The 144179-nt window shown below is 37.0% G+C and overlaps 1 protein-coding gene and 1 pseudogene across 1 annotated transcript; both read left to right on the forward strand.

Moving 5' to 3' along the window:
- Positions 1-46807: 46807 nt before the first annotated feature.
- On the forward strand, positions 46808-103463 carry LOC139707030 (zinc finger protein 271-like; the record flags this gene model as incomplete). Its single annotated transcript, XM_071617010.1, has 2 exons — positions 46808-47397; positions 101951-103463. Coding segments are annotated over exons 1-2 (2103 nt in total), but the record flags the coding sequence as incomplete, so codon positions are not given.
- A 21435-nt stretch (positions 103464-124898) lies between these two features.
- The window catches only part of LOC139707031 (endogenous retrovirus group K member 5 Gag polyprotein-like), a 20609-nt pseudogene continuing 1328 nt past the window's right edge, over positions 124899-144179 (forward strand).

A 144179-nucleotide genomic window follows, 5' to 3' on the forward strand; every position in this document is an offset into this window, starting at 1 on the left:
AGTGGTACCAACCTAAGGACCATATGTACTATTGGACAACCTAAGGCAGGCACAGTCCCTAAGCCACATGCTTGTTGTTTAAACAGAGAGGGGGAGATGTTGAGAGCCACAGCCGAAGGGGCCCCAGCAAACTTCCAGCTGCCGGCTGATGATTGGCTCACAGCAGCCCCAGCAACATCTAGCTGATTGGCTCCTCTGTGGTGATGCTCATTGGGCTGTTTCCCTGCCCTTTCAGACCACGGAGCTGCTCATTGGGGGACTTTTTTGGCTCCGCCCACGTGACCCAGCCAATCGGCCTCAAGAGCAGTAGGATTGGGGGAGGTGGAGAGAAGCTTGTGTGGGAGAGAGAGGCTTGTGGAAAGCCGGTGGTGGCAGTTGAGGCTCTGAGGGTTTTTCCTGAGAGTCTGTTTTGTTTGGCATGTGTGGTTCTAAAAATAAAGTTAGTTTCTTTTGACAAGTGGCTCCTGATTGTGCCCAGCCAGACTGCTCTGTCCTGTGTGCACAAGTCTTTTGTTTACTTGGTGACATTAGAATATCCAATGAGAATGTGGGCAAATCAAGGGAACAGATAGCAAATGTACTCTCACCAAATGACACAAGCTTTTCTAGGGGATTTGTGTCACAGGTCTATATTAGGTGATAATTAAGGAATTCGATGGCCAGGAGGGAAAACCATAGCCAGGCACAAAGCTTGTTATCATACAGTGTGTAGTTTACACTGTTTCTTGTTAATGTTGCCTTCAGTGAGGTCTCATTTGGCAACAGACACCCTGATGAGAATCTGCATACTCAGGAAATTGTGTATGTCATCTCCAGGAAACCATATCATATTACAAGAGAAAGAGAAACTAAAGAGCAACACTTGGATTTCAGAGGAAGATAAGCAACCTTACCATGGCTTTTGATGGGGCCTCCTGACCCATGCTTTCTCCAGGAATGAACTCCACCATGTCATTTGGGGGAACTAGGAGGATGCAGACTAATGATTAGTATACTGATTTAAGGCTTATGAATAGTTCAGGGCATTTCTTGATATAGACATCAGTGAAAATATACAGCAAAGATAAGAAGAATGAGAGATGGCCGCGAATAGAGTGCATCACACCCCGTGTACCGCATCACTGCACAGGTGAATACAGGGTTAGAATGACAAAAAGCTATCTTGTTAGGAATTTCCAGCAAAATTGGGGTGCACCGAAACCTAGAGGAAGGATTTCCATCACCGAGGACCGGTTACTGAGTCTCAAATATGAGCCAACTGTGCGACCAGAGATCCGGGCTGACTGATCCGCCACCCGCCCTGCGGCCCGCCCCGCGGCTACAGATGGCGGGGTGCCGCCGAGAAGCGACCAGCAAGCAGAGAGAAACGGCGCTACGAATTCTGTGGAGTCCTGCCGGCTGTGCCCTCACTGAGCTCTGGGCTGAGTTCGGGGTAAGGAAGCGGTCCAGTTCTATCCCCCACAACGGAAAGTCCACCAAGGAAGCCAGCGGCCACCATCTTGGAGAGCTGACGTCACCATCGCCAGGTTCCTACAGATTGCAACAATAAAACAGCATGAACAACCAGACTACATATAACTTACTAAATGCAAATAGATGAATACTACGAATAAGTCTATACTCCGCCTAAGCCCTTAAATACCCCAAGTACTCCTGTCTATTTTCTTGTTAATATCCGCCTGCATTTGAGTAACCCCCCAAGGAAGCTAACATATACTAAACTCCATACAATCAAATCACCCGACCTTAACATAAAATCCTAAGTCCAAACCTCAGTTCTCTATATGCCATCAAAATCTGAAGGCCTTTAATGAAACCAATGAATTTACCTTAAATGACAATTAAATCCAACATCTCTAAACATTGTCTCCTAACACAAAGGAGAGATAGTGGAACTATAAAAACCAAAACAAATTTAAAGGAGAAAACAGAAACACAGCAGTCAAACAGAGTTGGAAAGTATCTTGAGCACCATGAAAAAACAAGGGAAAAAAGGAGTACAAACAATGCAGGACAACTTAAATACAAAGGAGAACCTATAGGCACCAGAAAAATGGACCGAGAAAGAAGTCAAGGCATACCTAATTCCGATGGATTGGAATCTTAGAGAAGACTTTAGACAGCAAGTTCAAACAATGAAAGTATATTTTGAGAGTTCCGGCAGAGAGCGTGGTGAGAAACGGGAGTGCGGCCTGCTCCCCCGGGCCCTCTGGGACCCCCGGCCCCAGGCCGGTGGGTGCGCTGGGGGGCCCGAGGACAGGACACGGCCTCTCCTGCAGATCCCCGGAGCTCCTGCTGCGAGTGCCCACTGGCTGGCCCTGGCTGTGAAGGACTGGTGAACCTGCCATCCAGATGGATGACCTGATGGTGGCGGCGACCTGTCGGGCCCCGGACCCCGAGGGCTGCCGGGTCTCCTGGCTCAATCGTGCCCGTCCCAGCTGAAGCCGCCACCTGGGACGTGGCGCCTTTGGGTGGCGGCGGGCGTGGCATGGCGAGAAGAATGGCGGCCGCCCAAACGCCGCGGAGGCCGGCAGGGGCTTCAAGGTCCCAAGAAGGAGGATGGACGCCTGAAAGCTCGACCACGCATTGGACAGCGGAGCCGCACAGACCAGGGCTCTCCGTGAGCGCTCAGTGCCGGCTCCTCGAGACCGCACCTTGTCTCGGCCAACAAAGACCGGAACCGTCCTGGAAGGTGAGCGAAGCCCCGGAAGACGACGACGGGTGGAACGGTTAGCGGCCTCGGGCGGTTGGTGTTCGTTTTACCAAAGAGAGAAACGGTAGTCACAAGCTGCATCTACCCAGTTGGAAACGCCCGCCACCCTTTGGGGAGATTTCCTGGCCCTTTGTAAAAGGCCTGTGTATATAATATGAAAAAGCTGCTCTCAACTTGCCCCCCAACCTTTTAAAACCTGTGCTGCATCTGGACATTCTAAATGTAAAGAGGATGCCTGACGCATGATAGAGTTAGAAAATAACGTCTTGTAAATGTCCCTTTGTTTGAAAAAATCAGAAATGTTTTCTGGAAGTGACTTTGAAATGAATTTGTTAGACCACCTCTAGGAGCGACACTTGTCCACGTTTGTTCAGTGGGTTGTTGGACATGGAGAAGACTGACCATGAGAAGGAGGTCCTGTGCCAGACTGGTTTTACGTAAAAGACATTTTTCATATAATAACCATTGTTTTGCGTGTGCATTTTATTACTCATTAGTGTATATATATTTGAAAATGCTAAATATTTTTTTTTAATATCTAGGTTTTCTAGATGTTCTAAAGTGCCTGATATATGTTAAAAGTAGAAGTGGTAAAATATATGACACATTTTGTAAATTTATTTTGTTAAAATTCTTATGAAATGGTTTCTTTTTTTTTTGGGGGGGGGGTGCAATAGCCAAACCCCTGTTGAATAGTACAGTTGTGCGCTGGTCCTGGGGAGCACCGTGCCAGTGTGCTTACCGAGAGCCAAGAGTTGTCTGGGTTTTGTTTTACTTTGCTGTGTACATAGTGTATATAAAGGACAAATGAGTCCTCCTAATCTACATCTAGCCTTTCTAGATGTTAAAGAGGTTGCCAGTGTATGACAAAGTAGAATTAGTAAACCAGTTTTGAATATTTTGTGTTAAAATTCCTAGGAAAGATTGTCTTCTGAAAATTTTGAGCATTATAGCCCACTGGGTCAGTGAAGGGCCAGAATGCTCATATTTTGAAGACATTTTCAAATTAGAACTATTGTTACATGTGTGCAGTGTATTCAAGACTGTCATGTACATAGTGGACAAATTGAGTCCTTACTTGAAACATCTAGTCTTGTCTAGATGTTTAGAAGTGCCCGATGTATGTTAAACGTAGAGGTAGTAAAATATCACTTTGTAAATATCTTTTTGCTAAAATTCATATGAAATAGTCTTTTGGGAATGGAACTATTAAACCACCTCTGTGAGCGGTATAGTACTGTCTGTATTTGCTCAGTGATTTGGAGGAGGTGGGAGGGAAGCAATTGCAAAAGGTTAGTGTGTTCATATTTGGACATTTTCAGACATCAGTTTTCTATGTTTTGTGCATTTTGTTTTTGCTGTGTATATAGTGTATATAATGGACAAATAAGTCCCAATTTTGTAACATCTAGTCTCTAGATGTTAAAGAGGTTGCCAGTGTATGACCAAGTAGTTAGTAAAATTAGAACATTTTGTACATTTTTTTGTTGAAATTCATAGGAAAGCTTGTCCTCTGTAAAAAGACTTTTGGATATGGATTTGTTCGACCATCTCTAAGTGTTACATATGCCTGTACTTGTCCACTGGACTGAAAACAGAAGGAAATGAGGAGGGAGAGGTTCAAGGACAAAATGGTCATATTAGAAGATACCTCATATTTAACCATTGCTACGCGTGCAATTTTATTTACCAGTGCTGTGTGAATAGTGGACAGGGTCTTATGTGGAATATCTAGTCCTTCTATATATTTAGAAGTGCTTGATATATTTAAAAGTAAAAGTAGTAGAATTGAAACTTTTTGTAAATAGCTTTTAAAAACTGATGAGAAATTTTGTGTTTGGATTTGTTAAACCACCACTTAACAGAATACTGTCTGTTGTACTTGTTGATTGGGTTGAGGGAGGTGGGAGGGAAGAAGTTGCAAAAGGTGTTTAACATTGTTAGAGTGTGCTAGAAAACTTCAGCTTACCCATTGCCTTGTACCGTGCATTTCATTTAACTTTGCTGTACTGTATATATTGTATATATATTGGACAAAGGAGTCCTAATTTTATAATATCTAGTCTCTAGATATTAAAGAGGTTGCCAATGTATGACAAAAGTAGAGTTAGTAAACTCACACATTTTTTACACTTTGTGTTAAAATTCATAGAAAGGCAGTCTTCTGAAAAGGACTTTTGGAAATGAAATTGTAACATCATATCATGTGACACTCAGATGTGATACATGTGACAAAAGGAGAAAGAAGTAGAAGAAATGAAGGATTCTAGGCCAGAATGATCCTACTTAGAAGACACTTTCAGATATAACCATTGTTACATGTGTGTAGTTTATTTAACACTACTATGTACATAGTGGACAAACTTAAGTCCTTATTTGAAACATCTAGTCTTTCTAGATGTTTAGAAGTGCACAAAGTATGTTAAAAGTAGAGGTAGTAAATAAAACATTTTGTTATATATCTTTTTTTAAAATTCATGAGGAAATAACTGTCTTTTGGAAATGGAATGATCAAAACACTTCTCTGAACAGTACATATTATATCTGTGCTGGTTCAGGGAGGAAGAAGGAAAAGAAAATATAAAGGGCTTTATACCAGTGTATTTTCTGTGAAGCAGAATTGACCATTGTCCCTTATATTTGTGGGTTTTGTTTTACTATTCTGTGTAAATAGTGTATATAAAGGACAAATGAGTCCTAATTTACATCTAGTCTATCTAGATGCTAAAGAGGTTGCCAGTGTATGACAAAAGTAGAGTTAGTAAACACACTGAGTACATGTTGTTATATTCATAGGAAAGACTATAATTAAAACCAGTTAGAAAGTGAAATTTGTTAAAAGTCATCTCTAAGCATTACAGATGCATATACTGACCCATTGGTTGATAAGACTAGAAGGGGAAGGGTTCTAGGCCAGAATGTTACTGTTTGGAAGACACTTTCAAATTCTAGCCTTTAAAAAAAGGGGTGGGGGGAGTTTTGCTTGAAAGTATAGCCTTTGTTAAGTAAGTGTTGCAGTTTATTCAGTGCTACTGTATGTAGAGTTGGAAACTTAAGTCCTTGTTGGGAACATCTAGTGTTTCTAGATGTTGAAAAGTGCACAACACATGGGAAAAGTAGAGAGCTAAAGTAATGCCCTTTAAGTATGTTTTGTTGCTACTTAGGAATGGTTGCCATTTAGGGGAATGGAATTGTTGAACTTGATGTCTTGGAGGGTAGGTTGAAGGTTCACTGGGTCGGGGGTAGGGGAAGGAGAAAGTATGCATAGAGAAGCAATGGGTGCCCTTTAGATTAGTTCAGATTGTCTAGCCATTGTTATATGTGCATTTTAGTTAATATTGCTGGGTATTAAAGGATAAGTCCTAATGCCCAAAGTTTGTTAACAATAGCAAAATAATCCCTATATAAATGTCCTTTTGTTAGTTTTTAGAAAGAACTGTCTTCTGAGAGTGACCCTTGTTAATCCAGCTCTTGGAGCTAGGGATAGTCCTGAATTTAGTCACTGGAGTGGTGAAGAGGGAGAAGAGGAAGGGGGAGGGGAAGTGCTCTTTGCTAAAGTCTCCATATTTGGAAGACAGGTTTAGATTATAACCATATATCTATATGTACATTTTTGGTAAATTGTGTTTTTGTGCACAAAGTTCATACTTCATTTCACAATATCTAAGCTTTCTAGATGCTTGAGGTGACAGTGAATCATAAAAAGTAGTGCTAGTGAATTAGCCAACTTGTAAATATCTTTTTGTTATAATTGATAGAAAAGATGCATCTTGGACATGGAATTGTTTTATCTGTGAGCATTGTGTATCAGGACTTGTTCATTAGGCTGGCAGCAGAGGGGCACAGGGAAACACAGAAAGATGGAAGCAAGTGCTCAAAGATTTACATTTTGATGTAAGCCACTGGTGTGTGTGCATCTTCTGGCTGTACTATAGGAATATTTTAATTCACTGGGAACATGCATTATTGCTAATATTTTAGTAGTAGAAATCTGTTAATGAAACAAGCTTGGTGTATTCTGTTGCTGTTTCATTTTAAATTGAGCATTAAGGGAATGAATTGTTTTAGTTGTAACTCTGCCAATATGTCTATCTAGAGGCCTGTTGCCATTTCTGTCTTCAGTGAAATTTTTGTCCCCAAGAAAGGATAACAGATTGAGTTGGTGTAGTGTATTCTTGGTTATCAAAAAATACTCATGTAGCTTCGGGATTTTGAATTGGTGAATATTCATGATGTGTGGAAAAGCACACACCACAATCTCAATCACACAAAATGGGATATTGTGTATATATGCATACAACCTAGAGGGACACGTCCAACTAAGCTTCTTGTGACTGGATGACTTTGTTCTTTGCTTGTGTGTGTGTGTGTGTTTTTTTTTCCTGTAATGTACAATTTACTTTTAAAAAATAAAAATTATTTTAAAAACCTGTAAAAAAAAAAGAAAGTATATTTTGAAATCAAAATAAATAAGCAAATTCAAATGTCAAAGAACGAGCTCTATCAGGAAATAGAGATTTAAAAACAAACCAAACAGTAATCCTAGAAATGCAGGAAACCATAAACCAAATTAAAAACTCAAACGAGAATATTACAAATAGACTAGATCAAGTAGAAGCCTGAACATCAGATAATGAAGACAAAGTTTATCAACTTGAAAAGAATATAGTCAACACAGAAAGGATGCTTAAAAGATGAGCAATTTTTTCAAGAGATATGGGATGTCATAAAAAAAAAAAAAAAAAAAAAAACCTGAGAGTCATTGGGATAGAAGAAGGCATAGAGGTTCCAACCAAAGGAATGAACAATCTATTGAATGAAATAATCCTAGAAAACTTCCCAGATATGAAAGATGGGGAATGGATTGCCAAATCCTGGAAGCCTACAGGACCCCAAACATTCAAAACCGTGATAGACCAACTCCAAGACACATAATTATGAAGATATCCAACATACAGAACAAGGAGAGAATATTAAAAGCTATGAGAGAAAGGAGGCAGATTACATTCAGGGGTAAACCAATTAGGTTAACAGCTGATTTTTCATCACAGACGTTGAAAGCGAGAAGATCCTGGAACAACGTATTTCCAACGCTAAAAAATAATGAATTCCAACCAAGAATACTGTATCCAGCAAAATTAAGCTTCAGATTTGACAATGATATTAAAATATTTCATGATAAACAAAAGTTAAAAGAATTCACAGCCAGAAAACCAGCACTGCATGGCATCTTGAGCAAAACACTACAAGAAGAGGAATTGAAAAACAGCACCCCAAACTAACAGTGGGGGGTAACTCAGTAAAGGGAAGGAAAAAAAAATAACCAAAAAGGAAAAACTAGCCATATTAAATAAAATAAATAAACAAGCATGTCGGGTAGTACTAACCATATTTCAATAGTAACCTTAAACATTAATGGTTTAAATTCACCAATTAAGAGACATAGGCTAATAACCTGGATTAAAAAAACAAATCCAAAATCATGCTGCCTTCAGGAGACTCATATGATAGGAAAAGACATACACAGACTGAAGGTGAAAGGTTGGGGAAAATCATACCACTCACATGGTCCCCCGAAGCAAGCAGGAGTGGCCATACTCATATCGAATAAAATCAACTTCAAACCTAAGTTAATCAAAAGGGATAAAAAGGACACTACATACTATTAAAAGGAACCATCCACCAACAAGACATAACAATTATCAATATATATGCACCAAACAATGGTGCTGCAACATTCATAAAACAAACTCTCCTCAAGTTCAAGAGTCAAATAGATCACAACACAATAATTATGGGTGACTTCAACACACCGCTCTCTCCATTGGACAGATCCTCCAGACAAAAGCTGAATAAAGAAACTATAGAACTCAATAACACAATCAATAACCTAGACTTAACCGACATATATAGAATATATCAACCATCATCAAGTGGATACACGTTCTTCTCAGCAGCACATGGATCCTTCTCAAAGATAGACCATATATTATGCCATAGGACAACTATTAGTAAATATAAATGTGTGGAGATAATATCATGCAACTTATCTGATTACAATGGAATGAAACTGGAAATCAATGATAAAAGAAGGAAGGAAAAATCATACATCTCATGGAAAATGAACAATATGTTAATGAATGATCAATGGGTTACAAAAGACATAAAGGAGGAAATCAAAAAATTCTTGGAGATGAATGAAAATATAGACACAACATATCGGAATCTATGGGACACAATGAAAGCAGTTTGAAGAGGGAAATTCATTTTCTGGAGGTCATTCCTCAAAAAATGAAAAAAATCAACAAATAAATGAGCTCACACTTCATCTCAAAGCCCTAGAAAAGGAAGAGCAAAACAACAGCAAATGTAGTAGAAGGCAAGAAATAATTAAAATCAGAGCGGAAATCAACGAAATTGAAACAACAACAAAAAACACTAAAAACACAGTTTTCCAGAAGCCGAGGGGACACAGAATAGGAGGTATTGCCCAGGCCCAGTGTGGGATGCCCTCGCTCACCCCAGACAGTCCCTAGGAATGTGGGGCTCCCCATACAGGGCCAGAGAGGTGGCCTCCTTCTCCCAGAAACCACCCAAAGGCCCACAGCTGGACCTCAGTCAGCCTGTGGGATGGATTGTCACCTGGGAGGACAGCACTGATTTTCTGCTTACTATTCCTAATTCTTTCTAATGTGTTGGTTAGTGGGGTGTCCTCGGGTGTCACAGGTCCTCCAGGACCCCTTTCTTTTCTTTTTCTCCCATACTTTCTCTCTCCTTGTCTCCCTCCTCTTCCTCTCTGACATTTGGGTCCTGCTCAGACCTGCCCTGTGGAGGCAGCTCCTTCCTTGGAACCAGGCTTTATGGCCACTTAACAACTGGTACAGCCGCTGAGGACCATGTCCCGCCCAGCTTTCTGTCAGCCAGGCCACACCCAGCAGGAAGCAGGGAGGGAATGAGCCGGGTGCATCGTTGCTTTGTTGCTTAAGGACTTTAAAAAAAAATAAGATAAAATTCACATAATACAGAATTAAAATAGGGTTTTATCACATTCACAGAGTGATGCAAACACTGCCTCTATCAAGTTCCAAAACTGTGGCGCTTGGCCCTGGCAACCTCTGATCTATGTTATTTTTCTCTAGATTTCCCAATTCTTGTATATTTTGCAGAAATGGAATCATGTCATATCTGACCTCCTGTGTGGTTTATTTCACTTAGCATAATGTTTTCAAGGTTTATCTAATCATAGGATGTGTTAGTACTTCATTCATATTCATGGTTGAGTAATATTCCATTGTATGGATATACCACAATTGTTTATCCATTTGATTGTTTTTGAACTTTTGGATTATTTCCCCCTTTTCAGTGAACATTTGTGAAAAATAATTTTTTGAGGGGGAAAGTTCCTATTTTTATTATTTATTCATATGATAATTTTGTGGTTAGCTTTTTGGGGGGATTTCTAGACTTCCTTACCATATTGCTGTGCAGAAATTGATCATGTGTTTAAAGGACTCAAGTTGCATCCTGAAGTCTTCTGCCTATAGTCCTGCCAGGTATTATCTGAGTGAAAGCATTTAGAGTCTTGAAATGTGCCCTAACTGTTCAGCAGTGAAACCCTGGATGGACCATGAAGGAGAGTTTGGTGCAGCATAGGACAGGGGTGGAAAGTCAAGCCTCAGCCACCCCTCCATCCACTGATTCACCGTCCACTGATTCACCATCCATTGATTCACCATCCACTGATTTACCATCCACTGATTCACTGTCCACTGATTCACCATCCACTGATTCATTGGTAGAATGTCTATCACATAACTACCTCACACCAGTCCCTTTACTGGACATGGGAAGAGGTGCATAAGGTATAGGTGATTCCTGAAGAGGCTTATGACCTTGGGATGGGGGAAACAGACACACAAATGACAATCAGCCCATGCGTGGTGGCCTCCACCTGTAATCCCAGCTCCTCAGGAGGCTGAGGCAGAGATCATCTAGCTCATTTCTGGGAAGGTAAACCAAGGGACAGTGAACAAGGGTCTCTTCTGGGGACAGGGCTGGGTCAGGGATGTGGTTCTGCTCGCCTCTGTAACTTGAGAGCCCAGCACATAGTAGGTGCTTAGTTTTGCCTGGCACATAGTAGTCACTTAGTAAACGACTGTCAGTTGTGTGGATTCATGTTTCCAGGGAGGGACCTGACCTTTAGTTTTCTGCCCTTCTCTGTGGTGGTGATTGGTTCTCATCATGGGTGAATACAAAACAAAGGTGATTCTCAGTTTTTGAGTGTGATCCTTCATCTTCTGACCTTCCTCCCCCATCACTGTGCCAAGGAGGATTCCAGCTCCCGTTCACATGACAATGCACAGCCATCAGTACATAAGTGTTGCTCTGAAAAACGGGGAGAGAACTGGCCGGCCAGCTGCAGGTCTGTTTATTTAAAAGGGAAAACTCCCCGGCAGGTGAGCGAGGGCCTCCCGGCCTCCCTTCCTCCCATCTTCGCTCTGGGTTCTGCACCAGGATCTGGTGCCCAGGGCTCTCCCAGGCCCCGGGTCGCCTCACAGAATGAGCCTGGCAGGGGATGGGGAGCTCCTGGCAGGGACGGGTGCTCCCCACTGGCCCAGGCAGGACCTCTGCTATGTGCGAGGAGGCCATGTGTGTACCCCAGCCTCAGCCCGGTTGGCTTTTCTCGGCCTATTTCGTCCCTGCCGCAGTACCACGGACGGGACCTTGGCTTCCCCAGGGGTGGGTGTGACCAGAGTTGGGGACTGACTGCTGGGGACAGGGGCCCTGGCAGCCTGGGTTCCTTTCCGGCCCTGTGGGGACCCTGGACAGCAGACTCCCTCACTGGCCTTGATTTTCTCTTCTGAAAAATGGGGCCACTGCAGTGCGAAGGAGAGACGGCCTTGGGGGGAACTCACTGCAGCCTTCATGCACCCACCCCCAGGTCACCCAGTCCCACTCACCACCATGCAGACCCAGCCACCGCCCCTCAGCTGTCCTCCTGTCCGTCCCCAGGTCCACCCTTTCACCCCACCCACATGGACCCAGTCACACACCCACTGCTTCACCCACTCACGCCCATCCATCTGGCCATCCATCAGTCCATCTGTCTGTCCATCCACCCATCCATCCGTCTACCCACCCATTTGTCCACTCAGCCGTCCACCTTCTCCCTTCTCTCATCCGCCCGCCATGCCATCCCCAACCTTCTTCCCCGCCCACCCCCGGGGTTTGTAAGGTGACCCCAGCCCTGGCTGTCCCATTTTACAGATGGAGGAGCCTCCATCGCAGGAGAAATGACAAAGAGCTCAGGGTCACTGTCAGGACCCCCGTTGGCTGTCCTGCCTCGGGTGACCAGTGCCTCTGAGGGGCCTGCTCTCTGGGAGACGATCTCTCTGGGCACCTGTGGTCAGGGGGAATGACAGGCTACAAACGACGAACAACGTAGCGCTCAAGGTGGGTCTGGCCTGTGGCACCGTTTGGTGAGCACCTACTGTGTGTTCTCCAGGTCTGATGGGACTGTCCCCATTCTACAGAGGAGGGGATCAAGTCTCTGAGAGGCCAAGTGATGGGACAGAGCCCGGGCCCCAGACCAGAGGGTGGGACTCTAAATTCCTCTTGTCTCGGCTCTGCCACTTGGGTCCTGGTTTCTGCCCTGCCACTGCACACAGTGTGGCCTCAGGACACGTGAAACCTCAGTGTCCCCGTATGTCCTGAGAGTTGCCTGCACGGTTTCTGGGGTTGACCGCAGAAGAAGAGGGGAGAACAGGAGCCAGGGGTCGCCACAGCCCTCGGTGACCCCGCTCACTCACTCGTTCAAGAAACACAATGTGCCCTGCACTCCTACTGTGTGCCTGCCTGAAGCTCAGCATTGGGAACACAGAGGTGACAAAGAGGGACAAAGGCTTCCATTCTCTGGGGAGGAAACAGTAGCCAAGCCCACACTTATGTTCAGCGATGGGATGGTGACAAGACTTCTATGAGAAGGGGACAGCGTCAGGAGGGCGGAGGAGACAGCCCTCCAGGAGGACATGCTGCTTGGTCTCAGGACTGACCCCATCAGGAGAAGAGCCTGGTGTCAGGGCTGCAGGGAACAGAGGACCAGGCAGAGGGAACAGTGAGTTCCAAGGGCTGGTGTGGAGTCAGCCTGCTGGGGACATGGAACTGGGGTTGGGGACCTTGCCAGCCTCTGCTTGGGACTTCTCCACGTGGCTCCTGTGACACCACATTGACTCTGGTCATTAATGACAGTGGCATCCCTCCTGCTCTCTGGGAGAGTTGAGCTGCAACTCTGCCTTATAGTTCTCCTTTCCTCCAACGACCTGTGTTTCAAAATTATGTCCCCAAATCCAGAGGCCTCTGGGGACCAGGTATATTTCTCCAAATCCCAATAAATAAACATAGTCAATCCATGGACTCCAGGGGGTTATGGGCCACTCTGCCAGGGAACTCGGCGGGTCACCCCGCAGGGCCGGGCTGAGTTATGGGGGCACTTGAAGCCTCATGATGGGTAATGGCTCCATGGTAGATTGCTCGACTAGCACGTGCAATGCCCTGGGTTCAAGTCTAAGTACCACATAAAAATAAATAAGTAGAATAAAGGTATTGTGTCTGACTACAACTAAAAACAGAATATTTTAGAAAGTCTCCTTTTAAGGTGTTCACGCTGTTGATTCTTGTCCATTTTCTCTAAAGCCGGGACTCTCTCCTGACGGTCTGGCTCCTGACTGTCTTGTCCGCACCTGGCACACAGCCTGGCCCACACAGGGTGCTCCGTGGATGGGGTGGGACCAACCTGATGTCCTCACTCCTGTCCTTCCAAGGGTTGTGCAGGTGGGTCCTGATCATTGTCACACAGGGACAGCAGTGACAGTGCCGTTGGGTCCCCTCCAAGCTCAGAGATAGTTAGTAATGAACTGATTCATTTCAGGAGGGGTGGAATTGGGCTGGGGACAGAGACGTGAATCAGGGCATCAGGCCTGGGAAGGCTGACCTGGACCCAGGTGCCCATTTTGCCCAAAGCACAGGGTCGACGGACTGGAGGGACCAGGACCCCTCTCCAGGCTGACCTCTGTGCTGCAAGGGGCTTCATGTTGGGGGGCATCATAATTTCTTACAAAGAATAGAAAATGGGGGTGGGTGGGGGAGAGGAGCCACAGACCGAAGCCAACGGAACCCTTCATTTCCGTTTCCACCCGAGTCCCTGGAGGGTGTGTGTTCCCTTTCTATTTTCTTTTGCACCTGACCTGGCCTACATAGGGCTGGGGATGTGGCTCAAGCAGTAGCGTGCTCGCCTGGCATGCGTGAGGCCCGGGTTCGATCCTCAGCACCACCTACAAACAAAGATGTTGTGTCTGCCGAAAAATAAATAAATAAATAAATATTAAAAAATTCTCTGTCTCTCTCTCTCTCACTCTCTCTCTCTTAAAAAAAAAAAGAATTGGCCTACATTGCACATGTCCTTAGAATTCATGGGAGGCTTATTTAAAGGTAAGAGACGGTCATACTTTAGATATGAGTTGTCTCTGGAAAGCTCAGGTATAAGACAATGCAGGAAAGTTTTGAGGTGAAATGATTGGGTTTTGAGAGCTTAATCCTAATGAGTGCATTAATCCACTGGTATGGACTAACTGGATGGTAACTGTAGCAAGTAGGGTAGACCTAGAAGTAGTCAATCAGAGGGGGCATGCCTTTGGGGTTCATAGTTTGTCGCTGCTGAGCAGAGTTCTCTCTCTGCTTCCTCATTGTCGTATGCTGAGCTGCTTTCCCACTCCCTACACTTCCCCCACTCTGTTCTGCCTCACCTTGGCCCCAGAGCTATGGAGTTGGTGGTCATTGCAGTGAGACCTGAAACTATGAGCTACATAAACTTGTCCTGCTCTAATTGTTGTTAGATTTTTTTGGTCACAGTGATGTAAAAGGCAACTAAAACACAGACTAATTTATCCAGCAGGGAATATTCATGGCAGTACAGCATTTGAGATATGGCCTGGGTATTTCTAGCTGCTTTTAGCCTGATATACCATGGGGCTCAGGAGCAAAAGCCAGCATAGAAAGATTTAAAATACTTGCAGGTTCTCCAGAAAAGAAAACTTTGTAATGTTGGGGCCAAGGATGGTGTGGTTGGTAAAGAGATTAGTTCCATTACACAGAAGCCACCTTTAGGCATCTCAGGAATGGGAAGGACACCACCCTTAGCAGGCTCAATGACTTGTGGAGAGATTATCAGGGTGCCCTGCTTGCAAAAGGCAGCCTCAGAATCCTATGTCCAGATTCTTTTTGCTGTGTAACTAACATCATATGGGCTCACAGAGGCCATGGTCTAGGTGGGTCTGGCTACTGTCCTCATTCCCAGCTGACCTTGGTATTGTCCATGTGATGCTGGTTATCAGGCTTACAGAGTGAAGAGTTGAGGAGTTGTGAAAGTTTGCATTCATACTTCAGAGGAAAGGCTGGCGACCAGGATGTGCATATCACATTCAGAGTGCAACCCAGTAACCCCAGAAAAAGTGATTTATCAAACTATGAGAGTGGAGCCAGTGTTGTGGTGGAGAGCTCAGTAGGTGAGCAGTGGCAGGCCTATGAACACCTGCTCAGGTAAGTGAAAGTGAGTGAGCACAGAAGCTCTGGGGAGTGGTCCCACATCAGACCAGGCTGGAGGGTAAGGAGGCTCAAGCTCTAGGGGAGCCATATTACACCACCAGGTGCCCTAGTTTCCCACCTGGAGCACTAGACTTAATGGAGCACTAGACTTAACGTGTGCCCTGCTGTGCTTTTTCAGTTTCCTCCTTACTACTGTCCTCTTCTTCCCTTTGGGGCTAGTTGTGTTTCCCCTGCGTAGTTGTATCTTTGAAATGTGTTAACTTTCTTTTTGATTATTAATGAGGATTGCAGCCAATGCAGCTACAAAAGGTTTGATTCTGCTGCTTTGCTTCCACTCATGATAGTCAGCAACTGAAGAGGCAGAGAGGAGGGAGAGGAAAAGGCTTCATTGGGAACAATTCAGCATTTCAGAGATGAATGGCTAGCTCCTGGTTTCATCTTGCTTAGTACTTCTGAGTGAAAGTGTATACAGTGTGTTATGTGGAATCGTCCTCTCAGTCTTGGGCAGGTGGACACAAGCACAGTTTACTAGTGTTGACAGACTGTCCTTTAGAGGGGTCTGGGGTCATGGCTCAGTGGTAGAGAGCTTGCCTGGAATGTGTGAGGCACAGGGGTCAATTCTTAGAACCATATATAAATCAATAAATATTCATAGACAACTAAAAATATATATTAAAAAATGTCACTAAGGAGTTGGGGATGTGGCTCAAGTGGTAGCGCACTCGCCTGGCATGTGTGCAGCGCTAGGTTCGATCCTCAGCACCACATAAAAATAAAGATGTTGTGTCTGCCCAAAACTAATAAATAAATATTAGAAAATTCTCTCTCTCTCTCTCTCTCTCTCTCTCTCTCTCTCTCTCTCTCTCTCTCTCTCTCAAAAAACTTATTTAAAGAAGTTGGGATTCTGTGGGTTATATCTGAGTCCAGTGGACCCTGACACATCCCAGACCTGTGAATCTAAGATAATGTGATTTTTTATATGCTTGCAATTCTGAAGGTGTGTGTGTCTGGTTTCCCTCCTAGCCAGTGTCTTCTGTACACTTCTGCCAATACCTTTTAATTTGGACATTTCCTGTGATATAGTAAGGTGGAGTGCCCAGTGCAAGGGCCCTTTTAACTGACTTTAGTGCTTTTGACTGACTCTATGGTTAGTCATTAAGATAGGGTTGAGGGTGTGGGGAGAAAAGAAAGCTATACTCATGAATTAAAAAGAAGAGAATGGCAGAAAAAAAAAAAAAAAAACGTTCAATTCAGGGTTCAGCGTCACTGTGTTCCCTTGAGTCTCAGAAGAGACTTTGGAAAAAAAACTATTGAGAATGCACTGTTGATATTTGTGGACTCTTGGAGTCCAAATGCTTGTTTATTTATTTATTTTTAATTATTTATTGCTGTGAGACAGACATGAGCTTTTGGGGACAAGGGATAGATGTTCTGGTTAACATTTGGTGTTCCTCAAAGGCTCACCTCTTAAACATCTGGTTCCCAGCTGAAGTCATTATTGGGAGGTGTTGGAAGCTTGTGGAAAGTGGGGCCCATTTGATGAAAATTACCTCATTGAGGATGTGCCACTGATGGGGTACTGGGGCCCTAATGCACTTCTGTCTCTGTCTCTCTCTGCCTCCTAGCAGCCATGAGGTGGTCAGTTTTCCTATGCCATACACTCTTGGCCAGATGTTCTGCTTTGCTACAGGTCCAGAGGTAAGAGGGCCAAGTGACCATGGACTCTAATCTCTGAAATCATGAGCCAAAATAAATCTCTGCTCCTTTGAATGTGGTGATCTCAGGTATATTATCACAGGTTTGGAAAGTGATTAGGACAGCTGCTGTCCAAAATATAAGAGGCCCCAGACCTTCCTCTAACCAGATTCACCTCTTCTGTCTGAATGTAACACAGAAAAGCTGACAATTTACTCACTAATTTTTTGAGCAACAAACATGCCAATAATATCTTCAAGTTAGAATTTGGGCATGTAAGGATGCCAAAGGCCTCTTGTGTGAGAACACTGCAGACCTCATTCAGAAATTGGAGCTGATGTGGCTTAGGGGGGAGCCCAGGTGAACAAGCCCAGCCCTGGCATGGGAACACACATCGCACAATGGTCTGGCTTTCCAGCTAGAAGACATCCATCTGGGCTGACGGTGGATACTCAAAAGAATCTATTTGGGGTGATTCTCTCTTTTAGAAACCCCTTAAATGTCCCAGAGTACCTTCATCTCCAGAAGCATTATCAGAGAGTACTCTCTTATTATTTGAAGGGTTTTTCTCTATATTGAGCAGTTATTGAGTGGCTGGCAAGTATCTTTCAGTTTTATAGGATGGAATGTGCTCTTTCCTTTGCACTTTTATATTTTCTTACATTTTCACCAACAAGGTATGTGCCTGAAATCTGCATCTTTACCCCTCTACCTCTGTGTGCAGGGCCCACAAGATAATATCCTTGAACTGGGTGTGTCAGTGTTCAGATTATGTATGTAATGTTCTGTGTGTGTGTGTGTGTGTGTGTGTGTGTGTGTGTGAGAGAGAGAGAGAGAGAGAGAGAGAGAGACAGAGAGGGAGAGAGAGAGAGAGAGAGAGAGAGAGAGAGAGAGAGAGAGAGAGAGAGAACACAAGAACTTGTCCCTCTAGCACCAGGACTTTGTGCTTTCATGTGTTTCATGTGTATAGGTATGGAAAGGATATGAAACAAGACACCATAAATTCTCTTGTGTGGGACTGTTTGGTTGTCATGTGTAAATATTTTCTGAGTGATTTCTTTGGTCAGTGTTGGCTGAGTACCTTTCTGGCAGGACATGTGTTTAGGGTTTTAGTGGTGCGTCTGTAGGTGTTGTTGGCATTGTGGACTATTGTGAACATGACTATTGTGAATGCATTTGAGAGGAGTTAGGATGTTGTCTTACTATTATGTGTTGGATCTGTGCATTTTCAGATTTTAGAATGTATGTGTATGTTCATGATGTCTACGTCAGAATTTAGGGTCATAATCTTTGGTGTTCAGAGATTTGGAGAGAATGGAATCATGGGGTATGTTGGGGTGTTTGGAATTATGTATGTGTGGCCCATAGATGTGTATAGATTCTGTTGATAATGTCTCAAGTGGACTGCTGTGTATTTTTTTGTTTAGGGCTTTGAGGTGATCATGTTATTCTTGGGAATGGAGGGGTATCCTTTGTGAGTATGTAGGAAGAGTTAGCAGTGTCTGTACATCTGAGATTTGTTGTTGAACTTCATATTCTGAGGCATTCTGTGTATGTGCAACATAGAGGTGATTGTATATGTTTTCATTTGAGAATACAAATTGTTGTCATGTTAATAAGTAATTTGTTTGCTCCATTCAGTTACTGAGGGAGTGTTTGTGTGATTGCTTTTTGGGTGATACTGATTGATGTGTGGTCTAAAGATATGTGTATCTGAAGCACACCAGATACTCTCAACCAAAAGACCCTTGCCATAATTAAGCTTCTTCTCTTGTCAGATCAGCAGCAAGTATGCAAAGGTTACTGTGGTTGGTAGCTTCCTCTTTCTTGTAAATGCCAGATTTTTTTTTTTTTTTTTTTTTGTAAATACATGTGAAACCTCTGTCTGGCCTAGAGAATGGAATGAAAAACACTTGTCAAGTGAATCTTCAAGCCCTTTTCCCCCATGGGACATAAAAGTCAAAATATTTTGAAATTATCTGTCCATAGAATGTTTCAGGCATGAAACACACTCTGGACTGGTTGGCAATAGCCAATAAACCTGCTTTCTGAAAATCCCTCTGGTATCCAGCCTCTTCAGTCCTACTTCATATCTATTTTAAGTGTTTCTTGGAGGCGACTGGAATATGCATGAGACTTTGTAAGGAAGGTTATTGATTGGAATTGTTTGGATTTTGCTGTGTATTTGTTTTAATTTGGGCATGAGAAACTCTGGGTTTACATTCAGGCATCTGGAAGATAGGAAGTTTATGCTATTGAGGATTTTCAGAGCTCCACAGTGTTGTATGCTGTTGACTGAGTATGTCAGAAAGTATGAGCAGTTTTGTACATTAATAGTGAGTTCTGTGCCCTTTAATAGTGAGAGAGTGGCTGCATGTACTTTGGGTCTGTGGGAGTACTGTGGATTTGTAGATTCAGATGGACACGTGTGTTCCCAGACTTGTATAATCTAGGACTGTGAATGTATTTAGGAAGTGTGATGGCTGAGTATTCATTCTCAAACTGTAGATGGGTAGTGTGTGTTTCCACTGGGAGAATATAGGAGTTATATTTATATGGGAATACAAGTTAGGAGGATTGGGTACTGACAGTGTATATGGGTTATTATGACATGGTGGGACTTGTGAATAATTATTAAGAAGAGTGTTTGAATGGAGTATTTTGGTGAATACATTTGATATTCACAAAATATTGATTTTTAATTGAATTTAATTTTTTGTTTAGGGAAGGGTGTGACATTAGAGTGCAGGGTAAAATATGTGTATTAAGGCCACACATGTGTTATGTATGTATTTGGGAAATGACAATGAGTAGATTGTAGGTGACATCATTGTTGTGTACATTTGGAAAGGGTTGGGAAACTTTATGTGTTTTGGGGAGTTAGTGTTTGCATATAAAGTGATTCTGGGAATATGGACTCATGTTTATGTGTGTATGTTGGTGGTTGTACCTGTGTCATTTAGGGTTAAGGATGTTACATTTTTGTAATCAGGGTATTTCTGGTTGCACTCAATCTTGTAGAAGTTCAAAGAGATTTTTGTGTATATTGTATTTCTGATGAGAGGATCAAGTCTGTGAGATTTTCCAGAGTACTTAGGGTTTTGTTTATGTGACTTCTGGTAACAAATAGGGTTTATTTTGTGTGTGTGTGTGTGTGTAGGGGGGTTGTATGTTGTATTTCAGTGTGCATGTATACTCAGTGTTTGGTTATATCATGTGCATGCCTTCAGGAAGTGTAGAGTATATAGAAATGTATAAGCCTGCATTTGGAAAAGTATTCATTATAGTTGCATGTCCGTCAGTACGTGGGTGATAACAGGCATGTGTATTTGTGGGTATGTATAGAGTATATATTTTTTTTTTTTAGAAAGGAAGTGGTGGTGTGTGTATTCAGGGAAAGAAGGGATAAAGGTGATTTATGCATCTGTGTTTTCGGTGGGATGGCAGTGAGTTGTGGGTCATGCACCTGTTTCTAAATGTGAGGTGTTTAATGATATCTGTGGTGGAAGGGGTTGTAATGAGTGTGCATCTTTACATGTACGTGCCTCAGCAAGAGGTGTTCACAGGTCCCTGTGGCTGGGAGGCATGTGTGCATCTGTGGCTAAAGGGGATGGCAGGAACACATTGGTGATGGCAAGCCTTTCCCAAGTGCACTGATGCTTGTTCCTGTTGATCTGGAGCTCCAACAGTGATTTCTGTGTTCTCATTATTATCTGACATCTGTCTACATTAGTTGTGGTGGTGGGTGGATGTGCCTCTTGGATCCTGGGCTGGTGGATGGGAGCTGATCAGGGATGGTCCCTCAGGAGTGGTGGGGGGAGCTTTTCCTCCAAGATGTGAGGTATGGCCATTGTGGTTCAAAGGGACTGACTCTGGAAGGAAACTGCCAGGAGTTTCACAGATCCAAGGACAATTGTTGAGGGAGATGTTTGTTTGTTCACCTGTTTCATCCCCCCTTGCATTTTTCCCTCTGCCAAGACAAAGACAGAGACCCTAAGCACAAGTCTCCACAGGGCCCTCCCAGCTTGTTGGTGTCCTTGGCCCATATGTGCACATGACTGGCCTCATGGTGTGCATGCTCTGGCAATATCATGAGCTCTATAATTATTACACCACTGCAACTCAGTCAGATTAGGAGAGGAGTTAAAAACTGTCTGTACAATGATACTTGCTTTAAATTTTCCTGAGGAGCTACCTTCTTTGTATTCTTTATTTCTTGGCATGACCAAGTGAGTGATCCATCTTTTCAACCTGAATGATCCTTTCACATTTCTACTCATAGAGAACTTCCTTCTGATCAGTTTCTACTAGTGGAGAATTTACTTGGTTTTTATTTGTGTGGAAATAAGCAGAATGAGTTTAATTTTATATACATTTTCAAATATTCACAGCAAAGTTTTGCCATGTCAGCTATTTGGGAAGGCACATCAGTGGTGTCCATTACACTTATTTTTCCATTCTTTTGAAAGCAGCATGCAGCCACAGAACTTTTCTCATCTTGCAAAATCGAAGCTCATTTGTTAGACAGTAATCATCAATTTCCCTCATGCTCTAAGAAGTCACCATTCTCCTTTCTGTATTATTTTAATTACTCTGTGTACTGTACTTCATATAAGTAGGATCGTACAGTCTGTATTCTCAAGGTCCATCCTTACTCTACTATCAGCCAGGATTTTCTTTGTTTTTTAGACCAAATAATACTTCATCATGTACTACACGTAAAAAAATCTTCCTTGGGATAGGAAAAAGGCAAAATTGTAGAATGAAATTGACCATACTATCCTATATACATATATGAAGAGACCACAGTAAGTTTTATTTTTATGTATATCTGTAAAGCACGAGTTAAGAAAACTATAAATACATGGATGGAAGACCAGTATAGAAGAAGAAATGAAACTGGGTCAGGGAGGAAGGGAGGGAAAGGGCAAGTTCTCGAGACTGACTTGGAACAAACTATATTCCATGCTTATGTATAACTATAATGCACAGCTAAAAATAAAAATATTCTTCCTCAATGTACCCTTGAGTATAATAAATAATCCTGTAGTAATTAAAAGCATATAAATATCTCTTCAAAAGAAATAGAATTGAAGGGTCATTTGAATGATCCTTTTGATAATTTGGGGAACCACCAATTAGTTTCCCATAGAGCCTGCACTACTTTGCATTCTAACCCACTAGGGTTCTGGCTCCATCACATTCTCAGCAGCACTGGTGATTTCTGTTTTATTTGTGGTGGTGGGTGGATGTGCCTCTTTTTTTCTGGACTGGAGAATGGGAGCTGATCAGGGATTTTTCTGTTTTCTGTTTCTTTCTGTTTCATCATGTGTTTGAAGCTGGATCTCATTGTGATTTTGATTTCTCCACTTATTATTGATATTGAACATCTTCCCATGTGCTTCTCAGCCATTTGCATATCTTCTTTGGAGAAACATCTGTGGAAGTCATTTGCCCATTTTAATATTGGTTTGTTGTTTTCTTCTTATTGAGGTATAAGGGCTCTTTATATCATAGATCTTAAATTCTAATCACAAATATAATTTTCAAATGCTTTCTTGCAATTAGTGAGTCATGTTTTCACGAATGACTGTGTCGATTGATGAATCAAAGTTTTGGGGGTTGATGTAGTTCAGTTTGATTCTTCCTTTTGGTGCCTGTGCTTTTGATGAGCTGTTCAAAAAGTCCCTGTCAAAATCCCTTGTCATGGTCTTTTTCTCTTGTGTGTTATGAGTTTTATATTTCGGATCTTACATTTAGGTCCTCTATTTATGTTGAGTTAATTTTAGTCCATGGTGTCAGATAAGGGCCCAACTTCCTTGTTTGATGTGTTGCTATCTATTCAGTTTTCTCAACAGTATTTGTGGAAAATACTGTCCATTTCCATGGAATGCTGTTGTCAGAAATCACTTGAGAACTTTTTTTTTTTCATTTCTGAATTTCTTACCATGTTTTATTAATCAACATTTCTATCTTTTGTGTTTGTATGACTGGTAACTTTATAACATGGAGTTTTGAAATTATGACAGGTTAGACCACCAATTTTGTTCTTGTTCAAAATGTTTCTGAACTTGGTTGTTTTCACATTCCCTATCATTATAGGAGGGAATTTTAAATTTTTGCAATGAATAATCTCTGCATCATGTACAACAAGACTGGGATCTTAATTAGAATAAGATGTATTCCATGTTTTTATGAATAAATCAAAATATTCTCCACTTTCATGTAAAATGAATAAGAGTAAATAAAAATATGAAATAAAAATGGTATTCATAAAAAAAAAGAAGTTAGGAATTTTTTTAGGGATGGAACAGAAACTGTAGATTTCTTTGGATAGTGTTGATATGTTAACAAGTTTAAGTGTTCCTGCCTATGATCATTTGATATCTTTCACTTTTTGGTGTTATTCTAAGTTTCATTGCTTGTTTTAAAGTCTTCACGTTTGATCTACTTGATTGGGTAGTATTACATTGGGTCTAGTATTACATTTTATTTTACTTGTCAGATGAAATTGTTTTCTTGATTTTCTTTCCATATATTTTTTATTATTAGTGTATAGAAACACAGTTTAGGTGTGTGGGGTTTTGTATTGGCACCTTTGCTGAATTTATTCATTGTGGTGATTATTTTCTTGGAATCTTGAGATTCTCCAGATATAACTTTATCTCACTTATGAACAGAGGTTATTATACTTCTACCATTCCATTTGGCATGTCCTCTGCCTGTACTTCTTGCAGATTGATCTGGCCAGGATTTCCAATATGTTAAAAATAACAAGTGAAAGCATGTAAATTTGTCTTCTTTCCATTTTGGGAGGAAAATATTTTGTTTTTTGATTATTTAATGTATTAGAAGGTCATTTCTTATGTGTGATCTTTATTTTGTTGTTGTTTGCATTTTTCTTTTTTTTCAGTATCAAGAATTGCATTCATGGTCTTACATATGCTAGGCTTGCATTCTCCCAACCACAGAACTAAATCCTGACCCTTTTAAAAATGTTGAGACAGAATCTGGTCAAGGGGTTCAGGGTGGTTTAGAACTTATGTGTTTTCTGCCTTGGACTTTGAATAGCTGGGATTACAGGTATACACCATATCATCCAGCTGTTTTTTTTTTCTTCTATTTCTAGTTGTTTTCAACTTCTAATCATGAAAGCTTTTCTTGCAAGATGGATGCAATGACAAGGTTTGTAGTTCAAGGTTCTTTGTGAACAGATAATTGAAGGAGACACTCACTAGACAGAGCATGAGGAGTTACTGAAGTGAGAGTACACTGCTTTAGACAAGGGCAGTGGGCTCACCCATGGGAATGGGAGGCCTTGAGGCAGAGAAGGAACTGGGAAGCTGGCTTTGACAAATAAAGAGACCAGATCTGGGATGCTAAAGTTAGTGATAGGATATGACTATCACTCCATAGGATATGACTACAACTGACTTTGGCAAATAAAAATTTCTATCAACAGAGAATGCTGATAGAAATTTTGTTTCTGTAGCTTCATTGGGAACTTGACTAATTTTACATGAGATTAAGTAGAAGACATTGTTTAATACTGCCCTACTTCTCAAATTAGAAGCCTACTGACTGCTGGGGGTAGATTTTTTATGTGTTATGATATGGTGTATACCTGTTATCCCAGCTATTCAAAGTCCAAGGCAGAAAACACAACCACTTATATGCTAGCTACTGCAGGGCTTGGAACACCTCATTTGACCAAAGAATCCCTTTTCGAACTAAATGGAGGTCAGGAGCCTTACCAGAAATAGGTGAGAGACTTAATCCAAAATTACTGTTCTTTTCTGTAATTTTAGTTTTGGATGGACATATGGGATCTTTATTTAGTTTCATGGGGTGCTGAGAATCTAATCCACAGCCTCACACAGTGCCAAGAGGTTGATTCAGACACATCCCTTCACAAAGCATTTTACCAAAGAGCCACAGGCGAGGCCCCTTCATTTCCATTTTGAAACTGTTTTCTTGAGGCTTCACAAAGGGGTGGTCTGAGGCGAAGACCTTTCTGTCATGCAGGGGAATTGAACAATAGGTAAGAAAACAGCCTGGGGACAGACTTTTCCACAAGATGAACACTAGGGCATTGACAGCTCCTGATCATGCTACTTAGGTTGCTATGTAGCCAAGTAGGGATTCTCCACTGAGACCCTTACCGGTCACACTGATTTCTGAGTTTTCTGAGATGCTTGGCTTTCCTTTCAACAATCCAGGACATGGCCATTTCACAGAGCTTGGAGCTGGTGCATATTTTGGACACAAAACCACGAGCCCCTTCTGGAGAGTGGCCAAAATTCAGGAAAAATACAGGAACTTAGGAACATAGTAGGTGTTGCCCATCTGCAAAGCAAGCAGCAATCTATTCATATATTCACCAGGATGAGTGCTGGGAAGCTTTCCACTGATGCATTCTGTTTCTCAATTCTTTGTTTCCAGAGACTCAGTAAAAACTACCTGAGATCAGTCTTTGGAAGGGCACAGCCAAGAGTAGGAGAGATTAAAGGCTCAGTCACTGTAATCTCCTCTGCCACCTACAAGGTTGTGAACTGCTGAGCATTTTCCATTCCAGTATGTATTCACAGATATTCTTCTTCTTCTCCCTCTAATTGTGTATAACTTGGGGCGATGGTAATGTCAAGGCATTGTTCTGGATGACAGTGGGAAGTGATATTGTGTAGCACATGTTCATATACACATTGGATTGATTTTAATATTTTCTCTTTGAAGTATTGAATCTCTGACCATAACCCATACCCTACTAGACTCTGAGTACTAATCCTCACATATGCATAAGAGCAAACCTAAAATTAAAAAAATGCAGGCAGTTCATAGGAGGAATTGTGTATACTTTGATTTTCCTTTTGCTTTATCAAGGGTGTGTGTTATAACACTAGTCACATTTTCATTCTAATACTTCTGCATGGATCGTCAAATTTAACAAATATATAACTTATGGATTCCCTTTCTCTGTAGGCTGGGTCAGAACATGTATAGTTATATACATATATATTGCCCTTCCTGCTATCACAGGTAAATTCATGTGTGTACTCTGACTTTGGCAAATACAAATTCCATGAACAGATCACTCCCCCCAAACCCCAGGGCAACTGAAAGTTCAACCAATGGTGAGCTCCATAGTTGAACAAGTTTATACATAACCCCATGTAGAGTCAAATGAATATTTTTGTGATCTTTGAATGATATATGTTCCATTTAGAATTTGGATTTGCATATCTATTGCTACTTTTACTTGTATTTAATATATATATATATATATATATATATATATATATATATATATATATATATATATATATATAATTCTTTGAAATATATATAATTCTTTGAAAGGAGTTTTCTCACCCCTTAATGGTTCCTGAAAGAATCGAGACCCACAGTGCCACCTACTTCATCCTTGGATGGTGGCTAGACCGACACAGTGAAATATTTGAAATTCTCATGACCAGGAAGCACTGGAGATCCATCGGATCTCCTGTTGCTCATCATGAATGAACCAGATAGTGCCTTTATTGACTGGAATTCATGAAAATGGTGTAGAACAGAGATGCCATTGATTTGGAGTCTGCTGGGAACTGGGCCTGGAGCAGTGGAGTGCAGGTGTATGATAAAACACCTGTGGTGGAGCCATGTGGATCTGTCATTGGCTTCCAAATGACATGTGACTGACATGGGGCAGTCAGCAGACCCTTATATGTAAAGGCCTCTTGTTGTGGGGAGAGGCTTTGGGGTGATAATCAGAATCAGATTGCTACTCTAAGTGGGAAAGATGTATGGCATAGCAGCCCAGTTGGTGTTTTCTCTTGCAGAACCTGACTCACCACCTGTGACAGAACTCCCTCCAGTGCTGTGTCCCAGTTTGTTGTAGGGACAAATGAAGCAAGGCACTGAAGATAGCAGGAAACAGTTTTATTTGGCTGCAGCCAGGTTCAGAGAGCACAGCTTTTGCTGTTATCAATCAATCTCTCCAAGTTCAGGGAGTTTCAGAGTTTTATACCCAGCATGTAAATAGAGGGGCTCAGAGGTTTACAGTCTGCAGAAGTTCACATAAAACCAGATTTTTCTTTCACTGTTCTGGGCAAGTTAACCCTTCAAGGACAATACTTGAGAAGAGGAGAACTTCTTCTTCCCTTTCTTCCTCCCTCTGCCAGCTGTTACCATGGAGCCCATTTGTAACTTTTCTTAAAAATGTAGACATCTCTGTGAAGCCCAGATCACAGCCAGAGGCCTTGTTTGCACTTTTCTTCAAAGTACTACACTGGATATATTTGTGAAAATAGTAAGGGGGTGTCCAGCCCCTGGAGTGCTGGTATCTTCCTGGCCAGTGGCCAAGTAAACAGGGCAACACAAAAATAGAAAGTTTATCTACATTGAACTCTTTTGCAGAGACTCTTTGGCTGACAGTCCCTAAATCAGCCATGGTGAAGCGGACTTTTCTGTGGAGAATGGGGGTTCCACTTCATTGGGTCCCCCTCTTCCTCCAGGGAGAAATCTTTTCTGCTGTCCTTTAATAAAGCTTCAACTTTCCACTCTAAACTTGCCTTGACGTGCTTCTCTGGTGGTATACTTCAGCATTGGGAAAGCAAGGCCTCATTACCAGTAAACAGCAGTAACAATAACAGTCAAGGGACAGAGATAATGCCAAAAGTAAAGTCAACATTTAGAATTGAAGATAATAATAATCTTTAGCGATAAGAATTCCTTAATTTAATACTTTAAAAATAATAACAATATGTTGCCAGGGAGCAAATTTGTGACATATGCAGTCAAGGGGAGAAATAAAGAATGTCTATGCATTTCTGCCCCTTTCAATTCTTTATTCACTCAAATTCTTAATACAACTTTACTCTACAGGTTCCTAATGAAGAAAACAACAATCCTTAATGATAGGCACTGCAGTGGAGATAATCAAATAACACCAAGCAATTCTAGATTAATTAATTCCCTGAAAACAATTTTAGATTAATTCTGAACATTGCAAAACAGATTTAATCATGACAGGCTAGTGACAGACATTTCCTCTGAATGCTAAGTTCAAAACTCTCAAGCCTTAGGCTTTATGTCCTGTAGATGCACACTCACTCAGACAGCAGTGGTCAGGTCCCAAATCAAAACAGGCTTTTTCTGGTGGGGAGTGGACGACCAGTTGAGGAGAGGGTCACAGAGAGAAGTTGCAGCTCTCACAAAGGTCCAGACAAGGCAGTAGAGTTTGAGAGCAGGGAGGATCACACAGAGAATAGGAAAATGATGGCAAGTGATGGGATGTCAGTGTAGGTCCTCATCAGGCTCTCCAGCTGGAGTACATACTTGTTTAGGCTGGCTGAATCCCTGTTTATTAGCTCTATTTTTTTATACTATTTTTTTTTACCACACCTTGTAATTATCAGGTGCCATCAGATTTCTCATTTACCCTGAGGTCAGAAATATCTGGTCTGGTGGTCTCCATCCTGATATTCTCACCTTTCACTCTTATCAGGAGAGGAAAGCCTGCCAGAGGCTTTACTCAGTTTATCAGGGTGAGGGGAAGTAATTTGTCTGAGGCCATATTAGAGGGCTCTGTGGGTGTGCCTGGTGATAAATGACCTCTAATAATGACCTCAGGTTTCAAAATGGAGTTTTTTTTAAAGGGAGTGAGAAACTGATGTGACTCCATTTTTGAGAAACCAGCCTCTACCTCAGAGCAAAGCCTGTCCAAAGGGGGGAGTTACCCTTGTCCATGGAAAAACTCAGAGTGTTCCTAGGCATATACCCACCCTGCTGAGTTGTTTGTCTGTGAATAACTGGAGAGATCTTCCATGCCAAGTGATCCTTACTCAGTTGCACTAGGTTAGGACCCATAGCAACCCCCTAGCTACCACAAAAAGCATGAGACACAGAAAATACCTGAAACACCAGGTGACCTTCCCAGTTGTTTTGTTGATTGGTAACATGATTAGGCAAGTTTATCATATACACTCTTGCAACCTCTCATGGCCTAAACCAATCAGTTCAAATGTATCCACAACTTGAACTAACCAATCACCCTTACACAACTTGTTCCTGCCAATGAATGTGCTAATCAATGTTAAGAGTTGTTGTTTGACTTTTCTGTGATGTGAAATGATTGGCTGTGTGATGTTGTGATGCATACAATATCCCCAAAAATCTATTAATCCTCAATGAATTAAGGGTCAAGACTCATTCTTTGGGACCACTGTATCTGAAATGGTTGTGAGTCCAGGCTTGAGCTTACAATGAACACTCTTGTGTGACTGCATCAAAATCAGCTCCTGGAGGTCTATTGGGGACCCATGAATCTGGCATTACAGGAGTTGCTTAGGCTCAGGCCTAAGGCCATTCTCACACAACCCCTTTCACCTTGACAGCTCTTCTGCAGATAAACAGAAGCCATAACACATAACTCCTGTCTTCATAAACTTGATCTCTTGAGTACAGTGTCATTTCAAGTTCTGGGTTTAAAAAGACATATTCATTTTCTTTGATGTTTTCAATAAATCACACAGAATTCTTAGAAATGCCTTGGAAGGATAACAATGTTATATTGCAAAACTTCATGAACTTCCAAATTGCTTGCTGTGTGTGACTGACCAGTATGTGAAAGGCCTTGGGAATATATGAATATATTATGAATATAATAGAGAGAACTCTTGAGACTTTTTTTCTTACTGTACACACATCCTGAGGCCAAATGAGGCTGTTTACCAGAGGTCATTTCTCAAAGAAGAGATAATGATCATAAAGGAATAAATTAACCAATATATTATAAATAAATCTAATATGTATTTGATTAAAATTGAGGACATATATGGTCATGCCAAATGGTTTGCTGAATCATTTCAATTACAGTTATTTAGATATTTTAATGTTTTGCTTACTATCTGCATTAGAGACATCGTTGACCTGCAATTCAGGAAAACTGTTAATTCTAGCACTGAATTTATCAGGTTTTCACACTTTGATATATTACTTATTGCCATAGGATCTCTTGTTTCTCAATGTGTATATTTATAAATTTACACATTCTAGAAGGTTTTAGAAAGATAAAAGAAATTATGTATTAAAAGAGTAGTTTAAAAAGCTCTTTAATATACCCTTGCTATGGTTATTAAATAGCATTTTCTTTTTAAGAATGTATTAACCTGGGGCTGGGAATGTGGCTCAAGCAGTAGCGCACTTGCCTGGCATGCATGCAGCCCGGGTTCGATCCTCAGCACCACATACAAACAAAGATGTTGTGTCCACCGAAAACTAAAAAATAAATATTAAAATTCTCTCTCTCTCCCTCTCTCTTTTTAAAAAAAAGAATGTATTAACCAGCAATATGTATACAACAATAACATAATAAATAAATATGGTACAAACAAATAAACATAAATTAATAAATGTTATATGATTTATTTTATAATAATATTGGTAAAATATACCCAGAGGTGAAAATAAACATTTGAATAATGATACATGTACATGTCCATTTTTATTATGGTATAGTGAAATACATCTATTTTTGTAATATACTTTTGTTCATGAAAGCATCATAAACATTATTATCAAATATTATTGTAGCTGCACAAAATTAAAAATCCAAATTGTACATGTATCAGTAAATAAATGGCTTTTAGTGACTGAAATTTCTGAGTCTGTTATTGTGAAACACAAATATTCAGTAAAATATGCTCTGAAGAAAACCTCAATTTGAAAGTGTATAAAACATAGAAAGGAGTATTTAGAGTTGTTTTACCATGAGATTAATTTAAAATACTTTTGATACCCAAACAAATACTCTGAAGTTTTTACTCTTAAGAAATACATATGAAAGAGTACAGCAATTCTGTCTCTGAGTAATGCAAGCATAAGAGAAAGATGATAAGAATATTAAGTAAGCCTCAAAAATCTGAGGATCATGAAATAAATAAATTCTTGGCAAGAAAATACCAGAATCAATTTTGATGTAAATTCAAAACTAATTTGCATTCTAATTTACCAAATCTTAATGATTTTATATATTAGAGAAAAGAAGTCAGAATTTTAAGCAAATACTTGAGAAATGGGTGTGCACAACAAGGTTTAACCTCAGAAAATTTTATACATCCCCTGTATCTGTCCATGTGTCTCTCTCACGTCTTTCCATTGTGATATCAAAAAAAAAAAAAAAAAAAAAAATGAAGAACAAGTTTTTGAGTAATTATATTTAGGTCTTAAAAAAGTTAAAGAAAATAATTAGCTCTCTTTATCTATTTTTAGAAGTAATTTGCCTTCGTATTTCTTCAATAATTAATGATTACCCTGTGCTTGTTGCTCATAATACAGAATGTGTAGAACCACCCAGAATGAGAGCACTATTTAAATAATGTCAGAACAAAAAGTGCTACAGAACAGTAGGAACTGAAAAACAAGGCCAAAGCCAGTGCAGGACCACACAGCATTTAGGGCTATATCAAAGTGGAATGGAGTTGGTCTTAAGAGGTCTGACTTCCCTTAGCCAAGACAAAGGACTAGTACATACTGTCTTAAAACATATTTTTCTTCAAATCTTATATTTTTATGGATACATGGTAAGAATCCAGAAGTTAAATGTAAACTAGCAAATTTACATTCATTTCTGGGACACTTTTACTTCTAGTTCTCTAGATTAATTAATTTTAATGCCTTTCACCATGTCCTAATTGATATTCTAGCTATGGTAGATAACTTTTTCTTATTCAACAATTATCAGGTAATTTACAAAGGACTCCATTACAGAATACAGTCATTTTTAAAAATTCATAAAGCAACAGATGAAATTGTTTAAAACACAGACACAGTCATATCACAGGATATAAAGTCTGTGTAGACACCATGGTCTTTATGTTTAGCTCCTAGTTTAAAGAAAGGTTGACTGGCTTGGATGTTTAGTTTTAAACCTTATCTCAAAAAACTTGAAACAACTTCTCCTGTGTCTTTAGACAGGGAGACTGGTGGTAACTCAGGGACAACTGTGGGTTTGGCACCTTTATTCATGATCACTTTTTACTTTGAAGAAAGACTTTAAACTCTTTGAAGATTCACATTCCCACTCAGCAGTAGGGAATTTTATTTTTTCATGTTCTATCTCCCCTTTTCCATATCTCATTTCTCTCATTTTAGAATCATGTTAGGAAAATTTAATCTCCTTGTCCAATCTTCTGTTTTCATTCTGAAGGATCTTTTCAACATTATCTTCCAGGTTTTATAATAGCCATCTATTTAAAAAAAAAATAATCTTGTTCTTAATATACAAATTCTCTGCCTTCATTTTTGAGTTTTGCACCTGGTGAGGTGTGATTCATTGAGTTCAGGTTTGAAAAAATAATCTTTAAGTTATAAAGTTTCAATCATATATATATTAAGATAAAGAAACAGTTTTAAAGTTACCGTATTTGCTATATTTTAAGTACAATAATTTTAAATTAAAATTTTTAAAATACATTAATTTTCTTTCTCATTTGGCAATCCTAATGAAGGCATAATGGCTCATTCTATTTTTACTTATAATTTTATCCTATTAAATATGCCTTTTCATTTATTATTCATGTAAAATTATTAATAGAAATTCATCACTGGTTAAGAGACATGAGTCAGCCAAGAGGCAAGTTAAATAAAAATTTAAGTTTTTCTCCATACACAAAATAACTATCTAAGCATACTTTATGCTGGACAAATCCTTCAAGATGGCAAGTAGCACAAGCAAGTGTGCTGAAGGCTGAAACTGATTCTGAAAGCTAATGCCTCTCCCACAGCACACCATCACAAAGTGAAGATTTCTAAAGTCTGGGAGACTAAGGTGGATATTTTGGAAGAAAACAAGTACTCTTGTGATACTAACAAATTGTAGAGGAAAAATGATTCATAAAACCCATGAAATGCAGGAACCTCAGAGTTCTGAGAACAATCTCAGATGTAAGCCACCCAGTAGACCTGCCTGACCATTAGATTTTGTTCACTTTAGACCTTTTAGAGTGGGAAATAAACATTGATTAAATAAATCACTGAGATGTGAGGTTCTAAACAACATTTATTTTCTCAACTATACAGTCTAAAACATTACTCCTAATGGATTAAAGCACAAGAATCTGGGACATATTTTTCAAGGCTTTTTAATTTTATTAGAATATACATTTAATGTGCCACATTCTTTTCCAAATTTCTTATGTAATTCAAAACTTCTTATGGAACAATATCAAAGATTTGACATTATGCTTGACCATACTTAGGGAGTCCCTTCAAGAACTGTAGAGTCATTCCACTCATGCCAAGATGATATCATATTTACATAAAGAGTGAGTTTTTAGGTTATTTGTGGTATAAGGTACAGATTCTATTCAAAACATTAGCAAAAAGAAAATACAATCATTGTCAGATGAAGTTCTGATATATAAAAATAAAATAACTTAAAAAAATTCCAAGCTGGGCATGGTGGTGAATGCCTGTAACCTTGGTTGGCTCTAGAGATTAAGGCATGAGAATTGCGAGCTCAAACCCAGTCTCAGAAATTCTGCAAGATTCAGTCTCAAAAAACAAAAAAAAAAAAAAAAAGAAAAGAAAGAGCTGGGGTTTGGCTCATTAGTTAAGTACCTGTGGGTTCAATTCCTGATTTAAATAATAATACTAATAATAATTCTAAATGACATCATGAAAAACACAATAAAAATTTGTAACTGAACTTTTTTTGGTGGTAATGGGGATTAATCCCAGGGCCTTGTGCATGTGAGGCCAGCACTCTATCAACTGAGTTATATCCCCAACCCTATAACTGAACATCTTACTAGACTCTAGTTTCCTTCTGTGACTTTTGTGCTTTTGCTATTCCTTCTCTTATTCTATACTTTCTGCCAAATTTTTCTTCAGAAACAAAAAACTCCCTCTTTACACAAATTATCTTCATAAAGGAAAATTTCTGGACATCTTCACCCCTTTGGTAAGGATTGTCAAGTCTTCTATTATGAGTTAAAAACTCTATCCTGTTCCTTAATTCGGTACTTCTGCCTGTTTTTCTGTCCTTTTGTTTAAAATTGTGATTTATAACTGCATAGTTACAATTATGGTTTACATTGCTTCCTTGCCTTAGAAAAATTAAGCCTTTTGCACACTTATCTCTAAATCCCAATACTCATGCTTTGATTTTTCTTTGTGTTCAGGTACATCACCAAGGTGGTTACAGGTCTTAATGCAAGCAGTTTCTGTTTGATCTGGTCCTGGCTTCCTCCTCCCATGTATGGTGCTCAAATTTTTTGTGCTTGGTGAGACTTTTAGTGAGGTTACATCTCATATACCAGTTTTGATGTAATGAGATGTCTTTTTGCAAATGTGGTGGATGTGATAAGTGGATGTGATATTGGGACTTCATGGAGATAAGTGACTGCAGTGTCTACCTGTCCTGCTATGAGGTCTTCTTCATGGTATAAAAACATTGTCTTATCCCTTGTTTACAAAACTTGAATTGATGGAGTATACAAACCAAGCTTCATGTAGTTCTGATCTCAAAAGTTATGACCACTACATGTCTACATTGTATAGAGCACTTGCTTTTTTTCAGGGCTACTTTACTTTAGAGAACTCTGAAAAATTCTTTTATAACACATAAGTAAAGAAAACAGGGCTGGGGATGTGGCTCAAGTGGTAGTGCGCTTGCCTGGCATGCGTGCGGCGGCCCGGGTTCTATCCTCAGCACCACATACAAACAAAGATGTTGTGTCCGCCAAAAACTAAAAAAAAAAAAAAAAATTAAAATTCTCTCTCTTGAAAAAGAAAACAATATTGGGCATGTTCAAATTTTCCAGAAAAATCTGAGAGCAATTATTAATGACTGACTGATAATCACACTGAGATTCCCAGAGTTAAGTGATATATCATAGTTTATAAAGTTACTAAGTGAGAAAAGCTAAGATTCAAATGAAATATAGCTAAGGTTTTACACCTAAAAATACTATAATATTCACAAATTCTTACACCTAATACATTATGAGGCAAGGCTATTACTTTATTGGCTTCTCCATTTAATATTTTCATTTTAGAAACATTTTATTAGTAGAAATAATAGTATTTCTGATGATAAATATATAAGAAAATATTCAACACCTTCAACATCCACAATGTTCAATAGAAACCATGTAGAATTTTTATACCTTTATATCAGATTTTTAGAAAAAGCATTTATAATCTGATAGTTAAAACCTTTTTTAAAATTGTGCTACTATAAACATTGTTGTAGCTGCATTCTTGTAGTATGCTGTGATGCCCTTCAGTATATGAATTGATAAAGAAAATGTTCTTTTTGTACAAAATGGGATAATGCTCATCATTAAAGAGAATGAAATCATGGCATATGCAGGTAAATGGATGGAGCTGAAGAATATTATGCTAAGTGAAGTAAGACAATCCCCCCAAACCAAATGCTGAATGTTTTCTCTGACATAAAATTGCTGATATGTAATGGAAAGGAGGGAGAAGCATGGGAGGAATAGACAAACTATAGATGAGGCAGTGGGGAGGAAGGGGAAGAAAGGGAGCATGGGGATAGGAAAGTGGTGGAATTAGATGGATGTCATTACCCTAAGTACATGTATGAAGACATGAATGGTGTGACTCTGTTGTGTACAAGAGATATGAAATATTGTACTCTATTTGTGTAATATGAATTACAATGCATTCTACTCTCTTTTATAACAAATTAGAATAAAATCTAAAAATTACGTTATAAAAGATTGTGAGCAAATTCAGAGGAAATAAAATATTTAAATACAAAAATAAAAAAGCATGTTTATATATGTTGAAATGTTTTATATATTCCATTGTGGAGTTTGTAATACTCAAGAATAACTGTAACATATTATGAAAAAAAGCAAATACTTTTGAAGCAACTAAAATATATTAATTTATTAAAAAAGTAATATATTGTCTCATTTAAATCTATTCTTTGAGTGAGAGAGAGAAAAACAGAATACAAAGAGTGATTAAGAAAGTAAAACAAAATAGGTAGAAGTGGAAAACTAAATATACAAATGAAGAAAGAAGTCTTAAGTACTAGAGAATCCGTGCTAAAAATAAGAAAATTAATGAATGCATGATAAGACTGTGAGGAATGACAGATTATTTATCCTCTGATAAATCTCTGAAAACTTATTTTCTTAGGATAAAGATAACATATGAAACTATTTCTCACAAGTTTAGACATGATTTTGAAATTACTTATTCATGAAAGTTTATTAAATAATATCAATACTAGATACTTCCTGGAATTTTTCTCCAAGTCGATGAAATATTTTATATATTTTAGAATATGTATGTGCATGTGCACTCTAGAACACTATGTATAAATGTATATATGTTTTATCTAAGGTTAACTTTTATATGTATGTGAAATAATTTGATTATTTTATATTTTTCTAAATATAATGGTAAATAAAATATTTTTTGTAGAAAATATAATGTGAGTGATCTGTTTATTTTAAAGTGTCTGAATTTTTTTTACATAACTGGCTTTGTGAAGCCAGTCATTTCTATATTTTAAATAAAAGGTGTGTTTGAGGGGGCTGGGGATGTGGCTCAAGAAGTAGCGTGCTCGCCTGGCATGCGCACGGCCCTGGGTTCTATCCTCAGCACCACGTACAAATAAAGATGTTGTGTCCACAAAAACTAAAAAAAAAAATATTAAATCTCTCTCTCTCTCTCTCTCTCTCTCTCTCTGTCTCAAAAAAAAAGATGTGTTTGAATAAAAGCATTTTAAGAAAGCCTCCACTCAATGATGAATAAAATTCCCTATTAAAGAGTATTAGCCATTTTTATTTTTTTAGTAGAAAATGTTTCCCATAAAAAGAAGCAATGGATGTTAGCCCACCACAGTACGCTAAATCACCTTTCACATAAACCTATGGCAGGGATGCTAAGAAGATTATATTTCAAAGCACAATGGATCTCAAACATCAAATAAAACTCTAGGCTTCATGAAACCAAAAGAAAAGATTTTACCAGCACTTTCTATTTACCACAGAGCCTTCTCTCAAAGAAGTAGGCAGTCCTATGCTAAGTATTTGATAGCATACCCTTGGTGTCAACATTTCCTATTCTTCTATAACAATCACTGGAGGTCCAGATTTCCCCTCACAGTCAGAATTCTATTTTCTTCTATAGGGTTTGCTCACAAAGCAAAACAAATAGGAGTTCATGGAAAAGGACTTTTTCACTCATATTTTCCTTACTGTCTTTTTTCTGGAAACAAACAGAAGGCATCTGTCTTCAAAATTGTTTTCACCATAGTTTACTACAATTTTCTAATCCCAATATTGGACTGCAGGAATCTCTTTTGTGAGAGCCAGTGTTGAGGGTCTTCTGCTGCCAAACAGAGGCCTCAGAAGCCATGCGGAATGTGGATGAGCCATGTCATGTCTTGTGAGCTGCATGGCTTACACATTTGCTTTCCAAAGGAGTCAACCTGATGTGAAAGGTCCTGTATTATATAAAATATGATTTTCTTTGAAATTGGCCATCTTTATTCAGCTCAGCTAGTGTGCTGCTCCTAATGGTCTCTGCATTAATATTAGTGAAACACAAAAGAGCAGTGGGCCTCAACCATTATTTTTCACCTGTTTCAATCCAAATATTCTTCAGGACTACTTCAGGATTTTTTGTATAAAAAGCCCAACCATCTTAAATAGGTTAATATACCAGTGGATTAAAAGGCCCTATTCTTATAGCTTTATGACTCTAATTAGCTTGAATGCTTAAAATTGATTTAAGTTATAAACCATGCTGTTTTGTTGCACTAAATGGTATTGTGTATGTGCATCAAATCACTGTATCAGTGTGAAGTAAATGTATGGATACTTAGATCAAGACAGCAGAGGCATGGGTGAGAAATTCTACACATCAAGAAAGAGCTGACAGACCTGTGTTTGTGCCTGGAGCTGGGAATGTGACTCAATGGTAGAACACTTGCTTAGCATGTTTGAGGCACAGGGTTTCATCTAAGCACTGCATATAAACAAAATAAACAAAATAAAGACCCATCAACATCCAAAAATGTATATAAATAAATAAAGTGCTTAAATACTTTCTCAGAAAGTATTTCTCAGTCTATGCCTTTTTTAAGAAAATAAGAACAAAATGAAATGTTTCACCACTTGTAGAAAAGCTATTACCTTCAATAAAGTGCTGCTTATAAATTTATTTCTTCTTTGTTATCCTGTGAGGAAATTACAACATGTTGAAAATTCAGTTGTATGTTATCAGCCAAAAGAATGATTGAATATCAGAGTTTTTCTTCCTATGCAAAAATCACCACCCTTACTGTTATTGTAGGAGAAATTAATAAACACAGAAAGCTTGGCTATTCTCACAAAGTTTATGTAAACATGTTACTCTAAATTAAATTTATATAATCAATTATGATTTGCTACCAATGCAGATGTCTTGTTACCATTTGGAACACATGAAGAGGTGATGAATTGATCGCTATTTCAGTTTCAAGAGAAACATTTCCTATAAGGGTGTCTGTATTTTGTCAAGAAGATAAAACAAGAACAGTAAGGACTTATTGATTCCTGATCCATGCAAAAATAACTGAGAAAGAAGGGTGATATCACTTAGAAAATGTACACAAGTCTATAAACCACTTTTAAAAAATCATATTAAAAATACATACAAACAACTACAGATCCAGTTAAGAAAAAATCAGCTACTCCAGGCAATAAAACTACAGGAGATATCACAATATCAATACTTGAGAAATAGTGCCACTTGTTATCTGATCCTATCACTCACTGAAACATTACCCAGGAGAGTCAGAGCCAGTATAAACACTCCAAGAACCATTTAGAGCACACTATTCTTTAAGACCTCAGAAGTAAATGTAGCTAGAACCTACTGACATACTAAAATTGCTTATTATCACAAAGGTGAACCAATATATTCTGCTTTACAACTCTCTTGGCAGGCCAGAGAACAGGGTAAATTTATTATCTAAGGCACCATAATGCTCACAAAGATCTCTGTATTATTCATAAGACTGCATATAAATTATATAAAAAAATATTTTTTTCCAGTTTATAACATTGTTTTATACATATCAATACATTATGTTGTGGCCAGCAAAGTACATATTATTACTGACAGCTGTTGATATGATTCAATAAAGCCCCAAGGGGTTTCACTGATAATCCTAAATCACAACTACTTTTCCAAATAAAAAGGTTTTTATTTGGAAAGGTTTAAAAAAAAGGTTTGCAGAAATGTCAGTGGTTCATAAGGAAGAAACTTGGGCAGAAGCCCCAAGAAACCAGTGTAATTTTCTAAGTTTAGTGGGGAGGAGAGTGGGTCTTGTATATTAAAAAATAAGCCCTCTGTAGAAAATGGAGTCTGTCATGTGAAGATTAATAAGTCTAATTTTGGAAAGAGAGTTTCTGTCAGACTTTGCAGTATTTTATTTGGTTTCTTATCTTTCTCTTCCTGTGTCAGATGGTGAAGTGCCTAATTTTAAACCACATTTTGAGATGAATGTCCTTAAAAAAGTTTAGAGATTTTTCTATTGACTTTGAATTCCACTGCAGTTTTCAATTTTGCAAGTCATATTAAAATAGGCAGACTGCATAACCAAATGTTATTCGGATGTCTTCAAATAAATTTAATAATTTCTTTTTTTATTCCATGTACAAAGGAATAATTTAATTACAATGAATAAAAGTTGAGAGTAGTTGGTTCTTTTCATAAAGCAAAATTTTTTAGACATCAAGAACTCCATGAATACAATTTTGAGCTGAAATATGGGTGGACTCCTCCTGCCCCGGCTGGCCCCAGCGCACATCTGGCACACATGTCCACCCAGAAAGTTAAGTCACAGGGGAGCTAGCTTGGCGCCTCTGAGGCCCTGGCTCCGGCTCCCCGCCCCCGGCTCTGGCTCCCCGTCCCAGGCTCCCGCCCCCACCGCTGCTGGCCTGGCTCCCATCCGCAGACTGGCCTGCTCTGCCAGAGCCTCCGCCGCCCTGCCTGCTGCAGCTCCTTCCTGTCAGCCCGTGTCGTGCAGCGGCCCTTGTCCCAGCCCCTGGCGCTGACGTGGGCGGCTGCCTGTGGGGCGGGTCTCCCCTCCTTCTCCTTCTCCTCCTAGAGGTTCAGCTGGTGGTTGCCTCTGACACTCCGCTTCACCTTCACCTTCACACACCCCCAGCACTTCCCGAGTCCTGCCTCCCCTCGCTGCCCTGGGGAGAGCTGGAGCCTAGGCTGTCTCCAACACCGCACCAGTCTGGGCGGCAGGCGCTCGCTTCTCCAGTGGGGGCCGCGCCTGCGCCCCCCCCCCAAGCCCCCCGCCCCCCGCCTCGGCGCTCTCCTCTGGCCTGCACCGGGGGCTGCAGCCTCCCCCCGCCTCGCGCTCCAGGACTCATCTCCCGAGTTCTCCCGAGGCGCTGGAGGCCTCCTTTCACTCCGGGGACTCCGCTTCTCCCCCGCCGCTTCCCGCCCTCCCCACCCCAAACCCCAACTTCCCAGCTCCACGGCGCCTCCAGGAAGCAACTCCCCTTTTCCGCACACTCGGGCAGCGGTGCTCGCACCCAGAAACAGCCCTCTTGGGGGCTCTCAGCTCCTCGGGGCTCCGCGTGGGCACTCACAGCCCTGGGACCCGGAGCCCCCGCCTACTTCCCATCCGCCCTCGCAGCCCCTGGGGAAGGCGCGGTGACTGGCTCCAGTCATCGGTCCCTCAACAAATCATTTTTTCCTCCATTAAAATCATTAGTATTCATTCAACGAATTCTTTTTTGTTATTTTAAAAAAATATATATTTCCCATGAACTGAAAGTATCTCCTGTTAATATTCTAACCTGAGAACATAGTGACCTAAGAAAAGAAAAAAAAAAGACTTTTGTAAAGAAACTAAAATAAAAAATATTTAATTCAATAATAGTTTGCATCTACCTATACTTGGAAACTAATCTTTAACTAAGAAGTCAAAATGAGAAACTTTGTATTAAGGACTATCTAATTTAAGATCTTGGATCTGCTGACAATAGTGTCAAAATGTGAAAAGAAGCACACCTAAAACTTCTGAGTCCAACAATTAAAAACATGAGAGTATAGCAGGCCCTCAATATCAAAGAAAAAAAGGGTCAGAATCTTCTGGTACAGTGCTTTTCTATTATGTGTGAGGTACTGGGTTGAACACTCAGCAGCACATTAAAAAAACAACAAAGAAACAAACTAATAATGATATTATATCCATCTACAGCAACAAATAAAAATTCAAGAAAAAAAGGACTGTGTCTTAGACTTGTGTACCCTCACTACTTGTATATATATATATATATATATATATATATATATATATATATATATATATAGAGAGAGAGAGAGAGAGAGAGAGAGAGAGAGAGAGAGAATAAATTTTTCCTTTGATGCTTTTTCAAGTAACTTATATTACAGGTGTGCATCACAATTCTAGAATCCCCCTACCCTTCTTCTTATTATTATTATTTTGAGTGGCTGTGAATTGCATTAAATGCCTTGGGTTGACTTACTTTGAGGGAGAATTTTCTTCCAATAGTAGGACCTAACCCAGACAGAAGTGCATTGACACTTATCACTGTATATAAGGTTAAAGCAATTTGTGAATAAATATGTATATATTTTTATTTATGGAAATGATATCACAGTTAGTTTAAATTTTTATTTCACTTTTCTGTTCACTGATTTTATGAAAAGCAGCTTGAGGTTTAAACTCATTAGCAATTTCCTTAGGCATCAAGGTCCCCATATCTCTCACCCCTAAAAAGAGACTCACAAGTATAATTTTAAAGTTTTTCTATTCAAATTAAAAATGAAAAACAAAAGTTAGGCACAGTGACATACATCTGTAATCCAAGTGGCTCAGGAGGTGGTTGCAGGAGAACTGTGAGTTCAATGTTACCTTCAGCAAAAAGCAAGGCACTAAGAAACTCAGTAAGACCCTGTCCTTAAATGAAAAAAAAAAAAAAAAAGGAGGAGGAGGAGGAAGAGGAGGAGGAGGAAAAGGAGGAGAAGGAGAAGAAGAAAATAAGAGCTTAAACAAATTGTAACTAAAAACTCTATATTCAATATATTATCACGGATTGACACTATGAATTTATTAATACATACATGCACTTTTGGAAAACCATCTTAATATTCACTATTTACCTGAAGTCTCAGGCATATCTCAGTTTACTGTGTCCAAATTTCACATTGAGAGCTATGGATTCATTGACATCAGCAAGATGAAAGGCCTGAACCACTCATTTTTATGTCCTAGGTGATGGAATACACTTCCTGGACATATTCTCAACAGGGCCAAAGAACAGGAGAGACAGTGCACATTGAGACAGCTGGCAGCTCCAACCCAGAACTGTACAAATGTGGGCATTATTTCTCACTAGATTCTAAGAACAGATTCATTCCCATTTCAGATCCCACATGGTAAACATAAAGAATTGGTGTCACAGGAGGTGGATGGTGCCAGGTCTTCAGATATTTCAGCAGCCCAGACTCTATAATATAAATACATTAAAGGGAAACTTATTTGCAATTTTACCTTGACTCTAGAGGCAGGATTGAGATATTTGGCTTTTATAATTGTGCTAGTATTCAACCAAATTTATAAGGTAGTGGGAGAATATTTTCACAATTAAAGGCATATATGTCTATAAATATTTTTCTATAGTTCAATACAGTTTATTAAGAGAATCAACAAAATTTTAATGAAGAAAAAATAAATCACTGTCTATAAGATGACTGCTGTTTTTCATACAACCTCTGCACATCATGTGATTGAATCTTGGCATCCAGCCTATAGTGAATAAATTAACTAATTATCTGTCACTAATTAACTCATTCTAAAACTTATTAGCTCATATTTTGGATGGTCATCAATTTAGGCTCAGTTCACCTGGAATCTTTGCTGCATATGATTAGCTGATGGTTGGTAAATACACTGAACTTTAGAGTGTAATCTGGCTGTCAATAAAACACCCTGATATTTTTTCCCAAAATAAGTCATGATTTAAAAAGTATTGTGGGCTTGTTCTCATGGAGGTAACAGTGTTCTGAAAGCAAAAACAAAAACATTCAAATGTTTCTTGACCAGATACCTGACTAATACTCTTTCATAGCAAACAGCATTATATAATTCATAAAAAATAATAAGAGACCATATTCAAAGTTTTGGAAACACATTCTACATTTTTCTAGAGTAGGAGTAAAAACATATCATCTACTTTCTGTATATAAATGAAGCTGAAGAATTGTTACATGTTGGCATTTATGATTATTGTACCTTTTATAATAGATGAGGTTCACATAGGTGTTCAGTGTGAAAGAATATTTGCTAAGTCTCACAAGAATATTTGCTAAGTAACTTTACTGGAATTGAGGTTCAACTTAACCTTATCTCAAAGCCAAAACTCACCTCCTCTAGGTTACATGAGTTATCAATATTTTCATATTCTCTTGGATGTTAGATAGTGACACTTGTTGGAGACCAGCTCCAACAGGGGGTCTCAGGAGATGAACGGATGGTGAGGAGTCGGCGAAAGAGGGGTGGAAAAACAACACAGACACCAAAGTGAAGGTGTTGATCCCAATCTTTACTTGTGAAGTTGATCATATATATTTTTCATTTTGGCAGGCTCACAGTACTTTGTAGTTACAAAAGAGGAATCATTATTCAAAGAAACAAAGTATTATGTAGCTACAATTAGAATAGAAGAATGTATCTTGGCTTATGCATAAGCAAGCATTTGTACTTTCAGTTCGCGTTTTGCTTTGAGCTGTTTCTGCTTAGTTAACTTTTAATAATAGTTAGAAATGTCTCAAACTATGGGCCTATACCCTGACTATTCTTTCTTGACTTACTGACTGGAACCGGTGCCATGGTTATGGCAAGTGGTTGACTTGTTATTAATTTTAATCAAACAAGAGTAAGAGCACAAACCATTGTGCACAGGAACAAGAACAAGTTGCCCAGTACTAAGCACTAATCTGTCTTCTTAAGATTAATTTTTTCTTCTCTAGATATTAATTTAATTTTTCAAAAACTTCCTTGACAGGAATACAGGGAGTTTTTCATTAGACATTAACAATTTACGCTCCACAGCTGAATCATTGCATTTAGAGCAAACAGATCTATTCTTTAGAAGTAGTTGCATTAATTGGGAAAGTCATGTTTTATTCCTTCATACTTAATGGTCATATGAGAAATCGCAACTATACTTATTAATGGAATACAAAAACAAATCAGCCCATTTCCAGAAACATACTGTGCTCCTCCAGAGGATGGACACCTTGCACCATCCACCTCAGTAGGGCCTTGCCATTGCCTGAGTCAGGGGAGGGGCGCAGCAGACACTTATTCAAAAGAGCAGAATTTTTGTTTCTTTTGTACCAGAGATCTTACCCAGGGGCATTTTAGCAAAAAGTCACACCTCCAGCCCCATTTTATTTTATTTTATTTTATTTTTTGTACCAGGGATTGAAGCCAGGGGCACTTAACACTGGGCCACATCAACAGCCCTATTTTGTATTATACTTAGAGACAGAGTCTCACTGAGTTGTCTAGGGTCTCACTTTGGCTGAGGGTGACTTTGAATTTACCATCTTCTTGCCTCATTTTCCCATCCTTCTGGGATTATGGTTGTGTGCACCTTGCCCAACACAGTCCTGGCTTAGTTTGTTTGTTTGCTTGCTTTAGTATTTTTTTTTTAATATTTATTTATTTAGTTAGTTAGTTAGTTTTTGGCTGACACAACATCTTTGTTTGTATGTGGTGCTGAGGATAGAACCTGGGCTGCACGCATGCCAGGCGAGCTCACTACCGCTTGAGCCACATCCCCAGCCCTGTTTGCTTTAGTATTTACTCAGTTGCTGAAGCTGTCCTTGAATGTGAAATCTCCCTGCGTAAATCTCCTGAGTCACTGAAATTACAGAAACACATCACCATACCGGTTCTTTTCAGTTCATACAAAGGCAGAATTGGGATGTCAAACAGAAAGACAGCTGTTAAAATCATCCCATCTTAAATGGTGTCCTATTTCCTAATATTTAAACATTGGACTTGTTTTGATACATAATGAGGAAATATTATTTTAATCAGGAGTCTGTTGATTCTCATTTTATCTATACAATTTGTTACAGTTCAAAACTTGATTTAATTTGAAAATATAATTCATCTTGTAAAATTTCTGTGCTTTCTCTGCTTTCTGTTAGAACATTGGTTTCAATGCCTGTGCAAAATTATGATGAATTTACAGCTAGAGAGAACTCTATATAATAAAATATTAATAGTATTAATTTTAATAATATTTTTGTTTAATATTTCTAACTTAGTTAGCAATATGAATAATTGAACTCATAACTCCTCTATCACTGAGTTATACTCCAAGATCTTTTTCTTCTTTGTTTTATGACAGGGCTTTTCTCAGTTGTCAAGGCTAATCTCAAACTTTTGATCCTCAAGCATCAGAATCCTGTATCACCGGTATTGAAGTGCATGACCATGTACATGGCTATTTGGTAACATTCTTAAAGTTGAGTATACAAACTCACCTAATGGTGCATTCCTGTAACTCTACTCCCAAGGATGACGTACTTTTTTTTTTTTTTCTTTTTTTAAACTACTCCCAAGGATGAGGTACTTTTTTTTTCTTTTTTTAAATTCATCCATGGTGACTAAGATGCAGATAATTGCTTTGAGAGAGCATACAACACAAGCCTTAAGTCATAGAATGAAGCATCTATTTCTAGTGAATTAAAAAAATATATCAGATATATAATATTGAGTTGCATAATCACATTTTGTTTGTTAAAATTTATTTCTACAGTAGTCTTATAATACTCTAGATGCTGAAAAACTTCTTAACCTTTAACATTGCTTGGCTTAAATTTATGCACTGCTCTTAGGAAGGAAACCCAAAAGCCTTTTTAATGACAGATGTACTATGGAAAATTGTCCCCACAAAGTTCAGATGCTGTGTAATATCAACTCCCTGAAATCAAAGAAAGGAAATGACTTACATTCTTGGAAAGTGAAGCCACTAGTAGCTTTCTCTGAAAAACTACACCCTGTGGCAACTGGGAGTATTTCATACAAAAACTACATTTAAATAGATGCTTATGAAACCAATAAACAAATATCACTGGGTCCTTGAGGATAAGGGAAGGAATCACACATGGAAAATACAGCAAGAAATGATTTTCCTCTACATTTAGAAGTGCTAGAGCCCAGACTTGAAGTCAAAATCAACCTGAGAATTATAAGTTTGTCTTCCCTGCTGTGGGTAATGCTCAGCTCCTGAGGAAAATGCTGGCAAAACTGATTCCTTGCTAAAATAAAATAAAAACAAAAACTAAAAAAGTAGAAGGGAGTCAATGACCTAATATTTCTTTAGGCACAAAGTACACAAAAATATGGTCCCAAAATTTTGCAAGCTTTCATTTCAACTTTAAAATATACTAGTTTTGATCATTTTCCATCTCTTCATCTTTTAGAAAATGCCCCTCTGTTAGACTCTGCCATCCCGGGACTGGAGGTGTTGTTTTCATTCTTTTGATCTCCCACAGGTGGCCCCAGGTGGTCCTACCTGACAGTGCCTGGCAACCAGCCCAGAGAGTAAACTGGGGGGCTTCTTTGCTGTCGTCTGGCTAAGGTCTGCCAACTCCTCCCAAGACCCACATTCTGCAAGCCATGCCCCAACTCAAATGTCCCCTGAGATCCCTTTTGGACCAGGAGCTCCATACTGGAGTTGGTTTCCCCAATGAGGCACTTTCAGGGTCATGGAGCAGATGCTGAACTCTGGTCCTTTCCAAAATCTGGGCAGCCTGGTCTCCAGGGCACACAGCAGGCAGCACCCACAGCCTCAGGAAAGCGGGCTCCAACGCTGGTCCCTTCACAGTGATGGAGAGCGACAAGTAAGAGCCCTAGAACAGAGTGCCAGAGACACCACCAAGCCTTGGAACCTGCAGAGCCCAGCGATCCAGGGACGAGGCCTGGTGCATGGAGCCCAGAGCACAGCCTGCAGTCAATACAGGCCTCCTGCCATCTCCACAAAGGGGACTGGGAGCTCTAGCTTCCCCTGCTGCCAGGCTTTGCTGCCCTCGGGCCTGTCCTCCCGCCCTGGTGTGGGCGAGCTCCGACTCTGGAGGCAACTTGCTCGCCTGGTGCCCACCCTAGACCCAAGTGAACTAAAAGAAGAAGAAAGACCAAGAGGGGGACACTGCCTTCCCAGGACTGGGGACCTCGAGAAACCCTCTATAAACCCGTCCAGTTCGGCTGACAGGGGACCCAGCCGCCGCCGCCCGGGGCACGGTTCACAGAGAGGCGCTGGGTTCCTTTTCTTCCCTCTAGAAATTCCTGAGCGCCAGGAGTCAGACCCTCCTCAACTGTGGACTTCTTCCTGCTGGCTCCCCATGCCTGCGTCTTCCTTGAGTCTCTCTTAATGATTATGTGACTTTTTGCACCACTTGGGGAGCAAGACAGAACACTTAGCCTCTTTTTTAAAAATAATTTTTAGTTGTGGATGAACACAATACATTTACTTATTTATCTAATATGATGCTGAGGATCGAAACCAGGACCTCACACATGCTAGGTAAGTGCTCTACCACTGAGCCAGGATCCCAGCCCCACTTAGCTCCTTTTGAAACAGATCAACTCTGCATAAAAACAAGCAGGCTGGGGTGAGCAGTCATGATGCTGTTATTTATTTATTTATTCGCCTTGAAAAGCACAGAGTGTTCAGCAACTATTAAGAATGAACAACTGGATAGTGGCTTTGCAGGTTTTTTAGGAAGGCAGATGAGTGCCCAATGCCTGGGATCCATGCGACTTACCTGGAAACTGGGAAAGCACCAAGGTTGATCTTTCTTTGTGCAAGGCTGTCAATCACGAGGCCAATGCAGATATTTGTGACCAGTCAACTACTGAGCCCAGTGCCCAGCTAGGTTTGACTCATTTCTGAGCTGACTCAATTCTTCTGAAATGATTCCTGTTTTCTGCCTCCAGCCAGAAAGTCATCTCAAAATATTGATTAATTTCAGAAGGAGGAAAATAAGGTTCTAATGCTGCCATTCAGGTCCAAGTCTTCTCCAGGGCACCTGATAGGCCTGCTGTGAGCCTCCATCAAAGTGGTCAGGAATTCACTGACAAATTTCAAAGGGGCTGAAATGTCATTACTGTTTGTATAATTTTGGATTGATTAACAATAGCATAACAGACACAAACATGACAAAGGTGGAAGGTATGAAGCAAACCTCTCATTGGCAATCTTTTCTTTATTCAGTATTCAGCAGTAGAGTCAAGCAGTGGTTTACCTAGCATGGCTTATTTGGGGGGCAGAAAATGGCTTAAGTGAGGATCTGAGTTACATAAGCTTCTTTCACCATATCAATTTTCTTTCAGAAGCTTACAACATTCTTATCATGGACACTCATGCCATCCACATCTCCAAATACAATATGTCAAATCTTTCTTTTCTGAAATCTAGATTCTATTTTTTAATGTTTCATAGTCCTGCCAGTAATTATATTTCCCACCTGGGTCTCCTTTTTCCTCTATTTGCTTTCTATTTAAAAATGAAATAAAATAAACAAAGAAAAATTCAAAAAATTATTCTGCATGTCTATATATCTCACATTTCTTTTTGTTTTGAAAACATAGCACTTGGTGGTACTTTACATTCTCTCTAGATCAGCCTGTTCTCTAATTAATAAACCTTGATTAAACTTCCAACATATTCAATGACAACGTATATTTTGTATGTAAAGGGGTGTTGAGATAAATTCTAGCTGTTGTTTCTTTGTTGAGAGCCACAGCCTGTCAGAATGATACCTGGCATTTGCCAGAGGGAATGTTTGAAAGGTTATGCCAGGGAACCATTGAGATGATGATTTGAGTTAAGCTATATCCAATTGCTATGATGCTGGATTGATTGCATTGTATATTTGACCTTTACTGTCAGGCAATGTTGTGGCTCTTGCTGCCTTGGGTGCCCGCTACTTTGAAGTTCTTGCTCTACTTTGGAGTTCTCCTGGGGATTCCCTGAGAGTGCCCATTGATTGGGGAAGTGCCTGAGGAGTGATTTCCAGTGTGGGGGGTTGCTGGAAGGGCCATGTGAGTGGTGTTGGCCAAAAAGCATGTGTGCAATGCTGGTGAGAGTTGAAATAAAGTGTTACTGTTTGAACCTACAAGGCTTTGTGCCCAGACAGACTGCGGCATTTCTTCTTGATGTAAACTGTGAAGTGTATGAAAAATAAGTCCGAGCACATTACTCTAAATCTTTTGTCATTTAAAATGAGAGATCTCAGCCAGAGCAAAGGAACATATACAAAAATACTTGCACCAGCCTGGTTTCAGACCCCCCACACACACTAATGGAGCAGCTGACCCCAAAACAATAGGCCCAGGAAATACCCTATTCACATTCTGGTTGCATGTTAATTACTCAGCTGGGATCAGTGCAGGGAAGTAGGCAAATATCAAAGGTGCCAGTTTAGCTCAAGACATTATCAGCATATTTTCTCAATTACTATTGCTGGGAGTATTGTATTGTGGGTGTAATAATGTAGAATAAAGTAAATCACCAATACCCTGAGTGAGACCTTCCAGAGCCCTGGCCCAACTCTGCTGACCACAGTAATAACTCCACAACTACCAATTGCTCCTAAAAGAAATTTGTTTGTGCACTATTTCAACTTTAACAAATTTTGTTCTAGTTACTATGTTCTGAAGTTTAAAGTTTTAGATGCAAAGGTGACTGGGCATGTGCAAATATCTGTGAACTGCAAACAAATAAATTTGCATTCTTTTTTCTAGGACTTTTATGGACTATGGTTTCCAACAGTCATTCACAAGAGAGGTTAGAAAAAAAATCCCTGTTTATTCCCAAGAAATCTTTACACAACACTTTTACACTGGCTACTTCACATAAACTTGCCTCAGGGATTTAATTCATAAATCAAATGAATTTCCTGCAGCCTGTACAGTGCTGTTGGAATGGCTATTATAATAATGTAAAATTGTCATGAGTGGTGAAACATGCCTGGAATCCTAGAAGTTCAGGAAAATGAGGCAGGAGAATTGGTAGTTTGAAGACAGCCTCATTCACTTAACAAGGCTCCAAGAAACTTAGTGAGAGCCTGTCTCAAAATATAACATAAAAAAGACAGTGAATGTGTATCAGTGGAAAGCACTCCCGGGTTCAATACTCAGCACCAAACCAAAAATTAAAAAAAATAATAATAAAAAAACATAAGGATTCAGGGTACAAAAACATGTAAAAAATGTTGGCAACAGCATACATTTAATAAATATATTTTTGATAAAAGTGTTAAGGTTCTTTAAAAGCCCAAAATAAAAATGCTACATAATACACTAGTAATAATTTGGGGTACTACTACAAGGTTGTACATGCCTGTACTCTCTGTGGCTTAGAAGGGTGAGACAGGAGGATCTCAAGTTAGAGACCAGACTCAAAAACTTGGCAAAGTCCTAAGCATATCAGTAAACCCTGTCTCAATAATAAATAAACAAATAAAAGTGGTGGAGACTGGGTATGTAGTGTAAGGTTCCTGCGAAACGTCGGAGAAAGAGACCACCAAGTGACCACTCATGCAATTGGCAGAAGGGGGATTTATTGAACCAGCATGCTGGGGCTCCATGCCCACTCAAGAAGGGAAAGCAGCCCAGAGCCCCGAGCAGGGGCTGAGCACTGCTTAAGTACACTTTTTGGGGAGGGCGGAGGGCCTTGTATACATCAGAAAAAATCATCATGAGGCACGGGAAAATTGAACAACAACTCCTAAACATGATTGTTTCATTCATTGGCGGGAACAGGTCAGGCTGGAGTGATAGGTCATTCCTAAGGAGGGGGTTACATTTAACCTGATTGGTCCAGGCCCTGCAATGCCTACATGCGACCACACAGAGCCCTTATTAAACAATCCAAATAGTCAGGGGAAATATTTACTGGGCAGTTCCAAGCATTGTCTTAACAGCTACAGAAATTTCAGGTTTTGCAGGTAGGATAGAAACCTAACAATACCTAATCCTTTACATTTTAACTCAGACCTTGCAGCTTAGAAAATTTACAACACCCGGTCTTTTACCCTTTAACTTTTACGCTTTAACTTCAATTTCTTTTACCCTTACAGTAGCACATTGGTAAAATGCCCATGGGTTAATCCCTGGGTTCAATCCTCAGTACCACAAATAAGCAAATAAATAAAATAAAAGAGAGAAAGAAATAGATTGAACTTGCATGTAATTTAAATTCAAAATAAATTTAAAAAAAATATGGGTATATATGTAATGCAATTGAAATCCTTTTGCTGAAGATATTGCTGCACTTCTATTTTTATTGTATCTTCATTCACAGTATCTAATAAAAGGGAACAAATTAAGTGCCTTTTAGAGAAAAGGTATTATCAGAAAATGCCTTCCAGCTGCAGATTATTCAACTAATGCCTTTAGAAACTACACACTTAAAATTAAAACTGGTCCCTAGAAGGCAAGACTCAGATACTGGTGTTTTTAAAGTACTCCAAGATATTTGGTATCTGTGGGCACCTTTTTTCAGACTGTTCTAAAACTCAGAACGAGGTACATATGGGAGGTCAGGATGAAACCACAGTATACAGTAAATTCTTCAATGGGTAATCTTAACTCAGACACTCTAATAGAAGAAACAGTTTTGGAGATAAAACTAGATTCTCTGTTTCACTGATTTCTGGGTTATGGATTCAATCCAAACATATATTAGGAAAGACTTAAGGCTACTGGTTAAAATCTATTTATAATAGGTATTGAAAATATACCAAAGGCTGGGTGTGTTGGTGCAGGCCTGTAATCCCAGTTGCTGGAGAGGCTGAGGCAAAAGGATCAAATTTCAAAACAGCCTTAGCAAAAGTGAGGTGCTAAATGACTCAGTGAAACCTCATCTCTAAATGAAGTAAAAAATAACCCTGAGACTGAGTCTCAGTAGTCCAGTGTTCCTAAATTCAATCTCTAGTATCCACCATAAAAAAATATGTACCAGGGGGCTGGGGCTGGAGCTCAGTGGTAGTGATAGACCCAACCTGATCTTTTCTTAAAATTGGGCATCTCGCCACAAAACCATGAAAAGATAATTTCAGCTTTACTATAAATTACTGCAAATTCTGAACCTGCTTGAAATGTCTTCCCGTGCCTTGAACTCACCCATGCCTGGCTCTCTGACCAGATAGCAGCCCTCTCTGAAACTTAGTGACACCTCATAAATATTGGCCTTCCCTGGCCAGACAACAACTCTCTCTGAGGCTCTAATGGTCCTCATAAATTCTGATGTTGGGGCCAGCAAAAAAATGTAAACTACCATTAGTGTGATGCTTGTCAGAGTTCTGTTATCTGTAACCCCCCTTTGTGTAACTTTCTGGGCTATAAAGCTGGGCTTCAGGAAAGCTGGGGTGGTGTCTTGTTCCCGCCATTTTGGGAGGGAGAGGCAGCCCAGCCGGTCGAAATAATAAGCTTGCTTTAATTTGATTTTAATTGGAGTCGGTGGTCTTTTCTTGCGTCCTGGTCTAACAGTAGCTAACTTGTCTGGCACTTGGCTTAATTCTCAGCACTACATATAAGTAAATAAAATAAAGGTCTATCAACAACTAAAAAAATAGTTTTTTTCATAGTGTACCTATTTGTTGACAGCCTGTGACCTAATTTGCTGTGCACTTTAGTTTTTGAGATGGAAGTTGGCCATGCATGGTGGTGCATGCCTGTAATCTCAGCTGCTTCAGAGGCTGAGATAGGAGGATCCTGAATTTGAAGTCAGTCTCAGCAATGGCGAGAAGCTAAGCAACTCAGTGAAACCCTTTCTCTAAGTAAAAATTTAAAAAATAAGGGTAGGGATGTGGCTCAGTGGTAGAGCGCCCATGACTTCAATCCCTGGTTTTGACTCCCAAAATATGGGACTGGGGATATAGCTCAGCTGGTAGAGTGCTTGCCTTCTAAGTGTGGGGCCCTGGGTTTAATTTCCAGTACAACAAAAAACAAAAAACAAAAAAAGGAAAGAAAGAGAGAGATTGATCTTTCATGTCGTTTGAATTCAAGTTAGTCCCACTTTTATTTTCCTGCCACACCAGAGAAAGGTGCTTACTGAAATGTTTGGAATGTTTCTATGGGTCAGGGCCATTTTAATTAAAAAGGTCTTACATATGAAAACAAAATGAATTGAGGACCTTTATTGGGACACATAAACTACACTACCTCATTTAGAAGAGATTCTTTTTAATGTCACCTAATTTTATTCTGCTTTATTCATATTTAAAAAGCTTGGATTGTTGGTAAAGATGGTGCCTGGAGGGGCTGGGAATGTGGCTCAAGTAGTAGAGCACTCACCTGTCATGCATGCGGCCCAGGTTCCACCCTCAGCACCACCTACAAACAAGATGTTGTGTCCGTTGAAAACTAAAAAAAAAATAAAATAAAAATAAAAGAATTCTTTCTCTCTCCTCTCTCTCTCTCTCTCTCTCTCTCTCTCTCTCTCTCTCTCTCTCTCTCTCTCTCTCTCTCTCTCTCTCTCTCTCTCTCTCTCTCTCTCTCTCTCTCTCTTCAAAAAAAAGATGGTGCCTGGAGCATTTCTCTTCCAGGAGCTCAGGTCCATGACATTGAATAGCGTGAACTTTTAATGGCACAATGGCACACCTCCATATCTCCAAAGTGGCGTGAACTCTCAGCCAATAAAGAAGTAAGAGCCCACTCCCCCCTGCTCCTCCTCATCCCCAATGAGCTCATAAATATCAACACCCTCTCCCTCTCCCTCTCCCCATCCCCCTCCCCCCTCTCCCCCCTTCCCTCTCTCTTCTTCCCCCTTCCCCCTTCTCTTCTGTGACAGGCCTCTCCAGTCCTGCTTGTTGAGTTTATGGAGATTTTCTGCCATTCCTACACAGATGATAAATCAAATCTTTTAAAAATCCTCTCTAGTTCTTGAAGAAAAATGAAATGAAATATGGGAAAATAGTCATTGATAATGTTGAAAGTGGAGTTTTGAGATGAAACAAAATTTCTCACTTTGCCAATTGCATCTGGGTGCTTGTCTCACAAATTTTGAAGAATAAAATCTATTTATTTAAGCAAGTTGAAATAGAACTCCCACCATGTGGGATGGGGAATGATACCAGATAAACTCATTTTTGTGTGCCATCTTAAAAGTTTACAGATGTTTTTCAGCAGACATGGAAAAAAATATTTAAAATAGGTTTTAGAAAAGGCATCCTGACTACCATATGGGTTCATTTTCATCTTTTCCATGACCCATCTTTCCTCTTGCAACTTCACCACGGGACAAAGGACTTTGTTGAAGGTATTCCCAAAAGTGGGCATTAAGGTTTTTTTTTACATTTGAAATAGGCCTTAATGGTGCTCATTAACATATCTCCCAGTTAGCCTCCAGCTGTTTTAGAATGAGGTTCATTATCCTGATTACACTGTAATTTTATTATCCCTTCTATTTTATACTAATTCACTATGAAAAAAGAACCCTAGATTTGAATATGTGAACAGAGAGCTAGAAAATTAGAGGTTAATTCTCAGACCTAGGAAGAGTTAAGCTTAAGTTCTGGAAATTATATTGTTGTTCTGAATTTGTGATACTACTTCCCCTACATTAAAAAAGCTCAGGAGTCATGAGGAGCATTGAGTTAAAATCCAGCATCAGCAACTTAATGAGGCCCTAAGAAATTCAAAGGGACCCTGTCTCCATATAAAAATATTTTAAAAGGGCTGGGGAATGTGATTCAGTGGTGGAACACCCCTGGGTTGAATTATTCCTGGTACCAAAAAGAAAACAAAACACACACACACACACACACACACACACACACACACACACACACACACACATTAAAAAAAAAAAACCCTCCATAACAAGCTCTAAAAGTACAATCTCTCTTGTGCATGGAAACAACAAATGAAGTTGGGGTTCTCTTCAGATAATTATTCCAGTCTTCACCACACAATGTGGGAACATGCTGGACTCATGGCACATGGATGCCCACAAAGGGCTTTAGAGACAAGCTGAAAACACCATACAATTATCGAACAAAATGCCCAGGTTTTTAATTGCTGATCTAAGCTTCACTAGACTAGTAAGGGGGGGGGGGATGGAGGTTGATCTGCCACAGAGACCCACTGAGGAGTCCTGTGAATATGGCCTCAGGCCTGAGCCTACACAACTCTATTTTAAAAATTCTAGTTTCAAACCTGCAGTCTCACCAGGCACACACAAACAGAGCACTCCAGTATGGCCTCAAACAAGTTATTTCCCCTCAACCTGATAAATAGAGTGAAGCCCCTGGCAGGCTCTCCTAGCCTGATAAGAGAGAAAGGCATAAATATCAGGGTGGAGACCACCAGACAAGATGTTTCTGACCCCAGGGTAAATGATAATGATAAACCTGGTGGTAGCTGAAGAAGATTTCAAGGGGGGTCAAAAAGCCCAAAATTTTATGTAAATAATAGAGCTAATGAACAGGGATTCAGCCAGCCAAAACAAGGATGCACTTGAGATGGAGAGCCTGATGAGGACCTGACACCCCATTAGTTGTCTTCATTTCCTGATCCTCTGCATAATACTCACCACTCTCCAACTCTATGCCCTTGTCTGGACCCTGGTGAGAGCTGCAACTTCTCCCTATGATTCTCTCCTCAACCAGTCATCTGCTCCACACTAGGAAAGCCCTGCCTTGGTTTTTGTCATGATCACCCTGGTCTGAGTGAGTTTGCATATGCTGGACATAAAGCCTAAGGCTTGAGACTTTTGAACTTAGCATGCAGAGGGAATGTCTGTAATTAGCCTGTCATTATTACGTGTGCTTTGCAGTGCTTAGAATTAATTTATAATTGTTAGCTCTGAATGGATTATGTCTATTGCAGTACCTAGCATTAAAAATTGTTGTTTTCTTGATTAAGAACCTATAGAGTGAAATTATGTTGAGTAATTGAATGAATAAAGCATTGAAAGGGGCAGAAGTGCATGGAAATTCTTTATTTCTCTCCTGTACTGCATATATCACAATTGTTGCCCCCTCATAACAAGTCCCTAGCCAAAATTTTCATTTTCCACCATTGCCACTCTTGCCAGCTTCAAACAACCTACTTATCCAGTCTCAAGGTAACAAGGCACACTTATCATTTTCTTGCTTTCAGGGTTTTCAGAGTTCTCCCTGTGATTTGTTTTCAGCTTCTTCTTAGCACAGAAATTTAGGCTCCTGATCCATGACAGAAAGCCTACAAAATGATTAAAAGAATGGCACCTAAGGGACTATTGGACAAGTCTTCAGGCACTGACTCCAACCTAAGCCGAGTGGGCCCAGAATCAAGTCCAAAAGGCAAGCTGGTCCATTTTCATTGTTAAAAGACTAAGGATCAGGGCTGGGAATATGAACTTAAATAAAAGAAATTAAAATACTGCTTATAAGATATCTGCTGTTTTCCAGATATTCACTGTACCACATATGATTAAAACCTGACATTTTCCCTCCACTGGGTACATTGTTGTCTATAACTGTATAAGAAGTCACTCTAAAACTTACTAGTTCACATTTGGATTGAACTGCATTCATCTGCAATATTTTTCTGCATATGTTTAGCTGTTAAGATTACTGAACTTCAGAGGGTGATCTGGCTGCCAAAAAAAAAGCACCCTGAATCTTCTTCACATGATATCTCAGAATCTAATAAATTAAGGTGAGCTTGTTCTCATTGAGGAGACAGTGTTCTAAAAGCAAAAGCAAAAACATTAAAAAATATTTCCTGACTAGGTACCTGACTAGTACTCTTTCATAGCCACAACTTTATAAAAGCCATAAAAAAAGAAGAAGAGCCCTGACCCAAACTTTGTAGAATGCATTCTGCATTTGGCTAGAGTAGGAGTAAAATCGCATTACCAAATTTCTGTACACAGATAAGGCTAAAGGACCCATGATATTATGTCACTAATTCTGCCTTTTGTAATAGATGAAGTTAATACAGCTGTTCAGTGTAAAAAATATTTTCAAAATCCCACAAGTACTGTGTGTGTGTGTGTGAGTGTGTGTGTTTATATGAGTGTAGTGCTGGTGGTTAAACTGAGAGAATTAATAATCCTGAGCTATATCCTCAATTTTTTTCTTTTCTTTTTTTTATTTTGAAACAGGATCTTACAAAGATGCTTTGTTGTGTGCCCACATTTTTTAAGTACATACCAAGATCAAATATGCCTGACACAAAGGCAAAACTTACCTCCTTCAGAAGCCATGATTCATCATTATTTTTAAGTAGTGACATTTTTAAGTAGTGACATGTATTCAAAAAGGGGAGGGGGGTTACACACATATGTGGCTCATGTCAGCAATCTTAATAATTTGGGAGACTTAAGCAGAAGAATCACAATATCAAATTCAGCCTAAATAATATGAGAGGGCCCTAAGAAACTAAGCAAGAATTTGTGTGAAAACTAAAAATAAAATAAAATACAATTTAAAAAGCCTGATGATATAGGGGTTTAGGAGAACTACCCTGGGTTAAGTATTCATTCCTCTCCCCTTAAAAAAAAGAAAGAATAAAAAAAAAAGAAAACCAAAATTTTTACATCTGATGAACTTTTTATTCAATGGGGATAATATGTTTGAGAAAAACATCTAAAGCTAATAGCAAGGATTTAAAATAAACTTGGGAAATTGCTGAAAATTGAATTGAAAAATCAAGAACAAGCAATATTTTTAAAATTTCTTATCAGGAGAAATTTGAAAACAGCCATATTTCATTTCAGTCATGATGAAAATGCAGGATGCTATGGAAACTGCAACAAAAGGACTGTATCTGTATCACAAAAGTTTTGTAAATGGACAATATGAAACACTACATTAAAAAAGTGAGGGTGAGACAACATTAAGGCCATATGTGTAATCTAAAATAAATAATATACTAAATCTCCACTATATGAATTTTATCTGAGAGTATGTCTACAATATACTAAATCTCCACTATATGAATTTTATCTGAGAGTATGTCTACAAAACAACACAATACCCCTTGCATAAAGCAGAGGATTTGTGATAGTCTCAAATTTAAAATGATTTCACATCTGTGGCTGTTGTGCAGGAGCTTATATCAAAAAAGCAAGGTTTCGGGCTCAAGCAGTTGAATGAAGATGTGAGGAACTTTTGGGATGGTAGGCATGCTACTTTTGAAGGCAGCAATAGCCCATAACCAAACTCTAGCTTCTATCCCTCAGCCCCCCAAATTATTAAAATAGAACTTTTTTTTTATGCAGGTCAGACAAAGAAGGCATATCAACAACATTTTACTGATGTAAGAGCATGCTCACAAACAAATGTTTTTGACCTTGAGTACATAGATTGAATATGAGTGTTTATGACCTTGGTTACTTGCTAAAAATACAGCCCTCTGGAAGCCTGGCCAGGTACTAACATACTTGGTCTTTTTTTGTCCTTAAATGCCTCATGGCATTGAGCATTTTACAACTTCAACTGTAAGGAGCAATGCTAACCTCTCCATTCTTAAGGTGCAACACAGAACGCTGTTTATCTCTAATTCTTACAGACAAAAAATAATAATCTTGCTCTCTTGCCACCTGGGTAAATTATTTTTAAAAGTCCACCAGTTCTGCTTAACAGGTAAAATGGGGTAAACTTGGATACCTGGGCTGGCCATGCCAGTTGTTCACTGGAGCCATTGGCTGCTGTTGTTTCATTTTATGCATCATCCATTGACTGGACTTGAAGGCCTTTATCCTTCTTCTTCTCCACAGACTCAATCATCACAATGGAGAAGGTTGATGGGTATTTTCAAAATACAGAGATCTTACTCTCCTGGATATACTTTGGATTCCTATACTTCTTGATTATTTTGCAATTTCTCATTCTGGTAGTCTCTCCTACACTTGTATCAGTTTTTGCTGTCAGATCTATAGAAACCATTCATCCCATGGCCACAGCAGCTGCACATGACTCATTTGACTACTTCTCCAAATCATCTATGCCACTGCTGCCACTTTTTTCTTTGGCCAAGGGCTGAGGCCTGGGCTTCAGCAGTTCATTGATAGTTCAACTTCCAAGGTTTGTGTTTGCACACAGTGCAGTCAGAATCCTTATTTCTGTTTACAAGGAACTAATCCCACTATGTAACAGCTCTCCACAGGAGTTCACTGTAATTGGACTGAGGCAACAAAGTGTTGTATGCTTCTTTGTGTCCATAGGTGCCACTACTCCCCTAAAAATCTCCATTAATCTATCAGGACTGAGATATCTCTCACCTGCAAATATCCTAAAGACTATGCGAGTTGCTGTGTGGGAGTTGAGACCCAGGATGTAAAATTTTGGTCTCTAGCAATTGAGAGATGTGAGGAAGAGTTGGAAGTGTAGTCATGCTTATGCAGAGGTAACAATAGCTCCAGGTAGCCCAGAGCATTCAGCCCTCAGAATCCTGCATCATTCCATAGGCCCTTTCATATATAGGCCAGAAAACAAAGGTGCATGATCAATATTTTACATAGTGAAGACATGCTCAGAAAAAAAAATGTTTATGACAATTAATGTATACACTTAATCAAGGTATTTGTTACTTAAATAAATGATAATAATACTTATAATAATCATCATCATAATAATAACAATAACCTTTTGGAAGCATCAACAACAGAATAGCTATAGCCATGTTTGGCCTTTCCAATGATCCACTCTTATAGGTTTCATCATCAAAAAATCTACACACCTGAAGTCTTCTGCAATGATCTATTAGCAAGGAGGTAAGAGCTCTGCATCCACAGGCTTCAAAAAATATGCTGTATTGTGATATGACTAGAACACAATCCCCCTGTCTAGGATTACTAAAAGCCATCTCCAGATGGTATCGAAACAAGCTCATCATTCTTGCAACTTATCATTGATCAACTGCTGTGTGGCTGCATCTAAAGATATCATATGTATTGAAGTCATACTGATATTATTATATGGCAGAAACCCATTCCTGTGCTTCTGATAACAAACCAACTGCTATGTGATTTTGCAACACAACTTTTTGTATTTGATATTTTTCTTGATTAACTAGAGTTAGAGCCTGCTTTAAAAGATTTAAGGTTTGGTTGTGTACTCTGTATCTTATTCACCAAGGTTACATAAAAATAAAGAAAATAACTCATCCTCATGAGTTTAAAATTTTATTTATCATATAGTCTTCTCTTTAGCTATAAGCACACCATAATTTTCCATAGGCTGTATGGTTTGAACCTAGTATCCTAATAATGCCAGAAGAAAAACCAGAAGTTCAAACATATTGAGTAACATTTTCAAATTAAATCAAGTTTAGGCAGTAAAAAATTGTCTGGATAAAATGGAGATCAACAGACTGTTGACTATAATAGATAATGTTACCTTCAGTATACATTGAAATATGGGTTTCAATATTTAAACCTTAGGAATTAAGCCAGAATTAATAAAGGGGTGATTATAACAGCTGCTTCTCTGCTTATCATTTCAATTTTGCCTATTCAAAAAACCAAGAAACAAGAGCCAATATCGTAATGTATGTCTGCAATTTCAGTGACTTAAGAGGCTGAGGAAGAAGGATTTTAAGTTCAAGGCTAGACTCAGCAACTCAGTGGGGCCTTAAGCATCTTAGCTTGGCTTGTCTTTAAAAACAAATGGGCTGGAGATGTGATTTATGATAAAGTGTTCTGAGAAGAAGGGTGCTTTTTTTGGCAACCATATCTCCCTCTGAAGTTCAGTAACCTTACCAACTATCACCTAATGCAGTAAAAAGATCCCATATGAACCCAGGCTTAATTGATGATAAGCCCACACTTGAGACAATAATTTTTATACGGTTTCTTCTTATTCAGTGATAGATATCTACTTCACTAAACATGGGCTGAATGCCAGGATTCAATCACATGTGGAACAGAAGTTATGTGAAAAACATAATGTGCCTTATAGGTACTGGTTAAATTTTTATTAATTTAAATATAAACTTTAATCTCTTGACAGGCTTTATTGAATCATATGGAAATATGTATAGACTTCTATTCCTTTAATGTTTGATGATATTCTCAGAGTACCCCATACTAAAGAAGAAAATTGAAATAACAACCCTGCATTAGGCTAAATACAAAACTGCAAAATAATTTTTTTAAAATGTCTAGACTCTAGTTTCTGGGTTACTGATGATCTGATTACCTAGAGTCTTCTCTCCAGGTATATCAACCTCTTTTGGTTAAAGTATGCTATCTAAAATGAAAATGGACCCGTGCCCAGAATCCTGTGAGAAACAGTTTCCACTTTTGTACACTTCTGAGTTGTAGATGGCTTCTCTCTCAAAGTGCAGAGTCTCTCCTGTTCTTTGGCCCTGAGAGAATGTTGTTTGGTATGTTTATTCCATAACCTATGACACAGAACTGAGTTGTCCATTTTTTTCACCTTGCTGAGGTCAGGGTATTTATGAATCTCAAACATAGAATATAGCTGTGGTGAACATAGATATCCCTGAGACGTCAAGAGTGAATTTTAGGATGAAGCTTGAAAAATACATTTATTTATTAGTCAATTTATATTTTCAAAAATAATAATATTTTGGATATAGTGGTTTAAATTATTAAATTGATTTAACCTGTCCTTCTTAATTTTTATTATGAATACTAGAAATTTTTAAATTATACTAATGCATTATATTGTTTTTCCCTCTGGGAAAATATTAATGCCTTAGGACATTGCTTAGAAGGTTAAAATAAAATTTGCTTTCTCATAAGACCAGACAGAACAAAAGTTAAATGAAATTTTAAAGTAATTTTGATAAAATTTTTATTCATAAAAATATATATTTTGGGTGTGTGGGAGATCTTGCCTCTTGGTTTTATTTTCCCCATTGGGTTTCTCCCCACTGAAATTAAGTTTTCATCACATGAGAAGAACATCATATAGTCTTTTACCTTTCCCCCTCTCACTAAGGTGTGTCTGTAGAGTTTAAGAGTGGTGAGGATAATACAAATTATGAGAAGTGATGAGATGTCATTCCAAGTCCTCATCAGCCTCCCGAGCTCAAGTGCATTTTTTATTGAGCTGGCTGAACATCTGTTCATTTGCTCTACTCTTTATACTAAATTTTGCAGCTTTTTTACCCTTTTTTCAATCCTTGTTAGTTACCACCAGATTTTTCCATGACATCATTTACTCTAGGGCCAGAAACATCTGGTCTGGTGGTCTGCACCTTGGTCTTCTCCCCCTTCCCTCTTATTAGGTGAGGACAACCTGCCAGAGGCCTCACTCTGTTTATGGTGAGGGGAAGTGATTTGTTTATGTCTGAAGGCAATACTTCAGGGCTTCTTTAGGCATGCCTGGTGGGACTGCATGTTTCAAACTGAAGTTTTTAAAATGGAGTTTTTTTTAGGCCAGGCCTAAGGCCATCCTCACAATAGTGTAGTTAATTTGTCCAAAATTAAGGTGTTTTTTGTTTGTTTCTTTAATGTATTTGTCCTCAAGTGAATTTTTTTCATTTTTCTTCTTTTTTTTTTGGTACCAGGTATTTAACTCAGGGGCACTGAGATACATCCCCAGTCCTTTTTTTGTATTTATTTAGAGAGAGGGTCTCAGTTAGTTGCTTAGTGCCTTGTTTTTGCTGATGGTAGCTTTGAACTCATGATACCCATGTATAATTCTTCTGTGCCACAGGGGTTATGGCCTGTGCCACCAAGTTTGCTTTCAACTGAGCTTTTAAATATGTAAAACCACTTTATTAAAGTGACATTTAGAAGCATTCCTAATATTCACGCAAACTCCTTAGACCTGGTATGGCAGGAAATAAAAGTGGAACTGGACTTTAATTTAAATAACAAGAAAGTTGAATTGCAAGGGCTTAATTAGAACACAGATAATTAGAAGGTTACAGGCCATAGCACTCTTGTACTTGTTTAAAATAATTTTTTTCTTAGTTGTGGATGAACAAAATATATTTTATTATTATTATTATTATTATTATTATTATTATTATTATTATTGTTGTTGTTGTTATTAATGTGGGTCCAGTATCAAACAGACTGCCTCATGCATACTATCCAAGTACTCTACTACTGAGCAACAACCCTAAATCCTTACCTGGTATTTTTTAAAATATTTATTTATATTTAATTTTTTTATATGGGACGCTGAGAATTAAGCTCACGGCCTCATATATGCTAGGCAAGCACTGTACCACTGAGCCACACCTTCAGCTCTTTCCTGGTACTTTTTAAATACCTGTTTTACATAAATTTTAATTAGTAGCTTTAACCCTTTTCCAACATCTGTTTGGATTAAATCAATAACCTAGAAATCAGTGAAGCAAAGTCTAGTTTTATCTCAAACTCTGATTTTACTTCCTCTTTCTTCCCCAGACCAGACACCTTATCACAGTGTCTGAATTAAGATTCTCCCTTGAAGAATTTACTGTATGTTGTCCACATTCCAAACTCCAAAATTTACGTATTCCTTAATTTTGGAAAAGTCTTACAGAATTTTTCCGGAGGTACCAAAATTTCTTGGAGTACTCAGAAAAATCTGTATCTGAGTCTTGCCTTTTAGGGAGCAGTTTAAATTATAAGTATGCAGCCTTTAAGGCAAGTAGATGGATGATCTGCAGCTGGAAGAAACCTTTTAATCAATACCTTGCATCTAAAAGGCACTTAATTTGATTCCTTTTATTAGATACTGTGAATAAACCTACAATAAAAATGGAAGTGAAGTAATATCTTTAACAAAAGTGTTCCAATTTCTTTAGATATTTATCCAGAATTATAATTACTGGGTTATAGGGCATTTTTTAAACCAAGAATTGTTATTGTTATTTATTTTTACTTATTTAGGCACTTTACCACTGTGTTACATCCCTATTTTTTTTTAATAAGACAGGATATCACTGAGTCACTTAAGCCATTGCCAAGTTTCTGAGGCTGGTCTTGCCTTTAAGTTCCTCCTGTTTCATCCTCCCAAGCCACTGAGAGTACAGACATTCACAATGATACCCTGCTTCAAAAAAAATTATTATTAGTGGATTATATGGCATTTTTATTTTGAGCTCTTAAGAACAATTATAGGGGCTGGGAATGTGGCTCAAGCGGTAGTGCACTTGCCTGGCATTCTTGTGGCACTGGGTTTTATCCTCAGCACCACGTACAAATAAAGATGTTGTGTCTGCCGAAAACTAAAATGAATAAATAAATATTAAAATTCTCTCTCTCTCTCTCTCTCTCTCTCTCTCTCTCTCTCTCTCTCTCTCTCTCAAAAAAGAACTGTAAGGGTCCCGCAAAACGTCAGAGAAAGAGACCACCAAGTGACCACTCATGCAATTGGCAGAAGGGGGATTTATTGAACCAGCATGCTGCGGCTCCGTGCCCACTCAAGAAGGGAAAGCAGCCCAGAGCCCCGAGCAGGGGCTGAGCACTGCTTAAGTACACTTTTTGGGGAGGGCGGAGGGCCTTGTATACATCAGAAAAAATCAACATGAGGCGCGGGAAAATTGAACAACAACTCCTAAACATGATTAGTTCATTCATTGGCGGGAACAGGTCAGGCTGGAGTGATAGGTCATTCCTAAGGAGGGGGTTACATTTAACCTGATTGGTCCAGGCCCTGCAATGCCTACATGCGACCACACAGAGCCCTTATTAAACAACCAAATAGTCAGGGGAAATATTTACTGGGCAGTTCCAAGCATTGTCTTAACAGCTACAGAAATTTCAGGGTTTGCAGGTAGCATAGAAACCTAACAATACCTAATCCTTTACATTTTAACTCAGACCTTGCAGCTTAGAAACTTTACAACACCCGGTCTTTTACCCTTTAACTTTTACACTTTAACTTCAATTTCTTTTACCCTTACAGAACCATGAAATTTTTTTCAAAAGTATCTTTATTAACTTTATATTGTAACCAAAATTTTTATCTATGCATATAGACCTATACTCTGGAGTCCCTACTATCTTTCAGATATTTGTTTTGTTTGGTGTGGTTTGGTGCTAGGAATTGAACTCCGTGGGTGCTTACCACTGAGTTATGTCTCCAGTCCTTTTTTTTTTTTTTTTTTTTTTGAGACAGGTGATATATCACTAATATCTCAATAAGTTGCTTATAGCCTTTCTATGTTGTTAAGGCTGTCCTTCAAATCACAATCCTCCTGACTTGGCTCTCCAGCCTCTAGTATATTTGCCACCACACCTAGCTCTTTTAGATTATTATAATAACGTTTTCAACAACACCGCCCAGGCTACAGAAAATCTCTTTGACTGATGCATTTTATCCCTGAGGAAAGTTCACATGAAGTAGCCAATGTAGGACTATTCTGTAAAGATTTGTTGGAATTAACAGGGATCATTGTTTTTTAAGCTCCTTTCTGAACAGCTGTTTGGTATCATAGTTCATAAAAGTGCTGGGAAAAGGATGTAAATTCATTTGTTTGAAATCTACAGAGATTTACATTAGGTTAATCACCTTTTGTTCTAGAGTTTGGAACTTCAGTACATAGTAAGGTAAATAAAATATGTTAAAGTTGAGATATTCAGTACACACATTGACACACACACATCCACACACACACACACACACACATGCACACACAAACTTTCTAGGAGCAATTGGTAGTTCTGGCATTATTACTAGTGTATCCAGGACATAGTAACATAAACAAAATATGTTAAATGTGAAACATTCAATACACACATACACACACCCACACACACACAAAAAAAACTTTTTCTAGGAGGAATTGGTAGTTCTGGCCTTATTACTAGTGTATCAGGGTTAGGCAGGATTCAGGAAGTGCTAAAATCTCACTCAGGCTTAGAATAGTTTACTGGAGTCCTCCCTATTTCACCTATAATACAAGCTAGAGTGAACTTCATCTGTCAGCAACAGCAATTGGGAAAATATGCTGGCAGATTTTTTTTGAGATAAATTGACAGCTTTGATATTTGGGTATTTTTGTGTCTTGGTCACAGCTGATGAAACACTTGTGAAAAATTTTATGGCTCCTAGATATCACCATTTTTTTTGTATCATTTCTTTCATATTTCATTCTTTTTTTTTTCTTTTTTGTGGTGCTAGAGATTGAACCCAGGGCCTTGTGCATACAAGGCAAGCACTCTAAAAACTGAGCAACATCCTCAGCCCCTCTCTCACATTTCTGTTCACTAGAGGTGATGATGGTAATTGGGAATTTTGTCCCAAATGTTGTACATTACTTAAGACCGGACTAATATCCAATGTATCTAAATCTCTCTACTCATTCATGATTTTGCCAAAGAGATACTCACAGTAGTTTTTTTTTTTTCCTTAAATTTATCTATAGATGGAGGGAGAGTGTCTCATTTAATATTCTGCTTTATTTTCAACATCATTCCCTGTTAATATTTGCTTTTTATAGTGTTGCTAAGTTTGGAACTATCTTGCACATTCTGCACACACACTCTAACAGTGAACTTTGCCTCTATGTCCCAATTCTAACTTTAGGTTGGATAGATTCATTCATTCACGTCTAATGTTATTTTTCATATGGTCCATTTTACATATGCATTTCTATTGCTCTTAACAATTCTATTGATCTACATATGGTTTCAGATTTGTTTTATATTATGATATATTGGTCTGTATTATTGCAATATAGTTTCATAATATACATTAAATGTGTCTCATAACAATAACTATATTATTATTTTTTTTTATTAAAGGTTTTGGGGTATTTTACATATATTTTATTTCTAAGATAATTTTTTGGTCCCTTCTTTCTTTTCTTTTATTTGGTACTTGGAATTAAACTCAGGGGAATTGAGCCACAGCCCCAAACATATTTTGTATGACATTTAGACACGGTATCTCACTGAATTGCTTAGGGCCTCACTTTTGCTGATGCTGGCTTTGAGCTCACAATACACCTCCCAAGGTACTGGGATTACAATTGTGGACCAACAGGTCCAGCTCTCTCCTTGTATTTAAAGAAAAACATGCTAAAATTTTGATAGTAAAATATTATATATTAAATTGAGTTAAAATAATTGTCTTTGTAATGATTAGTTTTATTTACACACATTCTATTTTATGTGCTTTTGTACATTTTTATTTTGTTTGTGATAAGTTCCACATATTTTCCTTGAAATCCATTATACATGTGATGTATTGAACAGATGTAACTTCAGGATAATACTTATGTGGTATTTTGTACTCTAATTAAACCAAAAATCTTTCTGGGATCCAGAACCATTTTTTCTCAAACTTTATTATTTTTATTTTTCTGAATCACCTCCTGTTTCCTCCTAGGCCACACATTTCTACTGTATTGACAAGTATAGCTCTAGTCTTATGCTATCACATACTTGTACACTGTCGTTGTACACACATAGTATAATTTCTACAGGTCTAAGCTGCTTGGTGAGAAATACATATATATATAGTTTTCATGATGAAATAACAGCAATTTCTACTCCATCTTTAGTTCATGATAATTTGTTCTGTGTCCTCATGAATACACTGTATTCTTTTTGTTGTTTTTGTTTCTTACTGGAAATTTAAATCAGGGGCACACAGAGACTGGGTCACACATAGTTGCTTAGGGCCTTGCTATGATTCTGAGGCTGGCTTTAAACTCAGGATTATCTTGCCTTAGCCTTACAATCCATTGGGATTAGAGGTGTATGTCATGGAACCTGGTTCTATTTTATTTTTATATTGAAATATATATTACTTCTGATAATAATTTATTCTTGATATTAAGAAAGCATAGAATACCATTTTCCCCCACAAATAACTCCCCCTTTTTTTGGAAAAGATGTCAATTTTTTTGGAAAAGATGTCAATAGTGCTAGGTGTATAATTTATTAATGTCTAAATGGCAAGTTTATTATTATTATTATTATTATTATTATGCTATGTATTAGTTACAAAACTTTATCTCTTCATATTATTATAAGGTATATACTCTTTTCTATAACTTTATAGCATATATCATTGTGTATCAAAATGACCTTTTGGGGGTTGGGAGGTGAGGGGAGGGATCATGGGGTTAAAAATGATGGTGGAATATGATGTATATTGTTATATAAAGTATATGTATGAAGAAGTGAATTCATGTAAATATAATTTGTATAAAACCAGAGAAATGAAAAATTGTGCTGTATATGTGTAATAAGAATTGTAATGCATTCTGTTATCATATATAATTAAAAAATATTTAAAAATTAAAGATAAATGATGGCATTATGTTCTTTGTATTTTATGAAGTACAAAATGTATCCTGAACATTTGGTAATACATAAACCTAGATGTAGGTATTTATAGTGTTGTCAGAAAAATTAAATAAATACTGTAGAGTTCATTTTTTGCAATGTATACTCATAATTATATGAGATGCATTTTGTACATATACATGTATACTACCATTATATATAATTAAAAATGATTACTACATCTCACATTAACTACATTTATTTCAAATTAATTTGTCTTTTGAAGGCACTGATATATGACACTCCTTGATATGTACACTTGGTGTGTCCTCAAATTTGTCAATTTTATGTATTATGCTCTTTCCTTTATTCTCCTTTTTATAGAATTTATTTTTCCAAATTATTGAGATTAATAAATTTTAAACAATTCAGTATAACAGTGCAGTCTGTAGATTTTCTTTTTTAACCTAAGACAAAATACATCCCAATTTTAATAGGCTTATTGTTATGTAAATGACTTTTAAAAAGCTGTATATATAGCACCCTTACCTGACCTTACTCTGGACTATTGATATCTGGGTGGAGGGGATCTCAAAGTGATCCATGGAAAAGGCAGAACAGGGATGGATCAAGATGTGACCTTGGTGGATACTGAGTATGTAGTAGTGAGTATTCATGAAAAAGTATTGGTGGAATAGGTACAGGTAGAGAAAAAAGTGCTGTGAAGGAAAGAGAGAAAGAATGACCAACTCAAGAGTTCAGATTTAAAAAGTCTAATGGTGGATCAATGGTAGTATGAGGGTAAAGGGTAGTTTCTTTGGAGGCAGAAGTAAGGTAGAAGTGAAAGAAAAAGGTAACTCTGGCACAGTCCCCAAGAGAAAGAGTCAAATGAACACTACCCTCTCTCTCTCTCTCTCTCTCTCTCTCTCTCTCTCTCTATATATATATATATATATATATATATATATATATATATATATATATATTGCTAACTTCTATAACATTAGATTAAAGTCAGCCAGCCTCAGCAATTTAGTGAGGCTCTATGAAAATCAGTGAAACCCTTTTTCTTTATAGAATATTTTATTAAATGCTGAGAGTGTTTCTTAGTAAAAGAGCATATCTGATTTCAATTTGTCATATGAGAGAGAGAGAGAGAGAGAGAGAGAGAGAGAGAGAGAGAGAGAGAGAGATCTTGCAAAAATTAAAAACATTAATCAGTGACACTGTTAGTTGCCGCAGTCTGCCTGGGCACAAAATCACGAGCCACTCACAGCCTTGTAGATTCAAACAGCAATTCTTTATTCCTGAACTGTCACCAGCACTCTACACGCAGGTTCTGGGGAAAAAGCACTTCCACTGGGCTCTGCATCCCAAAATACTCTCTGAATCCCGCGAGAACTCAAAGGGAACTCAAGGAGCGGGCGGGGGCCTGAGGCAGCAGGATACGTCCTAGTCCCAGCAGGGTCCTCCTTAAACCTGGAACTGCCCTAAACCCAAGGAGCAGGCGCCTGAGGCAGCAGGATACTCCATTTCCCAGCAGGATACACCCTAAACCTGGACCCACCCTAATCCAGCAGGATTCTCCCTAAACCCGGATCCATCCTTGTCCTTGAGCAGGGTCACCTTACTCAAACATACATGCAATGTCACTGCAAATGACCTGGGTCCAAGGCAAGCCCATTTCCACAATGGAGAGTCCTCTGTCTAAGCAACATGGGGTAAGCTGACAAGGAAATTGCCATGAGTCATTCTTACTTTGCTATGGGTCTCAGCAGTTAGTGTCAAGGATTAAATAATTTAAACGTAATAGTGAGCTAGTTGGAAAACTCATCTAGGTTATTAACTACTGCTTGTGAAGTTAGTCTACTCTCCAAAATATAAAAGTTAGAGAGAAATTCTTTATTAAAGTGTATATAAGAAAAAAGAGGAGTTTTGACACAGCTTTTAGATGACCCAGACTGGGTCAACTTTAGCAGGTGATTAGGGTTCTGCAAAGATGATAAATCCTTGAGATATTTGGAATAATGTGATTTTATCTAGTCTTCATAAATGAAGATTGAGGTCTAATATAAATCAGGCTTGGTAAAGGAAAAACATTTCAATGAAAAGTAAATGTATGAATAAACACATAAAACAATATTTAACCAAAAGTCAACATTCAGAATATTTATGCAATTATGTAATCACCAGTAATGTAAAAACAATGACAACTAAAGAAAAAGTGAATTAATAAAAAACAAATAAATAATGTAATGAATGAATTAATTAATGAATAGCTAACAAGTGCAAAGATGTAATGTGACTGGAATTGTCAAAGTCAGCTTGTAGCCATGAAAAAGTGTAAAGGTACATAGAGATGGTGTTTTACTACTTACTGAGACATACCCTATGAACTATAAATTCCACTCCTAGGTGGGAAGAGTTAAACACAGAACCCATTCACCTGGCTCTCTCACTTGGGAACTGTGCAAAAAATTACCTTTTTCTTTCCCTCAAATTTTATTGCTGCTTCCAAGAACACTACCCTCTATATTCACGCTATCATTGTAGACTTGTAGCATGTGAACCCCTCTACTGTTCAAGTTTTTCTTCTTTTTTTCATTGCTCTTTTTCTCCCTACCCCCATATCATCCACCAATACTTCTTTTGTATAGCAAAATCTACATACTCAGCAATCACCAGTCTTATATCTTACTATATCAATTTCCTACCTTGTGCATGACCACTTTGAGATCCCCTCCATGAAAACATCAATAGTCCAAAGTGATCAGAATGGGGGTAAAAATTGCAGAATATTAAATGTCAGTTACACAACAAGAAAGCTATAAAAAGTGGGCTTCATTTAAAGTTGAAAATAAAAAGAAAATCTTTAGACTTCACTAGTTAAAATAAAGGATCAAAAATTTATGAGTCTCAATAATTTGAATTATACTTGTGAGTCACGTTTTTGGGGGAAGGGATATAAGAACATTGCTGAAGAGTTTAAAGTTCAAACTGTTTTTTTTATGAGACAAAGAATAGAAAAATTTAAAAAATATATTAAAGTAATTGTGATATCATTTTCATAAAAATATATATACATATTTATTCACAAATTGCTTTAACCTTATAAACAGTTATAAGTGTCAATACATTTCTCGCTGGGCGAGGTCCTATTATTGGAAGAAAACTTTGCCTTAAAATAACCCCATACAGAGGCATTTAATGCAATTAACAGGCCTTAAATAATAATAATAATAATAATAATAATAATAATAAGAAGAAGAAGAAGAAGAAGAAGAAGAAGAAGAAAAGAAGAAGAAGAAGAAGAAGAAGAAGAAGTAAGGTGGGGAGGATTTAAGGTTGTGAAGAATACCTGTAATATAAGTTACTTGAAAAGACATCACAGGAGAATTTTATACATTTTCTGAAGACATATATGTATATATTATTTATAAAAAGTGTTTATGAGTTCTGTAGTGAGGGTGCACAAGTCCAATACAAATTTTTTTTTCTTGAATTTTTTTTGTTGTAGATGGACACAGTATCATTAGCAGTTTCTTTGTTGGCTTTTTTTAATATTTAGTTTTAGTTTTTGGCGGACACAACTTCTTTGTTTGTATGTGGTGCTGAGGATTGAACCTGGGCCGCCTGCATGCCAGGCGAGTGTGCTACAGCTTGAACGACATCCCCCTCTTGGGTGCCTTTTTAATACGGTGCTTCGAGTTCAACCAAGTACCTCATGCATGCTAGGGATGTTCTCTACAACTGATCCATAAACCTAGTCCCCAAAGTCCGTTGCTTAATGTATTTTTTTGGTGGGAGTGTATGTGTGTAGTGCAGGGGATTGAATCCATGGCCTTATATAAGCAAAACAAGCACTCTACTGACTAAGCTATATTCTCAGCCCTGATCTGTAGTCGGTTAACAATGACAATGGAGCAGCCTGTCATTTAGACTTTGATTCTGTGCCCACTTGGCTCAGGTTGGAGGCAGTGCCTGAAGCCTTGACCAATCAGTCACTTAGGTGAGAACTGTCCAATCGTCAGCCAGCCAGTGATGAGGGGGAGGGCTTCCACAATCCTCTGTTCCCTTGGTGTCTGGAACCCGCCATTTTTTCAATCTTTTTGTAGCTTCTGTCCTGGATCCAGAGCCCAGGTGTCTGTGCTATGCAGAATCTGAAAAAAAACCACAGGGAGAACGCTGAGAACCTTGAGAGCCAGGAGATGGTAAGTGTGCCTTGTTATATTGAGACTGCTTAGGAAGGTGGCTTAAAGCTGACAGGAGTGGCAATGGTGGAAACTGGCAGTCATGGTTAGGGACTCCTCCTGGTTCTCTCCAGAGTCTTGTGGCCAGAGGGTCTCTCTGTGGTATCTTAGCCTTCACCTCCCTCTGACTAGTCTAGTGAGGCTTAGATCAGCAGTTGAAAACCTGGGCATTTTGTTCCATAATTGTATGGTGTTTTCAGCTTCTTTCTAAAGCCCTTTGTGGGATTCCATGTGCCATGAGTCCAGCATGTCTCCAGATTGCATGGTGAAGACTGAGATAATTATCAAGAGAGAACTCCAAATCCATTTATTGTATTTATGCATGAGAGAAGCTGTTAATTTTAGGGCTTGTCACTCATCAGGGTTTGTTTGTTTGTTTATTTATTTTATTATTATTATTATTATTATTATTATTATTATTATTATTATTATTATTATTTGTGTGTGTATTGTTGTTTTTTTTTTTTTTTTTTGGTACCAGAAATTCAACCCAGAGGTGTTCATCCACTGATTCACATTCCCACCCCTTTTTTAAATATTTTTATTTAGAGACAGGGTCCCTTTGAATTTCTTAGGGCCTCACAAATTTGATGATAGTGGCTTTTAACTCATTCTCTTCATGAGTCCTGAGATTTTTAAATGTAGCAAAAGCAGTATCTCAAATCCAAAACAAAAATCTGAAATCCAGAACTTCAGTTTAGCTCCCCATAGGTCTCAGAATAAACCCCTAGTTTTCTAGTTCTCTGTTCACATATGCAAATCTAGGGTTCTCTTTTCACAGGGAATAAGTATAAAATAGAATAGATAGTATAATGACCATGTAATGTGGATAATGGGCCTCACTCAAACACACCTGGTGGCTAACTGAAAGATGTTAATGAGCACCATTAAGGCGTATTTCAAATGTAAAAGGCCTTGAAGCCTTCAACAAAGTCCTTTGTCCCAGGGGTGATTCCTGATTGAATTTGAAGAAAAAAGGATGGGTCACAGAAAGAATGAAAGTGAACCCATATGGTAGTCAGGATGCCTTTTCCAAAGCCTATTCTAAATGCATTATGCCCCATGTTCTGCCCAAAACTATCTGTAAACTTCTAAGATGGTACAGAAAAATGAGTTTTTTGTTTTTTTTTTTTTCTGGTATCATTCCTCATACCACATGGTGGGCATTCTATTTCTTCTTGCTTAAATAGATTTTTTTTCTTCAAAATTTATGAGACAAGCACCCAGATTCAATTGGCAAACTGAGAAATTTTGGTTCATCTCAAAAATCCACTTTCAGCATTATGGATCATTATTTTCCCATGTTTTATTTCAAAGGTATGCATCATTTATAATGTTTTTCTTCAAGAACTGGAGGACATTTTTAAAAGATTTTAATTTACAATTCTGAGATTTTCTCATGAGAAGAAAGCAGAATAAAATTAGGTGACATTAAAAAGAATGAATCTCTCCTAAATGAGGTTTATGTGTCCCAATTAAGGATTTTTAAAAACTGTAATGGGTCATCAATTGAGGGTTTATGTATTTATTAATTTGTTTATTTATTTATGGTCAGACAATATGGGGTTGTGGCTCAGTGATAAAGCACACACCTAGCACGTGCAAGGTCTTGGGTTCGATCTCAGCACCACATAAAAATAAGTAAATAAAAATAAATAAATAAATAACCCACAGAAACATTCCAAATATTTCAAGAAACCCTTTTATTCTGGTGTGGCAGGAAAAAATAAAAGTGGGACTAACTTGAATTTAAATTACATGCAATTTCAGTCTCTCTCTCTCTCTCTCTCTCTCTCTCTCTCTCTCTCTGTACTGGGGATTGACCCCAGGGCCTCATGCTTAGAAGGCAAGCACTCTACAAGCTGACTATTTACTCAGCCCCATTTTTTGGGGGTGGGAGACCAGGGATTGAAGTCAGCGGCACTCTATCACTGAGCCACATCCCTACCCCTATTTTGTATTTTATTTAGAGACAGGGTTTCACTGAGTTGCTTAGTCCCTCACCATTGATGAGACTGGTTTTGAATTCATGATCCTTATGTCTCAGTCTTATAAACAGATGATATTACAGGAATGCATCACCATGCCTGGCCAACTTCAATCTTTTTTTTTTTTTTTTTTTTTTTTTAAGAGAGAGTGTGTGTGACAGAGAGAGAGAGAGGGAGAGAGAGAGAATTTTTTTTAATATTTATTTTTTAATTTTTCGGCAGACACAACATCTTTGTTTGTATGTGGTGCTGAGGATTGAATCTGGGCTGCACGCATGCCACGCGAGCCCACCACCGCTTGAGCCACATCCCCAGCCCCAACCAACATCAATCTTAAGGGCTAAAGTACACACAAATTAGATCAAAGTCCATGTCAATATCTTGGTACTATATATATAAAGTTGTTGATAGACCTTCTATTTTATTTACTTATATGTGGAGCTGAGAATTGATTCCAGTGCCTCACATGTGCCAGACAAGTGAGCTCCACTAAGCCCCAGCCCCCTGGTACTTTTTTTATGGGGGATATTGGAGATTGAACTCAGGAACACTTGACTACTAAGACAAATCCCCAGGATTTTTTTTTTTTTTTTTTTTTTTTTAGAGACAGGATCTCACTGAGTTTCTTAGCACCTCGATTCTGCTAAGGCTAGCTTTGAACTTTTGATAATTCTTCCTCAGCCTCTTCAGCAACTGGGATTACAGGCTTGAACCAACACACCCAGCCCCTGATACATTTATAATAACTGTTTTATGTAGATTTTAACCAGTAGCCTTAACTTTTTTTCTAATATATATTTGATATCAATACATAACCCAGAAATCAGTGAAACAGAATCTATTTTTTATCTCCAACACTGCTTTTGGTTATGTCAGTGTCTGAGTTTAGATTCTCCATTAGAGAATTTATTATGTCTTGTGTTCTCATTCTGACCTCCCATAGGACCTAGTTCTGAGTTTTAGAATATCTGAAACAAGGTTCCCAGAGATTCCAAATTTTTTGGAGTATTTATAAAACACCACTCTCTGAGTCTTGCCTTCTAGGGACCAGTTTGAATTTTAAGTGTGTAGCTTTTGAAGGGATGGACTAATTGGATGCTTTGCAGCGGGAAGACATTTTCTGATATACTTTCTATCTAAAAGATACTTTATTTGTTTTCTTTTATTAGATACTGTGAATAAAGGTACAATAAAAATAGATATGTGGCAATACATTTAGCAAAAGGATTTCATTTTTTTACATATATACCCAGAGTTATTATTACTAGATTTTATGGCATTTTTTTTTTTACCGAGAATTATTATTTATATCTTTTATTTATTTAAATACTGGAGATTAACCCCAGGGCACTTTACCAGTGTGCTACATACCCAGTCTCCAACACTTTTATTTATTTATTTATTTTTGAGAGAGGTTTTTACTGATTTTCTTAGGACCTTGCCAAGTTCTTGAGGCTGGACTTTAACTTGAGAATGAATCCCTAGTTTTCTACCTCTTATTCTCCTAAGCTACTGGGAGTACAGGCATGTACTATTTTGCACTGCTACCCCAAATTATTACTAGTGGATTATGTGGCATTTTTATTTTGGGCTTTAAAGAACCTTAACACTTTTATAAAAATATATTTATTAAATTTATATTGTCACCAACATTTTTACATATTTGTGTACCCTGGAATCCCTATTAATTATGAGATATTTGCTTGGTTTTGTATGGTTTGGTGCTGAGTATTGAACCCAGATGTGCATACCACTGAGATACATCCACATTCTTTTTCATGTTATATTTTGAGACAGGCTCTCATTAAGTTGATTGTAGTCTTATTATGTTACTGAGGCTGTCTTTGTACTAACAATTTTCCTGTGTCATTTTCCATAGATTCTAGGAATTTCAGGCATATGCCACCATACATGACAATTTTAGATTTTTATAATAGCCATTCCAACAGCACTGCATAAGCTGAATAAAATCTATTTGATTAATGCATTAAATCCCTGAGGCAATTTTATGTGAAGTAGCCAGTGTAGGAGTGTTGTGTAAAGATTAGCAAGGATTGTGGAATGTGATAGACATTATTATCTAAAGTACATATATGGGGATGGGGATGTGGCTTATGTGGTAGTGCACTCACCTGGCATGCGTGCGGCCGGGGTTCGATCCTCAGCACCACATACAAACAAAGATGTTGTGTCCGCCGAACACTAAAAAAGAAAAAATATTAAATTTTCTCTCTCTCTCTCTCTTTAAAAAAGATAAAGTACATATATGAAGACAGGAATTGATATGAACATAGTTTATATACAAACAGAGGTATGAAAAATTGTTCTATATGTGTAATAAGAATTGCGATGCATTCCACTATCTTGTATTTAAAAAATAAAACAAACAAACAAAAAACTCTATATGTTTTTCTGAGAATCAAACTCAGTGCTTTGCACATTCTAGCAAAGTAGTCTACAACTCAGACACAACTCTAGCGCATGTACCCAGCTTTTTATACTCTCTTTGTAGTAATCAGAAACAACTTTAAAAATTAAAATTGCATTTATATCACTTTTTCTAGTACAGTAATGTATTACTAACTAAAATTATTCTTAGTATTTTTTAAAAATAATCTAATGGATGACTGTTATTTTTTCCAGATATTATTTTATCACTTCTTTAGGGTTTGGTGAATGGTCTTTTTTTTTCAGAATATAGATGTCTTCTTTTATCAAATGGGTCCATGCTAACTGTGTTGAAAATAGTGATTCTAAAAGTTCACACAATCTACACATTTCCAAGACTATAGGGGAAAGGGAAAGACAATATTCACAACCAAGAAACCATTTCCCATGGAAGCATAGTATCAGTGTCCAACCTGGAGTGTAATCCAGATCTTTCAGTGGTAAGGTTGTTTAAGAACCACAACGATAGGTTTTTGAGATCCTCTAAAGTACACTGAATGGCTTTAAATCACTTACCTTTCTTCAAAATAAAATTTCTGCTACCTACTTAAAAAATAAAGCACTATGAATGAGAAAGGTGAATGAGACTTAAGTTCTATGGAGGTACTGAGGTGGACCTTTAATTATAGTTTATACATAGTCAAATAAGAACGGCCTTAGAGTTGTCTTATCTTTTCCAAGACATGATATGGAATCCTTAGATGAACTGACATGAAAAATGAAAATGCATTTCAGAGAAGTGATATCACAGAAATTTTCATGGTAGAATCTTGGAAATGTTTGAAAAATATATTCATATACATATGCATTTCTATAGAAAAAAAATAAGTGATAAGTACATGATTATGAGGGTAAATTCAGTGTGCCTCATGCATTGTAGGTTGAAGGTAATGATAAAGTAGTAACTGAGGAGATCCAGAACTCTATAATTGTGAGAGACATTAATAGCAATTTAGAAAAAGAAAATATAGTCAAATCCCTTTAGATTTGCCTATGTCCTCTGTTCCTCTTATGAATTTGATTCTGTCAAATGAGATTATGTGGGTATGGTACTCTCTGAATTTATGTTTTCTTTTGTTTTTAGGATTATGTCAGGTAGGTCATGTCTTAAACTCACTTTGGGGGCCCTTTTACCTCCTGTTTTGGACTGCAGAGCAGAGACTCACCTCACTCATTCTGTGCAATGGATTGACTTTTGTCAATCTTTGCAAACAATAGTTGGAAGAACAAGCATATTGGAGGGTCTTTCATATCCTATAATATGGTTGTCAGACCCTGTGGGTTAAAGAGTAGTTACTTGCTATATTAGAAACATCTTCCCTATGAGAAGGGCTTATCTATATTTTTTTTTTGGAAGCCCCATAAAAACAGAAGAGAAGCATTTATGGTTACAAACAAAGGAATGCCAGAAGCCATTAGATAGGAGAAAATACAAAAAAATAAAATCTTCTCATAGAGCTTTTAGAGGTAAAAAGTTTATTTCTGTTTTGTGCAAGAAAACTAAAATTTCTCTTTGGCCTGACAATATTTTGATGTTTTAAACTTGCTTGCAATTTCTACCTGTGTTTTGAATTCACCTATGCCTGGCTATCCCTTACCAGATAACAACCCTCTATAAAACCTTACGGGTGCCTCATAAATTCTGGCTCCCACTGACCAAATAACAATTCTCTCTAAATCTCAGTGGCAGCTCATGAATTCTAATGTCTGGAGCTGAATTTATTTTCTACCTTGAAATGTTAGCCATGTAGATCCTTAACCTGCTATTTGCCTTTGTACTATGATTGTCAAAATCTTGTTACCTGTACGTACCTTAGACACCCACCTCCTTTGTAACTTTTGTGCTGTAAAAACTTTTTCTGAAGATCAGGGGGATGATCTCTAGCATAGAATCTTGTAAGAGACAGTCCTGGCCAGTTTTTGTGTACACAATACTATCTTGATTTAATTTGATTTAAAATTTGAGTTGGTGGTCTTTTCTTTGTGTTTTGGTTTAACATTAACCTTTTTTTTTAAACTTCACTGTAAATAAAACCAAAGAACACAACAGAACTCCTGTAAATGAGCCAGGTGCATACAAATAGTCATTCTTTACTGAAAGCACAGTATTCATTATAGAAATGATATAAGCTTAAAAATTAAAAGATATCTCAAATATCAAGGGAGTTTAGGATTTAGAAATTTTTTCTTTCAGTATATAGTTAGTAAAATAGGACAAAAGAGAAAATGTGAAGCATAAATATATTAAGTGATATGTGAAAAAATCACCAAAATATTTATTACAAAAAATCATATCTACAGAAAAATGGTTCAAAAAAGCAGTCTTTTTGTCAGGAATAAACATTTGGACAGGAATGGAAGTTTTGGTTCTCTTTTTAAGTAATTTTACTCCTAGTGAATAATCTTTACACTATTTCTACATTTTACTGGTTGGAATTAATTATAATTCATATATCTACAAAAAAGGTACTGAATGCAGAAAAATATTATTGCTCATGTTTAAATCACCTGCATTATCTGATCTTTCCCTTTTTAAACCAAAAATCTGCATAAAACCATCTCTTAATAAATATCTCTATCTCTCTATATTAGCAGCAACTGAGTTATAAAATTTGCTATGATAACTTGTCTCTTCATATACTTAAAGACTATGAATTTGCTGCTTAGCACTTAGGTATAATTATCTATAATGTTCTCTATTTATTTATGTCTCTATGCCAAGTTTTATACCAAGCTCTTAGTATGTGCTTTAATTACTCTGTGTAGCAATGTAGGATTTATGTCTTATTTGTGACACTTTGTTCCCAGAACTGTGTCTAAAGGGAAATATATACAAAATGATTATCCAGGAAAAAAATCTATCTAATATTATATTTTATTTTATATTTATTTATATGTTTATGATTACATATTTTTATTATTTAGAAACACACTTTGGTATGAAACTACTGTGATACTAATGTATTTTGGCTTGAATTGGTTGTGAGAAACAAACTAAAAAGACATTTCTCTGTGTTGGTTGGTGATTTCTGCAACCTTAGGAACCTAGTGAATAATAGCAGAAATAAATAAGTAACTATCTAGTTTGAGGCAGAACCACCAAACTAGATGATGTTTTGCTTCTGCTATTTATCTTGATTATTAGAAACATACCTTTAAATTTACATGGAACACTTTTGGAATTCTGTTCCGTTAGTTCTTCTAAAAAAATCAATGAAAGTGAAAAATAATGCAGGAAAGATAAATAATTAATTTCAAACAATTCATTTCTTAAAATAAATATTTTTTTTCAAATCACAAAAAATACTGAAATGTTAGAAAAGTTAAAAGCTTTAGAAATATCCTAAGGCAATTTCTCTTTTGCTCAGAACAGTAGACTATGTCTCCAACTCATTCTTCTCTAGAATTGGACTGTGTGCAAATATGAAAAAAAAAATTGCTAAGATGCCCTACATGTCTTATAAGTTTTAAAATCCTGACAGGAGCTCAAATCTGCCATTTTTCTACTTTACAAAATACAAAATCTTAAATTTGTATACTTAACAAACATTTGCAGAAGTGTAATTCAAAATGACCTAAAAAAATGAAAAAAACATTATTGAAGGACTGACACACTGATCATGAGGGACTTATAATATTGAATCCCTTATATTAAATTTCTTTTTATCATTGTCAAAATTTTCCACGTTTATATTATCAATATATTAATCAAAATTTTTATGGATTTAATAACAAATATCTAATTTCCTATTTTATTCAGTCTTCTAAAAATCAGTAGTAATTAATATTAATAATTTAATTCTCATACTTGCTAAAGTATGCAACATATATTTTAAAAGCTATAGCCATAGCAAGTAAAAAATCCAGCCTAATTTCCTTTTAAGATTTGGAGCCATCTCATCATAAAGGCATGAAAAGTTAATTTCTGCTTCATTATAAATTTTTGTGATTTGTAAACTTGCTTGAAATCCCTACCAATGCCTTGAACTCACCCATGTCTGGTTTTCCTTGATGAGATAACAACTCTCCCTGAAACTTTAGTGATGACTCATAAATTCTGGCTTTCTCTGACCAAATAACAACTCACTCTGAAACTTTAGTGGTGCATCATAAATTCTGATGTTGTGATCTAAATTTGCTCCCTAAGTGCTAAACAATTAAGACCATAAACCTACTAAGTGTCTTTGTATTATGCTTGTGAAAATCCTGTTGTTTGTGTAAGTTCTCAAGTCACCCCCCTTTTGTAACTTTTTGTGCTATAAACCTACAGTCCTAGAGAACTGGAGTGCTGAATTCTTTTCCCATGGGTTTCAGGAGAGATTGTTCCCCTGAGACCAAGATCAATGTAAGAACCAAAGAGGTTTTTATTGCAATCTAGGTCAGTCCTCCACACACACAGCAACTGGTGGTTTAGAGGACCTGAGCCTGGGGTTTTCAGCAGATTTATAACTATTTGGGGAAGGCAGGTACCCCACATACATCATAGCATCTCTTAGCAAATCATCACACACCTTGGGAAAATCATAAACAACTCTAAAATATGATTAGCACATTCACTGGTGGGAACAAGTTGGGTAAGCATGATTGGTTAGTACAAGATGGGGATTCATTTGAACAGATTGGCTTAGGCCATGAGGGGAGTATATTCTGCACTATATGGTTTCCCAAAATGTTATCAACCACCATAAACTACTGGAAGTGTCATTTGGAATCCCAGGAATTTTCCCTTCTCATGCTGATTGGTGGCTGCCAGGGGGTTGCTATGGATCCTCACCTAGCCTGACTGAGTCAGGGACACCAGGCACAGCAGATCTTTCCTGTTATTTGTAGATAAACAACTCAGCCTGGTGGGTATGAGCCTAGGAGTGCTTGGGTGTGTCTTTCCAAGGATAAGAGTCATGCACTCTTCTTTGGACAATCTTTGCTCTGAGGTAGAGGCTGGTTTCTAACCTTTACCTTATGTATTTTTATGTTTGTTTTTAGCTGTAGCTGGACACAATACCTTTATTTCACTTATTTATTTTTATGTAGTACTGAGGATCGAACCCAGGATCTTGCACATGGGAGGTGAGCACTCTGCTGCTCAGCCACAATCCCAGTCCCTTATGTGTTGTTTTTATTGGGCACTTTTTCTTTAGGGGTTTTCTTCCCAGTTCAAAGTTCAACCTGTCACCTAAAAAGAACAGAGATCAAAAAAATAAATATATAAAATTTGATAATTATTGTCATTATTTTATATTAAATCCTGAATAATATACAAGCATATAAAATCCATAAACTCAAATTACTTTATATGTGTAAGGGTCCCGCAAAACGCCGGAGAAAGAGACCACCAAGTGACAACTCATGCAATTGGCAGAAGGGGGATTTATTGAACCAGCATGCTGGGGCTCCGTGCCCACTCAAGAAGGGAAAGCAGCCAGAGCCCCGAGCAGGGGCTGAGCACTGCTTAAGTACACTTTTTGGGGAGGGCGGAGGGCTTTGTATACATCAGAACAAATCATCATGAGGCGCGGGAAAATTGAACAACAACTCCTAAACATGATTGGTTCATTCATTGGCGGGAACAGGTCAGGCTGGAGTGATAGGTCATTCCTAAGGAGGGGGTTACATTTAAACTGACTGGTCCAGGCCCTGCAATGCCTATGTGCGACCACACAGAGCCCTATACAACCAAATAGTCAGGGGAAATATTTACTGGGCAGTTCTAAGCATTGTCTTAACAGCTACAGAAATTTCGGGTTTTGCAGGTAGCATAGAAACCTAACAATACCTCCTTTACATTTTAACTCAGACCTTCCTTGCAGCTTAGAAACTTTTACAACACCTGGTCTTTTACCCTTTAACTTTTATGCTTTAACTTCAATTTATTTTACCCTTACATTTGTAAGTTTAAATGAAAATGTTCTGTTGGTTGGGTTAGTTCCCACTTATGGGAAACAAACTTGCCTTAAAATAACAGCAGCCTGAGACTCTGGGGTACATTTCTCAGATTAAAAAAAAAAAAAAAGCACTCAAAGACCTGAGATTCTAGCCTTTATTCATGCCTGGATTGGATAATATTCCCTGTCACTCAAAAAATTGTTCACTTCTCTCAGATTCAATGTTCATGATCTGAAGCCCTTTCCAATCAAGAGCATTTTGTGGGAATTGTCCAAAATTGTCCTGTGTCATCAGGGAGGGTGGGCTTTTCACTTCTTATCTCCTGAGTCCTCCATTTTTGCCATCTGTAGTCTCACACTTCAGAGTCACATGTTGTTCTGCTTTGCAGAAACTGAGGATCCCAAGTAGCCCTACTTCTGAGAACCAGGAAATGGTGAGTGTGCATTGGCCTAGCAAGGGAGGCTGGTGGAGAAAGTCTATTGGAACCACAAGACTGGCTGTGTTGAAAGCAGGAGCTAGCAGATTGGGACTCTGGGCAGTCTCTGGAGTCTGCAGGCTTAACTCCTCCACTGGGCCACTATTTCCTCAGTCCTACTGGCCAACCAGATGGGGAACATGTCAGTGGCAGAGACTCTGCTGCCTTCCTTATGCTCAAAGGGCATCCTCAGAATCTGCATAAAATACTATGTGGCAGGTGTGTTCCTGCAGCCCAATGTCTTATCAGATGCTGGAGATTGACAGGTGGAATAATTATCAAAATTAAATCTCCAAGTTCCATTTTCCTGCAGGAGAGGAGCTGTCATTTTGGGGTACCTAATTTCCTTTTGAGCTAGCTAATTTTCATTTTGACGTTCTTTTATTTTTAATTTGTTCATTATTATTATTTTGTTAAAGTTAGGTGAACTCAGGGATACTGTACTACTTAGCCATATCCTTGGTAGTGAACCCAGATTTATAGATAGGTAGTTAGTGTAGTTAGGCAAATTGGGTCTAATATCCAGTAAAATCAATAATGAATACCGTATTGAGAATGGAGTCCAGGATAGCAGGAATTGAAAATGTCCCCAAGGCCCTGAGCCCATCCCTAGGAAATTTTAATGAAGCAGCTCACAGCTAACATGGAGATGCTAATCCAAAAGCCCTTCCAGCCCAAATTACTCCTTTAGCCCACCTGTCCTCCACACTTTGGGACTTCCCACCTACATTCCAACACTGCAAGATAAGAGAACAAAGGACAGGAATGTGACAGGAATGTGGGATAGTTGAAGGAAGACCTTAGCTATAAAAAAGCTAAAAAGACCTTAGTTTAAAAAAAATCCCTTTCATGGATTTTACCTCTTTGGTCCCCTTTTTCTTCTGGGGAGAAGTCTTTTCTACTGTCCTTTAATAAAGCTTCTACTTTCCACTCTAAACGTGCCTTTGTGCACTTCTCTGGTGTTATACTTCAGCATTGGGGAAGCAAGGACTCTTCATCAGTAAACAGCCCTAACAGGTTTAAATTTATTTTGAGAAAGGCCCTAGCTAAGTTGCTGAGATCATTTTTGTTATGGTTTGATTTATCTAGAATTTGCTATTGCAATAAAGCATACTGTTTTTACATACATATGTATTCATATGGGGATCTTATTTATATTGTGATTTTTTATTATTGCAATATTATAATTTCACAATATATATGAATAGTAGGCCATGATAAGTTCTTTTTTGCTCTTATAATTGAAAAGGTTTTTGGCTAAAGTTACATATAACTTTGTAGATGAATTTTAAAAATTTATGCTTTGGTTTCTTCATTTAAAGTAAAGCTTGATGATTTTTTTTTTATTATTGCATTATTCTTGCATTTAATAGTCAGGTTTATTTTGACATAACAATAAAACATGAAATATAATTTGCTCCCCTTCAGTATCCAGTAGTTCCCCTTTCTCTATTCTCCTATTTTCTTCTATCGTATATTTATATAAAGTTTTTTGAATTATTGCTTTATAGAATACACATAAAAGTAGACTTCACTGTGATATATTCATATTTGTACATAGAAGTTTTGGTGAGATATATTGTCGGTTAATTTGGGGGAAAATTATCACCTTGGTAATGGTGAGTTTCAATATTTACATGGGATGTAAAATTCAGTCTTTTATGTGCTTTTTGTGACTCTTATTTTCTCATAAGTTCTACATATTTTGTTTCTAAAAATGTACACATGTGAAATACCACTTGCATAAGGCACCTATGTAAAATTTATACATAGTGTTTTATGCTCTTTTTTAAACTGGATATATTATGAAATGTTACTGGCCCCAGTGACCATTTTTCCTACAGATTATTATTTGTCTCTTCCAAGATGTATATTGTATTGAGCCATGCCCTTGGGCTCCAAGTGTTTGGATGAGTACCATTGCATACTTACATGTTATCATGATCACATATGCTCTAATTTCAGTAAGTCTCTGTGATGGGGAGTATCATGTATATTCAATAGCAAAATAGTTTCCACAAATAGATACTAATTTAAACTCCTTTTGAGTTAATGATTATTAATTTATTTTAAATGTTCATCAATATTACTTAATTTTTCTCATGATGGGTTTTTATTTTTTGTTTCTTAAATTTCTAAAGATTTTGAATTTTTATACTTAATAAACATATCTCATGTATAAATTTGAAGTTCAAACTTCTGTCTTTTATATATTTTTGCCTTAAAAGATGAGAAAAGGATCCAAAAATGCAGCTAGAGATTGATTTCAAATCAATAAAAACATTTAAATTATTTTTTTAAAATTGACTTTTTTTTTACTCATTTATTATAGGTTTCTTGTATAATTGTAAGGGTAGATTATTTAAAGTGGATTCTAGGGCTTATCTTTGTTAATTACTACAGGAAAAATAAATAAGAAATTTCTCTACACTATGGCTGCAGGAAAATGAATAAATTTCTTTAAAATCATATGGTAATAAAATTGTTAAATGACTCCTTAAATTTTTTTTTTCTGTAATATTTTTGGCAGTGAATCATGAATTCTATTATCTGGACTTTGAAATTTAATATAAAATCATATGGAATAAATTTGGCCAATCCTATAAATATCCATCCATAATTTGTTGTTTATCTAATGACATGTTGTGGAGATAGCAACTAATGAACATATTTATTTTTAGAAATAGTTACTTTTTTGCTTTTCAGTTTCTTATAAGCCTTTTAGATTTATTTCCTTTATTTCCTTACTGGGCCACTGATGTTTTTTTTTTTTGTTTTTTTTTTTTTTTTTTTTTTTAATCTCGAGACATTTACCCTTCTAAGAAATCTGTCCTGTGAGCTCTGTTTCTGAAGAGTTTCTTAATATGAAAGAAAAAATGTATTTATGTTGCCCCTGAAATATATTTTCAATGCACTCTCTTCAAAATGGAGAGAAAATAATATTTCCCCAGACTGACATCCCTGTGTCAGGAGCTGACAATACATTGATGGTCTTTGAAGAAATTTCATACAGTTCTGTCTCTGGGTAGTTTTCTGTGGGCTGCTGAATTGCCATTTAGTATCCAGATACCCATGTTTTTTCATCTGTACTATGGGAATAATTTTAGAGGGCACAGATGAATAATGCTCTTCATGAGGCTATGAATTACCTGTATGTTCTGTAGTGCACAGCTGACAAAGCCCCTGGAATACACTGTGCAGATTCTATTTGGTTAACCATTATCTGCCACTCACATAAATTTTCTTTCAAAAGCTTGTAATAACCTTTTCACTTTAGGCATCCATGTCATCCACATTCCAAAGTATAAAAGTTTGAATCTTTCTTTTCTGAATTCCAGGTTCCATTTCTCTTGTGGTTCAATGTGGTACAAATAATTATGTTCTTTTTTTCTTTCTCTTACACTGTGTTTCTAATAAAAATGTTCTCTGCTCTAAACCTATATTTCCCATGTCCAGCTATGTTTAGAAAATGACATAGATAATTATATTTGATAATTTATAAGAACTGAGAATAATTCTTGCTCGTGTTTCCCTTCATTAGAAACTGAACCAGAAGTGTTCTTGGTACTGAAAAGGGAGGACCATAACCAATCATATATAAAAAAAATGTTGATTAATTGTATATTCTCTTCTAAAAACTCTCTGTTCAGATCCTTGGCCCATTTCTTGATTGGGTTATTATCATCATCATCATCATCACTATTAGTATTATTTTCTTAGTCTTTTGAGTTCTTTATGTAACCTAGAGATTAGTGCTCTATCTGATATGTGAGTGGTAAAATATTCCTCCTAAAATGTAGGCTTTGTCTTCACCTCACAGATTGTTTCTTTTGCTGAGAATAAACTTTTTAGTTTGATTCTATCCCATTTATTGATTATTTGTTTTAATTCTTGTGCTATCAGTGTCTTATTGAAGAAATTGGGGTCTAATTCCCACATGATGAAGATTAGAGCCTGTATTTTATTCCATTAGACAAAGAGTATCTGGGTTAATTCCTAGGTTCTTGATACAATTGGAGTTGAGTTTTGTGCATGGTGAGAGATGGTGGTTTGTTGAAGAGGCTATCTTTTCTCCAGTGCATGTTTTGACCCCTTTGTCTAATATATAATAATTATAATTTTGTGGGTTAGTCTCTGTGACCTCTATTCTTTACCATTCGTCTGCTGTATTTTTTTTTTTCAAATGCAATGCTGTTTTTGTTACCATTGCTCTGTAGTATGGTTTAAGGTCTGGTATAGTGATGCCACCTGCTTCACTCTTTCTGCTAAGGGTTACTTTAGCTATTCTTGGTCTCTTATTTTTCCAGATAAATTTCATTGTTGCTTTTTCTATATCTATATGGAATGCCATTATGATTTGGATCAGAATTGCAGTAAATCTGTATAGTGCTTTGGTAGTACTGTCATTTTGATAATATTAATTGTGCCTATAGATGAGCAAAGTAGATCTTTCCATCTTTTAAGGTCTTTTTTGATTTTTTTTTCTTTAGGTTTCCGTAGTTTTTCTTGTATAGACCCTTTACCTCTTTCATTAAGTTGATCCCCAAGTATCTTTTTTTTGAAGTTATTGTAAATGGGATAGTTTTCTTCATTTCTTTCTCAGAAGATTTTTCACTGATATACAGAAATGCCTTTGATTTATGGATGTTGATTTTATATCCTGCTACTTTGCTAAATTTATTTACTAGATCTAGAAGTTTTCTGGTGGAGCTTTTGAGTCTTCTAGGTATATAATCATATCTGGCATTTGCAGGTAAATGGATGGCATTGGAGAAGATAATGCTAAGTGATGTTAGCCAATTCAAAAAAAAATTGCCAAATATAAGGAGGCTGACTCATAATGGGGTAGGGAGGGGGAGCATGAGAGAAATAGATGGATTCTCAATAAAGAAGAGGGGTGGGATGAAAAGAAAGGGGACATGGGATTTGCAAGAATGGTGGAAGGTGATAGAGACCATAATCAAAAGTACATGTACGAAGACACAAATTTGTATCACCATACTTTATATACAACCAGAGATATGAAAAATTGTGTTCTATACAAGAAATAAGAATTGTAATGCTTCTGTTGTCATTTCTTTAAAAAAATTGATAGAAATATGAAAAAAATTGTTCATAAATTATATACACTAAATATGTTCATTATATATATATATATATATATATATATATATATATATATATATATATATGTATATATATATATCCTCATATATGTTTATATTTAGATCTAGGGAAATGCAAGTCTCTTTCCTGAATTTTTAAAAATCAATTAATTTATTAATTTGTTCTAACTTGCTAATAGAGCAGAATACATTTCACTTCATAGTACACAAATGGAGCACAAACTTTTATTTCTCTTGTTGTACAGAAAGTATAGTTACAAAACCCATGTAACTCTACTTTGTGTATAACAAGATTTTCATCTCATTCCGCCATCTATAACATCTCCCATCACCTCCCTCCCCTTTGTCTTATTCAAAGTTTCTTCATTTCTTCCATGCTACCTTCCACTTCCCTCGTTGTGGATCACCATCCACTTAGCAGACAAAACCTTAGGTCTTTGGTTTAGGAGGATTGGCTTACTTGCCTTAACATGATACTCTCCAATTCCATCCATTTATTTCCCAATTCCATAATTTTATTCTCTTTTAATGCTCAGTATTATTCCACTGTGTAAATAGACCATATTTTCTTTATCCATTCATCTATTGAAGAGCATATAGATTGGTTCTATAGTTTACCTATTGTGAATTGTTTTGCTATGAACATTGATGTGGATATGCCTCTGTATTATGCGGTTTTTAGCTCTTGTTGGTCTAAACTGAGGAGTTGGGTAGCTGGGTAAATTTTGGTTTCTTTCCAAATTTTCTAAGGAATCTCCTTATTCTTTTCCAGATTGGTGTCACAAATTTCACATTGTTACAGTGGGGCTTTTTCCTCACATCCTCACCAACATAATTCATCTTCATTTCAAGCTCACTTTCTTAAGGGGATTTCATCATAGAAATAAAAAGAAAATGTTATAGACAGGCCATTGGATCTAAGGCCATGTCATAAAAATAAAGAATATTCCATTAGTCAATTTAAATAATAGACTCAAATCTTTGGATCTGGGGGAAATATATATATATATATATATATATATATATATATAATACAAACACACACACACACACACACACACACACACACCATACACTTTCTGGTGAAATCTCCTTGCCCTGACTCAGGGCAGTTTCTCTCTAGTTTTTTTATATCTCAGGAGAAATATTGGTTAAAAAAAAAAATAAATGTATCATTCACCTGTAGAATCAAAAGAAGTGATCATGTCCTTCATCTTCCTGAACTCATAACTCTCAAATATGGTTCTGTGAACTGAGATTTTCTGGAGTCTTGACATAGTTTTGAGGGTGCTGTTCCAAAAATACATATACTTTACTAATAATATTTTAAATACATAATGGTAATTTTCACATAGTGGAAATTATGGGTTATACTATAAAATTTTATACTATAAAATTTTACTTTTTATATGAATTCTAAAAAAATAATTATCTTTCCACCTCATATAATTTTAATGTTCAATCTGTTTCCATACAAGAAAAGTTAACTGAAATTTTACAGGATTGTCACTGTATTATTTCCATCCATAAATAATATATTTACATATATAATCTACACATTCAAAAGGCCTCATATGCAAGTTTAAATGCAAATGCTTTTCTGGGTTGGCTGGATTTTACTTCTCCAAGGATACCTTGCCATAAATTTGATGCAGCCTAAGGATCTGGATTTCAATTCCCAGATCCTCAAAATAAAATAAATGAATAAATAAATAAGTGTACAGACAAGACCCTACAATTGTGACATCATTTATTTCTGGATTTGAGGTTATATCCTGACTCTCAAAAAACTCACTAGGTTCAGATTGAGCATATGAAGACATAAGTTGTGTCCAATCAGGACTCCTTATATAAGCATTGTCCAATCTACACATATTCAGTAAAGAGAAGCAAGTTTTGACCATCTGGTGTCAAGTCTGCCAGAGTGGGTATCCACTTCTAGGCTTCCTCACTTATGTTCAGTGAACCTGATTTTTTTTCTCCTGTATAGGTACTTTGTGATTTATAGAGAGGACATGTGGTTCCTAAAAATACAGTAAATGATGAGTGTGCAGTGAAATCCTGAGACTGGATGGTGAGTCTGGTTGAAACTGGCTGCACTGACTATGGTGGGAACTGGCAATGGTTGGCTAGAATCCCTGGTGTAATCTTTGGTTTCTGCATTCCTGTGTCTTCTTCTGAGAAAGGTCAGCCATGAATTTCCACTGGCCAGTCAACTGGATCATATATTAACAGTAGACACTGGAAGTCCTATAGTATCCTATAGAATGTCTTCAGCCCCTACCTTAAATTCTATGTGAGAACATTTGTGGCAATATTTCTGAATCTTCTCAGATTGTGTTGTGGATTCTGGAGTGAGGAGATCATCATAATCACAAATCCATGTGTTTTTTCCTCCAGGAGCGGGGTGAGATACTCTATAGGTATCTCAGTTTTTCTTTCCTCCTGAATTCATTCTCCTTCTTTTTGGAGATTGTGGTATTGTGGATTGAGCCACAGGTACTGTACCACTTTGCTACATACCTGGTACTTTTAATTTTTTTTTTTATCTTCAGACAGTTGCTGAGTGTGATTTTAAATTTATGCCCCAGTATTGTGAGTTGCATTTATATATAAAATTTTAGCTTTCTGTTCAATGACAACTTCCCCCTTTTCCAATATTATCAGTTACATTTTTGCAGTATTATCAGTTATTTTACCCATATTATATTTCAAATGAACATGGTATTTTCAATTGTTATACCAAAAACTGCATGAGACTTTAAAATATTTTTTTCTCTCTGGGTGCAATGATACATGCATATTAATTCCAGAGACTCAAGTGGGCTAAGTCAGTAAGATTGCAATTTCCACTTAAACATCAGGAACTTAGGTAGACTAATTAGACAATTAGAAAAACCTGTCTCAAAATTTTAAAACATGGCTGGGTATGTACAAAGTAAAGAAGAATCACTTGATCTTGGAAAAATCATGTGTTTCTACTCTTCCTTTCTGTCTCCAAAGTCAGACAACCTGTCAGAGTGTCTTTATGCTCATTTGTGAAATGTATATGAGAGCATTCTCATTCCATACTCTGGTATTTTCCTGGAACTGTGTTTCAGAACTATGTAATATGAGGTTGCCACAGCTGGCACATCTAATGCCTCTCATAAGTCCAGACCAGTACTTGGGGCTTTTCTTGTTCAAGAGCAGTATAAATGTAGAGAGCTTAGTTTCTCAAAGAAATAACTTATAGAACTCTCAACTTCCATTTTTTTAAAATGTCTTCACTAATTTTGTAGTCTAGCACATTGTTTCTTCCATATTCATATAATTGGAGTACTATTTACTTTTCCACTTTTTGAGAGTAGCCATTCTAACAGCTGTGCTCATGCAGAAGATCTTATAATTGGATGGTGAACTAAAATTCTGATGCAAGCTTTTTAGATTCCAGGGTGCCTTATGCTCACTGGAAAAAAATTGATATGCACCTATTTTAGAAATAAAGAGGGATCTGTGATTTAACCATTTTTCTTCACTAATATTCGAGATTTTAGCCCATTACAATGTTTGCACACCAATGTGAAAACACTTCTTTTTGTTCTAGGGAGATTTGCACTGGCACAGTTACCAGTGTTTTCAATGCTTTGAGGTTTCATATGTAGTCCATTGAATGGAAAAAGTTAATATCGGGACAAATTACTTACAGAAAGAATTGGTTAGGTCTGGTATTATTAGTAAAGTGAGCTGGGTGAGAGAGATCAGGAAGTGCTAAACTGCCACTTGGGCTTTCAGTGGTGGTCTGTATTTCTCTGTTAATATTTTGGTACTGTCTAGATAAAAGTTCAACTGCCAGCAACAGCTATTTGCATTTTTAGAAAATGTTGTCAAATCCCTCTCAGGGATTAAGGGGTTCCCTTAAGATTTAACACCTCTTCCACTCTGGTCTAATGGAATAAAGCCCATGGATCTTGCATGGCCATAGAAAACCACTTATTTTTTTCCTTCCTGGAGTAAATACTCATGTACTCATGTATATCTCATTCCTTCCTCTGTGTGTACAGATAAATTAGCATTTAAACTACAGGGAATTTAGAGTTAAATAATATATTTCAAACCCAAATCAATCTTCCTTTATTTATATTAACACTGGATTTGGGCATTTGTTCCAGTAATTTTGCATATTGCTCAAATTAGGAAAATCTTCAAGTGCATTCTACTTATGTCTTTTTTTTAAAGAGAGAGAGAGAGAGAGAGAGAGAGAGAGAGAGAGAGAGAGAGAGAGAGAGAGTTTTTAATATTTATTTTTTAGTTTTCGGAAGACACAAAATCTTTGTTTGTATGTGGTGCTGAGGATCGAACCCGGGCTGCACGCATGCCAGGTGAGCGTGCTACCACTTGAGCCACATCCACAGCCCCTCTACTTATGTCTTGCTCGATATATTTTTTTTTCAGTTTTCCAATTTGTGTGCCTCTAATTCCTTTACAGTTTTAGATGGACTCAAAACAGGAGTATATATTTATTTGGTGTATCCATAAATGGAGGGAGGCTTATATTCTGCTTTTATTTATTTTTATTTTATTTTTTAAAATTATCTCTCTTTATATCTGCTGTTTGGTGGATGCTTGTGTATAATTCCAGTGTCACACACATTCCGCATACAAGTCGCTTTTGTAATCTATGCCTTTTATTCTCACATCTACCTTGAGGTTGGATTGTAGCATCCACTCACATTAAATATTTTATTGATATGTTTTGATTTATACACTTATAATAATTAACAGTAAAAAGATATTTGTATACATATGAATTGCCCTAAGTTGTTTTCTGTATTGTGATTTCTTTATCTTAAAATTACTACACTGTTGTAATATTATAACATGCATTAGTGTCAGGTAATGATCACTAGTACATTTGCTCTTATATATGAGAGAGTTCTTGTCTAATTTTATATACATTCAACTTTCCAGGAAAATTTTAGAAGTTTTTGCTTTGATTTCTTCTTTAACAAAAAGCTAAGAATGGTAAAGTTATGACCAGTTTTTATTAAAGAGTACCTTGAGAAAAGTGATCATTTGTATAATAGTTTTATCCTTTGTAAATATGTTGAATATTTGAGTCTTTTATGTTCTTTTCTGTATTTTTATTTTCTCAAATACTGCATATTCTTTTGTAAACATACTTGCATATGAAATGCAACATTCATGTGACATCAGCATAAAATATACATGGTATTTTATTGTATTTGTCAAACTGGATATAATACATCAACAAATATTCTAGCTCCTAGAAATTACATTTTACAAAATTTAATAATTATTTCTTCCTCTTTATCCATGCCCCTTGGTTTCAACTCTGGAAGAATGTGGCTGTATTCTCATGTACAGTTGCTGTAATTTTAGTCTATGATTACTGTGTGGGTGTATCATATACATATGATTACAAAACAGTTTCTACAAATGGATAATAAAAGCTTTAATTATTATTTTCCTTTTTTTGTGAATGCATTTATTCCACATATTCATCAATACTATTCAATTCATCTATATGATGTGATTTTATTCAATGTTATCTAATTTCCAAAGATTTTGAGTTTTTATGATTATTGAACACTTAGATATATCCTTTTTATTGTGACTCTTCAAGAATTTTTTGTTTTTCTTTTGCAATCTGTTGTATTTGTTCTTCTTATAAGCATTTGATTATATGTGAGGAAATTAGGGTTTTTTTCCCTTGTCAGTTTTGCAGCTTTTAATGTAATCATTTGATGAATACATTTTTTGTATTAATATTTTGTAATCCATAAGTTTAAGTCTGTTATATTATATAATTTTGAAAAAAAAATATTTTTTTTCTTTTGTGATATTAGGAATTCAACCAAGGTGTCTTAATGCTGAGCATATTCTCAGCTCTGTTTTAAATTTTATTTCCAGATGGGGTTTGCTCAATAACTTCAGTTGGCCTTAAATTTTGAACTTCATGCCTTAGACTCCAGAATAGTAGATATTTCAGGTGTACACCACCATATGAACCCTATATTTTGTATATAAACTTTTGAGCTTTGTACTTTCTTATACATTTCAGTATTATTTATTAATAACTTATATTCTGCATTACTGTGTCAAAATATGTTGTTATGATTTATGAGTGAAGGGATAAAATAGCATTTTATTATCACACTCTTTTCCCAATATCCTAGCATGTTTTAAGAGTTTTGTTGTCGGTGTTTTCTGTAGTTCCACCATTTATATTATTATGAGGTTTACCCTGATTGATTTTACTTCATAACATCAATCATGTGGCATCATGGTATTTTGGTCAGCAGTAGACTTTATGTACAACCATGGATCTAGCAAATATCTTAGCCATGTACTAGTCTATACCATCTAGATTCTGTCATTGCACTCAGAGAATTGGAAAATTGCAGAAGACTCTTATGATAAATTTTCCAGAGTGTATTTCCATAAAGTGAGAAATCATTATATATGCCTATATTTGCAATTACACACTGTATAATTGATATATTTTTATTTTTTTTAATTTTCAAATTTGCTAGTGCTTTTTTAATTGTATCTGCTTTTTTAAAATTTGTATTGAAGATTGAATGCAGGGGTGCTTAACAATAAAGCCACATCCTCAGTCCATTTTTTATATTTTATTTAGAGACAGAGTATTGCTGAGTTGCTAAGTGCCTCATTAAGTTGCTCAATACAACATATATAAGACAATATTATATATAATATTGTCTTATAATTTATGATCCATTTTTCTTATGCTCCTTAGTCACTGGAACTACAGTTGTCCATCACTAGACTGGGCTCATTTGCTATTTAAAAGCACCAACATTGATACTGGTTACTGTATTATGTTTATCTTTGATAGCTTCTAATTTTTCTCTTTTGCTTAGACTTTCTTTACTTTTAGTTTTTAAATTTTACTTTTTAGGGGCTGGGGATGTGGCTCAAGAGGTAGCTCACTTGCCTGGCATGCGTGTGGCCTGGGTTTGATCCTTAGCACCACATACAAACAAAGATGTTGTGTCCACCGATAACTAAAAAATAAATATTAAAAAAATAACTTTTTATTGGGATGGATGATTTGATAATAAATCCTAGCCATTTTATGGCTTATACTATTTTTGTGTATGTTTTATTTTCACCTCAGTAAAAAATGAATTCCAATTTTTCCAGCTGTATGGAGGTCTAAGTGAAACATAATAACCTGTATGAATATTGTTAAAGAAATGGAACCACAATTTTACCCAGTTTTTTGACTGCACTGTATATGCCCAAAGGACTTAAAATCAGCGTACTACATTGACACAGCCACATTTATGTTTATAGCAGCACAATTCACAATAGCTAAGCTATAAAACCAACCATTCAATGATGAAATGGGTCCATTCAATGATGACAGGACAAAAAACTGTTGCTTATGTACACAATAAACTATGAATTGGCCATAAAGAAGAATGACTTTATGACATTTGCCAGGAAATGGATGAATCTGGAGATTTTATGTTAAGTAAAACAAACCATTTCTTTAAGAGCAAAAGTTGAAAGTTATTGCTGATATGTGAAATCTAAAGCTCATAAAGTGGGGAAGGGTAAGAAAAGAAGATCAGTAGATTGCACAATGGTAAACAAAATATAAATAAATGAATAAATAAATAAATAAAAGGGACAAGGATAAAAATATAAAAGATATATATCTGTAAGTGAATCCTACCATTGTAACCACCAATAAGAACAAGATTTTAATTAGGATAAGACATATCACATGCTTTCATAATATCATAAAAATCGATTTTACTGTCAGGTAGAACTAGAAAGAACAAATAAAAAAGAAATTATTTGTTTTAAGAGCTATACGTATATTCTATTATAAATATACAATATAAACATCGATCAAAGTTTGTATATATATATATATATATATATATATATATATATATATATATATATATATATTTTGTATGTTAATAGATGTTAAAATTATAGAAAGGATAATTCAAACAGGATTGTTGTTGCTATTTTTTATATTAATAACACACATAAAAAACATAAAATGTTTGAACTTAAATAAACTGTTAAATATTTCCATTAAGTGGTCTGTCTACCTTGTTGCATTTCAAAATTTCTCTTATACCATTGATGTTGGAGTTACTAGAGATCTCACTACACATTCAGAATAGCTAGCTCTATTAGAGAAATAACAAATAAGATTCTACACACTAGTAAATCTCTGATTAGTGGTTGTACAATTAAAATTTGAGGGTTCCCGTTCTTAATTACCATGATTTTCTCATCTGAAAAATATGTATAATTTAGATCAAGACATAAAAATGAAAAATATATATTTATTTTTGTGATAATGCCTGAGTTTTATATTGTGTTTCATAAATATGGTGTATGTATACTTCTTTGAACTTCAATCACTTTTTCTGCAGAAGTGCACTACCTACATGATAGTCTACTAACTCTCATTTAAACTTTAATTACATTACAGACTGTGCAAATGTTCATGTGGTCAATGTGTTATTTATTTACCTATTCTTATTTTAGGAACTGTTAACATTTATGGATATAGCCATTGATTTTACTGAAGAGGAGTGGGAATGCCTTCAGCCTGCTCAGAAAAAATTATATAGAGATGTGATGCTAGAGAATTATAGAAACTTTGCCTTCCTGGGTAAGTTTAATTTCCCTTTAAAATTATTAACTACTAATTATTATTTAATTTACTTCTGTTGCAGAGTATCTTATGGGAACTTCTCTATAAGAATGAGTTTCAGATTTGTGTTTCAAAGAAAAAGGGCATAAGGGCATTTTTAGTACAGATATTCTTCACTTTAGATAAGTAGTACCTAGTATAATTTAGTGATGTAAACTACTGTACACATAGCAGGGGACACAATTGAGTCATTCAAATGTCAAGGAGAAAACCAAACTGAAAAATGTTGAAAGAGTAGTTATCCAGCAGAAGAAATTTTCAGAAGCTTAGGTTTATTTATTTTGATTGTAATCATTGAACACATACTGCCCTATATTTATCACATTTTCAAATTCCTTGGTGTTCTCTGTTTTCTTCTTTAGTGATGTCCCAGTTTATTCAGATTAACCATCAAAACTTACCTTTTGTTGTAAGGGCCAGCATGATCTGTTTCATATCTTCTTGTAAGGAAACTTTTAAAGAAGCAAAGAGAAGAGAGAGACACACACAGTGAAAAGGAAAAAAGAAAAAAAAATAACTGGCCACACCTCTTAACAGCTGCACATATAATACTCCAAAATTACATACCTTCTGATATCATGAATACATTCTAACCCAGGTTTTCTTTAAACCCAAGTGCTAGCTAACCAATATTAGGAACAGTTAATACAAATATAGAGCCCCTTCTCCCTAAGGACATTACCACAGAAACTAGATAGTGCACCTGTAGAGTTGTCTTAATAGCTTCAGGGAGAAACTGTTGGGCATTACAATTTTGGGACTCAGGGTGCCAGTTACAATCACTCCAACACTTTCCTGTCTCTTCCAAGGTCAGAATACATAATACCTCCCCTCTTTTTAAAGGCCTTTTGAATAAATAATATTACTTATCTCCGTAATGCTGGTGGGGGCAAAAAATAGGGCAGACATAGAAAACAGCAAGTTCCAACATCAGTAAACATCCACCTATGAATATTTTTGACCCAGATGAAATTGAGTAAACATGAAGTTAACCAATCCAACAAGTCCAAAATCCATCATCTTGTTCAACCTTATTAATGATATCTTTAAGGTAATCTAAGTCTTTTGAAATAAAATTACTATTATAACTTAAATTGAAGGAACACATGTTATTAAACTTCTGATATCCTTTATGATGTAACAATAACAGACAATCAGTTGCAGCATGAATGTCAAGTATGGCTTGACAATGTTGTTTTTGTTCTTCATTAAGCATATTTACATCCATGGAGGCATGACTAATACTGTTTATGATAGCATAGGCGAGTTTCATAGAAGTTTTATAAGCCCCTAGAGCTAGTCCAGGTAAACCCACTAAGGAGAATGTCAACCTATTAAATTCTGCCTTAGAGAGAAGCTTCACTGAATCATCACTTTTTTATCAAGAGGAATAGATCTTATATGTATAAATTGCACAGGATGGTGACCTATTAAATACTATGTGGATGGTAAGGACACATTATTCTGCTAAGACAACAATGAGACATTTTTGCAGGTATATAACAATTTTATGCAAGTGAGTTAAGATATTGTAATGGGTTCTAGAAGTTCAGGATCTGACAGTACTGATTTTCCCAGAGCTGGTGTACAGAAACAGAGCAAAATTGTTATTAAGACCAAAGCATTTACAGAGTTTTGTGTGAGTTTATCAATCAAAGCAGTAACAAAGTTATCTAGAGTACATTCTAACCCCATTTTAGCCAACACCTGTTGTGCTGAGGCTGTTAATGGTTTTATATCCCCCGCCCAGTAACTAGAATTAACTAGAATTCATGTATCTTGGGGTCCTATTTTAATGATTCTCCTCTTTTGAGAAGAATGATTATTCTCTTGTTTGGATGAACTCTTATCTTCCAGGGTTAAATGAAAATTAGAAATCAGCTTGTGAAGTCCCTGATGTACATTTATAATTGCTATTTTTCATGCATGAAGGTAGAGTCCAAACAGGACATGTTGGCATAAGAGTAGCAGTTTATGCTTTTCCCCACATGATCAAAGGCATAGGATCTTGTCATGCTGGTCAGATGGAACCTCATATATTACATAATTTTTTTAGTAATGGCTTTTTTGAGAATAAAATGTCTATTCAATGCAGATGACCAATTTTGTGTATTAACTTTATGTTGTATATTGAGCACATTACCTGTAAATAAAACAATATTTAATGCATATTAATAAAAGAGAGGCTAGATCTTTCTTTGTTTCTGTTTTAAAAGGCAAGTATTAGGATACAATTTGCTCACTCAACAAAGCTCGTCCAAAAGAATAATGAGAAATTTCTTGATTTAAAACTATATCTCATTGATTAAAAATTATGCAAAAGGATGAGATGTAAAGGCAGGAGCATTATCCATCTTTAAACAAATAGGGCCTCTAGGAGCAGATCATGTTTGGTTTCTTTCCATGCTGTCTGCTGGAACTGACTTGACATTTGCTTTTTTTAGATTCGATTCTGTTAGTATTTTTTTTTCTTTTGTTTTGTGTTTTCAAATAATGCATTAGTAATCATAAATATTTTGAAGTGAATGAATCATTATAATTTTATTTTGTGATTTTTTAATATTTTTTATTTTTTTTAAATTTTGATTAGTGATTTAATTTCTGGATCATTGTTTTTTTATTGTGGTATGCTTGGCTTCTTTTCACACTTCCTATATATATAGGAAATGTGAAAATATATGTGGAGTCTTTGACTATAATATTAACTCTACACAAAACACAGTATATATACATATATAACACTTCTCTTTATATATTCTTTAGATTTTTAATTTTTACAGTATTGTACAAGTTGCTTAGACTTTTCTTAAACTTGGTACTGCTTGATAAGCCTATCCCATATTGGTAGAATTTCAGATTTGCACACTAGTAATGCCCCTCTCATTTTTTCTTAAAGAATTATTCACATAAACATTGTGCTCATTGATGTTAATATTTTTCAATTTCACTCCCTAAACTTTTTTTGAATAGTGATTTAGTGTTCTTTGAGTAATTCATAACTGTCCGTCTCCTTATGTTAAATTCTTAATGTTTTTTTTTTTTTCTTTTTTGTCACTTGGATTTAGCCATGCTTATCTTTGTTTATATTTGCTGTACTATTTTTTATTTGTTCATTAAAGGAGCCATCAGTAGATTATATAGTCCATTTTTGGGAAAAAAGTATAAAAACGTTTAAATAAATAAAAATAGGCAAGAACAGTGCTGCATCCTTGTAATATTTGCTAATTGGGAGGCCATGAAAAAGTACTTCATTTGAGAGAAGTCACAGAAATTTAGAAACGACATGGCTCTAACAATTTTAAAAAAGACTTGTGTTGTAGTTTGTGATATAGAATTTTGGGGGGTAATCTCAAGCATTACACATGAAACATTAAAAGTTGGATGACCTAAAGATCCAGAATTGCCAGTACTAAATATGTATCCATGAACAATTAAATCAGAAAATTGAAGAGATACTTCTGCTTTTGTGTTTAGTGCAAACATTTTTCTCAGTATTAAAGCTAGGGTCTAAATGTGTGTGCCCATCAATGTCGAATGTGTAAAAATATGTACATATATACTATTATTATTTAGTTATAAAATATTTTGTCTCTTAAAGTGTTATAAGAAATATATGCAGGACTTTGAATTAAGTGAAAGGTGGCAGGCAGATATTAAGTTGTAGGAGCATTTGATTCACATGTGGAACTCCGAAATTAAGTGAGCAAAATTTTGCTCACCAGGTACTGTGTTTTGTGTAGGGTTGATATTATAGTGAAAGTCTCCATATTTTTATTTATTGAGCATAATAGGGTCAAGAGTTTTATTTTACCACACAGTGAGTGTATTATGTTCTTCATAAATACTAGTAGAAGGAATATAATACCTTGTAAGAACAAAATTGATAATTATATGAAATAATGATTGTGTTAATTCATTCTATTTAGTCATTTTACCTTGTATATATAGTATAAAATACCATGATATATTTATAGATAAACAAAGTTGTATTTGTCAATAAAGGAAATTCTCATATCACATGAATGTAAAAATATAAAAATCAATTTAATATACTTGACTCTCATGTGTTGAATTCATCCAAGTATTATGGCCATAGGCTATGCAAGGTTTTTATAGTCTTTTAAAAAATGTTTTTTATGATAAATTTTATAGACATATTTGTGTATATTTCTTAGTAAATTTTTTGTTCATATTTCTTTTTAAGAGTCCATTGCCTCTTTACACTTGTTGAATATTTATGGAATTATCACTCAAATTCTGCTAGTTATTTTCATGTCTCTATGTCATGGTAGACAAAAAACATTTTTTGGACATTCTTTAAAAAAGCCAGAAATGTTTGTATATGTTTTACATTTCTCTTGTTCTACTGACAGTGAAGGTAGCTGGTAAATATTTCCTAAATACACAATACTATCTTATTAAGGAAAAAAGGCTGTTAATGATACTTTTCTACACTTTATTATATTATTCTTCTTTATGATGTACTCCTCTTGGATACTGTGGTCTATACAAGAATTTTGGTAATATTCTCAATGTAATTTTTTCTGTACATTTTTTATTCAACTAATATATATTTTGAATTTATGGTGACTTTGGACTTACTAATATGCTACACTCCTGATGTACTTATTTTACCTTAATTTCATGTTACGTAGGCAAAATATATTTATCCCAGTCTAATAGGTATTGTTTTTATTTTTGTTTATTTCAGCCATGACTCCTAATCATACCCAAGTATATTCACCAGAAAAGGGCCTAAAACATATATTTCATGAAGTGATAAGTGCAAAATATAGAAGTTGTGATCTTGAATATTTACCAAAAAAGAAAATAGGGAAAACTCCAAGTGAGAGTGAACACCAGAAATCATATAAAAAATCAGGCCTTGTTCTCCACCAGAGAATTTATACTGGAGAGAAGCCCTACCAATATAAAGAATGTGGCAAAGCTTTTAGTAAAAAAAAAGGTCTTATTTACCACAGAGGAAACCACAATGGAGAAAAGCCCTACAAATGTAAAGTATGTGCCAAAGCTTTTGGTCGAAAATCACACCTTATTCGCCACAGAAGAACTCACACTGGAGAGAAGCCCTACACATGTAAAGATTGTGGCAAAGCTTTTGGTCAAAAATCAGACCTTATTTGCCACAGGAGAACTCACACTGGAGAGACACCCTACAATTGTAAAGAATGTGGCAAAGCTTTTGGTCGAAAATCACACCTTATTCGCCACAGGAGAACTCACACTGGAGAGAAGCCCTACACATGTAAAGATTGTGGCAAAGCTTTTGGTCAAAAATCAGACCTTATTTGCCACAGAAGAACTCACACTGGAGAGAAGCCCTACAAATGTAAAGAATGTGGCAAAGCTTTTGGTCAAAAATCACACCTTATTCGCCACAGGAGAACTCACACTGTAGAGAAGCCCTACAAATGTAAAGATTGTGGCCAAGCTTTTGTTGAAAAATCAGAACTTATTTACCACAGCAGATATCACACTGGAGAGAAGCCCTACAAATGTCAAGACTGTGGCAAAGCTTTTGGTCGAAAATCAAGCATTATTTGCCACAGAAGAACTCACAATGGAGAGAAGCCCTACAAATGTAAAGATTGTGGCAAAGCTTTTTGTTACAAATCAAGCCTTATTTGCCACAGGAGAATTCACACTGGAGAGAAGCCCTACAAATGTAAAGACTGTGGCAAAGCTTTTGGTCAAAAATCAAGCCTTATATGCCACAGGAGAACTCACACTGGAGAGAAGCCCTACAAATGTAATGATTGTGGCAAAGCTTTTGGTCGAAAATCAGACCTTATTTGCCACAGGAGAACTCACAATGGAGAAAAGCCCTACAAATGTAAAGATTGTGGCCAAGCTTTTTGTTACAAATCAAGCCTTATTTGCCACAGGAGAATTCACAGTGGAGAGAAGCCCTACAAATGTAAAGACTGTGGCAAAGCTTTTGGTCGAAAATCAGTCCTAATTTACCACAGCAGATCTCACACTGGAGAGAAGCCCTACAAATGTAAAGACTGTGGCAAAGCTTTTGGTCAAAAATCAAGCCTTATATGCCACAGGAGAACTCACACTGGAGAGAAGCCCTACAAATGTAAAGATTGTGGCAAAGCTTTTGGTCAAAAATCACACCTTATTTGCCACAGCAGAACTCACACTGGAGAGAAGCCTTACAAATGTACAGAATGTGGCAAAGCTTTTGGTCAAAAATCAAGCCTTATTCACCACAGCAAAACTCACACTGGAGAGAAGCCCTACAAATGTAAAGAATGTGGAAAAGCTTTTGGTCAAAAAATAGACCTTATTCATCACAGCAGAACTCACTGGAGAGAAGTCCTACAAATGTAAAGAATGTGGGGCTGGGGTTGTGGTTCAGTTGTAGAGTGCTAGCCTCGCATATGTGAGATCCTGGCTTTGATCCTCAGCACCACATTAAAATAAATAAGTGAAATAACGGTATTGTGTCCAACTAAAACTAAAAAATAAACATAAAAAAAGAGAGTAAACCTTATTAACAACAGAATTTATACAGAAAAGAACCTCTACAAATTGAAAAAAAAATGCAGCAAAGCTTTTAATAAGAAATCAATTATTTTCACCACTAGGCTACTTATTCTGGAAAGAAGACATATAAATGTAGAGAATGTAGAAACATTTTAAATTATGTATCATAAATTACAAGACATCAGAGAAAGCACATTGGAGAGAAGCTATAAAAATGAGACCATTGTACCATTACTCTAAGACAGGGACAACATTTAATCCTCATCACAATAACCATAGCATAGAGAATGTTTTGAAATGTGAAAATTGACAATGTGACAATGCCTCCAAAATTTATTCACCAATACTCAGAACCTGTGGATAAGTACTGGTTAGAAAAGAAACAAATGGAAAAAAAAAATAGCTACATGTTTCTTAAACACTGCTTATTTTTGGAAAATTCATTGTGCCCAGAAACCCTAAAAAGTTAAATAATATATCCAAAATGTATTTAAATTTTAAATTCATTGAACATCTGAAAACTTATACTAGTAGTGAACATTGAACAGATTTTGTCCAAAATATATGCCTTATATAACAGTGTAACATTTATAATAAATGTGAGAGTATAGTAAAGTTATTATCTATATATTACACCTTGATGTATACATCAAGGATCAGTAAAATACAGAACCCATTTAAGTTTAGAAAACAAGTAGTTGTCTTTAGCTTTTGCTTAAATTTATTAAGCATTATCAAGTTATTTTGTAGAAATAACAGTCATAAATATCATACATGCATAGTGAAGAAACGTCATCTTTGAAAGAATATAATTGTTATTCTAAATCAAAAATTACTATTTTCACTTTTGAATACTGAGAAAAGAATTATATGAAATCTATTTTTTATGTTTAACACTCAAGTGTAATATTTTAAACTTTAATTTTTTGTTGTATTTCAGTTTACGTTTAGGTATTTTTATACACTGAGCCACATTCTTAAGCCCTCTCTCCAGTTTTTCAAATTTTGAGACTGTATTGCTAAGTTGCTTGAAACCACACTAAGTTGCTGAGGCTGAATTTAAACTTCTAAAACTACTCAGCTTCCCAATTTGCTTGGATTACAAGCATGGACCATCATGCCAGGTTTACAGTGCATCTTTTTCACCTATATTTACCTTATGAATGCAATATGTCTTTATAACTGAATATTTGTTTATATGTTAACACTCATGTATTGCATCCTGTTGTTAAATGACAGATATAATAGTGTTCCACTTGACTAAATGTTCTATGTAACAGTAAAACATACTGTTGAGTAAATAATACTCTAGCATCTGTTAATACTTTTACACATTTTTAATAAACTTAATGTGGAATACAATTTGCATAAGTCAGATCATTATTTTTTTCTGTTTGTATTTAGGGTGAAATTAAGAGTTATAAGAAGGATATAAATATAGGAAAATTAGCCCCAGATTTTCATATCTTGAATTATAAATTTTAAAATTTTAACTTTTTAACATTTTAACATTTCCTAGTGATTTTAATAGACTGAATTTCCACAAACTTAAAGGTAGCTCATTCAGGAGAGAAGAGCTTTATCTTTCTTGTGTGCATAATGGTCTTCTAGATTTCATCCTCATTGGAGACTTTTCATTTTTCTGTGAATGAGGTCAATGATCAGTGTTTTCATGTACATTAGTAAATTCTGACATCCTTGTTATTCTATAGGTAGTGTTATTTCAGGGCAGGAATTAGAGAAATGGATGTGGAGTCAAGGTTGAGTGAGTCCTTATACTTATGACAAAATAATAAATGAGCTATGTTTTATAGTCTGATTTTCTGAGGACCAAGTAGTAAGAGGTAAACTGAGAAGGTTGTATGTAAAGATTATGTTTCTTATCATAAAATGTTGACTTTTCAGCTACAATAGGGTAAAAGCTTCTTATTCACAGAATCCATACAAAAATCATATTGAATATCATTCACAATTTTATAAACATTACATATAATTCATGAAGAACAAAGTTTACAGCAACATATGCTTAAGAAGAAGGTCTGAAGAAATTTTACACTCGCCAATATAGACATATTCATACCAATTTAATTATACATGAAACTACACTAAATGAGAAGAAAAATCAATTACATCAACACACAATGATATAGAAATAAAAACTTGTAAATACTTAAGCAAGAGACCAATACTGGATGAAGTGTGTTTTCCAATGCTAGGGAAAAATGGACATATAATCAGTTAAAGGTAATTGAAGAAAGATAAGTTACCCACTTGTAGCTACAACATCATTTGAAAGAAAAAGTGTCACAAAGTAAGCAAAGATTATTCACTTCCATTTGTATGCTTTGTAATATTTTCCAAAAGTATTCTGCTTATTTTATTGCAGTCAAATTGGGAAACAATCCAGAAAGTTAAAAAAGACAAGTATTGCTCTTCTGGTTTTAAAAGCAAGAAAAGGAATAGAGTGAGATTTATTGAGCTAGAAAAATTTACTCGTTAGAGTTAAAAAAAAAAAAAAAGAACTGAGATTACCAGAGTCTAAGTATAATGTATTTCAGCCTTCCCTGGCTGCACAGGGAATTTTTGCTTAACAAAGAATTTGTTCACGAATGTACGCTTAAAGAACATTTCTGTTTTTAGCCAGTCTTTTTCATTAATCACAATTATGTACCTTTCAACAGTTTCCAGCCACAAAAATACACAATTTAAGAAATCTTCTGGTTCATCCTCCATATATTCTTCCACAATATTCACTGGACAAGATAATATAAACCTTTTGTCAGCTCCATCAAGGCATTCACTTCTACTAATTTTAAGGCCAAACATATAGTGCATAGAAAAGTATGATACATGGAACAACATAATTTTACTTAGTAAAAATAATTTTTTTTTTCATGAAAAATGTATCCCAACTCCTTTGTCTTGGGATTACATTAGAAAAACTATGAGGTAATTATACTGTGTATTATGACCTTAGGCTATGAGCCTTAAAATTACCTTAAAATACAAAATATATATATATTTATGTTTATTTTTAAATATAGTTTTTATATTTCAAATATTCAAATTCCACAGCAATCAATGATACAAAAATATGAGAAAAACAACTGCAGTTTGATATCTCATCATGACATTTCAATACCTGCTGTAGATTGCCTGTGGCTTCCACTTTTAATTTTAAAAAAATAATGATTTTTCCATACAATTTGGGTGAAGTGGAGGTTAAAATCTCCTGCATTGTTTTCCTGAGCAAGCCATCATACTTGAAACAACTGAAACCCAAATCAAAATATGTTTACTCTACATTCTAATTATATCAGTTCTTAACTCATCTAGCATAAAACAAATCTACGTTCTTCTGGTTGAATATCTTGAGCTCAAAGATATGTTACCTGGGAGCTAAAAAAAGTATGACCTAAATGAAGAGATCTTTTTTGCATAAGGCAAATTGCACTTTTTGTATTTGTTTTTTCTGCCTGTGAAGATCTACATTTATTTTCCTACAATGGTATTATGATTGATGGTGACTTGTGTGATTACAGGAAGCTTAAAATGTGTGTTTGAGTCCTTTCCCTGGTAAAAAATACTATAATTTGTACTCTAATAGGAGACTCAAAATGGTGCTAGAAAAACCTATTTTTTAATCTGCCTCTTTATTCATGGTTTTCTAATGGTTTTGATCTAGTCAGTTCAGACCATTTCTGATTAATGGGTGTCATCAAGATGTAAATTCCCACTATAATCATTAGCAATGAGACAATTCTTCCCATTAAAAATAAAAACATTCTCATAGAGTCTTTGCTATATTCTAAGGAACAACTCTTGCTTTTTCTTTACTAAAAAAAAAATAAATTCAACATATTTGAGTCCCAAAGTAAATGGCAATACATTAACCTAAGCACCATGAGGAACATAAAAAATAAAAGATATCACCTTTGAAATATAAAAACAAATAAGAATCAGAAATGCTAAGCTATTACCATCTAAACTATACAAGTGCTTTTAAAATGTAATCTTAGATGTTCTACTCACTCTCATAGTAAGATGCCTTAGACTCAAAGATATTTAATCACTCACTAAAGTCACTCAGTGAATTCATAACAGTTCTTATTCTAAAGCTTTTACAGATTTTTTTTGATAATACATTGCAAAGTCTCACCTGTCTTCTTTAGAAATAAGACACAGAAGTTGTTTTAGTCTGTTTTATAATGTTATAGAAAAATAGCAGAAAAAGGCCAATGTATAAAAAGAGATATAAATGCATAAAAATATTTTCTGAGAGGCTGGGGTTGTGGCTCAGTGGCAGACTGCTCACTTGTCACATGAAAGAAGCACTACATAAAAATGAATAAATAAATAAAATAAAGGTATTGTGTCCAACTACAACTTATAAATAAATAAAAATATTTTTTGAGTACATAGTTCTGAAGATTTAAGTGCACTGTACCAGAATCTTCTCAGCTCCTGTGACAGCTCCTTCACCTGCATTACACATGAGGTGGCATTATGGTGAGGGCTCATTTGAGAGTTAGAGAGAACATAATGAGACAGGAAGTCAGAGAAATTCAGAAAAAAAAAGACTTGCTCTTTTGTAACAACTGGCTTTAATAAGAACTATGTTGTGCCCCATGAAAGTTACATTAGCCCTTTCCAAGAGCATCTCCCCCAATGATCTCACCACAATTTACTAGATCTCACTACTTAAACATTCCACTATTTTCCAACTCTTTCCCTTTGAAGCTAAGTTCCAAACACACGAGCATTTGGGGGACATACTCAAATCATAATGAAAGTAATACGAGAAATACAATGGTAAAAATGAGACATAGAATGTGATTTCTTAGTAGTTATAAAGATTATAGGTACTGCAATAAAATGCTTTAGAGTATAGAAATTATTTTAAGTTGATATTTTATTTTAAAGACAATAGGAAATTTAATTAAATTACTTTTTGAAGAATGAATGAATTTGAATGTGACAAGACTAATGGGCTAGGTATATTAAAATAAGGGAAAAGTCTGTGCAAAAACTCAATGAATGTTTAGTAAACCATGCCTAGGTATAAAAAGAGAATGCTGGGCTTTCTGATTATGCTATATCAAGCCAAAAGTTTACTGGCTAAAATCTGGTGGCCCTCAAACCAGAACAAATATTCCTATAAAAGATGCAGTGGACATCAGTCTCAAGAGCTTCCTACTTAAAATATCTGCTTCCAAAGACTGCATAATTCATAGAAATTCTCAGGAGTATTATATTTCTTTCAATTTCAATTTTTAGCTTTCTGTATAGTTACCGCACCATCTCATGGCCAGATCAATATTTTCTTGAACTTCTTCATATATTAATATATACACTATCGCAGATATGTTTGTTTCTAGATTGTCAGGGATCCCTCCTAGTGAATTCTGAGATGTGTGAGAGGTTGAACAAGCATAGAAATTTGCTTATGAAAAATAAGCCATGTTGTAGGTGGGAAGTAAAAGGAGAAAAGATGCAAAAGTCCTCATCTGAATTTGTATGTGCTGATACTACACAAGGTTATTCCAATGATGTCTGGTTTGGGTTAAGGAAGCAACTTTTCTTATACATTATGACACAAAGTTCATCAAATATCATTGTTACAGACTTTTTAAGAACACCTAAATTTTATTAGTAATTTCTACATTGAAAAACTACTGTTACCTTTAAACAAAACTATCCATTTCAATAAATCTGAAATAGTTCTTTAATATTGCAAAACAGAAAATTGATGGCATTATTCACTGAATGCCAATATTTTCCAGTAACACCTCACACCACAATATATGTGCCTTATATAGTTTAACACCTATAGGGATTCTTAACACAATGGATAGATAATTAAAGTAAAGAGTTAAATGAGACTCAGAAACAACTAATTATAGTAAAAATTATTATTACCTTATTTCAAATACCAGTGCACCCTTTTGCATTTTTTTTCCCAAAAGTTAATTTTTTAACCTTTGGTATGATATTTCACTTTATTTAAATACCATGATAAATAGTTCTGTTTTTTATATGTACTCTCTGATGCATCTCAAATATATTTGCATACCCCAAGACCTTAGCAGATTTCTATACACATTATTCACTAGAGAAACAGTAGTTACTTCTGAAATCTATACTGCTCTTTTCAAATGAGGTCTTGCAGTTTTTTAAAAAATATCTGAATTTAGCTACAAATTATTGAATATTATAACAATCTTACTATGTGAGTAAGATGTGGGTATGATGAACCAATAATAAATAAAAATTGCATGCTGCATTGTTAGTAATTCTCCATTTTTTTTTTTTTTTTCAAAAACAGACACTCTGATGTGTGGTTTTTGTCAACTATTATATAATTAATGAATGAAGCTCAGTAAATTAATAATTGGAACTACATACTTGCTTAGGGTGACTATCATTCATTGTTAAAAACCTTTACCTATATAAAATTTTAATACTGTATGTACCATTGTGATATAATGGAATTTTGATAAAATTTACATTAATAATGCTAAAGTCTTTCATTGAGTTTTATATCAGTTTATGAAATCAACTTACTATATGTGATTTCCTCAATTCAAAGTGTCTTATGCTTTAAGAAACTGTTGGGCAATGCAAATTAAAGTTAACATTCTAATATCAAGAGCAGAAGCACCATAGGAAAGATAAAAACAAATAATTGGGAGATTCCACCATTATAGATGTAATTTTCTCAACATCTTTTCAATGTACCTAACCCACTATTGATACCAAAATTAATGAGCAAACTCTTCTCATGCTGATTGTGCATGATGCTATTATATAAAATGAAAACAAGCAAATGTGTCAGAGATGCATTTTACAACATTAGTTGAAAATACAATTGCTTGTTCAGTATCTCACTGACCCCAGCAAATACCTTCTCTGTGTGCAAGATAAATGGGTAAAAATTTTTAAAAATCAAGTAAAATTTATGTTAAAGAATAGCAACTATTTTTTAATAAGGAAAATGCTAATGTCTTTTGAAACAACATGACAATAAGCTGTGCCCTATCACATAAAGGAAAGCAACAATTCTGGTAAACTTCTTCATTTTATTCTTTGAATATGCCAAGTATTCTTTGGCAAACTTCCACATATATTGTTTTAATTTCACAGGTGTAAATTATATCTGGTTTCCTCTAAATTGCTACTTATTTAATATAAATTTGTTGATAAATTATTTCTGCATGTGCTGATAGTGAAATATAGTGAGAAATGGAAGTCATTTAAAGCTCTATGAATTGCAATCCCAGAATGCTGGGAGGAAACTGTATATAATCATGAGAAACATATTGAGTACTATGAATTTGTTCCAGATATTTATTTCCCTTAGTATCCACTTTTCACATAAACTTGTGCTTTTAAATGAAGCTGACTATTAAATATCATAGAAAAGGCCATCAGAGTAACCAGAAGAAGAAGTTTAAAAGAGAAAAAGTCAAATCATAAACATCTGGTTGAAACAAGAACTGGCAAACTGTTGGATCTTAGCTTTTGACTTTACTAAATTTTCTCCTATCATTTTTTTTTATTATGACTAAGAGGAAGGTACTTCTATTAAAACCATGACCAGAAAAATTTATAGCAATTTGTTTTTCTAAAACATGGATAAAATTGACATGCTAACTCAGGATAGAATCTAATGAGTAAATCTTGTTATGGTAAGAAAAAAAAGTATAACTACCCAACATGAATATTGGCCTTTTCAAGAAAATAATATTAGGGTGAAAACCAATTTGGTAAGATAGTATTGAATATTTTATATCAAAGAAAAGGCAGAAATATTTAAAATAATTTTGATTATTAGATGCATGTAAAAAAAAAAGTAGTGTCCAAGCCTGATGTGGTGGTACATTCCTGTAATCCCAAATATCATAGAGGCTGAGGCAGAAGGATCACAACTTCAAGGCAGCCTTGGTAACTAAGTGAGACCAAGTCTCAAAATAAAATATCAAAAAATTTTGTATATATATGAGTGATAAAGCACCCCGAGTTAAATCCCCAGTGCCATATAAAACAGTAGTTTTCAAAATTTACACCCAAATCAGCAGCCTACACTCTATCTGCAAGTATGTAATGTTTTAAAAGGAAACTAAATTTAGCCATACCTACTACTAGTTGTCTGATTATATTGATCATAATCTTGAAATATATACATAGAAGACCCTTCACAATGTTTTATGTGTTCCCATTATTTTTTTCTAATTGCAATGAGAAAGGGAGGAAAACCAATTTAACTTATGGGGCCACTTCTTTTTCTTCAGGCCTAATGAATCAAATATTAAAAGGATTTAGCATTTAATTGATTATCGTTTATGATATGTGTTCTGTGATTTCTTGCTTAATCTACATTGGAAACTTTATTATTTCTGAGTATCAGCATCTGTACAGGCCACCACACCCCACTCTATTTTTTAATAGTTACAAGTCCCTGTGTTCATGCTTCCTCAGTTAGTTATTCTCTTTTAAAAATAATTATGTGTTGAATTCTTTGTCTACAGAAAATTTATGAAGGTTAAAAACCCTTAAGCATTTTCACAAGTTTGACTTTAAGATAGTTTTCATCACAAAACACACACCAGAAGTAAGAATAATTTTTTTCTCTAATTTATTAGCCTTTCTGACATCCAATATCAGGACATGAATGCTGCACATGGAGGGATGTTCTTACCATCAAGTACAATCAATACTACTTTCTTCAATCCCATTAAATTTTACAAAAAGTGCACATTTTACTGTATTTCATATACAGAACTTGGCTTTCCATTATTTGTGTTTAGTGCATTTTAACTTTCTTTTTTCATCACTTTGTTTTTCCTGTATTTTCTAATATTCAGTTTTTTTGTGGTGAGAAAAAATAGATCACTAGAATCTTCTAACTTTTGCTACATTCAATCACTTGACTATTCACTAGCTAATATTTCTATTAAATGATCATTTTAAAGGTAGGACTGAGGTATGCTAACAAAACTGTTTTCAAGGTCTACTGCAGAATCAGCATAACTTTCTTGAGCTCTGCAGTTAAAACCACTGTTTCTGTCCAAAAACTCTGCTCCCTTTTTTAAAATTTTTTCTTCTATATTGAGTAACTCTTTATGAAATGAAGCATGGAAAATAGCTTTTTAGGTTTTTATTATTTATGAAAAATCTATTTTTATTTATCATTGATGGACAATCTGCTTCATTTTAGAATACTACCTGCTTCATTTTGAATACTATTTTTCCTTTAAATCTTGAGGTTATTCTGTATTTATCATCTATAATCCATCTTTAAGGATAAATACTTGGGTTTTATTCTTGCTTTCTTGATGCTGACCATGGTTTTTCATTTCAGGATATTTTCTTTGTTTTAAGCATAGCTACTTGAGAAAATATGGAGATATATTTAGCATATTTAAATTTTATTTTCTTGATTAAAGCACTAAATAAAAATAAAATATTTCCAGACCTAATTTTCTTTTCAGTATATACATGTAGGAAAATGGATAAAATATGAAAAACAATATATCTGTTTTTCAGACACCAAAAACAGGCATAGCAGGTGAGTGAAACCATAAGCAATAAGTGCAGACTGGTTAGGCGAACTATAACTTTCTTTTAAAAATGGTTCTTAATAAGTGCATTTTGATAAAATGCTGTTAAAACTTATGGGTACAGGATAAGTAAAAATAATCAAAGTATACCACTGTAAGAAATACTTGAGGTCTGGCACCTGAGAGAAGACTGTGGGGGAAACTTCATGTTGCGATAGGAAAGAATCCCCCACTTTCTCTTCACCCTCTCACCCACTTAACCTCACCAGAAACCACCAAGACGCCCAGAATAAAAGGTCTCAAGTTTAATAGTCACACTCTTTCCAACTACAAAAAGCAGTTAAAATTCAACTGAACAAAGAAGCTAATGTGCAAAGTTAAGGGGATCTGAGACATCATATAAAAAGTTAGGTTAAAAATAATTCTGTTTTTTATTTTGTGTGTGTGTGTGTGTGTGTGTGTGTGTGTGTGTTTTGTTTTGTTCCAAGGGTGTGGCTATTCCTTGGTCACCTGAACTCAGCAAAGAAACTGTTATTTTGATGAAGTGTTAGTGGGTGACCCACATTAAAAAAATGTTAAAAATTTTTTAAAAACCCTAATTACCAAAAAAAAAAAAAATGTTGCTACTTTCTCCCTCTACATTTTGCTTTTTAAAGTATCTATTTAAAAAATTCCTTTTTTCGTTTTAGGTGGACACAATATCTTCATTTTTATTTATTTTTTTTAACATGGTGCTGAGAATGGAACTCAGTGCAGCACGCTACTACTTGAGCCATATCCCCAGCCCTAAAGTATCTTTTCTAAGTTTTGATTTTTATTTTTAATCCTGAAAAGTAGACAGTAAAACAGCTTCTGGAAGAATTTACAACCAAGTGCATGAGGGTCTGGGAAGCTGAGAGTCTGAAGTAGGGCTGGGAGGAGCAGACCGGAAGTATGACTAAGGAGCAGACTTCCCTTAGTCACTGGAGGCCAAATATAACTAAAAAGAGACAAAAATCAATAAGTGTTTGTAAACCAGGAAATGACACAGATTATCAACTTAATATCAGTTATAAAAATTTCATGTAATCAAGAAAATAGAGAAATCATGAACAGGATTAGAAAAATAATAGGTGTAATTTTTATTTTTAGAAGCTTATTGGTGATACATAAAAAATAAAGATGAATTTTATGTTTTGATTTTAAATGGAAGGCAGAGAGATATGGAAGTCATATAGTACTTCACAAACTTTACTTTGGTTACAAAAGTATAATCAATTGATAAATTCTACTTATTTTGCTCTCTATCTTCCTTGGCATTTCACCTGAGGTCACAGAGTGACCAATAACTAAGCAAATAAGTAACCAAGAAGATAGTCACTGAAGTTACACTCTTTCTCAGAAAACCCCAATCAATTTCAGAGCAAAGGTGTGATACAACACCTATTCATTTCCTTATTTGGGAAAAGGTCCCTTTTGTGAATCAGATAGAAGAGGAAATTGGCCAACCTCTATCAAAATATTACTAGAAATAAATATGAGTTATCTTCATTTAGAAGTAAAGTGAAATAAAATAACACCATTGTAGAGTATCCTTCAGGATTACCCTTGAAAAATAAAAAATGAAAAAAAAAAAAAAAAAAAAAAAAACTCTTTCTAAAGAGCAGAATACTTGGCAGCACACTTCATCCTTAATTTCACATGGAAAAAGAAGTTACCTCAGGTAAGAAGGTACATAACAAGGTACATAAAATAATAGGAAGAAATCAAGACTTGGTCAATGGTTTAGAAGAAACTTATGAAGACTATAAAATTTGGGGGGGTACAGTAATAAGGATGGATCTCTGAGAGAGACAATGCAGTGTAAATATCATAAGATTTCATGCTATCACATACCAAAGCACATACATCGTGGACATTGTACAAGACAAACAAGTTGACAACCTGACTTGGCCAGTTGTTTTTATCCAGCCTCTGATGCTGCACAGGATGAATGAGGACTGAGTACCATAGTGGTTTCCAGTCACCGTATTTTATCTATCAAATGCTTCTTCCAAATATCTAGCCAGCTAGGAGGAGAGGTCTATCTCTAGGTTCTTGTTACAGCATCATTCTTTTCATCATTCTCTCATAATAAATTAACAAGTGGACATCTTTTAATGCAGAAATAATTTTAACCAGAAAAACCCAAACTTTTTTTTTAAATTTTGCTTTTACAGACAATAAATGCTAAGCAAGTAACACTAATAAAGTGTCAATACATCATGCCTAAAATTGAATCAGACTACACTTAACAAAAATAATGATATTACTATTGGTCTATGACCATGGGATCCACTGTATTATCATCTAAAAAAGAAACAAAAAGCTGCTGGCCTGGTAGAATTCTGCAACAGGTGATGGTGTTGCTAACACTTCTTAAATTTCACATCATTATATCAGTTTGTGCTACCAAGAGACACACTATATAGATCCAGGAACCAGAGTGTCAAATTTTAAGAGTCTTAACTCACCATCACTCCTACTAATGCTCTTGGCAATTATATTTTCTTACGCCATGCCTCTGCATCCTCCACTCTTAGAAATCCTAATTATTTAAGAGGACACTTTTCCAACAGGATGTCTAACAAAATTCCAACTAAAATTTAAACTGCATTTGAGGACTCTAAATTCTATGTACTAAGAAAACAGAAAGCAAGAGGAGAAATTACAACCCTAGCTAGGTGAATTCACTCTCCTCACCAGAAGGACATTGATTCCATGTTGCAATGCTAAGCAAGTACCACTAATAAAGTGCCAATACATCATGCCTAAAATTGGTTCAGACCACACTTAACAAAGATAAAAATATTACTATTGGTCTATGAACATGGTATCCACTGTATCCAAATATAAAAGTCTATTGTATATTTGAAGATAAAAATCAGATGATTCAATTTGAAAACAGATGATCCAATTCTCTACTTTTTAGTATTTACTTTCCATACAGGAATTGTAAAAGTATCAGTGCAGGAGTTGTATCTTGAGAAAATTATAGTAAGGAGCCTCAAATGATTTGGGGATGAGTATAGAGACCAAAGGAAGTATGTTTAGTGGATCTGAAATGAACAGCAGAAGAGACACAAGATGACCATTAATTTGACATTCAGTCTACACAGCTGTCAAAACTGTAATTAATTGCACTGTTTTCCATTCTCATAAGTTTTCTTCAGGAATAGAGTCTCACCAGTACCATAAACTAAGTAAAGAACTTAGACTGAAAAATGAGATTTTTGTGGTGTCACTATAGGGAACTATGCTTTATGGCACCATTAGGACTGAAGGATTCATTTCCCAGACAATTGCTGAAAGTGGTCTTTTCAAAATATTTTCATTAGTAGAAGATCGTTTTTCTGGCTATTACCATTTAAGGCTTCCTAAACTCAAGATTGTTTGAGACTCATGTAAATCACACTCCATGTCTCAAGTAGGAAATATATAAGAGTGCAATACAGATCCATAATTTCACTTTGAGTAAGCAGAAGCCTCCTTTGAGATTAGACTGCAAACCCAGATTCTGTGTGCCCAAATATGCTTTCTTCCCTTTATTTCCATTGTGCTGATCTGAAGCACACTAACTTATGGACTTCCAAGATGCCTAGTCATGGTCTTAATCCACCTCCTGGGAAGCCCTAATTAGAACTCAAATGCATCCTTCATCTACTTCCAGACTTTCTGTTTTCCAGAAGTTCTTGGAAGTCTTTTGTCACTGGAGATTACCTCCTCTTTTCATTGTGGATGTTTATCTCATTTTATGCTTCTCTTTTACTGTTACTTTAATTTATTGTCAGTAAAATAGACTTGTATATATTTTTTAAAGAGAGAGGAGAGAGAGAGAGAGAGAGAGAGAGAGAGAGAGAGAGAGAGAGAATTTTTAATATTTATTTTTTAGTTATTGGCGGACATAACATCTTTGTATGTGGTGCTGAGGATCGAACCCGGGCTGCACACATGCCAGACCAGCGCGCTACTGCTTGAGCCACATCCCCAGCCCCAGACTTGTATATTTGAAGATCCAGATCTCTAAATAAAATGGTTAGCTTAGTTTATGGGCTTATAATACACAATCAAAAATGTTCAATACATTTTAATATGAATTTAGATCCATGATTAAAATTGGAGGAAATAAAATAGGCTTCATTAGGATGTAATTCTGCACTACAAAATTTCATTGTTTTTAACAAAGGATAAGAATTTTGGAAAATAACATGACAACAAGAAAAAGAATCACTATTTTTTATATATAGTTGGGCTTGAAAGAGAATAATTATGTTACTATAAATTGATGATATAATATAAAACAAAAAGCTTTATAACCAAGTTCTGTTTATTTTTGACAAAACATATTTGAAGCAAAAATACCAAATCCATGAATCTCCTCAAAATACTATACAGTGAATAGCATTTCTACACAAATCATGTAATTTTTATGATATTATGTAAATTTTCTAGACATAGATGTAGAAGTTAAATACACTAATATTATTTCTCAAGGCACATTTATTCTGAAGCACAGTTCCATAAATCTGCAAATACAATTAAATTTTACTTATTATACACAGATCAGTACCTCAAAAATTACCAAATACCTGGATATATTTTCTTTGACAGCTTTCTATTTCCTAGACAATAAGGTCAGCTTTAATATAATATATCTCCTACCTTTTCAGTGACACAGAATTTTTAAATTTTAAGTAAACTTCTCGTATAGGCTCAAAATTCACCATATAACTATGGTACTAATGAATTAGTGATGGATGTTACAAGAAAATTTCTTAGTTCTTTTAAGAGAATTTTTTGAAATGAAACACTATATGAACACATGATCCTTCAAACAAATTATGATAATGCATGCACAGCAATAAATTTGGAATAAAGAAGGTATATATATTTATTAGCTACAGGACTTTGAAAAAACATGCTTTGGACCTAAAAGACAGTTATTTTGCTTTGTAATTGTAGCATTATTATAGCTGTGTGAGGAGTTTTAGGTCTATGTTTTTGTTTTGTGATCTCATGTGCTTCATTTATTCAGATGTATTAATGTAATATATGCTTATATGAGTTATATGCCTCTTTCTAATTATAGAATATATTTTTAGAAACTCTTGGTAATCATACAGTTTCTAAATTAGAGAGCAATTACCATGCAAGCTAGAAAATGCACAGTGGCTTAAAGAAATCCTCATCCCAGAGTCCAGCCTTAGAGTTTTCACATTGTTGATGATCAATAAATTTATATGTTTCATAAAGTTAAGATCTGTTTAATCTTAAAGTAAAGAAATAGGAAGCCAGAGAGGTGCTTCTTCACAGATATCAAGCTGTCATTACTGGGAAACCCAAGAAAAAGTCCTAGAGGGCAGTCTGTCCCTCTGATTGAGGTAGTTATGTAAAATTCAAGTCCTGCTTTTCTTCCCCACAACTTTGGCTTTCCTGTGTCACCTTGTTCTTTGTGTGTTTCAGTGACCAGAGAATGAGATAGGTTCGCAATTATTTGTTCATGCTAAAGACAAAAAACAAACAAACAAGTGAAAAAAGAACTAAAAAACAACTGAGTTTGTGAAAACATCAGAAATTTAAGTACAGTTATCAGGATAGGGTGAGATTCCACTGACCTAAATGTTCCTTTAAGAAAAATTAGAATCAGACATTTCCATTGTGACAGAAATGAGAAAGGGCATATATGTATGTATATAGTCACATATATATATACACACATGAAACTAATACATAAAGAACGAATGAACACAAATATTCCTCCTCTAAACTTGGAAATTATATTCCTGTGTATTTTTAATCCAGGAATGGGTAATTACTAGTACATTCATTGATTTTCAAAAATATTCCGTGTGCTTCCAAACCCTTTTATCATGATCCTCTCGTTTGCCATTTCCTAACTTAAAGAGTACACGGTGTGGACATTTTTAATCTTTTGAGTTAAATCGGATCCAAAGACTTTATGATAAATATAAGTAGTTTATGGCATTGTGATATTGCCCTCTATGAAATGAATTTTTTAACATAGAATATCATTTCCTTCTGAAATTTAAAAAAACTTATAATTACTCAAAGTATAGAATTCACATCAATAGTAGTTCTATTTTATTTTATAATATTACAAAAGCAAGTTTATAAATAAAAAAATGCTAAATTACAGATGGGGATATGGCTCAGTGGTGGAGCACTTGCCTAGCATGTGTGAGGTCCTGAGTTTTATCCTCAGCACCACATAAAAATAAAATAAAGTTTATAAAATATCAAGGTAAAACTCATGTCTTCTTTTATAATATGTATACAAATAAGTAATTTTTAAAATCTCTAGATGACATTCCATATTTAAGTTGTATCACTAGAACTCATTAAAGTTAGAACAAATGGAAAACTAAAATTAATCATTTTTCCCTATTAAAAAAATGACTCATTTTAGAGGATATAAATTAAAGAAGCAAACGTTGTTAGAACAAAATATCTTCAGTGAACCATACAGAACACAGTTTTCTGGATTAAGTAAAACCTATCCTATTATTAGGGATAGATGTGGATTCACCCAACACATATTTTTCTCACTTCAGTTATCACCCTCTAATATCCTCCAGGTGACATTCCAATATTATTACCAAATTATGTCTGAATTATATAATGGCAACTGTGTTCCCACTATACACAGCTTTCTTATAGATTCAGAATTACCATATATTATCAAAATAGTTCTTGATATAATCTCATGTTGAGGTTTTCTGTGGTAGTATGTTACTTTGATTTCATTTTTCTCTTCTTGATTAAGCAGTAGGAACATATTGAAAACTCTACAATTTTCAGTGAATTGAAATGGAAGGATTGCACAAAAGTAAAGAATTGCAACCATCTGAAAAAATGAATCTCAATGTAGTAGGAGTGCACACCAATGTATTTTTTTAGTGCTGTCTTTTGACCATTTACTACCCGACCTAATGCCTTTAATATATCATCTAAGATGACACAGAGAAGCATGCCCTCTAAGGCGATATTTTTATTTGTATTTATAATTTTTTATTGAGTTAAAATGTTACCTTGATGCTAAATCTGATCATCTTGTATGACATATACAGAGTCTTATTACATATATTCTAGAGGTATTGTGTATGAAAGAAGAACACATATGGATGTGTTTCTGAAATTAAAAGTCCTCAGTAGAAATTCTGGCCATTGTTTTAATTATGCAGTTCCTGATATATGTGATTTAATAGATTTAAATCTTTTATTTTAATAATGGCTACATATGTTTTTGCTTCAAATTGTTTTCATAAAGTTAAAATATTCTAGCAATATGTGTAGAAAGCTCGTTGGCAGTATTTTAGGCCTGTCTTTGAATCCCCAATGTAGCTATCCACCTTGCATATATGTTATTATCATGACCAGAAAAAATATCTTAAGTGACCAAATTCCAACTATTGAATATCAGTAGAAATATTTTATTATTGTCTTCTCCTCAGTCATCTGGAATAAAGGTGGTAATTCAAGTCACAGTTTAGATAGACTCAAAGTCATTCAATTGTAAGGTTTTTAATTAAAGATCAAGAATTTGACCCAAGCGTAAAAGATAAACTTCCATAAAATCCCAATATTCATCTGCTTGAAGGAAGCAGAATGTGTTTCTTCAGTAAAGAAACCATACATAAAATTGATACAGAAAATTTGATGTTAATCTGATGGAATATTTTCTATAAAAGGCATGTTGTGTTTTAAGTCAAGTGTCTGAAATAGTAGGTATGTGTTTTAAGTTGTTTCAAGCCACATATTTAAAAACACCAGTCATCAGGGCTAAGATTGTGGCTCAGTGGTATAGTTTTTGCCTAGCACATGTGAGAAACTGTGTTCAATCCTCAACACCACATAAAAAATAAAATAAAGTTTAAAAAAGATTTGAAAAAAATAGCAGTTATCAGAAAACCATGTGGATGAGGCTAAATTGTTCCATGACTCTTTAGACCTTTTTAGATATAAAAGACATAACAATAAGAGAAACCAAAATAGTGAAACGTTTATGAACATAGGATACCATTTTAAAATCTGAGGTAATGTAGATATTTGGTTAAAACATCAAAGTGTTGATTTCTGTTTATTTTAATTTTTAACTGGAATCTACTATTTGTACTTGGATATGAGACCCAGTATTGTAACTCAACATGTGTATATAGTGTGTAATTATCAGATCAGGGTAATTTTCATCTCATTAAAATTATTCTTTGTTTAAAACCTGCAAATTTCTTGCTATTTTGTTTTGTTTAAGAAGTTATTATAGAACATAATCACCTTATTGTGCTTTAAAATCTAAGACTTACTTTCTGGTCTTAACTTTTTTTGACACTTCTTACACAAAATCAGTCTCTTTCTCATTCTTATCATAAATCTAGTTAGCACTTCTGTTTTCAGTTTCTGTGTAATCAACTTTTCAGCTTCAACACATGAATGCCACATGCAGTATTTGTGGGAAAATAAATGTCATTACTAGGAAAAATAAAATATTATCCTCAATAAATAATTTGGGAAATTGGCATAATTCTCTGCATTCACTCATTCAGTGTTTTGAACTTGTCTCTAATAATAAATTTGGAAAAAGAATAAAAATATATAAATCAAATATACATATGTTTTCAAGATCTTATGGGTCACATTTGGTCAATGAGAGTAAGTTTTGTGACATTTATTTTTATAAAAATGGCATATGCTAATTCTTATAAATTTATTTATAATAAGTGTATATATTATATGTAAGTTTTTGTATTGTGAATTTAAATAGATCTATATTTCCATGGAATAAATAACTTTAAAATTTGTATTAGAGTTGGCTCAGTAACACAGGCCTGTCATTCCAGTGAATGTGGAGGCTGAGGCAGGAGTATTAAGAGTTCAAAGCCAGCCTCATTAACTTGGTGAGGTCCTGAGAAACAATTTAATCCTGTATCAAAATAATAATAAAAAAAAACAAGAAAGAAAAGAGGACTCAGACCCAGTGGCACACACCTGTAATCCCAGTGGCTCAGAAGGCTGAGGCAGAAGGATTATGAGTTCATAGTCAGCCTCAACAATGGTGATGAACTAAGAAAATTAGTGAGACTCTAAATAAAATACAAAATGAGGCTGGTGATGTTGCTCAGTGGTGGAGTATCCAAGAGTTCAATCTCAGAAGGGCCAAATAAAATAAATAAATAAAAAGTGCTGGGGATGAGTGGGCCTGTGGTTCAGTGGTAATACAATTGAATTGCATGGCATGTGTGAGGCACTGGGTTTGATTCTCAGAACCACATATAAATAAACAAAATAAAATTCTATCAACAAAGAAAAAATATTTTAAAAAACTGGAGGTGTATCTCAGTGGGTAATCACCCAAATGCACTCACCCTGTATCCCTTCTCCACCTGGGATGCCCACCCTGACACATGTGAAAGAACAATATCTCAGCCTGGCCACCTATCCAGCAGTTTTCCTTTAACAGCCCATGAGGACCCATTCCTCACTTGATGCCCATCCTTTCACGCCACTGTGTGACTATGCACTGGGCCTACACTAAGCCACCCAAGCACAACTGTTTGTTAAGGTCCAGGTGCAGGTATCCCTAATTCATTCCACTGGGACGTTATATTTTATAAAATGGGTTTCTAATACTTCAAAATGACAGGTTTAGGGCTGAAAGTACAGTTCAGTAGTAAAACGAGTGTTTCCCATGTGCCTGGCTCTGGGTTCCTCTGCCACACGACGGGCGTGAGCTTCATGAAAGAAGATTCAGTGCATAAGAAATTGCTAGAGAGTTTTAAATTAAAGAGACAGACTCTCATACCTTTAATGCAGCTCTGAGATGGCTTCTCCTAGCTCCTGCCTCCAGCCACCTAATCTGTTGTTGAGGTTTACAGAAGAGACTAGCGAGAGAGGGAGAGCATGCCAGGGAGTGAGATTTTATTGGGCAACAAAAAAATTCAAGGGAAAATACCAGCCAATGAAGGATAAGGGGATCAGCATCTCAAGGTCAGGGCTGGCAATTGGGTCTTCAGGTCAGTGGCCAGGCACATCTGTGCATGAACAAGCCCTCGGACCTGGGAAAGGGTGGGGAAGGCTTTTTAACACAGGCTGTGTTTAAGCGCCTCTCACCCAGCCAGGGAGGTAACTCAAATCACATGTAAGAATGGCCTCCTACAGGATCCAACTCCAGCATGTAAAAAAAAGCCAGGCAGGCCTGGTGGCACATGCCTATAATCCCAGTGACTATAGAGGCTGAGGCAGGAGGCTCAAAAGTCTAATGTCAGCTTCAGCAATGTAGTGAAGCCCTAAAAATCTTAGATAGACACTGTCTATAAACTATAAAAAGGGTTGGGGATGGTTGTTCAGTGCTTAAGAAATCCTAGATTCAGTTCCCACAACCAAAAAACAGAACCAAACTCAAACTAAAAATGAAAAACAAACTGTATTCCCCAATATTATTTGCAGGTAGGGGTCTCTATGATTCTGTGCTGGCCAATGAGATATCAGTGGAAGCCACTGGGCCTCTTAGATCTTTGTTTTTTTCCTTCTTCCCTTTCCCCTGATTGCTGCATTGAATGGACTGCAGAATGAAAAACAGAAAGGGTTCTGAGGCATGATGGCATAGCTGGATAGCCATAGCAGCCCAGACTGCCAACCACTGGGCTTTTTGATTTTCAAGTAAAAGGAAATCTTTTTCAGTATTTGATGGGTACATTTTTCTAGCAGTGGAAAGACAGATGCATTGATTTTTCTCCTTGTTCTACTTTCTGTTCATTGTCCTCAGGTTCAGGAACAATGCAGGTCAAAAGAACCAGCCATCTTTGTCACCAATTCTTTTTCAGGTCTCTGGGGATGGAGTGGAAGTACAACACAAAACCTCTACAGTACCTAATCTGAGCCCTTGGGACAGAGTTAGTCCTGAGTCATCTCCAGGATCCCTCATCTGTCCCAGAATGTTCACAGAGAGTGAGTATATTTCCTCTTGTTGCCAACACTCAAGTCCAAAATCCCAGGACTCCCATGGCTCTCCTGAGAACTGTTCCACAACAGACTAACACTGGTCCCAATCTCAATTCCTGCACTGATGGGACATTGGGAAAGTGATTTTAAGCAAGCCATAGTGTTCCCAATTTTGAAGTGGGTCGTCTCCAAAAAAGACTTGAATCTAAATGAACACAGAAGGAAGAAGCCTGGGTCCAAGGACTGAAGATGAACCCTGCCTCCAGAGAAACCTAGGATTTTAAAAGATTTCCAATTAAAGTGAGGTGGCAGGTAAAGTATAGACCTTGACATAAAACAATAGGCTGAGAGCAAAATGTCAGATGTGGGCAAAGACGTATGTGCGAGAGACTGATGTTTCACAGCCTCCACAACAGGTAAAAATGAATGCTAAAATTGTAATATGTAACATAAGAAAAAGGAACCACATTTTTTTCTTTTTTATTTCTTTTATTTTTTTTTTGTACAAGTGTTTGAAACTAGGGGAACATAACCACTGAGCCTCATCCTCAGATTTTTTAATGGTATTTTTTAGCTTTTGAGACACATTTTTAATCACAATATTGGGGTATTCTTATATCAAACAAGCATTTTTATCACAAAATAAATATGTCATGTTAGCAGCTACTTCTCTTTTACTGATTTTGTTTTTTTCTTTCCATAAATTCAAGTGAAAATGCTGTTTTTTGTGGTGAGCCGCTTCTGCCGTTTCTGCAGACTATGGTCGCCATTACGAGATGGCGCTGGCTCCGCTGTGGTATGTGACAAACAACTCCTTATCTGAGAGAGTTGGCACATGATTTTTCACCACCCTGTGAGAGAGTTCCACGCGGCAGCTTTGCATTGGGGCTTGGGATGCTTTATTAAGGCTGGGAGGGCATCCGGGAAGAAGAGAAGAAGAAAGTATAATAAATATCAAGGGCCCGAATAAAACTACTGAGAGAAGATTTCGGAGTTGCGTCTTCCTTGCGGGCAAGGGGTCGCGACAAGTGGTGCCGAGACCCGGGAAAATCAGAACTCTCAGTAGTCAGGGGTGGTGCACCGGTTAGTCCCAGGTAAGTGGGATCCGCGATCAAAGCGGGGTCAGTCCCCAGGTAAGGGGGATCCGCGATTAAAGCGGGGTCAGTCCCCAGGTAAGGGGGATCCGCGATTAAAGCGGGGTTAGTCCCAGGTAAGTGGGATACGCGAAGAAAGTGGGGCAACTCCTCTGTCTGTAATGAAAGAGGAAGCCTTGCATTTTATTGCAGCCGCGCCGTGTACTTTTGCGTCTACTTTCGCTTTTGCTTTCTGTGTCTCTTTCGCTGTGTCAGTGTGTTTTTGTTGTCTGTATTTTTTTTGTCGTTGTGTCATGGGTGCCACATCTTCAAGTCCGCTTCTTCTGGCCCTAGATGGCCTGTTACGTTCCAAGGGACTGGAAGTGAAGCATAGTACACTACAGAGATTTTTACAAAAGGTAGATGTCGCTGCACCGTGGTTTGCATTTTCGGGCAGCCTTACTGTGCCTAGTTGGGATAAATTAGGCAAAGATCTTGATTTTGCATCTGAGCACGGCATGTTAGAGGGTGGGGTGATACCCCTTTGGAAAATGGTCCGTGGTTGCCTTACGGATGGCAGATGCCAGGAAGCACTTGCTAAAGGACAGGAGGTTTTAGAGCGATTACATGAGGAAAAGTCGGAGACGACAGAAAGCGAAGTGACTCGAGAAGAGGGGAGTGTGCGGAGCATGACACGGGGGAGGAGACGGTTGTATCCAGATCTCAGTACGCTGCGTACACCCCCATGCGAAAGTGGGTCAGAGGAGGAGGAGGATGAGGAGGAAGAGCTCGGGAGGCTGTCTTGTCAGCTAGGGAGTTTAGCTACAGAAGAAGGGAACAAAAAGAAACAGGAGCTCAGGAAAAACGATCCCCCGGATCCACCGCCGTATGGTGGAGGCACTTCGGGGAGAGCTTTCCATGCCCAAACATGGAGGGCTGTTCACGCTGAGATGGGTCTTGCTTATCCAGTTTTTCAGGATGACAACAGGGGAAGAGTCCATGAACCCTTAGATTTTAAAATTGTAAAGACCCTGGCGGAGTCTGTGCGCACTTATGGGGTGGATGCCGCTTTCACACTGACTCAGGTGGAGAATCTATCTAGATACTGTATGACTCCCTCTGATTGGGCTAGCCTTGTTCGGGCTTGCGTTTCCCCGGGTAAATATCTGGACTGGAGAGCATTCGTGCTAGAGGGCGCAATAGAGCAGGCCGCCCAAAACCATGCGGCGGGACATCCCCATTGGGACAAGGATATGCTTTTAGGGCAGGGTAGATTTGCAAATCAACAGACAGGATTTCCTCTTGAGGCATATGATCAAATTAACAACATTTGCATTCGGGCATGGAAGTCGCTTCCAAATAGAGGAGAGGTGTCTGGTAATTTGACCAAGATTCTACAAGGCCCTACAGAACCCTTTTCAGATTTTGTAGCAAGGATGGTGGATGCCGCTGGAAAGATTTTTGGGGATCCTGATAGAGCCATGCCCCTTATCAAGCAATTGGTCTTTGAGCAGTGCACTAAGGAATGTAAAGCAGCAATCACTCCTTATAAAAATAAGGGCATAGAAGCATGGATGAAAGTGTGTAGAGAGATTGGAGGACCTTTAACTAATGCAGGTCTTGCAGCTGCTGTCCTTCGGATGGCAAAAGGGGGCAGTCCTGGTGCCGGAACATGCTTCCATTGTGGTCAACCTGGTCATTTCAGACGTGAATGTCCTAAAAAAGATAATTTTACTGGACCCCCTCGCGGTGGCCCTTCCAATGGCCTTCGTCAACCGGGGCTGTGTCCAAAATGTAAAAAGGGAAAGCATTGGGCAAAAGAGTGTAGATCAGTGTGGGACATCTATGGACAGCCTGTTTCAGCTGGGCCAAAAAACGGCCGAAGGGGCCCCCGACCTCAGGGCCCACAAATATATGGGGCAATGGAGAATGTCACACCCAAACCCGAGACATGGCCATCTCTACGCCATCCCATGAGACGCGGAGAGCCACTACAGGTGCCGCGGGATTGGACCTCTGTTCCACCTCTAGACTCGTACTAACACCTAAGATGGGAGTCCAATTGGTGGAAACTAAATTCAAAGGACCTTTACCACCTGGCACTGTAGGCTTGCTAATTGGACGTGCATCCTCTATATTACAAGGTCTTCATGTCTTTCCTGGAGTCATTAGTCCTGATACTGTAGGATCAGTAAAGGTTATGGTGGAAGCTCCAAAGGGTATTGTGTCCATTTCCCCAGGAGACCGGATTGCTCAATTGCTAATTCTACCCAGTCTGCATACCCGCTTTCCTGCTGATTCTTTTTCAAGGACAAGTGATGAGATTGGAGTCACTGGAGGGAATTCTGTTTATTTGTCCTTAGATATGAATGACCGTCCTACTTTAACCTTAACCATAGAAGGCAAATCAATTTTGGGATTGCTAGATACTGGAGCAGATCGTAGTATAATAGCACAAAAGGACTGGTCAAAGGGGTGGCCGGTGCAGCTCTCAGATCAATCACTAAGAGGTTTGGGATATGCCCAAGCCCCTCAAATCAGCTGTAGACATCTATCTTGGAAGGACCCAGAAGGACACAATGGCACCTTTCAGCCTTATGTACTTGATTTACCTATCTCTTTATGGGGTCGTGATCTGATGAAAGACATGGGGTTTACTCTTAGTAATGACTATTCTCCGGTGTCTCAACAGATTATGCAAAATATGGGGTATAGGCCAGGTCTAGGACTAGGAAAACACCTACAGGGGTGTAGGCATCCTGTGCAAGGTCATCAAAAGCTTAACAGATTTGGTCTGGGTTTTTCCTAGGGGCCACTGGGGCTCAAATACCCATAACATGGCTCACCGAGGAGCCTGTTTGGGTGCCTCAGTGGCCTCTTCCCTCGGTTAAATTGGCAGCGGCCCATAATTTAATTAAAGAACAACTAAACTTGGGTCACATCCAACCTTCTACTTCTCCATGGAATACTCCCATATTTGTTATTAGGAAAAAATCAGGAAAGTGGCGCCTACTACATGATTTACGAGCAGTTAATGCTCAAATGCAACTTATGGGGCCCATTCAAAGAGGGCTACCTCTGCTCTCCTCTATTCCTCAGGGCTGGCATATTATTGCTATTGACATTAAAGACTGTTTCTTTTCTATTCCTTTGCATCCTAAAGACTCACAACGTTTTGCTTTCACCCTTCCCTCGTGTAACCACGAGGAGCCAGATCTTAGGTTTGAGTGGGTAGTGTTGCCACAGGGAATGGCTAATAGTCCCACGATGTGCCAGATATATGTGGGGAAGGCACTTGCACCTCTCAGACGTAAGTATCCCTTCATCAGGATTATTCATTATATGGATGATGTGTTATTGGCCGCTAAATTAGAACAGATAGTTAATGAGGCCTATAAAGACTTAGTAAAGCTGTTAGCTCAATATGGGCTACATATTGCACCTAAAAAGGTTCAAACGGGGAATTCTATTGAGTATTTGGGAGCAATAATTGGGTATGATAAACTAAAACCACAAAAAATCACCATAAGAACTCAAGATCTCCAAACTCTGAATGATTTTCAAAAACTGTTGGGAGATATTAATTGGATAAGGGGATATTTACATATTCCTAATGGTGTGCTCCAGCCTTTGTATGCTACCCTTAAGGGTGATCCAGATCTTGCTTCTCCTCGTAGCCTCACTAAAGAGGCTAGAGCGGCCCTTACAACAGTAGAAGAAGCTATACAACATGCTACTCTATACAGGCTCCAAAATGATAAATCTTTCCAGTTATGTGTGCTTGCCACTATGCGGCAGCCTACTGGAGTACTGTGGCAAGATGGGCCTTTACTATGGATCCATCCACATATATCCCCAGGAAAATCTTTAGAATACTATCCTGATGCTGTTGCAGCGTTAGCACTTAAAGGGATTCACCAAAGCATTCAATTTTTTGGACAATCACCTTCTTCTCTTATTATACCCTATACTAAGGCTCAACTTAATGTTTTGTGTGCTACTCTAGACAACTGGGCTATTCTATGTTGCTCGTTTCAAGGGGCTATTGATAATCATTACCCTTCCCATCCATTACTCCATTTTGTTAAAGAACATCCCATCATTTTCCCTAAGGTAACTTCACCCAATCCAATTCCGGGGGCTGTTAATATTTTCACTGATGGTTCCAAGTCTGGAATGGGAGCTTATGTAATTAATGATTCTCCCCCTGTTCAGCATCAATTTGCTCCTGGTAATCCACAATGGGTTGAATTGCAAATTGTTATTGAGGTTTTTAAACAGTGTTCTTTTCCTTTTAATCTTATCTCGGACTCCATTTATGTGGTACAAGCACTCAAAGTCCTGGAGGCCGTGGGAGCTATTAGTAATGCCCATAATGTATCTGCTTACTTTAATCAGCTTCAACAACTTATCTGTAGCCGCACTGCTCCCTTTTATCCAATGCACATACGGGCTCATACTTCTCTTCCTGGTCCGTTATCACAGGGTAATGCCTGTGCGGACTCAGCCACTAGAGGCCAGTTGATATGCTTGGCTTCCTCCTTAGAGGGGGCTAAATTATTTCACCAAAATTTCCATGTTAATGCTTTAACGCTGCGCAGGCGTTTTTCCATTTCAAGAGCGGATGCTCGTCAGATAGTATTACAATGTCCTCATTGTGTCACATTTCTTCATCCCCCTACTTATGGAGTGAACCCACGGGGATTAAAACCATTGGTTGTCTGGCAAATGGATGTGACGCACATACCTGACTTTGGTAACCTCAAGTATGTACATGTTTCTGTTGATACGTGCTCTGGAGTTATTCATGCCTCTGCTTTGTCGGGAGAGAAGGCACGTAATGTTATCACTCATTGCCTAGAAGCATGGGCAGCATGGGGTGCTCCTGCATCCCTTAAGACTGATAATGGACCTGCTTATACTGGCAGACAATTTACATCTTTTTGTTCTACCATGGGAGTGCAACTTACTCATGGTCTGCCTTACAATCCTCAAGGACAAGGCATTGTTGAGCGTGCTCATCGCACTTTAAAGGAAACTTTACAAAAACAAAAAGGGGGAATAGGAGCTGAACACACTCCTAAAGAACGCCTGTCCTTAGCTCTCTTTACCATTAATTTTTTAAATTTGGATATTCATGGTCGCTCTGTGGCTGATAGACATGTGTCCCCTCAGCCCTCTGTGATTGGTTATGTTAAGTGGAAGGATGTTCTTACAGGCCAATGGAACGGCCCCGACCCCGTGCTGACATGGGCACGAGGATCTGTATGTGTTTTTCCCCAGGATCGCACGGAGCCGTTGTGGGTCCCTGAACGCCTGACAAGAAGAGTCTTGACATCAACCGACCAGCAACAAGAGATACCACAGCAACCCTGTGATGAGGATCTTCACTCTGCTACGTGCTCTGGTTCTGGTGCTGGTGCCGATGGCACAGACGACACCAATGCAGTGGTGGGCAGTGGCACGGGCTTGGCCAATGCCGATGCCGGTTCATGGTAGTTCTAGTGTCCTCCCCACTCTTTTCTCTACCTCATGTGAGATGTCTGCTCCCTGTGCCTCTCCTAGAGGGGACGTGGAAAGCATTTTTAATCGATCTCAGGTTAATCTCACAGGAGTTTTTTGTTTCAGCCTTGGAAACGCTAATTGCATTAGCCTTAAGACCAAAAATCTGACTAACTGGGAGGACCCATTGCGGTCCAAGCAGGTCTCAGGGAGTATTATTAATGCTGTACTGAGCCAAGTAGTTTCGGGGAAGCAATCAGGTTCAGGGACCCCTGTAAATAGCTCTGCTTTAAACATAACTACCTTGGCCATGATCTCCAAGGTACTAATCCCAGTGCCTCCTTCTTCTAATAGTACTTACAATGCCACTCATTTCAAGGCCTCTCCTTACTGTACCCCTAATCTTGGTTTCCCTCCAACATTTACGCCTTGTCAGGATCATTCTTGGGAGAAACTTCAAGTTACTAAGGGTTTCTCCTTTTCCCCCTCTCTTAAGAGGTATGTTTATAATTTTAACCATAGTGCCAACTCCTCTACAGGAGTAGGTTGGTCCTGGTTTCAATGGCTGATTTCCAATGAGAAGGGGGCTTCAGCTGATATTTCTGCATTGGCTCAATTGCTAGGAGCCAAAACCTGGCTGGCTAATGTTTCTGGCACTGTTAGGAAAAGTGAACGAGGTAATAGGCTCACATCTGTTTCGCTCAACTCTTTGCTACATAATGCTACATTGCCTCCTGCAATGGTCTGCGTCCAATCCCCGTTCTTGCTCCTTTTGGCTAACAATACCTCGTCGGGGATGCTGGATTGTTCTAGTGTTACCTGTCTCTTATCTGAGTGTTGGAATGGTTCTTGGACTGTAGCAGTGGTTATGAAAATTCCAACCTTTGTCCCTATCCCAGTCACTGCGGACCCAGATAAATTCCCCATTGTTGAACTACTCAGAGTCCGCAGAGATTTTGGAATTACGGCAGCTATAGTGACAGCTGTGGCAGTGTCTGCTGCTGCAGCAGTTACAGCTGGAGTAGCCATGGCCAGTCAAGTACAAACTGCTGCCACTATTAATCAAGTTGTTCAACAAACTTCCACTATACTTGAATCCCAAAATTCAATTAATCAACATATTTTGTCAGGGATTTTAGCTGCCAACCAAAGGATAGATTTACTCCAAGCTCAGGTAGAAGAATTGGCTGACTTAGTGCTTTTGGGTTGTGTTGATCAACGTGCACATTTATGTATAACCTCTGTCAGATTTAATGATTCCAGAAATGCCTCCCGCATCATCGGGGAATATCTATCCGGAACCTGGTCCTTGGCAGCAGAAAACTTGATCCAGTCTCAACTAACTCAGATTGCTGTCTTGAACAGTACCCGTATCGAACCAGTGACTTTGGGTCAATTCACCGATTGGATATCTTCTGCTTTTTCCTTCTTCAAAGAGTGGGTGGGAGTAGGCATTTTTGGTGCAATGTGTTGCTTCAGTGTTATACTTTGTTTGTGGTTTCTCTGTCGCCTTAAAACTCGCCATGCACAAGAAAAGGCTATGATCATACAAGCTCTTGCAGCTTTAGAAAATGGCAACTCACCTCAAGTCTGGCTTGCGCATCTTAAACAGTAAACCTTTGTCATGGTCGTTGCACCCCAAGTTATTATAACATTGCACTGGGATCGACATGACTTTCCTTATTATTCTCTTAGTGTTGGAAAGCCCTTGCACTCTGCCGGTCTTGCTGCCATTGCACGCAGATGGGTTTCCACACTAGTGCTTTACTATCGCTTTAAAGTCCGTGCCTTTCTTTCAGGGTGCTGTCAACTTGTTTGTCATTAATACAGCCACAGTTCAGCCTCAGCTATCCCCCTTCGTCCACCATCGTCACGATACAGGATGCGAGGCAAGGCACTGCACTTGAGTGATCCTTGACGTGGACCTCAAGGAGAGCATGTCCTATTGCATGCGGGTTAGACGCGTCCACGCCCCGCCCCACGAAAAAAGGCGTCGGCTGATATGGCCTCGGATCTGGGGAAGGCGCCTCCTTAGGACTGAGCCATACTATGCAGCCACTTCTGCACAGTGGGATAGGACCTCTACTCTCGCCTGTATTGTTTTAATAAAACAGAAAAGGGGGAACTGTGGTGAGCCGCTTCTGCCGTTTCTGCAGACTATGGTCGCCATTACGAGATGGCGCTGGCTCCGCTGTGGTATGTGACAAACAACTCCTTATCTGAGAGAGTTGGCACATGATTTTTCACCACCCTGTGAGAGAGTTCCACGCGGCAGCTTTGCATTGGGGCTTGGGATGCTTTATTAAGGCTGGGAGGGCATCCGGGAAGAAGAGAAGAAGAAAGTATAATAAATATCAAGGGCCCGAATAAAACTACTGAGAGAAGATTTCGGAGTTGCGTCTTCCTTGCGGGCAAGGGGTCGCGACAGTTTTTTTCATATTTAATAACTTTTTATAATTTTAACCATTATTTTTTTTTGTTTTTATGTGGTGTTGATATAACCCAGCACCTCGTGTGCACTAGGCAAGCACTCTCCCACTGAACCACAAACCCAGCCCACATTTAACCTCATTTTAATCAAATTATTTTCTTTCTTTCTACCCATCCTTGTTTTTTTTATTCACCCTCCAATCTATGTGACTAAAAATTCCTGGGAAATGATACTGCCTAATGTTAATTCTGGTGTTTGGGGCACTGGGTTTTGGCAAGATTTCCACCCCTTGCCCAGTTTTGCAGTATTATGCTGTATATTTTGAATTCTTTATAGAAGCCTTTAGCATTTTTGTGGAACAATGAAATAAGTTTCCCAAAGTATGGCACTATTTTTGAAAGGTTTGGAGATATTGAATGACATGATGAGAAAAGCACCTGGCATAGTGTGGTTGTGTGATTCTGAGAGGACACAAATTTCTTTGTGAGATCACAAATGGTGTTCTTACCTAGAATGTCCTTTCCTTTGCTCTTTAGCATACTTCAATTTATCCTTTAATACCTAGTTGAATGTGAAGAATTTGTACTCCCAGCCAATACCTATACCCAGCCTACTGGACCCCTTCTCTTTGTTGTTTTGCACAACAAAGCAACAGCAGGAAGGCTTTCAGTGTGCTCATATAGCAATGGGGTTCAGTGAGAACTGTAAATGGATTTTGGCCACTGAAATCACCTGGCAAAACCCAGCTCCTGGTTTTATTAAACTTTGCTATCAGGGCTGGGGATGTGGCTCAAGCGGTAGCGCGCTCGCCTGGCATGCGTGCTATCCTCAGCACCACATACAAACAAAGATGTTGTGTCCGCCGAGAACTAAAAAATAAATATTAAAAAAATTCTCTCTCTCTCTCTCTCTCTCTCTCTCTCTCTCCCTCTCCCACTCTCTCTTTAAAAAAAAAAAAAAAAACTTTGCTATCAGATTCCTTGACCTCCCCAGTGTCATTTTTCTTAAAAAAATAAATCACCTAGTTCAGTTTCTGCAGCTTGAAGCCCAAGTCCCCAACTGCTTCCCTGTCTCTACAGCATTGTGTCAGGTTGTCAGAATAAACCATAGTTATACAGAAGTCATTATAAAGAGGCTTTCTCTTCTGAGACTGAACCTTGAAAAAGATGGCCATGACCAGATACCTATGCTTCCTCATTCTGAGATGCCCCAGGCTGGCTGGAGAAGAGATCACAGATGACTCTTGTTTGCCAAATAGCTGTGCCCATCCTGTGCTGAAAGGGGGAGAGAAGGTGCTGAAGGCCACAGAGCTTAAAAAAAATCAGAAGGGCATGTCCTTTGAAAACATGCTTTTTAAATCTGGCTGGGCTCTTTCACAAATAGGGCAGGGACATTGCTAGTTGCTGTACAGTGCCTCTTCTGCATCCATAATACAAAGACAGTGCTGAAAACATGCTCACATTTATGCAAAAAAGTATTATCATCAGTTGGAATTCTGTAAATGGAGATACTCTGTGGTTAGCAGAGTGGTTCAAGGTGAACCATTGAAGATGTGGGGTTCAAATGTGACCAGAGCCCAAAGGTAATTGTCCCTTAGACTCAGTGGTGTCACAACCATGGATATCTCAGCAATATCTCTTTCATTCATTTCAGATGGAGTTTTCAAGGAGCAGTGGAGAGGCCAGGTGACAGTGAGGCTGGTGTAGGAGTGAACTTGATGGAAAACCATGGCTAATGAAGAAGAGCAGAGCCATTTGGTATGCTAGTGGATGCTGGTGGAATTGGGCCAAGCCAGACTGCAAAGGTTCCAGGGCTAGAGGGAAAAACCTGCAATCCCAGAGTGTTAAATATGTCATCGGAGGATGAGTCATGTGGACAGAATGCAGAGGATCAAATTGGTGGAGTGGGCGTGGCTCTCAAAACAATGGAGGTAAGAGGCCAGATGCTGGGTGGCACCTATGAAAAAAGTGGAGAGGACCTTGTGGGCAGAGCTGGTGAGGCAGAGTCAGCCTGAGTGAATGGAGCCCAACTTGTAAGAACAGTGGGTGGGGAGAAGCAGGGGAAGCACGTGGGAGGCAGCACCCTACCCAGGACCCCTTAGGTGAGCACAGCCTAGGAACCAGGAGGCACAGTAATGCAGGAGCAGAGGGCATGGTGGGTGCATCCACAGGAGGCAAATGGAGTCAGGAGAGGCATCCATCCGGTAATTCTGTCAGGATTCACTGTGGACCCAGAGGGGAAGCAGGGTCTTTGGCCTCTGAGATAGTAATGTGACCTCAATGTCTGTTCCATTGGGGGCCTCAGTTTCCCCTCTTACCCACTGAGGCAATGGAGGGAGGCTGAAGATGCCATGGCACAGCCTTTCTTTCTTCCTCCCACTCATTGGATGCTGTGCACTTTCTATATTTTCAGGTTGGTTGGGTCCCATGGGGTTTCTTGAAGGGGTCCTTGGGATATCGCCTGAGACACTTTGTTTTTGGGGAACAATAATTTTTTTTCCTGTGTGTTCACAGAGACTTCTCTTGGTGCCTGCTGTTTACATATTGAGACCCTGAAGTCCAGAGAGGGTAAGCCTGTGATGCAGCCGTCACTTGCTGGAGTCTGATCTGGATCGCACAGTCCCCTTCACTCACTCACTCACAGGCAGGGGTTTCATAGCACCTGGACAATAAAAAAAGCATTGATGAGGGAAGAGGCCTTGGCTCTTTCCAGGTGCTACTTTGGGACACTCCCTAAGTCTGTAAAGTGGGACACAAAGTGACATCTGACTCTCAGGCTGGTGTAAGGCCAAGTTCCAGCTTCATGATTCTCTAAAAGGCAATTTGCAATGGATGGGGCAGGGGATATATTTTGACAGTATTATCATTTAGTATTTTTTTAAAACATTCATTTTTTAGTTGTAGGTAGACACAATACATTTATTTTATTTTTATGTTATGGTGAGGCTTGAACCCAATGCCTCATGCATAATAGACGAACACTCTACCTCTAGGCAAAACCACAGCCTTCATTAATTTTATATATGGAAACATAACTCCTTGTAAAAAAAAAAAAAAAAAAAAAAAAAAAAAAAAAAAAAAAAAACTATAGTACCAGGCTCTGTCCTAGGCAGAGAGGACACAGACATGAACAAAACAGCAAGGAATCTCTGCTCTCATTTTTGTGGGGGCTACCATTCCCCTGGACTGACCCAAGAATTCAGGCACTAAAGAGACATGAAGTACTGACCCCCTTTAGGCATCTGATCTAATGTTACCATCCATGGCAATGTTTACCTTCTCAATTATTCTAAAACACACCCTTCTCCATATCATTTAGCTGCCCCAATCCTTTCCTAGCTGTGAGATAAAGGTCTCCTTAAAGATCCCTTCCTTGCTTGCTTCTCCAGTTGCATCTCCTCACCCCTCTTTTAGGTTTCAAGAATCCCTGTCTCATCCCTACTTGTACTTACTGCTCTGCGTAATGTGGGTACTTTCCCATTGTTAGAAGTGCTAATTCCTAATTAGACACTAGATGGTATCAGAACTGTACTTTTGACATTTTTCTATCTTCCACCAGAGTATCTGCCTACTTATTGGCTGGCTTGGTTAAGAAATACTTTAGAAAACTCTTCAGTACTTGCTTTACAAGCAGCTTTTTATTTTTTTTTTTGTACAAATCTTCATTAATTGTATGTATGAAATTAATCATCCAGCTATGAAAGGGAGTATTACACTAACTACCCAGTGTATATGTGTGTGTGTGTGTGTGTGTGAGTATATATATATATATATATATATACTCACACACACATACACACACATATATTTTTTTTCAAAATTTATTCAGAAGTGGGATAAGGATTTCAATTCAATCATGGCCTCCTTCTACACCTGTTGTGCCTGGAATGTTTCAGGAGTCCTTACTAATATTGCAGGTATTTCTTTCTATTTTCTATGCTGTGATTATTAAAAGCCATTAAATAGAATAAATATATCTCAGAGATGCCAAGTGTTATCTCACTTGTAGTTGTTCATTGGGCATCTGTAGGCCTAAGTGAATATTCAGAGCTTTTTGGCAAAAGCATTCCTGTATGGAGCAGAAAAACCACATGAGGCAGGAAAAAGTGTGTTAGTCTTGAAGAAGGCTTTTGTGTTGATGTTTGTGATTTCTTCTTGATATCCACATAAGGTGAGAGGAGAGGACTGGGAAGAAAATGAATATTTGGAAGGCAGGGGAATGTGAAAAATACTGCAATGAGACTGAGCATGACTCAGGTTTGGGTGAAGATATATAAGTACAGGGAGCATTTCTCTGAGCTGGGAACACACCTATATTTAGCCACGGAGAAGGAAATAATATGAAGAAGACAGAGTGTGGGCATTCAGTTAAGGAGATAGAAAACCAGGAAAATGTAATGACATGAATTTCTGGAAGAGGTGATTTTAAAAAGAAAGGCAGAACCTCTTGTTCTAAAAAACACTAAAAAGTGAGCCACAGGGTGACAAAGGAGGGACCTTGAGTTTTGGTGCCATAGGGGTTTCTGATAATCTCAGTGGAACCTCTGTCCTCAGGTGGTGGGAATTGAAGCCAAATTGAAGATTTATGGAAAAAATAAGGTCAGCATAGTGAAGGCAATAGCTGGAGGTCATTTTTCTGGTTGTTTACAATGAGATAAAGGGAGACTCAACCAGGTGTTAACATTTATGTTCTCAGAGATGTGGGGAGAGTTCATTCCTGCAAATGTTTGTTTTTGACTGCAGAAATCTTTTTTCTATTACCATGTTTATCACCTACACCTTAGAGTTGATTTTTTAGAAGTAATATGGAAGCCCAATAGTAATTTCTGGAGAGTACAAAGGGTGCTGGGGCAGGGCAATCAATGAAAGTAGAAGATAGATAATTAGATATGATCACTGTGTACCATGCATTTGGAAATATTATGCTCAACTCCATTAACATGTGCAGTAAATATTTGTTAATTAAAAACAAATTAAAACTAATTATTCTATTTGATCACTGAAAGGTAGGCACTCAACACTGAGGAAGAGAGTATCCTTATGGTTTGTTTCCTGCTTGTGAAAATGGTCATTGTTAGTCACCTATAAAGATAATGGATTAAATAATTTTGGAAGAAATCGTACGGTTTTGAAGTGCCTTGTTGTCACAGCATGATGAGGTTATCTGATGGTCACTGAAATATTTGAAGTGCTACAGTCCATCCACTGTCAAGGTAGTTTGTGCCAAGTTCATCCTTTGGGACTGTAATATTTTACTTATTTTTTCACTATTTGTTGCAATCAAGTCACTGAATCTGCCCACCCATAAAATGACAAAGATACTAAGCTCCACATGCAGGATGGGATGCTATTCTCCTGTATTGTTTTGAACTCTTGTATATGAAAGATTTTTTTCCCATCATTTTTATCAATGTAGTCAATATTTCTCAGTAAATATACATTTATTTGTTGCTTTCACTTATAATTTAATATTAATTTTTTTTATTTTATTGCTCATATTTTCCAGCTTTCAATCTTTCAGGATTTTTACTTTAGTTCTTATGTCATTTATCAGGAATTCACATGTGGGAAACCTTGAGAGACTCTCCTCCTACTCTTCATTCTCTTCCTCCTTCATATGTTAAGGCTCATTTTTTTTTTAAATTTATCTTTCATGATGCTAGAATCACCACTTTCTCCAGGGAAATATACACCTTTTTACTGGTATTTTTAGGGCAACTTGTGTAATTTGTCAGGACCAATGCAAAATGAAAACTTAGACTCCCTGTCTAAAAGCAGGTGACCTCTACCATTGACATCATGCCACAGAAATCTATTTCTTTCTTCTGTGATCTCTTCATATGTCATTGTACAATTTGTCTTTTAATTGTCCTTCTTACTACAGAATTTTAAATTATTAGCAAGACTTCTAACATTCATCTTTTTGTATGCCATATCAATTCTAAATGCAAACTTATGAGAAAGTCACATTGGAGAGCTTACACATCCATGTTGTGTTCATTAATACCAAAGCAGTGAATATGTTACACAGAACCAGTGCAATTGCATTTATTACACCCTGATAACTGTGAACAATTTCTCCAGCTGGTTTGTTAATGAGTTTGAAAGAGCTGGGAGAAAAGTGACTGTGGATTACCCTGCTTTCCCTATCCCTTCACATCCTCAGCTGGAAAGTTGGGTTAACACAGTGAAATACCTTGAGTGACAAAGCTGTCTTCTTTCTATATTTGAATCTAATTCTGGTTCGACATTAATGTGTGTCCTACCTGGGTTTCATCATGCTCCCTTTTTTTTTTATACTTGTGGATAGGACATGGTCACTTTGTACCCAACTCTCTCTTAGCTCCCATATTTCCGTGGCCCACTGGAATTTGTGATAATGGGAATGAAAACTCAATGTTTATGAAGTGTCCAAAAGCACTATACCTGCAGGTTACATTTATGTGCTGTGTTTATACCTGTGGTCCATTGCCTTCTTGGAATTTACTTTTGAAAAATAAGTAGTAAGATAAAATCAATAAAAATTATGATAGCAACAGTGAATATTCAATCAAGAACAGGTCCACTTTGAGCAGGAATCCTGACTGTGTAGGAAGAGCATCATGGGGCTAGTCCTCCTTTCCCTGCCTTCTGGCTTCAACACTCTCTTCATCATCTTTCCCTCCCTCAGTCCCTTGTATCCTCCCTTCCTCCCTTGCACAATAGTAAGAACACTAAGTAGGATATATGTACTCTGAAAACATGTAAGTGAACATTATACTATTGTAAAGTGTAACTACAGAATTATGCTGCAAATATCTAGAAATTGTTTATCTTATGCAATTAAAATTTTATATCCATCGAAGAGCAGCACCACATTTTACCCTAACCACATTTCTTTGCAACCAGCATGCTACTCTCTGTTTATATTTATATATTGCAACTAGAGATTGAACCCACAGCACTTAATTACTGAGTCACTTCCCCAGAGTTTTATTTATTTATTTATTTATTTTAATTTAGAGTCTGGGTCTCATTCAGTTGCTTAGGGCCTGGCTAACGTGATGAGGCTGGTTTTTAACTTGTGGTCCTCCCACGTCAGCTTCTCAAATCACTGATATTCAAGGTATGTCCCACTGTACCCAGCTCACTTAATGGTTTTTCATAGGGATATTTTGTGTTTCAGATTTTATACTCTTCTCAGGTGATGTGTCAGTCATTTCTCTCATTCCAACAGTTGAATCTCTTCGCTGTTCATGCTTTACTGTGCTGTGTAGAAGCTTTTGGTTTAATGGAATTATACTTCTCTGTTCATGGTTCTCTTCCCTGTCCTTTTATTGTCATAGCAAAAGGACCATTACCTAGAGCTATCTTGTAAAGTGTTTCTTCTGTGTTTTCTTTGTATGTTTTGCTCACAAACTTATGCTCTTCTTTCTTTTTTTCTATTTTAGATTAAAAATAGCAACTTCATCTGCTTGTGTTGTATGGCATGATATTTTAATACATATAACACTGTGTAGTGATCATATTTGTCACCTTAGTAGGATGGGAAGAGATTGGTAAATGGGACCCCAGTACTGTCTTCCAGGAATTATACAGGCTCACCTCTCACTTTACATTTTCTCCTCTTTGAGTTGATGTTTGATATGATGTAAGATAAATTTTTGTTTTCTTTCTTCCCTGTGCAGATATTGAGTGTCCTCAGCACCATCTGTTAAAGAGACTAACTATCCTTTATTCATTCTGTATTATTGGCCCCATTCTCAAAGATGATTGTGCAGTGAATGTCTGGGCTTACCCTTGTTCTCTTTTCTGTGCATTGGTCTATATGTTGCTTTCTATTTCAGTAAAACAGTGTTTTAATTATTGTATTTTGTAATTTATTTGATTCTATCTTTTTGGCATTTGTTAAAATTAGCTATACATAACAGTATAATGCATTGACACAGCATACATAAATGGAGTATAACTTCATATTTTTTTCTTTTTGTACATGATGCAGAATTACACCAGTCATGTAATTGCATAAGCATGCAGGGTAATAATATCTGATCCATTTCATGATCCTTCAAAACCGCATACATCTTTCCCTCCCTTACTAACCTCTCTATAAATCAAAGTGTATTTATTCTTCCCTAGTGCCTTCCATTGTGAATTAGCATCTGCACATCAGATAAAATATTAAGCCTTTGAAATTTTGTTATTGGTTTATTTAGCTTAGCATGGTATTCTCAAGTTATATATGCCAGCAAGTGGCATAATTTTATTATTTCTAGGGTTGAGTAATATTCCATACACACACACACACACACACACACACAACACACACACAAACACACAAACATACAGCCACACAGGCTAATCTATCTGTGTGTGGCTGTATGTTTGTTTGTGTGTGTGTGTGTATATATATATATATATATATATATATATATATATATATATATATATATATATATATATAAATGTTATATTATTTATATTATATATAACATTTTATTTATTCATTTATATGTTGAAGGATACCTAGGTTGGTTCCGTAGCTTAGCTATTGTGAATACATTGATATGGCACAAGCAATGTATGAGTGTACCTTTGCCTCCCACATTCTCATGAACAATATTATTGCTTGTATTCTTGATAATTGCCATTATGACTGCAGTGAAATAAAATATTGAAATAGCTTTTATTTGCATTTTTCTAATTGCTAAAGATGATGGTCTTTTTAATGTGTTTGTTGATCAATTGTATTTCTTCTTTTGTGAAGTGTCTTTTCAGTTCCTTCATCCATTTGTTGATGGGTTATGTCTCTTTTTTTTTGGCAATAAGTTTGTTGAGTTCTTTATATATCTTGGAGATTTCTGCTCTATTTGATGTGTTTGTGCTAAGGATTTATTCTCCCATTCTGTAGGCTCTCTCTTCATGTTATAGATTGATTCCTTTGCAGAGAATAAGCTTCTTAGTTTGAATCCATCACATTTTTTGATTCCTAATTTTACTGTTTGTGTTTTAGGAGTCTTGTTCAAGAAGTCAGGTCCTAAGCTAACAGGATGAGGATGTGGACATTTTTTTTTTGTTAGGGTCTCCATTCTCATGTCTAAATCTTTTATCTACTTTGAGTTGATTTTTGAGCACAGTGAGATATAGAAGTTTAATTTCATCTTTCTACATATGGATTTCCAGTTTTCCCAGCACCAACTGTTGAAGAGGCTTTCTTTTCTCCAATTTATGTTTTTTTCACCTTTGTCTAGTATGGATTGGTCTATATGTCTTTTGGTACTTTTTTTTTTTTTTTTTTTTTTTTTTACTATGTCTCTGTAGTATAGTTTAAGGTCTAGTATTGTGATGCCTACTGATTCACTCATTTTGTTGAGAATTGCTTTGGCTATTGTGGCTCTCCTATTTTTTCAAATGAATTTCATGATTGCTTTTTATAGTTTTATGAAGAATGTCATTGGGAGATTAAAAGGAATTGCATTGAATCTCTATAACTATTTTGTTAGTATCACCATTTTGACTATGATCATTCTGCCTATACAAGAGTATGTAACATCTTTACATTTTCTCAGATCTTCAATTTCTATCTTTAGTGTTCTGTGGTATTCATTGTAGAGGTATTTTACCTCTTTTTTAGTTTGATTCCCAAGTATTTTATTTTATTCTTTCTTTTTCTTTTTGAGGCCATTGTTAATGGGGTGGTTTTCCTAATTTGTTTTTACATTGGATTCATTGCTTCATTGCCGCAGTCCGGCTGCAGCAAACTAGCGGGGGGGGGGGGTGGGTGGGTGATGAACAACTTGTGTACATTGATACAGCAGGAATGGGAGCTGTTTACTGTAGGACAGGAGCGGTATTTATACATTCCACACAGCTTATCTTATTAGCATAAACTAGATACAGCAGTCAACCAATAAGGAATCTCCACACTTAATGGCTTGCTTTTGTTACTTCACAAACCACTTCCTCTGGCATTTTGCCAGGCGCCATCCAGCCTTGTTTACAGACTCTAGCATTTCTCTGGCAAAATGCCAGGTGCCATCCTGACTTGTTTACAGACTCAAACACTTCATTATAAAAATTCATTTGCTTTCTGAGTGTTTATTTCATGTTATACTATTTTACTAAATTTATTAGTCAAGAAAGTTTTCAGGTGAAATTTTTTGGATTTTCTAAATATAGAAGCATGTCATTAGCAAATAGTGATAGTTTGATTTCCTATTTTTCTATTCATTATCTTTAATTCTTTCTTCTAATTGTTTTGGATAGAGCTTCAAGGATGATGTTGAATAAAATGACAAAAAAAGGCATCTTTTTGCTTTTTTTCAATTTTAGAGGGAATTCTTTAATTTTTTCTCCCTTAATAATAATGTTTCTGAGGAGCCCCCCACAGAAGGGCCAGGCACAGAGCCCACTGGCAGGGTGGGCCCAGGACTGACTGGGCAGGGGAGCGGGTGGGAGACCCCAGGACAAAGGCCCTGGCCACCCTCCCCCAGCGGAGACAGCCTTTGGTGCAGCAGAGGGTGGAAACACTTTTCTATGGTGATGAGGCACTGAGAAGCCTGGGCAATAGCGTCAGTGGCAGTGGCAGCAACTTTGTGTCCCTGGCCCACTTGTCCCTGAGGCGCCAAGATGGGCAGCAGGCAGCGTGGTGAAGAATGATGCCCTGAAGCTGAGCCTGAAGGAACAGGTGCCAGCAGAGCCAACTCTGCCCCCCCATCTGCAAACTGCACACACAACAGGTGCCCCCTGACAGCCTGCTCTCCAGCCCTACCTGAGGCTGCTGAAGCTCTCCTCTCCTGAGCTCGAGTGCCTCATCATCCAGACCAATGGGCTGGTTACCACTACACGGAGGAGCACACAGTTCTTCTACCCCAAGATGTTGGCCAACGAGAAGCAGGAGTTCACCGAGGAGTTTGTCAAGGCCCTGGAGGATTTGGAAAAGCAGCACCAGCTTGGCGAGTGTGCAGCCCCACTGCTGCTGCTGCTGCTGCTGCTGCAGCCTCTGCAAGAGGACCCTCTGT

This window comes from Marmota flaviventris, chromosome 9 (genome assembly GCF_047511675.1).
Source record: "Marmota flaviventris isolate mMarFla1 chromosome 9, mMarFla1.hap1, whole genome shotgun sequence".
Classification (NCBI taxonomy): Eukaryota; Metazoa; Chordata; class Mammalia; order Rodentia; family Sciuridae; genus Marmota; species Marmota flaviventris.